Here is a 144179-nt window from a genome sequence, read left to right as displayed (position 1 = left end):
AGAGTATGGGCCCCTTTACAGGTGTAGGGCTTGGTGCAATTCTACCATACACACCCTTATACATCTAGCTATGTACCGTTGCTAGATTTGAAGGTGTAAACATCAATTTTGATTGGCTACCGACCTTTTTGGGACATTTGGATAGCATATCAATTTGTATGTGTAAATTAAAATGGATGCAGTGGTGGTCATTGTATGGTTAATGCAAGCTGATCTGGTTCTCTTCTTTATAAATTTGCAATGAAAGACCCAAATCAAACAACCACCAAAAGTAAACATAAACTTAGAATATATTTGGCTCTTCAACAGCCTGCTATGAAAGACGGGAAGCTGCATGTCCCAATTTTACAGATGCCAGGCCTCTGTTTGAAGTGATGCCCAGTCCATGTCCAGTTTAAAGTTAAAGAATGCTTATAAGCGAGCGCAGGGGGCCTGAAACAGCCCATCAACAGTCAGCACTTGGAGAGTAGATTGAGCAGACACACACATCCACATTATCTGTTCATAATGAAATGTACATCTTCTTGTGAGATGTACTGTGTTTCTTTACCTGCCCCAAATCTGAGATCACACACAACTAAAAACAAGCATAACCTAGTAACAATAACCCTTACAAGCCACACACATATACAGACACCTTGACATGCCTTCTCCTTTCTTTATCTCTTCTCCATGTTTGTTATTTTGAGTAAGGAGAAGGAATCTAAATAAGGCTAGGGAGGTCTCCTGTAGGCTTCCAGAGCTCCATCCATGAGTTGAGCAGAAGAGTTCTGTGGGTGTTTTCCCATGTGTAGTCTGAGTCCTACCCATTCTGTTTTTGTTAATGGGTTCTTTAAGCAAAAAGGCAGTAAACCATGCTTTTGCACAAGTAGCTTTTTGATTTCTAAAATGGTTTGATATTCCTTTTCCAAAAAAAGAGAATATTACAAATTAATTACGTATAATGTTGTGTCAAAACCTATTTTCTGTACTTTAATGTAATGGTGTGTTTTTTATGGATCAGAGATAAAATGGGGTTTAGCACTATATAATTAGTACCTAGAGAATAAGAGGCAGTTGTTACCATTTCCTCTTTGTCAATCAGTTTCTACCCACAGTAATGGAATTGCTGACACTTTGAATACCGGAAGTATCAATCCAGGCCCCAAGAGAAATCCCAGTGAAGAATGGAATGCAATAGTAAAGACTTTTTATGATCCCTCTTTTCCCACAGAACACGTAAGTCAATTAAAAATATTGCAGAGCAGACCTTGGTGAGCTAATTCCAGAGATATGTGTAGAACTGTATGCATCTGGATGCTTTAAGACCTTCTTGATCTCCAAAATAATATCAAGAGGGCAAATGTGGCAACATTTTTCACAATTAAAGTTGATGGAAAACAGCAGGAAAAAGTCACAGCATATAAATCAACTGGATCTTAGCCAGTCTGCTTGAATTGAAGACTATGTCTTAACAATAACTTACCAAGCAAAAAGTCAAGCATATTATATTACTTTTGTTTACTTTTCAGCCATTGTTTCAGATACCAAGAATCTGCAAGACTGAAGGCAGTACAATGTACTTCGTAACATTTGCTTTAAAAACTTTGTTTGGAACACATGCATTCAATATTTTATTTTTGTAGTTTGTAGTTTCCTGTCACCCAATCTAAATCTGTTCTTAGACATGAAAGTATACCTAACATTTTATTTAGTTCCTCAATCTCAGGGGTCACAAACTTTTTTGGTCCTCTGTCCCACAGACCTTGTGGGGGGCTGGACTATATTTTGGAAAAAACAAAAACAAAACAACAACTAATTCCTATGCCCCACAAATAACCCAGAGATGCATTTTAAATAAAAGGGCATATTCTACTGATGTAAAAACACGCTGATTCCCGGACCATTTGCGAGCCAGATTTAGAAGGCGACTGGGCCAGATCCGCCCCCCGGGCCTTAGTTTGCCTACCCATGCTCAATCTCTTATGTACTAACAATACTAAACACAACGTGTTCAAATTAGTACTTGACATTTAACAAAGTGGATCTTCACTTTTAGAAACTACAATGTATTTACTATTTTAAACCCCAGACTACACTGAAAGAAAACAAAAACAAATGTACATATAGGTTGATCCTGAAAGTTAAAGTAAGTCATATTAGAGCACTGTACCTCATGCATACCGTATTTTTGCCAAATTGCCTTTTTTTGCCTTCTAGATTTGCGCCACGGTATGCATGAGGAGTGCTCCACCCTATTAAAAGAGGCTTTTTGTAGTGCTGTCTGGGGCTTATTGAGAAGATCTCTCTTTTCCTGTCCTCCTGAGATCAATCTTTGGTTAGGGTCTCAAGCAATCAATTTGACTCATTCTTCCTTTTTTCATAAGACACCTGGAACATTCAGTACTTCAACAATAGGCTTAACTACTAGACTATTCCCAGTTCCTTTAGACCCATCCCTGGGGCAAGTTGTAAGCCCTCCTCAAACTGAGTTTGTGGCTCTGAAATTCTTCTACTTGGAAAAAAATCTGAGTGGGAGAAGAACATCTGATTCCTCCCCCCACCCCGCTTGTTCCTATTCCCTAAAGCCATCCTAGCTACCTTACTTGTCTTACATTGTTAGTAATCACGACTGATAGTGGTGGCAGGGGCAGAACATGGGAGGCCATGACCCCAGGTACAGAATCTTGGGAAGTGTGAACCAGGCACCCCCCCCCCCGCATGCGAGCGCCTGTCAACAGTGGGGACTGGATGAGCATGGAGGGCTCCCTCTATGAATTCACCCAGCCCCTGCAGGACACGCAAGTACCCTCTGTGCTCTGTCTTCACCTGGGCACCAGCAAGGGTGGGGCAGGGTGTGAAAGGTGCTCTTCACCCTCCATGCACCGCCCCCCCCCCAGTAATATTTATTTGAAAAATTTTAAATTAGAAATTGGCTGGAAGTTTATAGAAACTTATTTTACAAAACAATCTTCGTGTACATGTGGGAAAGGATAGGAATTGTGCTTCCTTTTAAAGTGCAATCAATGCCCATTTGTAAATCATATCTGCAATCTGATAGAGAGGGAAGTTTCCCAGCACTTACTTGTTGTTTTGGCACCAAAAAATGTTCTGTAGTTCCAGGCTTTTAAGATACATTTTTAATCTTCTTTGCCTGCTTTTGTAATATGATGGCATTTTATTTTGTGTTTACATTTCAAAAAAAAATTGATTCTTTAAAAATGCACTGGGAATATGATTGAAGGGCAGTACAAAAATACCCACAGATGCCAATTCATTATATCTCCAATACGTAAACAGCAGAAATCAGTGCATAAACACCCAATGTATATGTCATATAATGTCTAGAAGAGTGTCTAGTGGAGTGTTGATCAGCCATGAGAAAACGAAATCTTTAATGTCTTATGTGTGGATTTTAGGTCACAACAGAGTGCCCATTAGGACAACAGAAGACTTCTCAACCACTCTCAGAAGTCAGTGCACCTATTTTAAAGCAGAGCTCACAGAACACTGAAGAAAAAGACTGGAAATCACAAAATGTCTTCATAAAAACACGAATTGACAATATTGAAAGGTTTCTGCATTTAAAAAGTTTTGGCCACCCAAGAAAGAGAAAGCATGAGGAAGATACAGAAAAAACATTAACAGCAGATAAAGCAGAAGCATAATGTAATTGTTTTGATAAAGTCTTTGACTGGACATATATGAGCAAATGTCATGTATTAAGAAAACTGCTTTCATTTCTGCAGGTTTGTCTACCTTAGTTTTTTAAAAAGAATACTTTAGAATAGCTATTTCATTTGAAAGTTACCAATTAAAGGTCAGAAAATACCACATTTATAAAAATGATATGACTATCCTACTTCTTTATGCCAGAATATAAGATCTTATGATTATAAAACAGAACAGAGGAACAGGATTCATTCTGGTTTAAAGTTTATTGCTTTATCAGCCTGTAGTTCAAGTTATTTTATGTATTTCAGCCAATTAGATATTTTCAATAAAAAGTTCACAAAATTAAGTTGAATGGTTTAATATAGCTGAGTTTCCATCCAATACAAACTAAATATTACATCAAATAATCAGGTATCCGACAAGCTAAGGAGACTGTTTTTCACTTGATTCAAATTTAGTTTCCAGAAGTTAAGTGTATCATACAGCTGTTGCCACTGCTGTTTTCCAAAGGTTCGATGTGTGCTGTGACTAAAACAAATGTAAAAGGAATTGCATCAAAGTTCTGCTTTCAAAAAAAGCACCATATTTTCGGTACATATGTATTCAGAAAAAAGTAAAACATGAGATAAGATGTGAAAACAAAACTGTTTTACCCTCTATAACAAGGCTTTATAGACCAGCTAGTCTGGTATTCTGCGGCCTTCATCAGTACTTAAAAACCTCAGACAAATCTCATTAGTATTCTTACCACTGTTTGGCCATTAAATGAAATGTGCTGGAAAATAGGACTCTTTCATTAAATAAGCTAATCACATTCAGTCTGTGCTTTAATAAAATTATGATAAATAGCAACTATTTAACTACAGGCAACTGACAGGAATATCTTGCGTCTAGTAAAAATATTAAACAGATGTTTAAATGCTATAATTAGCACTGCACTAAGTTGCTTCACAAAAAGATTTAAGACTCACCTGACCACTACTTTTCTCTGTGTTTGATCAATTTTGCAATGCACCATCTTTGTCTTTACAGCTGCAAAGAATAAATAAATTATGATGAATTTCTTTTAACATGTGTTGAAACCCTGACTGATAAGAGCTTCAGTAATCCCCTGGAACTGAAGTGAATGCAGGGATGTCCTTTCAACGGGTGTTCAATTTGTGTCATTATACCATGGCATGCAGAAAAAAGGGCTACGGGGAAGTATTTCAGAAAGCCTTGCATAGTGCTTTATATGTAAGAGAGTACAATGTGCACTTTCTACAAGAAGGTTCTCACTGGAAATCACATGCAATTTAACAAAGAGCAACAATTAAAAGGTGGATTTCTAATATATCACCAAACAGTACAAGAAACACTGCACAGCCAACTATTGCATTCAAATTGTGGTTACAACAATAAAGCAATCCTGTTTGCTATCCGTGCCAGGGTGGAATACGCTCCCCTTCCCCTTGTCAACTCCATGCTGGCATACCTGAAGAACCCAAAAATTGGGTCTGGATAATCTACAAGGGACCCTACCCCAAAATGACCCAATTCAGGACTTTACACTGGCTACTGGATTATAGCATGGGCACCGTTTGGGTCTTCACTGCAGTGAAGCAATTTCCACACCAGTGATGATGCACTTTACCAAAAGAAGCAAAAAGGTGACTTTGACTTCCTAACTGCCTGCTTCAAATCATTAACTGTTGTACAGGTTTTCAGTACCAGTAAAGTTCTTATCAGCCTGCACATAGTATGATCATATAACCTCTCTTACCATCAATAACAAATGCTTCAACATCATCAGCTCCAACCTGAAGTTCCTGCTGCATAGTGTCAAATGATATTTCCTTGTTTTCCACAGCCATTCCCATAAAGGTGAGCAGTCGCATTTTTGCCATGTTCTGTTCATGCAATAAACCTGCATTAGAGATCACACTACAGTGTAAGTTTTTGCTAGGAAATTGTTGATCCATGTCAGGCAGTTAGTTACTTTTTGGGAGAACTGCATTGCAAAATTCACAGTATAAAAACTGAAGGATTACAGTATTATGTTTGGATCTTTAATTTATTCCAAGAGGTGTGGATAAGGTCAGTTTGCATTAAGAACGGAATGCAGGAGGTGAAGATAGAGAATGTGTTTGTTTCTTCTTGCAGAATAGTAGGCCTATTTGTTCAGGATTGAGGGTCATCCTCCTTTGTCACCTGGTGCTGGCTTCTGTTCTGTGCTCAGCAGTGGCAGAGTGCTAGATATGAAGTAATATTTGGAAAACCAAAATGCTTCCAAGAAATCTTAACCATTGTATGAAAAACAGTTGGTGCTTCTGTGACTGGCTGCTTTTAAGCAACTACATTTTTTCTTTGCACACTCATCTAACAGATGTTGCACCAATGTCAGGACAGAGTTAGTAGGTGTGATCCTACCGCCCCTTTCATCTATGCAGCATGGAAGAGATACTAAGTACCTAACATACTACTTGCACCCCCCCTACACACCTCAGTTAACAATCCCCTTCTATAGTACAAGTGAGACATACTGAGGCAGACCTGCCATCTCCACCGCAAGAGGTTCACTTTCCAAGTGTCAACTCTTACGGTCCTTAATTCTTAGGGTAGTTACAGAGCTGATTTCAAAATACGTTGTAAGTTTATGGAAGATATATTCAGTTTCTTGTTGATATTACTCATTCCATATTATGACCAATTTGTATTTTATGCATTTACATGGGAGGAACAGGATGTCATCTTGTTGAATTCTACAAATGCTATTGATTGTGAAGTTCTTGGGATACAAAAGTGTGATGTTACAGCAGTTCTCCCCATCTCCTGAGGTGGATGGGAATTCTAGTCCTAAAACATCTGGAGGGCACCAGGTTGGGGAAGGATATAATACAATATGCAGCAATACATGAAATGGCAAACAAAAAATAAGTTGGTGTAAATTTACTTTGTTATTTGTTTTTTACAAAATAGTTGAATAACATTTCTGTAAAATAGTCTCTTTAAAGTTTCAGACATTGGAAAAGAAGTATGGATGAGATAACCTGAACACTCAACAAATATTTATGTTTGGAATTAATAACACTGTTAGACTAATAGAAGCGCAGGGAAGCACATTACTACCAGACATAATGTTGTGTTAATTAGCAGTAATTATGATGAAGGCTATTTATCTGGCACCAATTCAACAAAAATGTGATCATCATAACTCAAGCGAATAGGGAGCTTCAGAAACTATAGCTAACTGGTTTTAATGGAAATCTACAAGCACAAAAAATCAATTAGTGCTCATAAACTCTAATTAACAAATGCAAATGAGATGTTAATTACCCTGCTAAAGTAAAAAGGTTGCCCATACTACCAGATTTAAATGTGAACATGTTAGGGCGATTCACAGTTGACACATGATAATACAACTGTTGGCCTAACTTGTCAGCATTAATAAAACAACACATTGTAACAAACTGATGCCACCTGTGAGAGCTTTTGCTGAATAGATGATTTAGATCGGCAAGCCTTGTTATTAATTTTGAAGAAAAATAAAATCAGCAGGGGGATAAAATAAGGGAAAACATTAATTTGTAAAAAATAGAAAATATTTTTAAAAGCATACTAGCATTTAGAGTATTACTTCCAATACCATAAAAGTTTTTTTAAAAACCCCACCAATTTGGGCTGGCTTAATCGGTTGGCCCAAAAAGAATTAGATGTGTTCAGTGCTATTCTCCATATCTGAATGCATTTCAAATACATAAAAAATACATTATTTTCACACACAGACAATGGATGACCAAGTCATACTCAAGAGTAGATCCACTGAAATCAAAGAACCTAAGTTACTTAAATCCATTTATTTCAATGGGTTTACTAGAAGTATAACTAATAGTAGATTAGTTGGTTCAATCCATTGCACAAGAATTTGTTATGTTTATACTACACCCAAATGAAACAAGTTGCCTATGAATGCACTTGATTGGCACAATCTAATCTATGGTAACATCCTAGGAGAGGCTCCATTACTCATATTTTTTTTAAAAAAATACCTGATATTTAATGAGCACTATAGTCACATGCATGCTTTTATAATATTCAAGCAGTGACTATATCAGCTACCAAAAGTTGAAAAGCTTTCTTTGTTTTCACTAAGAAAAATAATATATTTCTCTTTCTAAAATTTCTATCTTAAATTGAGGAATGTTCACCTTTGTTTTCAGGATTCTACCTAGTCCTAAAAAGATTTGTATGCTTTAAAGCCTATTACCCTTTTCTTTTCAAATAAAATTAACCTCCATTCTGGTCACTATTTTTTTAAACCCCAATTTTATGGAAACATTTATTCATTACCAGTATATCTAAACCTTAATGTCATAATATAAAAGCTTGCATCATTGAACAATTTTTGCATTGTCACTGACCCTTGTCCTAAAATGCTGCAATACAGAAAAAGTAATTTTCATGCATGCAATAGCTTATGAACCAGTGCTCCTTTGAAACAGTCAATTACACATCAATGGGGGAGTGTCAAAGTGTTAATTACTACTCCTTTCTTTCCACAGTGTGTAAATAAAGAGGCTGCTGACATTAACATTCCATCACAAAGCTTCATCCTATGAAACATATTAACCGGGACAGAATGTGGTTTGCAAGGTTTAATGCATCTGCAAAAAGATTAAGCTTGCATAAGAACACTTGCAAGTACTCAATCTGATTGTACTTCAGCCTTGTTAGAGGGAGATGTGGTTGAATCACATAATGATCCTACAACAAGGGGGTTTGGTTGCTCCTCAAACAGCACCTCGCCCATGCAGTAGCCTGCATGTTTCTCTGCTGCACATCCGTTGCCAGCTTTGTGTAAATGGGGCTGCACCCACAAGGCTTGGTAGGTCATTTATGCAGCACTCTGGCACTATGTTGGGTTTCCCCCTCAACACTCATGCAGCACTGTTGATAACTGCTGCTTGCTCAGTGCACAGGGGGAGTATGTGACCAACTGAAGAAAAGCAAGAAGACAAGATGGAGGCTATCTTCACTCCAACAACAGGGCTCTTAATCATTTAGACAATAAACACTGGGAAATCTACTCTCTCTACCTCTCATCTATGAATAACGTAGTGGATATAACTTGGGAGTGATGCCAGAATTCTCAAACTGGCTATTTTCAGTTTAGAAATGCAGATTCAATAATAATACAGTGGGACCTCTGGTTGCGAACGGGATCCATTCCGGAGCCCCGTATGTAACATGAGCAGAACGCAACCCGCATCTGCGTGGGTTGTGATTTGCCGCTTCTGCGCATGACGTCATTTTGCGAGCGGCGAAACCCGGAAGTAACCCTTTCTGGTACTTTCGGGTCACTACGGGATGCAACCTGAAAACGCGCGACCTGAAGCAAACGTAACATGAGGTATGAGTGTACCTGCTCCCACAGGATTTACTGTTCCTGTGTCTTTCCAAGAGGATGCTTGAAAACCACAGTTCAAACACAAAAGACAGCAAAAGAAAAGCATTCAATTCAGAATGAACAGTCGCCAAACTAAACTGTATTCTGATACATTTTTTGATATTATGTAACTAAAATCACACACAAATGGAAAGAAAGCACTATTGTGGTAGAACATAAGCACCCTGGGAACAACTCTCCTGCAGATCAGTAAAGCGCCTGAGTGCCTTGGAGTGTGGGATCCATTCCAAATGGTGAAGGCAGGAGTGGACAAAATCTCAAACAGGACTGGAGATCCCAAGAAGAAACTTTAAATGCTGAGGCCAGGGGTGGCAAACCACAAGTTCAGGAGCCTGATCTGATCCCTGCTCCATGCAGGCAATTTTCCTGGCTCCTTTAGACCCCATACATTTTGGAGCTAGCAGGCACTGGGGGAACAGGACTGGAGTGGGTGAAGCCCAGTGCTCTGATGGGGATGCAAATTGCCCCCTCCCTGGTCATGAGACCAACCATTTGGTAAGCGGATAGCACATAGCTGTCAACCTTCCCCCTTTTTGCAGGAAATTCCCTTATTCCAGCACTGTTTCCCGCTGCTATCCTGGATTGTTAGATATCCCGTAGAGTGTCCCTGGGACAGGTGAGGCTGCTGATCCCTTATTTTCAAATCTGAAAGTTGACAGCTATGGGATAGCAGCCATTACTCCCCCCTCCTCAGCTAATCTGTATGCAGCCACCATATGGCTGGTAAGGGGTAACTGTGCCCACAAGGCAAAAAAGGGTACTCATCCTGGAACTAGACACAGTCAGCAGAGCAAGTGGCCAGTCACAGCACTTCCTTCTGAGTAGCTGAGCTACATTTATATCACAGCCATATGTGTTGGGTACACCAAATGTGCATTAAAAAAGAAAGAAAAAAACTTACCAAGAGAATCAATGAAGTCCTTGTTGTTCTGATAGAACCGGACATAGGATGCTAACTTGGCACTAACAAAAATTGTCAAAAGCTACAAAGAAAGAAATTGTCTATTGTGAGAACACGACAAGATATGAACAGGTCTAATTTAACAGATGTCTCCCGAACATTTCATTTAGAGAACAGAACAGAAAATACCGGTTGAATTCAAGCTGCCATGGTGTACAGAAGGGGTAGGACACTTGTGACCCTCCAGATGTTGTTGGACTCCAATTCTCATCAACTCCATTGGAATGCCCAATACTCAAGGATGACAGAAGATAAAGTCCAACTGCATCTGAAGGGCCACAGATTGCCCGTCACGAGGTTAGGGATGATTGTAAAGGAGCCGTGGCAAACTGAACTCACTTCCCACTCCCCATCTTTCTCCTCCTCTGCAAAGATCAGAATGAGCGTGAATGCTTCTACTTTCCCTTTTGACTAAACCAGTTTCCTGCTACGTACAAATTATTGTAAACCAATATTTTTTTTTAAGGGGGGGGGATACTTTCCAAAAGCAGACCATAATTAACAGCCCAGTTTATTTTAAGTCTAGTTAGCTAAAACCAATTAGGATCAAATCTTGGTTTGATTTCTTTTAACTAACTAGAGTTAAATGGGAAACTTAAGATGGTCATGAGCCACTTGTCCTCAACATCTTATTCAAAAATATGTTTCTATTGCATGAGACTGTTGGATGCTGGGGTAACTGGTGAAGTAAAAGTTAAATTGGTGTCAAACTGAAAGCATTTAATGCAATGGAGACTGGGCAGGGTGTTTACCCGCCCCCCTGTACCAAGAGGAAATTATAGCAAAATACTCCACCAGTCCGTGGTGAAGCTAATCAGCCCCCTTCCAAGCTCCTCCCAGGCAAAACCTTTCACTTTCTTTTTCACGCTCCACTGACGCATGAAGACTGGTTGCACTTTTAAACATTCAAAAACAGAATTAAAAATATGCATATGAAGACAGAACCAGGTTAGAGAAAGAACTCAATATTTGATGTCAACTATGTCACACCCACCCCACCCTCCCCCCAAGATACACTGGTCTCACTTTTCTATTTACTAATACAAATTCATATTTCCTGTGCTTATGCTTCTGTAGGGACTAATGCTGAAGAAAGAAGTACCAGCAAACTTGTGGTATCCCTTAGATACCGCATTTTTCGCTCCATAAGACGCACCGACCATAAGACGCACCTAGTTCTAGAGGAGAAGAACAAGGAAAAAAATGTTCTCTCCCTCTCTGCGGAGCGCCTCTCCAGCAAAGCGGGAGGAGAAATGGAAGGGGCTCCGTTTCTCCTGCCGCTTTGCTGAAGGGGTGCTGAGCAGAGAGGGAAAGCTGTGCAGTGGCTCTCCAGCAAAGCCAAGCCAAGCCAGCAAGAGGGATCCTGGCTTCTTGCTCTCCTGGCTTCAGGGATAGCATCCCAAAGCCTCCTGAACACAGCAGGAACACTCCTGCTGCGCTAAGGAGGCTTCGGAAGGCAGCCTGCATTCGCTCCATAAGACACCAACACATTTCCCCTTACTTTTTAGTAGGGGAAAAGTGTGTCGTACAGAGCGAAAAATACGGTATGTAAAAATACAACAAAAATCTGTACGGGGCGGTATTGACAAAGGTGAAAATCCCCAAACACATTAAGACACTGAACCGGGGGAGGGGGCCCTATCAATTGGGTGGGAAGAAGGAAATGCCTAAGTGCCTACTGGTGAAATTAAAGAATTTAATACAATTGGGATTGAGTTAATGTTAACTACAATTTGTTAATCTGAGCATGGCAAGCTGTGATCAAACACAAGAAAAATCAAAATATTCTAAGCTACTCCTTCCAGAAGCTAGGGGTGAGGGGAGGATAACTAGTTAGCTCAAGGCTTATTTCCTAATGGTTCACATCACGCTAAACCAAGGGTTAGCATGACATGCAAACCTAGACACTATAAACAATGCAAAATAACTTATGTGTGATTAAATCCCACTAAAATGGTCAAGCAATTTTATCTCACATGCAGCATGCCAAGTGTTAATATTTAAGTTTAGAAATTAATACTTACATCATGAATAAGTTCTCCTTCCAAAAATTTGACTGGTTTTAAGGTGAGAAGGTGATCAAAGAGAAAGGTATTAGGATCCTTTAATGCACGGACAATACACCTATTTAGGAAAGTAAAGTGTAAGGAAGAAAAAATGCATTTCTAGTTAATTTAATAGCTTTTTAAAAACCATTCTGCAAAAACAACCTCCAAATCAAAGTGTATTCCAAAAACACTTGAACAGTATTTACAAATACAACATAAATACATATAAACACATTGGGTTAAGAGATAACAAACAAAAGCAGCATAAAAACTAATCAAAGTTGAGTGTTCTCTTTAAGAAGCCGGGGGGGGGGGGGAGAGGGATTTGCCTAACACTGAAAATGTTATGGGATGTAAGGGGAAAGAAGTGGTGTGCATCTGTAACACCTATATATAAAAGCAAGCCTGCCCAATTGTCTTCTCCTTCCATGACACAATTAAATATGCATCTATATTTAGGGATGCCTACCAAACTTTTAGGTCTAAGTTTGCAGGAACATTTACTGAAAACAAAAGGCTATTCAGAACAAAATCTTTTCTCTGTGCTATCATTGTCCCCAAAAGGTGGGGAGCTAGCTGTGTGGCTGGCAATGAACCAGCCCCAGACAACAGTTACGTATATTTTATTGTAGTTGGCTTTCTGCTTCACAGATCAAGTAGACTTACAGTAAAGTATTAACTGCTTTTCATGCAAAATGGAGGGAACTGGAAACCAACAAAAAAATTGCAGATTGATCTCCTTTCTATACCAAATATTAGTTCCTCCTGTACCTGCTCAGAGACACTTTCCTCCTGCCTGTTACACTTGCATCAACTGCAATTTAACCCTTCCCCCCACTACTTTCCACCATAATAACATATGACACACTGCTGCTACTACCTGGAAGAACTACCAAAGCTGGTATTTCTCCCTACTGCCCTTAATAAACCTTTCCAAACTGCTCCATTCATAACAAACCCAAACCAACGGCAGCTACAAGAGGAGTCCAAAGTAGAGTATGTTTTCTTTAATATTATGGAACATCTCCCTGTTTGAAGAAATCTATTCAGTGTATAACTTAAACAAACAAACAAACAAACATAACCCTAACAGTAGAATAGTTTTTTTTTGGGGGGGGGGGAAGCACCCTTAAAAACACATCTACATGGTTTGCACTTTTCTCTGAGGTCCCAATAAGCAGCAGAGCCAAGTGCCCTAACTATGCATCACTGCAAGGGCAGATGAACTACAGAATGATATTGGAAAGGCATTTTACACAGTCTCAGATAACGTTTAAAAATGTTGATGATGCATTCAACTGGTATTTTCTACAAACACTAAGATCCAGGCAGAAGTCAAAGAATTGCCGTTTCATACACACAGATTCTGTGTCTGGGCAGAAATTGTAAAGGAATTGGACAGGAAATGCACAACTGTCTTAGACTTAGACTTCAACTGAACTTTTCTTCTACTCTAGACATGGTGGTTATTCTTATACCAACAGGTCTTGGCCATCGCTAAAATACAAACAACAACAACAAAACCACTTCGTAAAAGTAAGAGGGTGACATTTAGGCATTCTGATGTGGGAGATATTTTGTACAGTCGTATCTTGGATCTCGAATGCCTTGCAACTTGAATGTTTTGGCTCCTGAATGCTGCAAACCCGGAAGAGAGTGTTCCAGTTTGCGAACGTTTTTTGGAAGCCAAACACCCAATGCAGTTTCCGCTTGAGCTGCACCCTGGTTGTCAAATGTTTTTGGATGTTGAACAGACTTCCAGAACGGATTCCATTTGACAACCAAGGTACGACTGTATTCAGTTAAGAATCCCTGCACATCCCACACATTACCGGTTGTGCTCTCACCATCATCAAAACGTTTTAGCAAAACCCCTTGCCATTCATCTACAAATCTGAAGTGGCAAGCAAAGTATTTGGAGAGTGGGGAGAGGAATAAGAATTTAGCATGTTTGGGCTGCATTTCTTGTTACTGAAACTTTCACTGACCATTAACACATGAAACAATCCTAAATGTAGTTTGTAATGTTTATATTACCTGTGAGCATCAACTCTGGCTTGAGAAGCATTGTCCTCTGTGTAACTTCCCAGCAGCTCTACCATTACCTTTGCTGCATTATCACTGTGGGCAAGAAACAGTACTTCCTTTTAAAATCATTTCAAAATGTACAAACTTAGCATAAGGGGAGAACTGATGGATCAGAACAAAGACCTAACTAAACCAGCATCCTGTGCTCACAACCAGATGAACATGGGAAGGAACCGAGTGTGATAGCTCTCTGCCACTCACACTTCAACAACAGGCATTCAAAGGTATATATAATCTCCGGTTCTCAAGTAGTTCGTAGCTTATGAACTTGCCTCAATCCCTGTCCAAGTCATGATTATAACAGGCGACAACTGTTTTGCGTGGGGGTTTGCTTTCCTGAACCCCACACATGTCAGTAGAGCACGTGCAAGCCCACTCCACCCCCAACCCACCCCCTTTTACAGCCACTTCTGGGGTCGGTGTGATGGTTGCACATCAGTTGGATGCGTCTAAGATGGTTGTTGCTTGTACTACATGCAGTAGTTAAAGGTAAAGGGACTCCTGACCATTAGGTCCAGTTGTGACCAACTCTGGGGTTGCGGCGCTCATCTCGCTTTATTGGCCGAGGGAGCTGGTGTACAGCTTCCGGGTCATGTGGCCAGCATGACTAAGCCGCTTCTGGCGAACCAGAGCAGCGCATGGAAATGCTGTTTACCTTCCCGCTGGAGTGGTACCTATTTATCTACTTGCACTCTGATGTGCTTTCAAACTGCTAGGTTAGCAGGAGCAGGGACCGAGCAACGGGAGCTCACCCCGTTGCAGGGATTTGAACCGTCAACCTTCTGATTGGCAAGTCCTAGGCTCTGCGGTTTAACCCACAGCGCCACCCGCGTCCCGTACATGCAGTAGTTATGTTAGAGCAATTTCCATTGCTTAATTATACACTGTGTGAGTAAGTGCTTCTTATTGTTTCTCCTGAATGTTCCAACATTCAGATTCATTGGATGACCCCAAAATTCTAGCTGTATGAGAAAGGGAGTATCAAAGGAGATGGTCAGATAGTTAAAGGCACTGTGAAGCTATGATTCAAATGAAAAGTGCACTTGAAAGGATGTAGGAGTTTTGACTGTCAATGGTACCAAAGTGGTAAAACAGCTCCATAGTCATTCAGTCTCAGGGGTCTCTCTCTCTCTTTTTTTTAAATAGAACTTTACAGTATATTTTATACTTTTAAACTGATAAATTACCTGCCAGTTACATAATTTTCTCTCTTAGGTGGAAACATCTTTACACGACTTACTAGAACACATCTGGATACAATCATTAAAAAGCAAAGTAATGCTGAAAATTGTATGAAAATCAAGGAGCAGATATTATCAGGAGTGGGGAGGGCTTCACTCTTCTGTTACTGAAATCTCTATTCTCAATTACTACACTTATAAAGTACAATTTCTTACTTCCACTATCTTGCTCCTGAGAATGAATGTAATTGAAACGACACAATATTGATGAAGGGCAGGCTATAAATCTCTTGGATAAAAGGATAATAAAAGTCAAAGAAAAAAATGTTACTTTCAAAATTAGAGCATCTCATAATATGGGAACAGTGCATTCATAAAATGGTGGGCTTGTTTTGCTTTTAATTGGCTTTTGAAAAAGGACAATAACATTAGGTTATAAAAGCACAGCTTTCATACAAAAATCAGCTTTATTCCAACTATATTGTGCTATTACCACTACTTCAACATTGAGGGTTTTCTTAAGACTAATCCCAATGTCAAGCGCCATATTTCTGCATTTAGCACCAGTGATTCTCAAGACCCAAATAGAACAGCTTAGAAAAACAACATAATTTCATATTATCATAATAAAAGACACATCTATTCTTTAATCAAAACAAAGGCATATCTCCATTTTTCTTAAAGCCCCGAAGTCTATTTTCTTTACTAGCACAGTTTTTTAACAGGCCTAGTGAGACCTTTGCTATTTTAAGATTTTGTACTGACAGCTAATCACTATCACCATCAAGTTTGACCTGGAAAAAAGTCTTATCAAGCAGTTCTGTAAAACTTCACTATAAAAAGAACAGAAGTAGGCTGGGGTGAGTTCTTGTGTTTTCTTTTCTTTTTTTAGTTTGCACTCAGAAGGGAAAAACCATCCACATTACGTTTCCAGTAAAGACTCCAGAAACATCAGACTCTGATAACTGATTAATTGTGTGTGTCAATAAGATAGTATATACCTGTCTCACTTTTTGAACTCGGTCTATATGGAGAAACTAGAGATCAGTTTCTTCTGTCTAAGATAATCCATCATTTTGGGAGTGTTGCACTTGAGCAATCATTAATACTCACCTGTCCTCCACCACTTTAGCAATCATTTCAAGCAAACCCAACAGAGGAGAGAGACCTCTACCCCAAGAACACTTACCTATCTTCCCCAATGTTCAGGTAGAGAGAAAAATCAATCTCCTTTTCACCCCACTTCCACCCCATGAAACAAACATGGACGTGGAGGAGGAGTGTTTTAAAAATTACTCCTTTCTCCTCTATGATGGCTCAACAGTTTACAGTCTAGCATTTAATACCAAAATAAAAATATTATTAAACATAAATTGTCATATGCAATCTAAGAATTAATATTTGTACCAATCAAATGAGAACAAGCAGCCCTTTATATTAAACACACAATTGAACTTGTCATACAAATTTAAAAATAATAATTGAAATGGTAAATATTTCAGTGATCTTCCCCTGCCTCAATGAATTGTGCCAAAACTGTTTGGCACAGTACGTAGTCTCAGTTACCTCTTTTTGCAATCCACGAGAACATCATAGAGCAGCCGAAGAAGAGTGTGCTTTTTCTCCGTGGTAAGATTCCAATCTGAAATCCATTTTCGAACCTATAAAAGATTTGACACAGAAGGCAATGACTTTTACTACTGAGAGAAGTTATTTCAAGTTCAATTTTTGAAAATGCAAATATTTTAAAACTCAGAAGAATGTGAAATTATGAAACTCTATTCTGTGCCTTGCTCAGGAGCAGCAATCATTAATGGAAATTTCCCATCCATGCTTTACTTTTCCCTTAAGAGAATGGATACCCTCTGTCTTGGGACGCTGGAGTACAAGGCAGCACTCCAGACAGGCTTGCATAAAGCAAAACAACAACGTTTGTTATTTTTACAATCACAATTTGGGATTCCCTTAATCAAGAAGGGGATCTTGATTATGCATCTTATTATGTAATTCTTATGATGTATTTTGGTTTGTTGCAAATCTTATTAATTTTTTAAGGGATTCTTTGTTAATATGCAAATACTATTCAACTGCTTACCTGCTCCAGTTCAGTTGGAATGTACCGTATAGCTCCACAGCTGGAGGCTACTTTAAGGAGGCTGCAGTAGACTGTATACCTTGAAGGGGTATTCTTCTCCATGCCATGAAAGAGATTACTCAGTCTAAGGAATAATGACAAGTCAATTAATTTCCAACATTTGTAACGTATTAATGGACACACACTGCACATCTAACGTACACAGAAATAAATACAAGCATTAAAAATGTTTAAAGTCATCACTTCTGCCACTATTAAGTTCAACCAAGTTTCACTCAGGCTTTTAACAGTCTCATTGTTATATTGTGTGAGCCAAAAAGGACTTCTGTATATGCCAGTGTTTCTCAAACTTGGTTCCCCAGCTGTTGTTGGACTGCAAATCCCATCATTCCTAGCTAGCAGGACCAGAGGTTAGGGATGATGGGAGTTTTAGTTCAACAATAGATGGGGAACCAAGTTTGAGAAACACTGGTATATGCAATGGAGCCCTGCTGAATTCCTCCTGATTTTGCTGTCCTGTGGCAGCCCTATTCCCACCCCTACCCGTATGCTACAACACAAATTATACACCACTGCTCAGAAGCCGACGGGGCAGTAGAGGGAAAAGTCAGGAAAGCCCCACTGAGCAACTGGAACCCTGCTTGATTTTCTATGTAATTCATTGAGATATTTTATTATTCACGTTTAACTAATACATGCAGAAATATGAAAGTTGCATTATCAGATTCTAAATCATTGCCAATACTTGCCTTCAACAAGGACATTTGCCTGATCACCAGCAAACAACAGCGGTTTTTAACAGGCAAGTTAGAATTCCCTTGGGCTGGATAATGACAATAGGTCAGGCATGCCTAATTATCCATAGGATTTCTGAAGCTGTGTGCATTTTTGCAAAGGATCACAAGGGATAAATTGTGGCTTATGTTTGCCTAAGCAGCAGAAGAAAAAGGTTTTGCCTTAAGTAGGCAAAGGGGTTGTGTTCACCGCTGCATTGAGCAATGATAGCAGGAAGAGCTGTAGAGCAGTTAGTAGGAATAAGAATCTCAAAGAGTAATTTTGTTTTACTCAAACAGGGCTGGGACGACAATATGGCATGGAGAGGTCAGCATGGATGGAAGAGTTCTCAAGCTTGAGAGTATGTTGCTAACATCTAGGAAACATGAGGAGTTGGGCTGAAAGGGAAGCTGTTCTGCTTAACCGAAGCATTGGAAGGAGAGGGATTTAAAACTAGACATATCCATTGTAGCATATATCCACATTTGCCTAACATTCCCTTTTAAAATGTGTCATACCTGTATTTGGCAGCGCGTGGTGCAAAAAAACTGGTGGCTTTCAGAGCTCCTATTTAAGTGTTGCTTTTAATAAATTTGCTTAATCTGCTATGTAAATAAAATACTGAATAAAATCTATGTGTCTAACAAGTGTTTAATTGCTTAGGTCCCACCTCTCTCCTCTTTTTCAGCAGTACAAAATTATTCCTACGCATGCTTACTCAGAGGTGAGCTGCACAAATTCAGTAAGACTTTATTCCATTCCAAGTTAATGCACATGGGACTGCAGCCAAAATCTCTTTAACAGTATGTATGTTTTGTACCAGTGTACAATCTGCAGTGCATCTGCAACCAGATAAACTTGTACTTTTTCTTGTTTAAGAATGCAAAGCGTGATGGCAAGTGGCTGCCCTGAATGATAGAGGCACCCTATTTCTTTGAATCCCACTGTTCCCAGACCACTGCTTCTAGTGCATCTAACTCAAAGCATTATTGTGGTGAGATCAGATTTAACTGTCCAGGGGTCCTTTACCTTTACCTTACAACTGATTGGAAGACACTAATGATTGGCTATCAAGCCCAGACATAATTTATTGACCCACTCAAAGATACTCTTAATACATTCTGCCAAAAATCCTGCTTCTCATGGAATAAAAAATAATTGTGGTACAAGATGTATTTATTCCATTCAATCACCTAAGTCACTTACAGCTGCAGTCTGAGAGATGGTCGTTCACCTTCCCGAAATTTGACCAATTTCTCACACAGGCTTTCAATCAAAGCTTCTTGTTTGTCAGGTTCCAGAATAAGAAGCAGAGATACTACACTGTTCATCACACTTTCAACATCTATATTGAAAAACAAAAACATATTTATGTAATGAAAAATGTGACACTGAATTGTTCTTTGGTAAGACTGTCTCAGCTTTACATGGTTAATACAGCATACAGAAAACCCTTTCTAGACTAATGGACCAATTATTATTTTTTTGCAAACACCAACAGTAACTGTGGCATGTTTACTTGACTTCCAATTTATTTATTTATTGAATTTCTATATCACCCTTCATGCAAGCATCACAGGGCAGCTTAAAGTATAAAGACACAAAAATACATAACAAAAACTGAAACACACACTCCCAGTTTAAAAGGCCATAGATACATCCATACAACTCTTTTGTTTTTGTCTGAAGGAGGTTGAAATGAAGTATAAAAAATTACAATGACTACTTTGATAACTGGCATTAGACAAAAATCTGTTACACCCCTGTCCTCTGCACAGCTGTGGAAATCAGGACCCCATTGTTAATTATACAATGTATGAATAATTAATTAATTATACATTGTGTGAAGAAGCACTTGATTTTTTTCTGTTTGAAATTGACTGCTAAACAAATTCATTGGGAAATGTCAGGTTCTACCCAATTACTCCACACTATTCATAACAGTATGTTTATCATGTTCCACTTCAGTGTTCTTATTTTTCTAAATAAAAGCCTCACTCTAGCCTTTAACTTAGATTTATCATCAGGTAACTGACAGGTAGGCAGCTGCGCCCACTTGTAAAACTTGGCCCCTTGTATACAATTATGCCCTTTAGGAGAACATCTCACTTTTCTAGAAGGCAGATAATTTAAAAGAAACTAGATCACAACCCAAGGTCAGATGCTTATCAATAGCTTCCTAAATTATGCAAACACCAACCTTTATCATCATCCCTCAGGCACACATCACATGCTTCAATGATCTGAGCCAAGTCAATATGAAGTCCACCTTCAGAATTTTCTTCTGATATCTCAGCTCCCTTAGATTTCAGGTAAGCCCTTAGTTCTGCAGCCTTTTGAAAGGAAAAAAGCATCTATAAAAATAACATCTTTTAATCATATTCCTCCTAGTAACGTCATAAACATACAATTATGATCATCCTGTTTACTCTTTGTGACTCTACGCCGATGCTGTGTTAAATAGCTTAACTCCAAAGCTCCCACTACTTGATCTCATTCCTCCTAGTCATGTAATAAATATACATTAAAGAATATGTCTCTATTCTTCCTGAAAAAGAACCACTGACACATACAAGGCAGGGGAAGTAGTAGTAAAGGAATATGATCAGATCAGCCTCCAAACAAAGCCCTTCATGGGGCTCTCTATATTATACAGCAGGGGTCAGCAAGCTTTATCTTGTCTGGGCCAGATAGGTCCCATGGAGATCCCACTGCGGGCCGGATCGTGCATGTGATTTTTGGCATCTGTGCGTGCACAGACGCAATTTCCGGTGCCGTGGAAGCGAGTCCCTGAGCCGTGTGCGAGCGGGCAACTCAGTTCAGGGGTGGCTCGTGGGCCGGTCAAACAACCTCCGTGGGTTGCTTCCGGACCATGGGCCTTAGGTTGCTGACCCGTTATATACAGCTGTCAACTTTTCCCTTTTCTTGCGAGGAATCCTATTCGGAATAAGGGAATTTCCCTTTAAAAAAGGAGAAAGTTGACAGCTATGGTTATTCAGCCTGTAACTTCTCATTCGATACATGTTGACAGGCAGAAATATTCATTTCCCATCGTGCTCTTAAGCACAATCCCTGGGCGGTTAAGCGCCACTAGAGACAGCGGGGCTGATCCAGCGAGAAAGGCGCCCGGGCAACCAACCTCGCAGGAAGGGCGTTTGCTAGCGAGGCCACAGCGGCGGCGGGGGGGGGGAGGGGCGAGCAGGTGCAGAAAGGATCCGAGTCTAAAGGCCGGACGAGGCCCCAGCTGGGCCTACGAAGCTGCTAGGAAGCAAAACTCCGCCAGCCTCGGCTTCCTTCACGGCAGAGGCTGGGAGCACTTCGCTTCTAAGCGGCGCTTCGTAGGGCGCGCGTGCAACCCGTGTATACGTGTGAATGAGGTTCCACGAGTGATTCCCCCCGTCCTCCGCCCTCCCTAGCGGTGGCCTCCGGCACCTGAGGAGACAACAGCTGCCCTTCTGCATTCCGGGAGGGGCAGCGACGGAGCCACTCCCCATTCTTACCTGGTCTTCCTCGGTTATATCGATAAAAGCCGGGACGCTCATGGCTACAGACGGCCTCTCTCGCTGCCCCGAGCACGCTCCCCGGCCGGAAAGGAAAGCGACCACGCCCAGTCACGCCGCTTCCGCTTCCGGGGCACAGATGACCCCGTCCTGCTCCCGGAACGGCAGTTGCCGAGCGCGCACGCGCACTCCCTTCAGTTGAGGCTGCAGCTAAACTCGCCTTAACTGGAAGCGTGCCCGCCCCCAGGTGCGCATGCGCCATTCGTGTCCCTCTCCTCGGATTGCAAGAAGGCAGCAGTTGTCCCGATTGCGATTCTTTGTGAATCGAAGGCTGGATGACGCGTCTTTCGCACCTGCTAAAGAGCGCCGTAATCTCGAGTTGTGTGCGTGCAGTCCGTGCAAGATGAGAGCTTTTCGGAACTCAGGGTAGCAGCAGCTATTCAGAACCCTAAAGTTTTCTCTGTGCGTGGTGCAAATGTATTTGGGTTTTTTAAAGAACAGTCACTGCCCTCCCGTGTACATGATAGACCCGATTCTTAAAGCGAAACAGGGAAAAGGCAAATCGAGACGTTCACGGCTCACTCTTAAATGTTAGCATCGGTGAGGATAAGGTAAAACCCCTTTGCCAGTTCGCTAGGCAGCCCTGGAGTGGAAGAATGCAGGAACCTCCAACACGTCATCAGAGACCACAAGGATGAATGGATCAGGAAGGTTTTTGTGGTGGAATGTGGCTGCTGGAAAAGTTCCTCCCCCAGTTCTTGAGGACTATAAACTGGAGAAGAAACTGAGCACATCAAGGGCTCAAACGGAATCTATCCCCCAACTATCACATTGGAGATTATGATAACATTTTCATGAGGGCTACGTGTTCATCCGCTGTCTGGCAGGGGCTTCACTCACTCCTCTTTATGATGTGAACTGCCTGCATGTACAGATTTAGAACTGATATAATATTGTCATTTCTGTGCGCTCTGTTTTCCATGGGTGTTCCAGAATCTCTTCAGTGGATTAGCTGATTAAAGGCTTTTATGAGAAAATGCTTAAAGCCTGTATTCACTTTGCCTTGCCTCCTGTGCCTCCTGTTTTATTATTTACTTCATATACACTTAGCCGCTTAATTTAACACTTTACAAGATCACTTACAAAAATCTGAAACATTAAAACTTAATGTTAAAAAAAGGAATAAAACCAGAATATGGACTATCTCAATGGGTCCTCCACCCTAGCAGCATGAAGTAGATGAAGCCCTCAACTTACACGGGGATACATTCTGTGGACTGCACTTAAAGCTAAAATCGTGTATAGACAAAACACATTCGGTGCAATGGCGGGTGGGATTGCTGAAGTCTTTTTCCCTGCATACACGCGCACTTTCCACTCCCTTTTTAATTTTTGCAATTTTTTTTGCCAAGCATGTAAAGCTGAATGCGCACGTGTTAAATGTGCATAAATTGCAGGCTTACTGTAGCCAAAACCTCACCAGAGAATAAGCTACCAATGATAATGGATCAGAGCTGGCCCAGCCATGAGGCAGGTGAGACTGCTGCTTCAGGTGGGTGCCCCACCGCTTCTGCCATCAGTGGAAAAGTACTGCTGCCATTAGCACTGATTTTGGGTAAGATTTCACCCCAAAATAGTGAGAGATCTTGCAGAGTACAAAAGATCTCACAATTTGGTATCTGGCAGGGGAAGAAACCAATAATGAAATAGAAGTTACTAACAGACTCTAAAGAAAGAGGTGACTTCTCCTTGCCAGACTTGAAGTTATATTATGAGGCGTCCTGCACCTGCTGGTTGCAGGATTGGATTTTATTAAAAAATACACATTTACTAGATTTGGAAGGTCATGATAATAGGTTTGGGTGGCACGCATGTGTATGGTATGATAAAACAAAGCATACCACTTGGTAAGAAAATCAATATACAAGGTATGGGACAGATATAAAAACTTACTAGAGAGGAGAAACACCTTGGTGGCTCTCTCCATTAGAAGCAATATCAGTTAAAAAATTAAATATATGAGGGGATTGGGCCACCTATAAAGACCTGTTAATAGAGGCAGAAGACCAATTAAAACTGAGAAAATTTGAAGATATAAGAGAAATGCTAACAGATTGGTTACAGTATCATCAATTAAATGATGTTTTTAAAGTAGATTAAAAAAAGGGTTTTGATACTGTGAGATCGAGGTTTGAAATAGATCTGGTGGAAAACAATGTGAAAGTGTTATAAAAAATGTACAAATTACTTTTGGAGTGGTATACCAAAGATGAAGAAGTTAAAGCAGTGATGATTCACTGGGCTAGAGATTTTGGATATAATATTCACCTCTCATCTTGGGAAAACGTTATGGGAAGAGGAATTAAAATTACTGCATGTTGTTTGTTGAAAGAAAATTATATGAAAATGATGTGTTGTTGGTATCTAAAATTGAAAAAATGTATAAAACTAGCTCAAATCTGTGTTGGAAATGTAAAGGGAAGGAGGGTACTTTTTACCACATGTGGTAGACATGTACATTGGTAAAAGCTTTCTGGGAAATGATATACAGTGGAACCTTGGGTTGTGAACGTGATCTGTGCGGGAGGCACGTTCGCAACCCGCAGTGCACGTGTGGGTTGCGATTCGGTGCTTCTGTGCATGCGTGAGCGCCGAAACCTGGAAGTAACCTGTTCCGGTACTTCCGGGTTCGGCCTGGTGTGCAACCCGAAAACACGCAACCTGAAGCGTTTGTAACCTGAGGTACCACTGTATAATGAATGAAAGAAAATGTTTTAAAATACATTTACTAAAAAAAACGGAAGCTTTTTTGTTAGGTATAATAGGTGAAGAGATACCAAAATAAGACAAAAGACTTTTTATGTATGCAACGATGGCAGCGAGAATGCTAGTAGCCCAGAGATGGAAGGAAGGAAGGAAGGAAGGAAGGAGAAGTATCAACAAAAGAAGAATGGCAGACAAAGCTGTAGGACTATGCTGAGATGGCAAAACTGACGGGGAAAATCAGAAACCAGGATGATCAAGTATTCTTAAAAGACTGGAGTAAATTCCTAATTTACTTAAAAGACCACTGTAAACAGTTAAAATCACTGGCAGGGATGTAATGTGGAACTAACTATGGTAACTACAGTATGGATATATAACAGATGGATAACGGTAAAAAGATGCACAAAGCTTTATCTTAAATACAGAACCCGTGGAGCGAGGAGAGGAGGTCCGAAGGTTCAAAATACAGTGGTACCTCGGGTTACATATACTTCAGGTTACATATGCTTCAGGTTACACACTCCTCTAACGCAGAAATAGTGCTTCAGGTTAAGAACTTTGCTTCAGGATAAGAACAGAAATCGTGTTCCGGCGGCGCGGCGGCAGCGGGAGGCCCCATTAGCTAAAGTGGTGCTTCAGGTTAAGAACAGTTTCAGGTTAAGTACAGACCTCTGGAATGAATTAAGTACTTAACCCGAGGTACCACTGTAACCTTTTATTTTAATGTTTTAAGTGATTAAAGTTAAAATGCATAAAATTATGTAAAACCAATAAAAAAGTTACAACTGCAAAAGAGCTCACACTCACACCAAATTGGCACGTTCTTGCCCAAAATTGGCAACAATGGCAGTGCAACTTTTCTGCTAGCGGTGGATGGGGCAGGGCGTGCAGGCGACAGAGCAGCCTGACTACATGGGTCAGACCAACTAACGTACTGAGAAAGTCCTATGGATGTCATGGAGGCCATGAATTCCTGACCTGGCCCATTGGAAGCAGGCTTGGTATGGATATTGAAGTCTCCCAACACTACCATGAAGGGGTTCTCCAGCACAACGTCCAAGACTACCTCGCAGGAAGGTTCTAGTGCAGCAGGGTGCATAGTATACTCTCTGTTCTGACTCTAGCTAAACATTGCAAAGAATACCTTGAACCCAGACACACTGTGGATCAGTCTCCTTGTGAGGGAGATAGAATTTTGAAGGATGATCGCAACTCCCTCTCTGACCTGGACCGGTGTTGCACCAAATATCAGGTGGATATGGCCACTCAGCTCATCTGCCCAGGTCTAAGTTATAAATACCAATAACAATGTAGAACATCAAATTCTGAAATAAAATGGGGGGGGGGGGAGACTCCCCTCCTCCTCCATCCTTGACATAATTCCCTTAACCAATCTCTGCTTCACAGTAACAGAAGGCAAACAAACAAAAAATAGATCCAAGAATCCCAGGCAGAAACAGCTCTACCTCTCACCTGCGATACTGCAAACACTTTGCCCTGTCTCTCTCCCAGGGAGATTTTGTCCAACTTCCCACTCCAGGTCTCATTTTGAGTGGGGGAAGGGAGGTAGATTTGTTTTGTACTCTACCCACTCTCTACAAATAACCGTTCTCTCACACCAATGCAAACCCATTCCCACAAATGGGACAACATATATTCAAACATTCCGGGGGGGGGGGGAGTAACAATTAATGATGACACCCTCACACCGACCCAAGAGGGATCACTCCCTTTTGTACAGTGGTACCTCGGGTTACATACGCTTCAGGTTACAGACGCTTCAGGTTACAGACTCCGCTAACCCAGAAATAGTACCTCGGGTTAAGAACTTTGCTTCAGGATGAGAACAGAAATCGCCCGGCGGCGGCAGCGGCAGGAGGCCCCATTAGCTAAAGTGGTACCTCAGGTTAAGAACAGTTTCAGGTTAAGAACGGACCTCCAGAACAAATTAAGCTCTTAACCCAAGGTACCACTGTATAGCCCTGTTGGGGCCAGCCCACCACTTGATAGCAGCACAGCCTTATTTAGCTTCCAGGAGCAATTATGAAAGCCAGGTGTTACAGACTTGCTTCCTGTGCTGCTGCTGAATTTTGGACTGGGTTTTGCTGCGATGGAAGGTCAGTTCTGCCGCCAGTGGGGGCTGCTGGAGATAACAGTCTTTCTCATCTGGAGACACCAAGAAATGAACTTGGGGTCTTTTTTCCAGGTGATGGGGCATGTCTGGAAAGCCTTCTGTTGCATTGTACAGTGGTACCTTGGGTTACATACGCTTCAGGTTACAGACTCCGCTAACCCAGAAATATTACCTCTGGTTAAGTACTTTGCTTCAGGATAAGAACAGAAATCGTGCTCCGGCGGCACGGCAGCAGCAGGTGGCCCCATTAGCTAAAGTGGTGCTTCAGGTTAAGAACAGTTTCAGGTTAAGTACGGACCTCCAGACGAATTAAGTACTTAACCTGAGGTACCACTGTAATCTTTTGCTTTTTGAGTCTCTCAGCTGAGTTTTTAAAATTCCTTAGTGTGTAGAGTTGTCTGTCGGCAGAGGGAGTGCTTGCTACTACTTACACATAGGAGCCAACTCTGGGGGCCAAGGTCCCTTCGCCCCCTCCCAATAAAATATTTGAGGTGACTGCCCCCCCCCCCAAGCTGATGGACATTACCATTCAAAAGGTGTATGTCTGTGCATGCATTCACACACCACGTCATGTGATCAGTTATGCAGGGCGGGGCTTCCCCCCATTGTTTTATTCAAGTTGGCATTCCTGTTACTCTGTCCTTGGAGTGTGGCCTCTGTATTCACCATGGTTTGAAATGTGCCACCTAACAGTCAGACTCCCTCCAATCCTGCTAAAATAAGTTTACTTGCAATCAAATTGTTTGATTTGTCATCACTGGATGATGCTATGTCTGCACAATTTCCCAGTCCAGTATTTGTCTGATGTTATAGGATTGGGGAATTTCTCTTTCTTTCTTTCATACTTTAGGCCAATCTGTCACTTGAACAAAAATGGTGAGCAAACACACACACACACACACACACACACACACACACACACCCCTTCCCAGGCCACATAAAATTAATAGGTAACTTCTGCTATTAAATGTTAGTTGTAATACAAATATCATGATGATTTGACATCCCCAGAGCTTTGTGTCCTCAGACTTTTTCAAATAAATTTTATTTGGACTATGAATAAACTTGTTTTGTGGCTTTATGTAGCAGGTGTTTTCCTTAACTTTTTTTTGTGTGTGTGTGGAAGTTAGAGGAAATGAACCCTCTTTTATTTAAATTTCCTGAGATTAGAAGAAGAACACTTGCCAAACAATGCCTCTTCACTTCAAAACCTCTCCTCATAAATTATGTTCAGAGATCTTATTAAAAGTCCGTAAAAATTTCCTATTAAAAATAGTTGATTGCAGCCCAGATCATCGCAGCTTTTGTGCTTGCGCTGAAATACCACAGCTGTCCTGAAGAAATATATTGTGAGACAAAAGGTTTTGTTTCCTTAGTAATAAATTATTTCTGTGGTATCCAAAGTAAGATAAAACTTTCACTTATGTTTGAGTGAAAGAAGATTCTAGTGATAACTTCAAATAATCTATAAAAAGAATATGAGAATGTAGATGTAGATAGCAAATTAAAATCAGACTTCCTTTATGTTTAGGAAAGCAATTACTTTTGAAGCCAGCCAAGATTATAACCATGGATAATGGAATGGCTTACAAAAAAATAAACCATACAACTCTATAACTTAAAAGTTAATATTTTCAACTCTGATCTCCCAAAAGTAAGAAAAAAGAAACAAGAAATTGGCATTTGCTTCACACAAGCTACATGCCCTCCACAGTTATGACTTCCATGTAATATGTAATGAATACACTTCATGATGTTGGTAGTCCTGTCAGTGGCAGAGAGCAGGCGGGGGCGGGGCTGGCATGCATCCTGGGGGCATGGCACGCTGCCCACAGGGGCATGGTCATGTCCTGGGGGCATGGTGTGCAGCATGGGTGGGTGGGGGAGCAGCCGCAATGGCACCCCACTGGGGTCGTGCTGCCGGGGGCAGTGCGCTCCCGCCCCCCACTCCTCTTCCTCCGCCAGTGCGTCATGTTGGTGCAAGAATGCAGGGCAGAAATGTATTGAACACACATGTGACCCTTTCATTGCATAGATGCAACACTGGAAACCCTGATTAGCAATAGTTCCCCATAGAGTGTATATATGTGGTGTAATTTACATATATGATTTTGACACGACAGTTTTAAAGCAGAATGAATAGTTTCTTATGTGTAGGGGTGATGGGAATTTGTCATTTGCAAAGCAGTTCAATGTTAAATTGATTAATAGACCTGGGATTTCATGATTATTGTAATAGAATATGTGAAGTATATAAATATGTGAAATGAACATTCTACTAGTCACCATTCTGAATCAAGATGGTGGACTGAAATGTGACTTGAGCATGTCTGTGCCCATTTTTTATCAAATATACCAAGAAAAAAGCACACCAAGAACTCAGGCCAATGTAAGTTTCAATAGTGGGAGTGGTCCCTAGGGAAACTTACATTGGCCTGAGTTCTTGGTGTGCTTTTTTCTTGTGACTGTTTTTTGGCATAGGTCTGGCTACCTCTTCAAATATTAACACAAAACACCTGATTTTGGCATGACGGGTCCAAACTCACAAATTACATTATCCAAAATCACTGTACCATTTAAAATCACAAACTATTTTTTGTTTCTGAAAATTCCAGGGCAGTACTGAACACTCTCTACTGGTATTAATTAAAGAGAACACTTTTTAAAAATTATGAGTTAAGTTTAATAAAATCCCTTAAAGCCAGTAAGAAATAAAATAGGTATGCCACAATATTTCTACAAAATATACTAATAGTTTGCATTTCCTTTCTTCTGTGGTATTATGCACTGTGCATGCATATGTCTGTGTGTACACAATAGGAATTTGAAATGGTTATCTTTAAATGGATTGTGCCCTTTTTTGATGTGTGATTCTGTATAGTGAAGTAGGAGAGCTGACAAAAACTTCACATCTGGCAACCAATGCCTCCTAGAGCAAAATATACATCAGGAGGCTTTGTTTAATCAGAATCGAGTATACACTTCCAGAATTAACACTAAATACATTACTTCTGGTAAATGAGCCACCATAGCTGATAGAAGGCCGTGAAAATTTGTGTCCTGGAATTTTTAAACTCATCTACCCATGCACTATCTGAAACCAAAGGGGTGCATTGATATGAAATATATTGGCATTACGTTCAGCACTCCTACCTCACTAGTAAGAGGGCTAAGATGTAGCAAATATATGATTTGGGAATGCGCTCTCTCTCTCTCTCTTGTGCTTTTTTCCTAAAAAAATGTTTAGGGGTACTCTCATTTTCCTACTCATATTGAAATACTGCCCCTCAATGAGGCTAAATTTAGATTCACAAAATGTTTAGGGGATTGCGTACCCCTGCATACCCCCAGAAAAAAGCACTGCACACACACACACACACACCTTGGTTCTCAAACTTAATCCGTTCTGGAAGCGTGTTCAACTCCCAAAACTGTTCAAAAACCAAGGCACGGCTTCCGATTGGCTGCAGGAGCTTCCTGCACTCAAGCAGAAGCCGCGTCGGATGTTTGGCTTCCAAAAAACGTTCGCAAACCAGAACATTTACTTCTGGGTTTGCGGCATTTGGGAGCTGATTTATTTGGCAACTAAGCCATTCAGGAACCAAGGTACCACTGTATATATTCCCAAATCAAATATTGGCTGCAAAGTAAGGATTCTCCATCTCTTTAGAGCATTTCTAACATCAGCCACCCTTGTTTAAATATTTTAGAATTAAACATCTACTACACTGCATATTCAACCTCCTGCAAACTTCAGTTCTTAAAGGTAAATAAATCACTTAAACAGGGTCACAAGAAATAAAGGCCAAGCTGGGTTCAGAGTTTACAGGTCTCTGCATTTATCAGGTAGAAATATGCTCCATTTCACTATTTCATAAGCTATCCTTTTATGAATAAAACATTAATCTTTGTTTGTCATTCTAAAACTCTTGATTTTTTCAAGTGAAAGAACGAATGATGACACAGAATCAAGAAATTGTCTGAGCCCCCACCCCTTTTCAGGACCACCAAGACTTTCACATACGTTTTCAATTTCTGTAAGGATGTGATTATCTTGTGGGCATGTTTTACTCCTACCGCCTATACTAAGTATCAGTCAGCACAGTGTGCCTTTTTCTTTGAGAGATCAAGATAAGTTCAGGTTTACACTAAATCTGCTGTGTTAACTACTATTTGGTTCATGGCGGTCCACTTACTGTTTGAGTTTCAGGATTATTAGAACTTCTGTTGTCCAAAAAATTGGAGCCTAGGTTACCCAAATTAAAAATTAAGTTGTTCCAGTGAGAGAATATGCACATGGCATTAACTTTCCCGACATTCTCATTCTCTAATTTTTTTGCATGTCTCCGACATTTTCTTTGGTAGATGAATATTCTACAAATACATGTGTAGTACCTAGCCAGATGGGTGGGCTATAAATAATAAAATTATTATTAATTATTACATTATCTGCTTCTCAATCCAACTCCAACACCTGGAGAGTTTCACATGTTGTAGCAAATAAATATATTATATGTATAGAGACATGGCTGTACATTGCATGAGGCTATAGCACCAGCGCTCTGAGGAATTCCAATAGGACTCAATAGATACCTGTGTTTCTGGAATGGGTGAGGATGAGGAAAACACATAAATACCTCATTCCAGTCTGACCTCCCACTCCTCGACACAGTACTTGAAACGCTTGATTGTTCTTGAAGGCTTTATTCCAAAAATTCCTGCACGGCTGAAACACAGGTCAAGTCACATGGTTCAGGAAGTCAAAGGAGAGACCTCAAGATACACATCTAGGCACAGTCTAAAATGTCTCAACATCTCCGCCCCCATCGTTCTGCCCAGACACTGAAGTCCAGCGCCGAGGGCCTTCTGGCAGTTCCCTCACTACGAGAAGCTAAGCTACAGGGAACCTGGCAGAGGGCCTTCTTGGTAGTGGTGCCCACCCTGTGGAATGCCCTCCCACCAGATGCCAAAGAGATAAACAACTACCTGACATTTAGAAGACATCTGAAGGCAACCCTCTTCAGGGAAGTTTTTAATGTGTGACATTTTAATGTATTTTTAATCTTTGATGGAAGCTGCCCAGAGTGGCTGGGGAAACCCAGCCAGATGGGCGGGGTACAAATAATAAATTACTATTACTATTAATTACTATCTCAGCATGCCCCCTATGCCCTCCTTTTGAAGAGCACCGTCATGTGCACATTTTGGTTCCTGAACTAGCTGCTGAACAAGTAAGCAGGCACTCCTGTAAGTAGGCTGGGACTGCTCACAATGGTACATTCATTGGCACATACTTAGACACATGTTTACATGAATTATTTGAAAATTGGCAAATATTCTATATTAGTACCAACTACAATTTCAGTGGGTTGACTCTTAGTAGAACTTACTTGGTTACGATCCATTTTTTCCTTCAGCACACCAGGAAGTCTTCTCCTGTTCTGCTCACTTGAGATGTCAGTTCTAATGGTAGCATATTCTTCTCATGTTAATGATGTATATTCCCCATATTAATGATGCACTCTAGTTCCTTGGGATTGGGAACAGTTGGCAAAACTTATAGCCAAACCACATCTAATCTAAACGTTACGGAATTTTGCTTTGGCTCTGTGTTTTCTCTTGCAAGAGAAAAACTTTTTGAAATGAGAGAAGACCAACTGGGACATTTGTTGAGAGCCAAGCCAAGTACAATGCACTAGAATTTAATCTGAATGCAGCACAAGTCACCCTGCGTTAAACCAGTATATCGTGTCCTTGTAGTTTTATGTAGCTGCATAGACTTGGACAGTAATTTAAGCGGCTTGCTTGTCCATGAACATGCTGTGAAATATATCTTGTGACACCAGCAAAGCCTCTGGAAAACTTTACATACAGGAGACATAAACAGTTTTCAAATGGGCACCATACATTACAAACTAAACATCTTTCAAAAACAAAAATCTTCTTGTCCATGTGGAATGGAAGGCAAATAAAACTGAACGTTTTGCTGGCAATGACCTTGCATTCAATGTTACCAACGTGAAAGGATCTAAGAAGTTCTGCATTTTAGTTTTCCTAGCAGCCTGAAGTATTTCAAATCTTGGTAAATTTTAGATGTTTGCTACTCTAGGTTTTGAGTGTTCCATAAAAACCTAATGTGATTCTGAAGAAATCATAAAAATTCCCACAAATTGCAAGATGCAGCCATAAACAATACTTTTTTTTTTAACCATTTGGTTTTTGTAACAATAGGGTCTATGGTTGGCTGGCTGAATAGACCATATAATAGATAATTATTAGGGTGGCCAGACCTCTGGAATCTCCAGATTTGCCTGCCCCTCTCTAGGTGCCTTAAAGAGTGCCTTTAATTGTTCTATTTGTTTATTAAGAAGACTGTGTATGCAGCTTGCAAGCTTTAGTCATCAGGAGCGAACTGCAAATTATTGCATAGACTATCTAAGGATCATAACCATCCCCTTTAACAAAGGTTTCTATCTTAACTTCCAACCATCGACATATTTGCTTTGTTTTTAAAAATTTGATTGGCATCCTCTCAGCAACTGTGGTTCATGCTTAATGTGTCAAACTTAATGACTTCACCGAGTACCCCCTTCCCCAATGTCATCATTTGGGCCCTGAAATCTCAGAGTTTGGGATGCTCCTGCAGTGGCAACCCTAATCATCATAGCAATAAAAAATAATAAAATATTTGTTAAGACTTGTTTGGTTTGTTAATAGAAGGCTAGTCTGTATACTGTTTGCTATCTGCTATAATTTTTTTTTATTATTATTTTTTAAGGCCCTTCATATCCCATCGGCGTTGAAAGTCTTCAAGGCCAAGGTGATTCCGACAATTGCTTATGCCATCTCAATTTGGGGGACTTTTGTCAACCTATCTCACCTAGAGGTTATTCAAAATCAGTTTTTAAGAGGGATATTGAAACTGCCCAACTGTGTAAGTAATACAGCGTTATGCATGGAACTTAACATTGTATCCCTGGAAAACGCTCTGTGGAAGCACATACTTTGTCACTGGTTATCTCTACGGCACAATCTCCCAAACTTGTACTTGATACAATGTATGTGGAGAGATGATTCCCAGAGCCCATGGGTAAAAAATTTACAGCTGAAAATTACGGCAATGGGAATCTCCCCATCCAAATTACTAGAGCAGGACATAGTTCCAGCTAAAAGAACAGTAACCTGTAAACTAGAGGAGATGGACTTGCAGCAGAAAATGGTCTTGGGCAATGGTACCTGCTCACCTCTAAACCTTGGTTTATTACCCCTCTTAAGGCTCCCAAACTATTTGAATTCCTTAACTTCTTCGGCTCATAGATATGCCTTTGTAAAGGCAAGATTCAACACCTCGAACGTGCTGAGAAATAGATTCTCCAATGGACAGATATCGCTCTTATGTGATTGTAATTGTGGGGCACCGGAATTGTTGCATCACATAATTCTTGATCGTGCTTTTCACTTATCGGCCAGGAGCAAGTTTCTTGCTCAATATCTAAAGGGAATTGCCGATGATACGACTGAAGCCAAACTGAGATATCTATTAAATGATGATTACCCCCTAAGATCACTCATGGTTGCCAGATTCTTGATCAGCGTCCTATCCCTAAAGAAGAGAAACGGACTCCTGTGTGGCTCTGATAATCCCTTTAAACCATGATCTATGTTTTAGGATGTAATTAGGTGATATCACCATTGATGTCTTCTATTAATTTATGAGCAGAGGGCGATGTTTATGTTACAAATTTATTGTAATGTATGATGTTGGTCTTTTGTTTTTGTTTTGCTTTGGTTCTTGTCTGTTTTTTGTAAGTTTTTGGCGGTTTTAAATTTGGAGGTTCAAGTACATTATGGTGGTATGGGAAACTGTCGTGTGACGGGCCAATGGCCGTAATAAAGATCAATCCAATCCAATTTTTTTTTATAGATGGATAATCACTTGCCATAATCTTCAATCTGATTTTTTTTTTTAAAGAAAGTTGTCAAACCAAACTATGTCTCCTGTGTTGTGTTGAATGGCTAATACCAAATGAGTTAGAGTTAGATCCAAGGATAATTACTTATGGAATATATTGCCCATCTCAGCCTTTCTATTTGATGATCAGTTTAGTAGGTCATGTCACTTGGGGATTTGTGCTCCCTCAAAATAATGTACGTTTTTGAATAAATAAATTTGTGTTCTTAATCTTCATATAGCAGTTGTAATCCTTCATGCACTCTTCTAAAACCATGAGTTAACAGATTAAAATGATTTGGGTAAATGTGGTGTTCCTTTTTATCATTTTAAGGCTTTTAGGTTGTTGGTTTTCTTATATATATATATGAAAAAGATACACAGTTATTACAGTAAAGCACCTATAATTTCCCAGTGGTGGTAACCAATATATTATTATTATACATGCTTCTGTCAATCATCTCTCAAAAGTTCCAACTTCTTCAAGTCTTCTCGGATGGAAATATCTATTTTCCTCTAAATGCACAAGTATCTGTTTATGTGAAAATGGTTCTCAGGCTGATTCAGCATATATTACAGGCGGATGGTGGTTTAGCCTCCTGTGTGGTTCTCACTGTTCCATTATCATTGCTTGGGATACTTTTGGATGAAACCCGGTATATTAATATTCTAAATAAACGAACCATATATTTTATTGGTCAGTACTGTATTTAATTTATGTACCATCTCATTGAAAGAAAAAAAATGCAAGCCAACTTGTAACACTTAAAATATCAAATAATACAAAAAACCAAAACAAAATAAAACAACTAGCAGATTTCACTTTTCTTTTCACAACAGGCATCTATATATTTCACACACACATAGAAACAGCCCAAGAGATATCAGTAAAATATGCATGTTTGGGCCATATTAATATATTATTCATGCATCCCATTATTCAAGCACTGTCTCAAGAGGTCTTATCATTACTGTCTTGTTTGACCACCAGTACACCCCTGTGAAATTCCCCTTTTCTTTATTTGAATTCAGTAAACATGGTAGTCTTGTGCATTGTCCACTTTTTTGACTTGTAATCAGGTGGCATGCTGAAGCAATTTAACTTAAAAAGCAGTTGTGGATTGGAAAACAAAATGACCGGATTTACAACGCTAGGGAGGGAAGTTCACTAAATAAAATGCCCCAGACTTTAAAGAGAGTTTTAATGGAAGTAGCCATTTTTATTGTCTTCAGTCCACTGAGCTTCTAGCTAGATTTTTGTTGTGGTGATCCCAGTGGTATAGTTGAAGTTTTTATGTCTGCTGCTCCCACCTTCCCATATCACAGAGAAAGGACTCTAATTAAAGTGTAATTAAATAGCTATGCATGCTCAGTGAACTGGTAGCTCTTGAAGAAATGCTTTCGATTGCACAGAACTGTGCCTTAGTTTGGGAAGCATCAGGAAAAGCCTGACAGAGCTCATGTTTCTGGTCATTGCTGAATTCAGGCTCTGGTCTCCTGACACAATAAGCTTCTCAAGAGCAGTCTTTATCAAAAGGATTTCAAGAGCTCAGCTGTCTTGCTTTTACTACTAACAGCAGTAACGATGAGGATGGCCATTTGAGGGATAATATAAATCAATGGATGTGAAGGTTAATACTGTTGAATTTAAAATGGCTTCCCTTCTTAAAATGGTTTCTTGCCACCAATAAGAGCTGAAGACCCCTCAAAAGCACTGAACTCCATGACTGCTGTCTCTGCTTTTTCATAGGGGTCCATCTATTGAAATGAACATGGCTCCAGTAATACCATATGTAACCCAAACCAACAGTATAGGAATCTGGCCATTAATGTGGGGGCACCCAGTGATATATATATGTGTGTGTGTAATTAAAACTTTAAAAAATGGCAAAGCTCCTGGTGAGGATATGATCCCCCCTGAGGTTTTTAAATCAAATGCCCAATGGTGGGCCATCTTTTTGGCCAAACTTTTTACGGAAATAAACAACACATGTAAAATCCCAGCAAACTGGAAACTAAGTGTGGTAGCCCCTATCTACAAGAAGGGAGATATTCAAGATCCAGCAAACTACCGCCCTGTAAGCCTTCTGGACATCGCATACAAACTTTATACCCGGTACTTATTAAACAAGTTAGTAGATTGGGCGGACCATTCTAACCTGTTCAACCAGGAACAGGCAGGATTTAGAAAGGGCCACAATACGATAGGTCACTGTATGGTACTACAGACCCTGGTAGCTAAATATGCAAAAGCGTATAAGAGCAGACTCTTTGTGGCCTTCGTTGACTTGACATCTGCCTTTGACTCAATCTGTAGAGATAGACTATGGAAAAAATTATATGAAACGGACATTGATAGACGACTTTTAAAAATTCTCAGAGAGTTACACACAGATATTACAGTCAAATTAAGAACTGGGCCATCGGGAACTCTTACGGACCCGCTGCCATTGGGGAAAGGGGTCAAACAGGGATGCCTGCTAGCCCCATTTTTTTTTTAACTTTTATATAAACGACATTGTTCAGTACATGGCAAAGTACAAGTCATCGGCTCCAGCCCTTGAAGGTAAACGTCTGAATATATTGCTATATGCCGATGACATCGCTTTAATGGCACTCACCCGAAGAGGCTTACGCAGCATGCTGGAGGGGATCGCAGCCTACTGTTCCCATAACTCACTAAAGATAAACTATGACAAAACAAAAATTGTGGTGTTCACTAGAGCTCGCCACACCTTTAGATGGTCTTTAGACGAACATGTGACTGAACAGTGCCCTTTTTTAAAATATCTGGGTGTTACATTCCAGGCTACATCTAGTTGGCTAGCCCACTTTAAGGCTGTAACCATCCTAACACGAAGAACAATTGGTGTCCTGCTTAGTTTCTTCCATACCCGGGGAGGACAATTGGTGATCCCAGCATTAAGAGCTTTTGTTGGGAAAGCTATTCCCCAGATGTTATATGGGATAGAACTCTGGGGGTGGAACCAGAGGCTGTTGGAACGGCTTGAAATTTTGCAAAATTATTATCTCAAGAGGATTCTAGGCCTTCCTCAAGGAACCCCAGCAGCTTTCTTGAGGGTGGAGGTTGGATTACCCTCTGTGTCTGCCAGGGCCCACTTAAGATTCCTACGATTTTACATCAACCTTGCAAACACTTCAAACACCTTATTGGCCAAACAAGCCTTTGTATCTCTTCAAAAGAACACCACTTGGCGTCAAAACCTATCTGAGATCCTGGTTAGATACACCCTACTGGAGTTTAATATCCTCAAACTGTGGAGCCCGGACAATGTTCGGGAATGGATCCTGGAGAGAGACGCTCTGTTAGATATCACAAAAATACAGAACCCAGGGTCCTCCCACTGGTTTCCCCGACTGAAAACAGTCAAAACCTGCGCCAATTACTTGGCGAATATCACCAATCCCACCCTTCGGAGAGCCTTCACCATGGCCCATTTTCAAACCATTCCTACGGCCTATCTGTCAGGCAGATATGCAAAAATCCCAGTAGAGGAGCGTATATGTCCTTGTCATATGAGAACCAAAGAGGATCTCACACATTACATGTTGTATTGTCCCATCTATTCGGCCTTCAGGGATGCGATGTTACAAACTATTCCCAAATCAATAGTCAACTCTGAGGACCAAGTAAAGTTTTTACTGGTGGACGCTGATCCACGGATTTCTCACGTGGTAGCGGTCCTTGTGGTGAAGGCTATGAAAACTAGGGTATGGTTCCTGGATGAATGGTGAGGTCCCTCCCATTGCTCTCCTAACCTGTTGCTGTATCTTCTTTCCTGAATGGTGGGGTTTTTTTGGGTAGTTTCCTTGCTGGGACAGCATGGCATGAATTTTAGCTTATTTTTATAATTTGATTGTTTATCTTTTAATAATGTTTTATGGTATTTTGTGTAAAGGCATGGACCTCACAAATTTAATAAACTTGTTGTTGTAATGTGCTTTAAATGTAAAAAAAAATGTATATGTGTGTGTGTGTGTGTGTGTGTGTGTGTGTATAATGTTTAGGGGTACTCTCATTTTGACTCAAGAAAATCATCATTTTATAGTTCAAATCCGGAAAAATAAAAGCGGTAAATGGACAAAAATACAAAGAACATGCATTACACCAGGAAAGGAAAGGAAGCCGCCACCAGAGGTGGTAATAACGAAACTGACCAATCACCGTGCTAGATTCCAACTCCTACTTCACATATTAAACACTCGCTTCCGTCCGAGACTCAGGAAACACTGTGACAGGAAATGAGGCCGCCAACGGAAATGACGATTCACCGTGTTAGAGAAAAAACCAAAATTTTTAATTTTTTTAGTTTCTTCTCCCGTTAGATTCACAAAATGTTTAAGGGTATGCATACTCCAGTGTCCCCCCAGAAAAAAAGTACTGGTGGCACCTATCCTTTGGAACTCTCTATCATTACACAGCAGACAGGCAGCGCCCTGCTTGTCTTTTCAGTACTTACTGAACACCTTCATTTTTTTAGCAAGGCTTTTGAGTGGAGATACCTATTCCATTCTGTATCTGTGTTAGATATATATATATTTTAAATATGGAATTTGCACTGCGCCATCCTCAGTGTCAAGCACCTCCCCATCCCAGTATACTGTAGCAAATCAGCCAAATGGAGGTCAGGTGTTTGGTAGATTCCCCCCCCCCCGACTGCTGCTGCTAAGCTGGATACGAGCATATTTAAATTCAGATGCCTATCTGACTGCATAATCTGATGTCCTAGGGTCTACAAATCTAGATTTTGCCAATTGGATTTACATTTGTTCACCGAGCACTTTAATTATTCCTGGATTCTTGTTCCTGCTCTTTAGAAAACAAGACACATGGGGCTCCTTAAAAATGGTTGTTTGTCTGCTCTCCACCTTCATTAATCTTATTTAGTTTCTGCATGATCACCACCGATGGGTTATGTTTTCTTTTTCAGAGTTCACAATTCTCCTGTTCAAATCTTTAATTTCCACTGCTACAACTCAATGTTTTAATGTCTTCTTGGACTCCAGGAATGAGCATCATGAACCATGTTGAATAAATTCTGAAATTTTATTCATTTTTCTTGTCCCCTGAATGATCTAGAACAAAGCCTGAAAATGCTATAGCTGACATTCCTTTCTATTTACTTGCATGAAAAGAAAACTGAAATTTCATGCATGAATGTTGTGTTTGGCTAACAACGGATGGTTCCTATGAAGCCTATTTCCAGAGGTTATCGTGAAGGCCAACATATTGGGTACGTTAATTGTATATATAGGACTTCTGGCAGTTGTTAAGGAGATGGGTGAGATAAGATCAAAAGTGTGTACAGGACCTGGAATACTTGGTAGGATTGCCACCATCTTTTGAACCTGATCTACAGCAGTTTAGTATGTGATGCTTTTCCAGGATGCAGAACAGAGGAAGAAATTTTTTTGCCTGCAGAATTTTTGTCAGTCAGGCTTCTGTTTTCAAGTGCACAGGGAAGGGTAGAGAAGCAGAAGTGAGAGGGGAAATGGTCAAACTGAAGACCTAGACTGAAAATCCAGCAGAACACCATTGCCTGCTCATGCAGGTGTAGATGACTAGTAATTATTTCTATATTAAGAGCCAGATCTTGCTCAGGGTTAAGGGCTCGTAGTAATAACAGGAGAAGGAGGAAAAGGTTCAGCAATGATCTGGATCTGACCTTTTGGCACAGGGACTCAGTAGAGATAAGGGAGATATACTATTCAGTTCACATTTAAATGTGAATATCTAAATCCGCACTTTCCAAAGCAATATATAAACTGAAACCCGGCCATCCTCTGAAATTCACACTTCTCTGAATTTTGCAGGACAGTTCCCCCTCTGAGAAACATGTGCAGAATGCATAGACTACAATAAAACCATCCAACCATTTCTCCCTCCAAGGTGCATTCCTGCATTGTCTCCTGAGACAGACAGATGCCAGCTACAGCAGCATAAAAATGTACATATAAGAGCAAGTAGCATACAAAACCACATTCTATTTGGCGAAATCGCTCTGTGAAAGATATGGGAATGTTGCAGACAAAAAATGTGTATACTGGGGAGAATTCACACTAATTCTTTTAATGGGTTTTCATGAGGGCTTTAAAACAAACAAAAAATCGCAAACTGATGTGGAAATCTGGAGAACCAAACTTAAATTTGGAAATGTGAGAAACAGGAAAACTGACCCCTAGGAGACAGTAGGAGCTTTCAGGAGCCACTTGGCCAGCTGCAAACCTAGTGGTAGCAGTGTTGCACCAACTAGGAGCTGCAGCTAAGGGAGCATCTTCCTTTCCTCAGAGCCAAGTGGGCACAGGTGTCCTTGTTTGCACAGAATACTACTATCTTTGGGTGCTGTTGCACAAGCAGAAGTTTCCAGCTGCAGTTTTGGAGCTCCTGCACACTGTAATAATAAAAAACGATTGTGATAATAAAAACACACATGATTAGGGTAATCTTTAAACCAGAAGCCAGAAGTGGCATAGACTTGCTCTGCTCTTTAACAATATTAGATCTGTTCAACAAGTGGAACGCACCACTACAGAAAGTGGCCCAGTTCACTCGTAATGCTAAGCGAAACTGCGGCGAAGCATGAATGCACCGCAGTGAGGATAATCCCAGGTAACATGGTGCTGTTGGTTTGACTGGGGGAGCCAAATCATGCTGGCAGCAGTCTCCAACTGTGTTCCTATAGACCCATATGAGGCATCCCAAGTTGCTTCTGCTTCAGCACTGTCCAGACATGAAGACAGAAGGGTTCTGGCTGATCAGCATCTATGTTTTTCTAAGGGAAGAAGGGGAGAAAGCTTATTTCTAGACTAACTCTCCCAATTGTATACACAAAAAACAAGATTCATCCCTTATGCAGGGCATAGTCAAGCACCTTGCAGCATCTAATGACAGGGCTTTCTCTTCAACAACGTAACATGATGCAACTTCTTCACAGAATAGCTCTTGTGGCTGCCACATATTATGGTAAGACACATCAATTATCTCCAAGATGGGGATGTTTTCATTCTAAAGCGTTTTCTCACTCCAACTGCACACAATTAAATGCTTCTCTACTAAAGAAATAAACAAATCACTCTACAAAGCAAATAGATGCAAGAGCGAAACATTTCTCCCTGACATGCTAGCTTTCTGCATGTGGGATTATTTTTTTCATGGAGGGTCTTTTATCACACGTTCCCACTTGCAGACTAAAGCAGTACTGCCTGAAGATAGGTTTGGGTTGTTACCTGTTAATTGTGAGAGCTATGGCTAACTTTAGGGTTGCCTTATTTCAAAAAGTAAAAACCAGGACATCCCTAAATTGTTGAGCTTTATAAAAGGAAAACCCAAGCTTTTATTGGCAGCCTTCACTAACTTGCCCGATGTTCTTGGGCAATGCATTCTTGCCATATATGTCTCTCCAGGTACGATGGTTGTACTTAACCCTCCCATAGGAAACTAGGAAGCTGCTTTCTACTGACTCAGGCCATTGGTACATCTAGCTCAATACTGTCTACACGAACTGTCAGCAACTATCCAGAGATTCCGGGCAGGGAATAGTCCCAGCCTTACCTGGAGATGCTGGGAATTGAGCTGCGACCTTCTGTATCCAGAGCAGACACTCTGCCACTGAGCTACAGCTGTTCCCCATGTCCACAGGTTGTTTTTTGCTTTTATTTTTGAAAATGTTGCTGCTCCGGATGTCCCCTCCATAGCCAGCCTTCTGACCCAAGTGGAGGGGAAATGGCACACGTAAGAAGGCTTAAGCACCACTTTCTGATGCCAAATAATTCAGTGCCAATTCTTCCCTGCAAATGCCCTCACTGCTTTAGTGTTACAGGTCAGACATATGTCTAGGAAAACCCTACGTTCCGTTACCCATACGGAAACATAGTGAAAATTGGGGACTTGTCTAAAATATGGAACTAAGACAGAAATTATTAAACACAAAACCTCCTGCCTTTTAATCTCATGCTTAAACCAGAGCCAGACTTCCTTTTCTTTAATATATATGGCCTAAAATACAATCACATACTCTCCTATTTTTAAGCATGAATAATTTGAGCCCTGGTATGGGCGAATTTCTCAGTTTCCTGTTGTTGTCCAGCTAGGATATATCACCGATGCCATTTTAATATAGCTTTAAAATTAATTTTGTACTTATTGCAGTTGGTACTAAATAATTATTTAGAATGAATACAACAGATGTCACAAATATTTTGACTGCCGGTTAATACTCTGACATGCAACTATTTTTCTTTTCCATTTTAAAAAGTAACTATAAAGAACTGAAGAACAGTACTGACAATTGAGCTTTGGGGCAAACGTAATTTTTCAAAACAAAAAACCTTCAGTGTTGCTTTTCCAACTGTCTTGCTCAAGGCAACAATAAGGCAATAATAAAATATGTGAAACAATATCAAACCAATAACATGCCATATGCAAAATATGTAGGTAAATTAACCAAGCAACAAACAAAAAGGCCCAGAAATCTGTGTTTAGGAGCCAGTGTTATAAGCTTTCCCACAGGGTAGACTATGGCTTAGATCTAGATTGAGACTGCAGTCATAAATCTCCAATCAATGGTGCTAGAGGAGCATTTGTGCTTCTTGCTGGTATCTGCTGGTCTTCTCTGGCAGGCAGCCACCACCACTACAGAGGGCCCCACTATGACCATGGAAGGGAAGACATAAGGAATGCTACTGCCACTGGTGTTCCTGCAGCTGATAGTCAACACAGCACACTGAAACCAGGCAAGAACAGAACAGAGTCAGCCACGGATCCTGAGCCATTCCATTCCAATCTGGGCATTTTAGCTGCGTCAGCTTGGAACCAGCACATCAAAAAACACAGAACAAACTGCACCTTCCACCTTCGGCTTGTCCACAGGGCTTGGGATGTGGTGGTCAACCATCAACCCACTACTCTGTACTGCTGCTTCCCAGCCAGGGTTAAAATTCATCTCTTAGTCCCGCTTAGAAGAGGCCCTCTGAAATAAGGGGACTTGCAGCTAGTCCTTCTGACTAACTTAGATACAGAGAAACAACAGCAGAGGAGGAGATGGAGAAATTGCTGCCTCTTGATGCTTTGTTATTTATTGTTTTATTTCATTATATTACCATTCATTTTTATTGAATGGTACTTTGGTTATTGCTTTAATATAACATCAGGATACAAATGAGAAATGAAATAATTAAATTTAGACTAGGCCTGAATGGGGGGGGGGGGAGAGATGATGAACAATTTGTGAAGCCAATGAAAGATACATTTTGAGTCAAATCACCAACTCATTTCACTGAAAGTAGATTATACACAACATCTGTGTAAAATGAAAGATTATATAACAAATTTTAAAAATATATTACAAGGGAACAATATACAGGGCTGGAAGTTACCATGTAATGTTATGAATTTTAGAAAAACTAGGAAGGGACTCACAGAAATGAAAGTCCTCTCAATGGGTTTGATAACATTGTGAGTGTGGCCTATACATCTAAGTAAATAAACAAAGGAATGCATAAATATGTTTCGCATTGACCAAGAACCTATGGAGAATGTTTTGTGTCAACCTGATTTTGGATGGGCAGTGCTTTCGTTTTCTTTGCATAGCTTACATAGTCTTCTTGTTTCCCTTGGCTCTTAGGGAATGCTTTCCAGGGGTGGGCAGTAATAAATAAACTTCCTAGTAACTATTGCATTGGCCTCCTTCCAGATGTGAAGATTCTTGCTGTCCTTGTGGGTGCTAGGCAGTATCCAAAGGTTTATGGTCACTGTCACAGCCATCCGGCTATGATGCATTGCTTCCCTGTGCTATTATCCTGTCCTGTTAAGCCGATTCTCTTTATTGATGTCTTTATGTCGGGGCTGATCAAGCATTGATAGCAAGTCGTGCAGGGCATCAATAAGTCTTTATACTCACATTTGTATCTGACACATGGACAGGTTCCTCCTAACCTTAGGCCTTTACGTCAACAAACATAATTATGAGTGCTGCTAAAGTGAAAGAAGAGGAGCTGATGAAAGGAGCTTCAAGAAAAGTTGGAATGTGCACATGCTGGCATAAATTTTCAGAGAAGTACAGGGTTTGACCTGCAAATGCCCACTGCCCTTATCTGAAGGGTGAACGCTGCCCTTCTATACTGCCAATGGAAGGGCACCATTCAACCCAACCAAACTGGGAGGCAGCAACTTGCCATAAGTTTCCTCAGTGAACAGGATTAAGAGTAAATGCAAACCAGGCTACGGAATGGATACTGCCAGTCACTGTTACTTGCTGGACGCAGGTGGCGCTGTGGTCTAAACCACTGAGCCTCTTGGGCTTGCCAATCAGAAGGCCGGCGATTTGAATGCCTGTGACAGGGTGAGCTCCCAGCTCCTGCCAGCCTAGCAGTTCAAAAGCATGCCAGGGCAAGTAGTAAATAAGTACCGCTGCGGAGGGAAGGTAAATGGCGTTTCCGTGCGCTCTGGTTTCTGTCACCGTGTTACGTTGTACCAGAAGCGGTTTAGTCATGCTGGCCACATGACCTAGGCTCCCTCACCCTGAAAGCAAGATGAGTGCTGCAACCCCATAGTCGCCTTTGACTGGACTTAAACGTCCAGGGGTCTTTTACCTTACCTTACTTGCTGGATCACACCAGTTGGTGTCTTTAAAGGCTAAATTACAAACTCCCGTAACTTATATATCCCAGACCCACCAACTCTAGACAGAGTTGAGTGCTTCAGGCTGTGTTTCCCCAAAATGCTTTTAGAAAAGCTGATGTGTACCTTCATCAAACTAAGTCACCATGTTGAATGGATCCTCATCTCTATGCCCCTTGTAACAGAGAGGCCCTTTCCTCTTTGAGAATAGATGAGCAGTGACACCATCCAGCAGGAAGGAGTCAAGAAGGACACATTGCACCAGAAGTCCAAGATGTAGCCCGCGAAGAACACAAGAAAAACCCAAATAAATTAGATATAACTAGGAAAATATGGGAGCTGTTGAATGTGATTGAATTGTCTATCAACTAGGCTGCAGAATAGGGATCTGTAGGTTGACACACTGAACAAATGCTTCACCAGGGCTAATGCTTTATTGCCTCCTGAAGGGGCACTCTTGTGTTATAGTGCAATCAAAGCAGGACAAAACACACACACACACCCCAACAACCCCAGGACATTGGTGGTATGAAAAGTTACAGGATTTCACCTTTGAACTGACTGGAAAATGAATGAGCACACAAACAGTACTGAAAGTGGGATTGTGTATAATCGCACCAATACCATTGTGAAATAGATGCACACAAAAAAAAAGACATTTGGAAGGGTCTAGGTCCTAGGTTAAAAATGCCTTGGACATAATGGGTGGTTTGGCCCTGGGAGACAGCAGTTTGGAAGCTGACATGGGCAGAGGAAGAGAAAGCTGAAGGACAAACTAGGCATTACTTTAGTACAGTGGCGTAGCGTGGGTTGTCAGCACCCGGGGCAAGGCAAGTAATTTGCGCCCCCTATCCCATGGATTTGCACCCCCTAACCCGTGGATTTGTGCCCCCTAACCCTAACCTCCAGATGTTGCGCCCGGTGCGGCCGGGCCCCCCCTGCACCCCCACGCTACGCCACTGCTTTAGGAGCATGCTTAGCAACCATGTATGAGTTTTAAAAATAAAATAAATGCTGTGTATTATTGTATATGGGAACGAAATGCTCCCCAGCTGCAATTAGCTTTTTGGAGGGAGAAGCTCCCATTTTCTAAGTCAAACTTTCATGTAGGGTAGTGCTTTTATCAGGAACACAGCTAAGAAGGGGAGTCTTAAATCCCCCCTACCCATGTGTAGTGGTCCCAGTGGAAAAAAACAAAAACCTCCCAGGACTGGTATTTAATCATTAAAAAAACTCCAGACATGATTGCTAATCACACCACTAAAGTAATGTCTGATTCAGCCTTGAGACTTCCTAGCTGGAGTTAGTGGGAGCACAGACTTGGAAGCGACTGCAAAAGTATCTCTCTGTGAATCCATCTCAAGATGTGCTGCCTGCCTATAGGATTGTGCTTGCCTTCTCCATGCTCTCACTGGTTAATAAAACAGATATTGTGAATATGTCATAAATCTCCATTCCTCTTTCACCCAAAGTAAACCCTGCAGTGTTGCCATTGGAAAGTCTCATGTTACATCAGTATCTTTGGGGGTGTATGTGTGAATTGTCCTTCCAATTTGAATTCAAGGCAAAGAAAAATAAAGAGGCCAAAGTGTCAAAAGTTTGGGAAATATCACTTTGGGGATATTGCCATTTTAATGCATGAAAATAATGTGGTGCTGGATGTTTGTGAAACCTATCTGAAAGCTTTAGATTCTCTCCAAATGAAAAATCCAAAGCAAAGAAGTGAATTTTCTGACAGCTTGGGCAGGATAGCAGAACAGGTCTAGTCCAGTAAATATATTTTGCATCTCACTGTTTGTATAGTAGCCTTGGAGAATACCTAATAATTTTGACTTCAGTTTATATACAAAGCTCTGAAATAAATAACAGCTGGGAGCAGATCAGTTTGGTTGATTATAGCACTTTTTAGTACATCTTTACTTCCTTGCAATCTGCTTAGAAATTTGTTACCTGGGATTTGAAAAGTGACAGAAAATTGCTTCATAGGAGCAACAGGAATTTAAATAACCAAAAGAAGTCCCGATCTGTCTTGTAGCCCCTTCCAGGCAAAAAGTTCCATTAACTACACGAGGAGTTTTGCCTGCTGGAAGACTCTAGTCCTGGGCTTTTAACTGGCAGTAGGTTTTGTGAAGTTAAGCAGTAGGAGGATCTGCTCTTTGTCAGCTCTGACATCCAGTAGATGTCATTGCAACCGACAGGGATTATCCGTCAAAGAATTTGGGGGATATTTGTCAAAATGGGGGGCGGGGAGAGGAAGCCCAAGTTGAAATGCATTATTTTAAAGAAAGAAATCTGTGTGTACTGTTGTCATGGCTATAAAGGATGACTTTGCTAACACTGCAACTTATCCAAAAGTGATGGTCTCTCATCATTTGACCCATCCTGCTGAAGATGTGTGCAAATTCACTTTAGGGAGGACAAGAAGAACAGTAAGATGAGCACATTTTAAAATCCCACCGTGCAGCAGAGAAAGTGCAAACAGGAAGCACTGATCTATAAAAAGACTGGTGAAAATATGGATTCAGATTGTTGATCTGTAGCGCATTGGATATGATTGGCCTGTTCTGAAAGCACAGAGTATAAAAGTACCTGGCTGCTCAGTTGGTGCTGACCTTTGATAGAGTTTTCTCAGTGGTGGTTGCCCATTTGTGGAATGCCTTCTCTGGTGAGCTGCACCTGTCTCCCTCCTTGACTTTTAGGAGGAATTTTTAAACATTCCTGTTTACTCAGACATTTAATAGCGGGCACTGTTCTTGGCAACCATGAAATCATTGGCTAAGAGAATGTTATTGTTTTAACTGCCTTTAGAACATAAATACACATATAAAATTTATGTGTTTGCTGCCCTGGGCTCTTTTGGGAGGAAGAGTAGAATATAAACTGAAATCATCATAATCATTTGGAAGTTTAACTGCTTTCCAGTTAAGAAGACTCTCGTATGGATATGTTTACATATCTCCAACATCTTGGATACAGGTCCCAAACTACTTCCAGGTTGGAAGAGGAAGCGATGAGGGAACAGCATCCTATGATTTCTTAAAGACCCTTGCCATTTTCCATTCATGCTCTGGAGCTGGGAAATGTCTACCCTGGTATTTTACTAGGAAAGGAAAGAAATGTGGATATGGGCTATGTGGGGAATAGTGTTGATAAATCCTGGCCCACAGACAGCAAGTGTTGTGTTGACTATTCTAGGGCAACAAGACATTATTTAGGAATGGTGACTAACTCCTACACTGATGCTGCCATGGTCCATTCTTCAGCTTCCATGACCTGTATACTGTAGTACAGACATGTCCAAAGTCCCAAAGTCTGTTTTGGGGGCCTAACCCGCTGGTCAATTTAATCCGGTCCCCGCGGCAATATATGTCCTGGGGTAAAATCTTAAAAAAGGCTCAACAACTTCAATCCTAAAAAAAGTTCAACAACTTCGGTCGGCCCTCATGCATGTTCACTTCATTAAATCTGGCACTCTTTGAAAAAAGTTTGGGCACCCCTGCTGTAGTAAGTAGGTCTCCAGTTTTGTCTTACAACACATGTCAGAGGAGTAATATGGAATAATTAGTTAACAATAATGATGCATTCAATAAAAATCTGGAATAATTTGTTCTGAAGCTAATTTAGGAACAACACTCTGCACCTAGCTGTACATTGAGAGAGTGACAAAATTCCATCCTTTTACAGCTCTTTAACATCCTGAACATGAAGAACAAGGACAGCTGAACAGATTAATGGGCATTTCATACTTGCTTGAAAGGATACATTCTACTGGCTCCACATTAAAACCATATTAACTTTGTGTATGCATTCCCTAAACTAAAACAGTTCATGTCAGATTCCTTACTTTCTAACCAAGCTAAGCAAGGCTTTGTCTTATGAAATATAGGGTGGATGGCATTTATCCCACTGAAACCATGTATGTTCTATAGATTGCATAGGTCTTTCCCCCATTCCTATCTAACTGATAATGAGAATTTGTATTCTAGAAAAGCTTTTAACTAACTAAAATAGCAGTCAGTTTAATTTATAAAGGGTGGACTGGAAATCTTTCATGTGCTGCTTGTCCAAGCCAGTGTTCTGCCTATAATGATCAATAGTCTAACTCCTAAAACTTAAGGCACTGGCCTGATAACTCTAATCCTGACTTTTAACTAAGATAACTGCCCTAAGCACAAGAGATAAGCACACTGGAGGATCTCCCTTCTACGTTGCAAAGATTATTTGTAAGATTAAGTTGACCTCATGACCCTGTCTTACACCCTTGGCTTAAAGAATTAAGTTTCTTCCTATAGAAGATGAGAGGAATTGGTAGCAGATCTGCCCTAGCACATGATTGTCAAATGACAGATGATAGCAGATAGAGACAATATGAAATAATCTAAGTAACCAGTAAATTTGCCTTTGCAATAAGATGCATTAAAAAGGTTAAATGACAATAACACTGTAAAATCTATGTTGCTAATTGAGTGTGTTATAAATATGTTTTTCATATTATAATTTAGCCCCAAGCATACAAAAAGAAAATTAAATTACCAGCTATTAGCTGGTCGTTAGCTGATTTTCTGTTTGCTACTGAACCTATCGAATACTTTCTTTCTTCACATGTGCTTTTATAATTGTCAACGCATACATACAGTTGCACAAGTTCCCATGAGCATGTTTGTTTTGTTTTGTAAGTTTGTGTGTTTGTTTGTATAAATAAACCATAAATAAACCACCCCCACCCCCCATATATAAATAAACCATATATTATAAAGACACCACAGTCTCCACTGTCCCTTATTCTGAGGAGACAGGATCCTAGACAAGCACCTGGAACCCCTGGAATCTTGCAGCAGTCAGAGATTGGGGTAGCTTGCAATACTACATTAGAAGCAAATATGTGCAGTAGCCGCTTGACAGCAATTTTTAAAGTGAAGAGGGGTGTATGTGCATTCAGGAGAGGGATGTTTAGCCCTTTCTTTTTCTGCCACTTCCTTACTTGAAATTGTTCCCCAAGCAACTTTCTCCCCATGGGGTTCTAAACCCTCTGAAGCATGCATCTGAAATTCCACAATGGAAAAGCCAGGAGGGTATATGCGATTTTGAAACCAGGAACCAAAAGACAGAAAAGTGTTGAGTGTTTTTCCACTCCAAATTTTCCCATCTGGAAATGGCTTTTCCAGTTTAAAAAGCAACATCAGGCTAACATAACATGCATTTACATGCAGCATGTAGCTTTGCCCTTCATATGCTTTTGAAGTACATTGCTATAAGAATTCTAACATCTGATGGCCTGGAATGTGCTTACACAGTCTTTGTTCCTGAGATTGTGATCCATAGACCAAACACTTTTGTTGTACAATCAATATAGAGCAGGTGTTGGTTAAAAGAAAACACCAACCCAAACATACAGAGTAGACTATCAAAGGAGAAGCTATTTTTCCCAGTAAGTATTTAGTCTGACCTTGATTGTGTTAACGCTAGCATCAGAAGCAAAATATTTCATTCTTGGAATCCTATGTGCTTTGCCTCTGATATTTAATGTTCCTGTGCAGTCATTGGTTCATATAAGTTTCCATTACTGCCCCCCCCCCATCCCTCTGTTGCTAATTTGAATGGTGACAGACTAATCTGGCAAGAGAGAGGCTAATGCAACTTGTTTAAATTTAAAAGAGAATTTCTAGCTGTGGTGGCAGAATGCTGCCAATGCTATCCCAGGACACCTGGTTCAGAATGTCTCTGAGGAAAGGCCCCCTTTCTAAGAGCAAGGTCAGATACAATGGGAAGGCGGAAGGAGAGAGCCTGCTTATGTGGTGGCAAAATACTTTAAAAGGTGGGGGATAAGAATGAGGGAGAGGAGGGGGATGAGGTCAGGGGAGAAGGAGGAAAGAGGAGCAGAGATGGCCGAGCCAACCCATTTGGGCACCACAATGTCTCACGCCAGCCTTGTATCTGAAGCAAAGCCAAAATGGCCTCCCTTTTGCTAGGACAAACACTTTGACAAGGCTTGATACACCATTCAGACACTAATTCCTGAATTCTCCCGCTGCCCACTGGTCAGGATGCTGCCTGAAATACGTAGGTTGCTTTATTCTGTCACATGACAGGGCCAGTCCTGTAGGGTGGAGCTATGCAAATGAAGATGTAGGTCTGTATCTGTGGTGGGAAACCTTTGACCCTCCAGGTGCTTTTGGACTCCAACTTCTACCAGCCCCAGCCAGCATGGACCAGTGACCAAGGATGAGTCCATCAACCTCTGAAGGGCCCCACGTGACCCACTGTTGGTCTACACAGAGATGTTAAGGCTAGTCAGCCTGCAAAACCTGCATTCAAACGCTGCATTCAAACCTTGCACCCTCCCTCTCATAATGTCGATGAACAGATGGTGAATGAGGTTTGCTGAGGAGTGATAAAGTCCACTCCAGATTATTTCGTTTCAGTTTTTCCCCCACATTCATCACTGAGCTTAAAGTTCCAGTATAACGTTACGGGAGTGCAGAAAACATGTAATCGACTTTCATCACTCCTCAACTCCCACCAAGGTCACTGAGGAGTTTCACAATTAGATTCAGTGGGAGCAGTGTAGAGACAACACTGATTTCCCCTCCTTGAAGGATGATTTTATAAATCCTTGCCATAACACCAGCGGACACATTCTGGTGGAAATAGCAAAGCTTAGAAGAAAGAAATTCATTGGATTTGAAGGAGTTTGCAAAAATCCAGTTACATTTTGAGATGGAGTCCTATTCAGATGGCCAACACTTTGTCATTTAGTACCTGCTATCCAATAAGAAAAGCAAGTTAGAAGAAAATGAAACAGATGGCAACAGGTAGTTAATGTTAGTATCAAGATTTGGTTTAAAATATGCAACATACAGCAAAAACAAAAGAAGTTGGAGCAAAGCTTCAGAATTTATTTTTTTTGTCAACAGTAAAGAAAATGCAAAAATAAATTCTTGGCTGAAAGCTTAAAAGGATAGGTTTGGAATGTTATCTGAAAGTACATTACAATCTTTGAGTTTGTAGGCAATGCTCAGATAAAGCACTTTGTTTATATATTACCCACAGCCATGTAAAATGGCTTGCCTAATTGATGTGCTAGCAGTATTTATCTTGGGTTCTGAGGACTGATATATCAGTTTAATTAGTCAGTTGCTTTCTCGTCATCTAGTCTGCTAACTTGCAGAATTTACACACAAGCTTAATTGTCTGGGTGTTAAGAATTCACAACTGGATTTCCCAACTATTTTGCTGAGACACAGGGAGAAGTAGTACTGAGGCTACCGCAAAATATTTCCTCCAGATGTACTCTTTATTGAGCATTTGCCCTGATTTGCTTGCACAGAGCTTAGGCAGAGGTTAAGTAAGGTCTGGCCCTTACTGAACATTCATCCTGATCCATTTGCGGAGAAGTTATATGACAAGAAGCATTCCTCCTGATTTGCGGCTGTATACAGTGGTTATAGATGGGACACGGGTGGCGCTGTGGGTTAAACCACAGAGCTTAGGGCTTGCCGATCAGAAGCTTGCTGATCAGAAGGTTGTCGGTTTGAATCCCCACAACGGGGTGAACTCACGTTGCTCGGTCCCTGCCCCTGCCAACCTAGCAGTTTGAAAGCATGAAGTGCAGATAGATAAATAGGTACTGCTCCGGCGGGAAGGTAAACGGCATTTCCATGCGCTGCTCTGTTTCGCCAGAGGCGGCTTAGTCATGCTGGCCACATGATCCGGAAACTGTACGCCGGCTCCCTTGGCCAATAAAGCGAGATGAGCGCCACAACCCCAGAGTCGTCCGTGACTGGACCTAATGGTCAGGGTTCCCTTTACCTTTACTTACAGTGGTTATACGTCTTCCCACTAATTGTTTATCCTACACTTTTTTAGTGCATTTTCCATTCAGCTTATTAACCACAAATAATCCTTTAAAGGGGAGAATTTGTTGTACCAGAGGTCTTCCAGCTAATTTAATTATGTAAACCTAAATTCCCAGCATGTGAATGAATCCCTCCTGCAAACTACTGACAGCCTGTGAGTGACCCTGCTTTAGTCTGAGGTTGCCGCACTCATAGGATAGCCAAGTAGCAGTGTTGCTTCCACTTTTTGAGGCGCAAGGTATCATAAGTGGACAGCCTGAGATATCCTGCTGCCTGAGGCAAAAAACAAGATAGTACCCCCATTTCAGACAAATAAGATGTTTAGATTAGCAGCTGAATTTTATTTGGACTCTGTGGATCATAGAATCATAGAGCTGGGGATGGGGCAGTGTCCTCCTGAGAGCAATAAGCTAGTTTAGGGGACACAGGCAGGCTGTCTCCCAACACCTTACCACTATTCCCTGTTTTCCAGCATCTGCTACCCTCTGCACTTTGCCTAATGGTAGGGCTGGCCCTGTCAAAGGGCCAACTCCTTGCTGCTCTCAGCACTGCCCATTCACTTTCCCTCTTCCTTTGGCCGCATGCACACTGCTGCCTAGATGCACAGATAGCAGCTCCTCTTCCTCCTTGCTGTTATCACTGCTTGATCACTCAATGAACACAGGCAGAGAGGCAGCAACAAAAAGTAGGAGAGGGGATGTGATCAGATTGCTCCAGAGGTTGGCAGCAGGAGCAGACTGCAGTAATCTTTTGTAATATGGCGTCTTGTGCAAGACCAAAATTTGGTGCCCCCAAATGGATCTTTTCAATTTTGCCCCCCACCTCATTCCAACGGGGTCATTGGAGTGACCCAAGCTTCCTTCATGGATTTAAGTGCTAAGTTCAAGTACTAACTAGAGATAAGAACGCCTCATTTAAAAATGAAGACCAGGCACCGATTCTGAAGGGTAAAGAGAATTTAGGAAGCAGTTGATGCTCTCACCTCCCCTTACACCCAGTTGCTACACTAGTTTTTCCTAAAGGTAAAGGTAAAGGGACCCCTGACCTTCAGATCCAGTCGTGACCGACTCTGGAGTTGCGGCGCTCATCTCGCTTTATTGGCCGAGGGAGCAGGCGTACAGCTTCCGGGTCATGTGGCCAGCCTGACTAAGCCGGTTCTGGCGAAGCAGAGCAGCGCACAGAAATGCTGTTTATCTTCCCTCCGGAGTGGTACCTATTTATCTACTTGCACTTTGATGTGCTTTCGAACTGCTAGGTTGGCAGGAGCAGGGATCGAGCAACGGGAGTTCACCCCATTGCGGGCATTCGAACTGCTGACCTTCTGATCGGGAAGTCCTAGGCTTTGTGGTTTAACCCACAGCGCCACCCACGTCCCTAGTTTTTCCTAGTTTTTCCTATTGGCTTGCCTGCACATTGCTGAACCAGTATGCACTAGTATGCCTCAGAAGGAGTGGTCTAATTTTTATGAACTTTTCAGTGGGGCTCTGTCTCACTCTGTACACTTTATTTCTGGCAATAAAAAAGGCTTGTGCTGGCAGAGGAAGGGATTGCTGTTTGCAGGCATACACTGACCATTTTGAAGAAGTTCAGCCTTGTTTTCTCACTCTGTTCCTAAAAATAAGCAGATTCTTGGAGATCAGAGAAGAGATGCAAAGTAACATTCCAAAATTGTGCAGTACAAAAAAAAAGTTTTATATGCTTTTCTGGTGCTAAAATGTGTGGAATACAGATGTGCCGCTAAAGGTAAAAAGATTAGGGCAATAACCGGAAGCAATAAATTTTCATTTTATATCCTAATCTCTTACATTGTACTTGTTATTCCCAACTGGAGATGCGGAGCTCCACCAGTCAGTTATGGGATCATTGTGGGTGGGCAAGTACCCAACTTCCACAACACTGTTGGGGAACAATGACGTGCTAGAAGGGGCTAAATTCTGCTTGGCAGATTGAAGGTGTGGAACACTGTTGCAGTAGCCCTTTATGGAACATTTTTGGGAGTGTTATTCATTAATTAAATATACATATTGTCTTTTCCCAAAGACTTCAGGTCAGAGTACATCTTCCAAGGTCTTTGTCCTTCTGTGTCCCACTCCACCCTCATTTTATCCTGAGAATACTCCTTTTCAGGCATTATGGAGGTAAAAGGGAACATTCATACAGTGGGGCCATGGGGCCATTGCTGCACAAATTCTCTGTGCCTTTTCCATGATGAAGTATAGCTGTCAACCTTCCCTTTTTTTTGCGGGAAATTCCCTTATTCCAGCGCCGTTTCCCGCTGCTATCCCAGATTGTTAGATATCCCGTAGACTGTCCCTGGGACAGGTGAGGCTGCTGATCCCTTATTTTCAAATCTGAAAGTTGACAGCTATGTGATGAAGGTTCCCTGCACTATTGAGAATCATTAAAACCCTACTACACTGTGGGCCAGAATAATTGGAAATGGTGTTGATGTTGGAAGCGTGTGTCCTAAAAGAGGGCATAGCTAGCTGGCGCTCTCAAAACAGAAGCACTTCTGCTAGGAGGTCAGGAATAGCTGCAACGTTTTGTTGCCAGTCCCATTTTGTTCCATAAACAAATTGTGGTCAGCATACATAGTTTTATCTCAAATAATACTAAACAGGTTACCAATAGGCTAATTTTTGTGTGACACATAGGAGCCAACTCCTAGCGGCTGAGGGGACTTCAGCCCCCCCCCCCAATAAAATATTTGAGGGGGCCGGGGTCCCTAAATTTGATGGGCACTGCTATGGTGTGCATGCACCCTGTCATGTGATTGATTATGTGGGGCAGGGCTTACCTGGGGCCCCTCAATATTTTATTCAAGTTGGCACCCCTTGTGTGACATACTGAGATTTTGGGTTCCACTGGGTGGAATTCAACACCATCCTAATTTGATCATTCTGTCCTCCCCACACGACCCCTGTGCCCTATCTTGGAGGTTTTCCTGATCCCCCAGAACTGACTAGGGAGAGGAGAGTAGAGGCAAAGCCCCATTGCACTTGTACTGTTGGCTCCTCTAGTGTAACTGTTTAGTTGTATCCAGCTCATGGCCTCTTATCTGGTTCATTCATGTTTTGTTTTGTTCTGTTTTGTTTTTGCTTAGCTAAAATAAAGAGAGGGGGGCAAATCTAAAGAGTTCACATGGAACCCTTGAATTCAACAGCAACTGAATTAAAGGAATTTGGCGTTGTGAAGGCATTACTAGTGAGCTCACCGTTTTAATAGAAATCCTGGGCTAACACAGATTTCCTGTGTCCTTCCAGGTGACCACATTTTCCTTTCCCAAGAGATAATGATAACGCTCATTATGTCTGCTTTCAGAGAGGCCCCCTGCTTGTGAGGGAAATATGTAATGTAAAAGTATACAGTGCATTGCACTGCCTGCCACAGTCCCATAGCCTCTGGTTATCCTGTTTAAGTTGCACTGGAACATACATTTATCTGAAGCTGAGTAATTTTATAGATCCATAAAACCTACATTTCCCCTTGTGTTCTCCACCCCCCTCCCTTTTAAGTTGGACACTCAAAGCAAAGCTGAAACCCTAAAATAAATCTTCAAATGCTGCAGAAGGCTGAGCACAGCTTTATTACATATCTCTGCAATTAGAACTAATTTACTGCCTCGAGAGCAGTAAAATGTGCAAGCTACTTCTTGGATAAATATACCTGTGTAGGACAAGCAGAGCTTCTCTGTAAATGTTATCTCCTTGCATTCAACAAGTACCAAGGTCATTCTTACTGCTACATACCGGAGAACATTTAATTAATGGCCCTGCAGCTGGCGGTACCACCTTGGCTCCTTCATCTAGGCTGTTTTTCTATGTTTTTCTGGTTCATATGAACGGACTTGGATAACGTCCCATCACTTATTTCCCCCACAAATGTCTCTCTCCGCCCCTTCCTGCTGCCCGAAAGTACAAAACATACTTTAGCAGCCTCTTTGCTGGAAGAATGTCAGCAGTTCACAGAAATAGGAGGAAAAAGTTGTGTCTGTTTCTATTAATATCCGTTTATAAAAAGCAACACGTTGTGTATACGGAAGTGCAAGTATACCCATTAGCTCAGCTTGGTCTTCAAGCTTGTAGTTGTATATACGCACAGCAAGGATGGGAAAACATTTTCCGCCTGGGGGCTGCATTCCCTTCTTTGTAACCTTCCAGAGGCAGCATCCTACGGGTAGGTAGGGTCAGAGGTAAAAGTTGGTGGAGCAACAAAATGGGTGGGAAGCCAGTGTGGAATAATGGTTAAGATGTTGGGCAATGACCCAAGAGACCAGGGTTTGAATCCCCACTCAGCCATGAAGTGCACTGGGTGACCCTGGGCCATTCACCATCTCATACCCTGCCTCACAGGGTTGTTGTAAAGATGTGGAGGAGAACCATGTGCACTGCCTTGAGCTCGTTGGAAGGTAAAGGTGGTATATAAATGAAATAAATAAATAAATATGAATGTCATCGCACAGTTGGGCAGTTTCTACACCCACTCACTCCCCTCAGCAGCATCCTTCCAGTCAACCAAGAGGCGTTCCCAGAGTTCAAGGACACATTCCAGCCAGGCAGAAACATTCATGGAGGGTGCAAAGCCAGGCTGATAAGGATGTGGTCTGGGGAGAATAACAGATAAAGAGGCCTGAATTCCAGGAGAGATTAATTTGACCCTAGGGCTTGGTGTTCCCTATCCCAGAAGTATAGGGTCCAAGTTAGTGAATTGTATTGTTCCTGAGAGAAGAACCCAGGAATGGAGAGCAAGTAGACCACTGAATGACCACCGTGGTGCAAAGGACTGGAGCAAGTGAGTCTGGGCACAGCCAGGTGTGATCATGAATCCCCCCCCCACCGGCATAAGTGCTTCCCTCTTCAGACTTGGGGGGGACACCCAAGAAGTCTAAAGTTGGGGGCTCCTTGCCTGAATAGCCTCCTTTCTTCCTCACTGTGGTCACCACTGCCAATTATCTTACCCTCTCCATCTGGGTAGCTGTGCAGACTGGGCTCAGATGGCATGGTGACCAGAGGCAGACTCTCCTTATCCTTACTCCACCTGTCTTCTGCTGAACTGTCTTAGAAGGTGAGAAGCAAAAGGGCAGTGACTGCACAGAGAAAAAGAAAGCAGGGCCACGAGGTGTCGGGGGCCCATGGCTATGATGGGAGCCTTGGCAGCTGCCCAACAGTGCTAAGCCCAAGCTATAAGTGCACATACTTGGCAGTAGGTTTCAGTCTCTTTGGTTGACCTTACTTCTGCTAGGATAAGAGGTAATCATTTTGCATTTTGATATTTGGGTGGCAAGTGATTTCAGTTCAGCTATGGAGTCCATTGACACTCTGTTTTGAGGCTAAAGGCACCTTGGACAAAGAGTGATTTATATCAGGTCTGTAGCACTGAGGTAAGGGATGAGGTCCTAAACTGGACCCCTTCTGAGCTGCTTTTTCTGACAAAAAAATACATGGGGATTTCTGTTCATTCATGTTATTCAATACCTTTTGAAATCAACTGCATCCTGCCATTCTGAAAGGTTCAAGGCAGCTAACAAATAAAATAAAGAGCCTATCTGTTGATAAAAAAATATGATGAAAATACAATCAAGGTGCTTCATCCTGATTTGCTTGCACAAATCTCTCCCGCAAAATACTGACAGCCTAGAGGCCTAAAACACAGAAAGCACTATTATTTAAAAGAAGTATAAGAGCAGCCAGTGCTTTTTTTCTTAAAAAATGTTTAGGGGTACTCTCAGTTTGACTCAAGAAAATCACCATTTTATACTTCAAATCGGGAAAAAGAAATACAGTAAATGGACAAAAGTACAAAGATTCACAAAATGTTTAGGGGTATGCGTACTCCTGCGTCCCCCCAGAAGAAAAGCACTGAGAGCAGCAAAAAACAAAAAATGGCAGAGGAAGACTTTCAGGGAAGGAATTTTCCATGTCACATGGAATTTGACCTGGGAACATGGGATAGAGGTAGAGACTTGCTCCACTAAATGGTGTCTCTGCTTAAAATCATACCCTGACCCATTTCAATTTTAGTGAGATGGATGTGCACATAATTAAATTCAGTGATTAAAATAAAAACTCGTTAAGGCTATCTCCCAGTGGTTCAAGTTCCAGAAGCCAGGGAACTGGATGCCTAGGCTGATGTCTAAACAGGTGTGTCCTGTGATCTGCAGTGATCTTGTGCAATGTCACAATTTGCACTTGGTTAGAATTAACCTTCCATGCACTTCTGATATGACTCCACCATTTAATGGAGTGCATAGTTTTTGGCTATGTATGTCATTTCCCACACAGTTCTTGACATGGCATGAAGAGCTCCCTGATACTCAAACTAGAGTCTAAAGAAATCTTTGTCATTGGCCCCTGTCATATAAAAGCTACAATTTGAGTCACATAATCACTACCCCCCCCCACAGTCCAACAGTGTCCCTCTATCAACTTTTTTGTATTGCCTTTAGATAACAGTATGTTAGATCTCATTCATATATTTCCCTGGGGAGGGATGACTATTAAATTCAAAAGTATATTTTGTGCATTTCATGTTACTGTGAAAGATTTGAGCAGCTAAACTCTATTCTATCTGCTAGTGTCTGTGTTTTAAGGTAGGGAGTTGTATTGAAATCCACATCCATTGTTCTTGTTGCTTAATAATCCTAAAGTTACTTGGAAGTACTTTTGTTTGAGAGACCTTTCAAGCAAAGCCAAGGCAGCAGATTAGAGATTTCCCCCCCTGTTTGTAGACAAAAATACATTAAAACAACCAAGGGAGCTATTACTCTTCCACGTAATTATTTTTAATGTCTCCTTAGACATGTAGAAAATGCCTTTTCGCTCCTTGGGGAGAAGAGCTAAAAGGGGGGGGGGGGAGTCCTTTTTTTGTTTTTACATTTTGCAGTGTGGCTTTTGTTAAATGTTGGTATGTATTCCCATTGTGCAACACTCACCCTAAAAGACTTTAAAAACATTTTAGGGTTCTAATGTCTAATAAAATAAATGGCAGAAATCCACAGCCACTGTTAGGTTATGATTTATTTATATACTACTTTTTGGCCCAAAGATTCCCAAAGCAGTGAGTAACACATTAATGCTAACGAGAGAGAGAATGAAAGTACAATAAACACAATAAATCAACCAAAACAGGGTAAAACAGCACCATCGCCAAATACCCACCAATCACATTTGTGAGATGCATTCATGCTGTCATCACAGATGCAGCTTTTTCCATGAGAGAGTGCCCTGAAGGAGTGACACAAAGGGGAGAAGGCCCCTTGGTGTCACCCTCTTGCCCACTGAGGCCAGCCCAGTGCGTAGCGTGGGGAGTGCAGGGGGGCCGGCCGCACCGGGCACAACATCTGGGGGTTAGGGGGCGCAAATCCACGGGTTAGGGGGCACAAATTACTTGCCTTGCCCTGGGTGCTGACAACCCACGCTACTCCACTGGGCCAGCCTACCAGCAGCAACCCACCACCAACAGCCTCCAGATAAATAGACTTTGCCCCTGGGAACCACTTGAAGCTGTGCCAGAGTTCTTACTCTTCATGGGTGGGGCTAGCTGGCCAAACCCTCTGACCCCCTGCCAACAGGCTAAAGTTCTGCAAGGGCGTGAAGCCTTTAAGACCTATGCAATGGTTTTGGGTCCTAAGTGGCTTACCAAAAAAAAAAAAGGAAAAAATATTCATTAATACTAGTATTATATATGTACAGATGTTAAAAACAGTAGCCATCCTAAAATTATCAAAATGCAGATCAAATCAACAGGTTTTTTTAAAACAACAACAAAAACAACCAGAACGGTTTTGTTCAAGTATTAAGACCTGCCTGATTTTATTGATCTATCTCTGCTACGATGTATTTTTACTGTTTATGTTTTAAGAATGTATGTGTAAGCTGCCCAGAGATCTTCAGGTACTGGGGCAGTACAGGGATCACCATTAATAAACAGCTAGGATTGGATTGGAAGGGAGCCCAAGAAAATATATCCTTTGAAATCAAGGATGAGCAAATGAACAGAGCTATCAAGGAAGTTCAGAAAGAAGGAAGCAGTCCTTCAAGTTCTTTCTTCAATCTAGAATGTTAATGTTCAGGGGAGATACAGTGTGTGCAAAGGTGAATCTGCCCAGGTATGCACATTTTGATGGCAGAATGAGAACCTTTGCCCATAACCCAACACAGGGTTAGGTGAATTTTAGCTAATTGATCTCCATGTGCAGTATGTTAGTTTGTTTCTTGTTGCAGAACAGCTTCCCACATTCTCTTCAGACCAGTGCTGAAAAGTGATGACACAAATCAGACATAATTTCCAACGGTGTAGCTGTGTTTGTTTGTACCTCACATTTCCCCCTAAAAGGACTCAAGGCGGCTTATGCTAAAAATAAGAACTGCTAAAAACATAGAAAAAAACAAAACAATTAAAGATTGATAGAATTAAAACTATGTACATATATAAAATCTATTAAAACCATACAAATACAATAAAAGCAGCATGGCATCAGCCTTTTCATTAAAAACAATCCCCAAAGCCTGTAGAAACAGAAAAGTCTTCAGCTGCCGGAGGAAGGACAAGAAGGAGGGAGGGAACAAGTCTAACTCCTCTAGACAGGGAGTTTCAAAGTCCAGGAGCAGCCACTGAGAAGGCACTTGGTGTTAGCCAATTGCAGCAAAAATGTCCTTAAAGATGAACCAACTTATTATAGCAGAAATGTTCCTGGACAAGAGTCCACTTCATGAAGGACCTTTGCATCCTAAATCTTCTCTTGGGGAAAGGCCTTGGTTCTGGCATCTCTAGTGCTCATCTCCTTATCTTCCCGCAACTTATTTCTCATGGCCCAGCTGTCCTTCCCTTAACCCCTTTCTTGACCTCTTGCGACTCCTACTTCTCATGGTGAAAGTTGACCAGGAGGTGATAAGAGAGGGTGTTTCCCAGCATTTGTTTAAGAAGTGCAATTTGTTTGACACCTATCTTTCCTTCCATCCATGTAAAATGGATGCAACAGGACAGGGACAGGAACTTCTGAGATCAGTAATAATGGAGGCACTTAGGTGCTTATAATTCATGAGTTCTTCCTCTAGTCTTGTCTGTTTTCCCCAGGCCAGGAAGGCTAAAATTTGGTAAAGAGCTGTTAGTTCAGTAAGGAAGCTGCTCTAGACAGGGAGCTGATACGGAAGCTAGAGAATCCACCTCTTCCTGGCTCTCAGCCCAACTTCTCTATCCTCCAAAGATAGCCTCAGATGCAGCTTTTGTAGCAGTTCTGAAACCCTGCCAGGCTCACCATGTCCCCTGCTCCTGTGGCCATGGGGGAGATCGGGATGTGGGTTGCCTGAGAGTATGAGGAAGAAATACAATTGTATGAACTGGGATCATGCTTTGGGTACTCCACTACCTTGGTCTTGCTGATCAGAGTTAAATGCCTTAAGTGCCAAGGCCAATCCTGCATTATGGAGACTTAAAAAACAACAACCCACAACGTAGAGTTATTGCATGAAGGGATAATGAATAATGGAGGCAATTAAGGAACGGAAGGAACTTGAGTAAGGAGAAGATCTGTTAGATTATGAATTCATTTCTTCAGGAACATGATGGAAGTCCCACAGTGTGGGAAACATAACATTCAATTTGACAAAGAGTTGAAATGTGTGCCATAGGGAACAATCCTGCATTGCCATGTGGGGCTTGACCTGCATGGCCTGGTCGCTCTTTTCCACTTTTTAATGATTGTGGATCCAGGATCATAGGGAATTAGCCCACTTGGTGTAGGAGACTGGTGTTAAGACCCCTTGACTGCATTTCCATGACTGATGCATTCTGGATGACAGATACAAATATGCTCTTCAAGGTCTGTATTTCCCTGTATATTAGAGCACTTTAAACTCAGATTTATTTAAGAATGGGCTGTTTAACCACTAAGTTAATTTGCACAGACAGAATATTACATTTCTTGCATATGCAAAGTGGGTAACAGAGTAGTAGTGGTAGCAGCAACAGCAGCATCAGTAGTGGGCGGCTCTTCAACGAAGTTTTTGCAGTGCATTATTCTCCCTTCAAAAAGGCATGGTCCTGTTCAGGCTTCTAGACAGCCATTCGCTCCGAGCAGGGTGAATTCTCCCAGATTCATCTCTGCTGATATTGAACACAATGACTACCAACTTCCTGTGTGCTAATGAAGAACAATAATACTGATAGAGAGAAAGAGAGAGAGAGAAATAAATAAATAAATAAATGATAGAATAAAATAGAAATAGGGTTTGCTTGTTTTTATTCTACTGCTACATAAAGATAAATTAGAAACATGTTATGTTTCATATTCTTTGCCTGTCTGTAAAATTATAAGAAATTAGTTATATTGTCCACATATTCAAATAACAGCAGTAAGAAGCAATTTGATTGCTGGGGCAAGGGATGGAATAAGGTCTGTCAGTGTGGACTGGGAAAGGTTGACTATAGTAAAAGGCAGCTTAGAGAGCTCAAGTTTTGATAGGTGGGTAGGTATATGAGATATCATGTGTATAGAAGGGAAAGTGGTTTTACAGTTTGAAAACACACACACACACACACACACACACACACACACACACACACATTTTTGCCCAAATGGAATTTCAGTACAAGATGCCAAATAAGGTATGATCGGAGTTGGATTTTATCCAAGGTCTGTATTTCTTAATTATCATTATGAAAGAGCTATGCTCACAGGAATTAACTTGTAAAATATTAGATGTGTAAAATCATCTCCCTAGGACAGTCCTGTGAACAAAGAAACTCACTGTTTTACAAAGTCTTGGCTGCCATTTAAGATGGAACTTGTAATCTGCTACTTCAGTGGTTGCCTAATGGAAGGACTTTTCTTGCCATAAATTGGGGGGGAGAGAGGATCTTCAAGAACTGTGGTGCATGATGGAGGGTGCTAATCTGCTAATCTGTTTAGGAGATTAATGTGGGATTTAGTACATACAAAAGAGAGCACTATTTCCTCATATAGAGCATCTTGTAAATTCTTAGCAAATATGAGTTATGGAATCAGCCTAAGGGCTATTGTCATGCTTTCCTGGTGCTTAGGACCAAGTTGCAAACACCCCCCCCCCCATTCATGCTAACTTGCGTTCAGTGGGGCAAACTTCCAGGTAAGTGGGTATAGAATTGTAGCATTAATTGTTAAAAACAACTCCCATTCAGAGCAAGGAAGCTGTGAGCTAGTCACAGATTTGGCTGCTTCTGAGAAGGAATAACATGGGATCTGAAATAGGTATTTTAATTATTTGTCATGCTTTGACAGTGAATTACAGTCTTTTACAACTTGGGCAATAAAATATGTACTGCTATCCTGACATTTGAAATATGATCCTAGTTTATGTTGAAATGCGTTTTGGGACAAGCGGCCACAAAAGGAGCAAGCCAATGGGTGTTGTGCTATTGAAGGGAATATAGCTGTAGATCACTGGCTCCTGGGATACTCAAGGGTCGAGTGACCAAAAGAATCTCCTTGTATCGCTGACAACCATTATTTCTTCTGGCGATTAAAAAAGTAGAAACATGAAGTCATAGTCTGTCCTCAGCATTGGTACTTAATTGGGGTGGGTGCCAGAAATGTAGAACATTTCATCCTTCTTGACTGTTTGCACTATAGATTTGCTACAATAAACATGGCCTTGACTTCTCTTCCGCCTCAGAGATGTTACAAATGACTTACATTGACTCATCAAATTGTCTCTCTGTGTCTTACCAATGACTGGCACTGACTCATCAAAACATCTTGCATACTGTACTTCATTCTAAACACTCTTATTGATTCACTAGAGACGCGTGCTCCCCCCCCCCTTTCCAATGGGAACCCTTTCTTGTTCGTTTTGGAACTTTAAATAGCATTTCTGAACACACAGGCTTGAATCCTGGTGATATAACCTAACATACCGTATAATTAAACACTTCATAATATTTTTCAGTATGTATCTGAGCCTGGATAGCTCACTTGGTTAGAGCACGATGCTGATAATGCCAAGGTTCAATCCCCATATAGGACAGCTGCATGTTCCTGCATTGCAGAGGGTTGGACTAGATGATCCTCAGGGTCCCTTCAAACTCTACAGTTCTATGATTGTATGCTGAAAGCAAATTGAATACAGTGGTACCTCTGGTTACGAACTGGTCCGTTTTTAACCTGAAACCTGAGGTACCACTTCAGCTAATGGGGTCTCCCTCTGCCGCTAGTGCACGATTTCTATTTTCATCCTGAGGTAAAGTTCTTAACTTGAGGTACTACTTCCGGGTTAGCGGAGTCTGCAACCTGAAGTGTTTGTAACCCAAGGTGTTTGTAATCCGAGGTACCACTGTAAACTGGCATAATCCAATTAACTGACCTGGGAGTAAATCCCATTGAACTAAACAAGGCTTATTTCTGCATAGACATAGACATAGATAATTGTTCCTAAGCCCTGCTGGTGTAGCAAAGTCATTGAGTTAGTCCACTGTGGCAAAAAACAGCAATCTCTGGCAACAAAGGCAAGGACTTCTTTCAGCAGAATAAACTCTCAGCACAATAAATAAGGCCTTTTCTCAGCCTTCATAGCAATTGACATTCACTGTGTTTGTTTCCTTGGAAGGTAAATTTGTTGATTTCAGTGCAGTATGTTCCATATCTAAATGCCAATAAGGGAGTAATGCAGAGGGCCAATGAATGTGCATCTTGATGAATATGGGATCAGCATAACAACCTTTTCTGTTTCCATCTCTGAAAATGGCTTAGAACTACTTTTTAAAAAGCCAACAGCTGATTGGCCTAATGATCCTTCCTCCTTGTAATCAACAGGACTTTTATTTTTAAAATAATGCATTTAGGATTCAAAATTAGGGTTACCTCAATTAAAAAAGTGAAAATCCGGACAGAAGTGTTTTTGAGCTTTTCTTGGCAAGAAGCATTTTTGGCAAAATCACAAACAAAATTGACTTTTTGAGCTATTTTCCAGGAAAACTGGCAAAAACGACACTGCCAACATGCGTTGCCATATGTCCAGATTTTCCTGAACATTTCGCCGATTTCTGCCCCGACACTGCTTCGGACTGCAGTATTACGGGTATGTCCAGGAAATTCTGGGCATAGTGGAACCCCATTCAAGACCCCTGCAGTAGCAAATGTGGAGAGTCGTGAGGTCTGCCCCCTTTTCCATCAATCTACAGAGAAAAGAGTTAATATAAATTATGAAATTGAACAGGAAAGGTTTTTAACTCACTTTTATTTTTCTTGTATATTTGAGAAGACTTAACCATGGCTACACTTTCTGAGCAGCCCCAGCTAATCTTTCCATAGATCCTATTGTGTGTCTGAGATGTTTAAAACGTCACATAGATCTGAAAGATGTTACCGATACCTACTCCTATATGAACTCTTATTCACCAGAATCTTGGCTGGAACTAGCTGTAGAGGGATATTTTATGGCCTTATGCAGCCTGGTGATTTATGTTCAGTTTTGCCCTAGCAATATGCTAATAAATTTAACAAGACCCCTGTAGTACCCTCGTACTTCATTTAAAATGAAACTTGTTGCAAGGTGAGACATCGCTTGTGGGGGGCAGGGAGGCAGAGAAAGGGGGGGAGATGCTCTAGAAAACTGGAAGAAAGAGTGCAATTCACAAATGTAGTGGACCTAACGTGTGGACCTAAACCGTTAACAGACCAATCTGTGAAAACAGCTTGAGCAATTTCAGACAGCTGCGATCCTGTCTATCTAGAAATAGAGCTGGAAATCGTTATGGGACTTAAAGAACATTGTGATTTTAAGCATAATTCCAAGTTAGTTGAGTCTAATCTCCATTCTGAAGCCAAGTGCAGCCCCATCCTATGCATATTTACTTGGAACCAAGGTTGCAATCAAAACATAGTCTGCATCGAAAGACAGGTTACCTCCCAAGCAAACATGGATATAGGATTGTGTTGCACCATACCCACCCCCAGTTCAATGGGTTTTACTTTTCTATTAGGTAGGATTAGTGCTTTTTTTCTTTAAAAAATGTTTAGGGGTACTCTCATTTTGACTCAAGAAAATCACCATTTTATAGTTCAAATTGGGGAAAATAAATGGACAAAAGTACAAAGATTCACAAAATGTTTAGAGGTATGCGTCCCCCTGCATCCCCCCAGAGAAACAGGTTGAGATCAGGGCTTTCATTTGGTACAGAGCTTGCTTCCAGATAGGGGAGTGAGAGGAATCCACTCCAGTTCAAGGAAACCCCCGTAGTGAGTCATAAACCCAGGTACAGGATTAATTGGCTTATGAAACTGGTATAGCCCCAGATGCAGCAGGCCGCTCAAATGGAAGTGGACCAGCTTAAGAGGTTTGTGGATCCCAGTCACCTGACCTAATGAAGACTGCCCCCACACCCATACCCATATGCTGCTGCTATAGGATCAGTGCAAGGTTCCTAATCCAGAACACCCTGAGGCAATCTGTTGACGTCAAGGGCTCAGAATTTGCAGCCAAAATCTTTCTTCTGGTTGGGAAAGTTATGACAATATAAATACCCTCCGCCCGGCAGACAAGTTGTTCATAGGATCATTTCAAAATAGTTTGGAGAGGAATAATGTTCTGGGAGAAGAGATTAGAAGCACTGTGTTTCCTACAGGTGCAGAAAAAGCAACTTGGTTCCCCCCCTCCCCTGTTTATCTCTCTCGAGACCCCTCTCCCCTTGTCTTTCTTTCTTTCTCTCCCCTCCTCTTGTTCTTCCCCAAAGTTGAATCTGGGGTCAGAACTTCTAATTGTAACTTCAGACTGGAATTCCAGATGGTGTGTTCAGGACTCGGAGCAAGTCTCAGTTCATCAATTTCATGTGCTCGAGTGTCTGCTCTGGCTGTGGCCCCGACTCCATTCCCAACGTGGCATTAATGCAGAACAAATTGAGACATATCCTCTCGATAATTAGTTCCAGGATTGCCCAAGATTTACGGTAAAATAATAGAGCAAACTCCACAAAAGCTGGGGATTTTTTTTTGTCTCCTACCACCGAACAAGGAGGAGGAGAGTGATTTGGCTGAGATGCTGCTGCTGCTGCTGCTGTGCAAAGTTGGCACCGGAGAGAGTGAAGAGGGAGCCAGGACTCCGGATGAGTTGCTGGTATGGGAGTGAAACCATTAGCAGTGCATGAAGCTAGGAAGGAACTCAGAATGAGAGAGTGCCATATATTTATAAGTTGGGCGAGGAAGAAGAGGGCGGGATACATAGCACAGCACAACCTATGCAAGCCTACTTGGGAAGCAGCCCCATTTAAGTCACTGGGGCTGACTTCCAAGTAAACGTGCATAATAATCTTGGGTCTTGGAACTAAATAAGTCCCACTGGTTTTATGGAATTTGCTCTCTGTGTGGGCGGTTTTAAAAGTAAAGGATCCACGGTCTGTCTACTAGAGGGAGGTCCACACACTCCCAACAGCCTGAATCAGCCCCCTACTTTTTTCACCCCCACCCCCGCAAAAGAGCACAATCATCTTGCGGCATTTATAACTGGCAGGAGGTGCAGTGCTAGCAGGGAGGCTTAAGACAGCTTGAAAAAGTTCTCTAGCAGAAGCCTCCATATGCTTACTCAGAAGCAAGTTGTACTGCGTGGGGTTTGCTCTCAGCCAAGAGGGAATAGGACTGAAGCCCGAGAGTCTCATCTATCCACCAGGCCTCAAAAGGCCCCCGCTAGTTTGAGCTGTGGTGCGCCTGGGATCAAGCTACAGAAAACGGCAACCCCTCCATTGTCTGGCCCCATTTCTAGCAGGAACGGCACCATGACCCCGGATGGAAATGGGAGGGCCTTTGGTCTGATCCAGCAAAGGAACTCAGACAGACCAAGCATCTGCACGTGCAGCCCCCACTGCACTCAATAGGGCTTAGTTCCAAGGAAGGATACATAAAGTTTTTTTTTATTTTTAAAATTAATAATCCAGCACTATAAATTTACAACACAGGCTATGAGTTGGACACCCAAAAGCAATAGCGGTCATATCCTGTGACCACACAGCAACAGAGCAAAAGTCTTTGCTGTTGCCTGGCATGTGTCAGATGCAGGAAGGAAAATATGTTTTCTTTTCATATTGGGCAGATTCCCATAAGCATCCCCAAAACAAAGGGTATTACGCCCTCACTCTGTTTGCAAGACTAGGCCCAGGTGAACTTCCCAGCCAAGATGGGGGCGGGGGGCAGGCGGGCTGGAGGTGGAGATCCAGTGGGTCCGACTATTTGCCTTCTTCCTTAGGCACACGCTCATTCTCATAATCAGGTATTTTTTTCTCTCCGAAAGAACCGCTAGAGCGCATTTACTCGAGAGTAGGAAGTCTGACGACAGGAAACTTAAGACTGCTCTTAAAATTTCAGAAAGAAGTTTCTGATTTAAAATACATATTGTTAACAAACGCTTAACTTATCTATGTTAGTTTCTGATTCACAGTCTGGTTAAGTGGAAGTTTTTGTGTGAGTGTATGTGTGTATATATATAATATGTATATATGTGTGTGTATCTATCTATATCTATATCTATATATCATCTATATCATCTATATCATCTATATCTCTATATCTATATCTATAATGTATAGCCCGACTTTCCATGAAAGTCCCTTTGGTGGTTAAGAACATTAATACATATTTTACATATTTTACAAAAGGGGGGCATTTATTCTCATTTGTCTTAGTTGGACGGGCTCCCCCATTTTTTAAACACATTTCCTTTGTAAGAAGAGCCATTTTTTCAATTGATTCACGCAACTGTCCGCTTAAAATCAGCTGGAATATGATGCTGTGCATTTCTCTTTCAATGAATTCGGCCCGTTCCTCTCTCCCCTATGTTCTACATTTGTTTCAGACATTTGCTCCTGAAATAATGATCGTTATCTTACTGCCCTAATCATCTTTATCCAATGGCACTTACTCCCAAATAAGTATACTGTACTAGAATTGCCGCCGTACACAGCACTGTTCTATTCGCGTCTACACAAAAGCAAACTCAAATTTGCTCGGTGGAGTCTTACTTCCAGGTAAGTGGGTACAGGATTACTTCCTGTTGGCTGCACTCCAGACAATGGAGTGAGATCCATTGATTTCCATGGGTCTTTCTTTCAAAGATGTGCGTGGGTTTAGGGCTGCAGCCGAAGGCCCCTTCCTCTTCAGTCCTTCAGGGTTAGAGAGGGCCTTCCCACAGAGCAGCTCTGGCTGTGAATGCGAGCTTGCCCCCTTTCGCCCTCGCTGCCCCCGCCGCGCTGAACTCCCGGAGCAAGACGCGCATTAATTAAAGTCTCTCCCGGCTCCCTTTCATTTTTCATTGGTCCACATCTTGGGATTGCCAAGGCGCGGCAGCCCAATGGCAGGCCTGCCCTGGGATCTCATAATGCATACTTCGGCACTGGCTGAGGCCAAAGGGAGGTCAGCGGCGCTATTTATTACTTGCCTAAGTTCCTTCGCTCGAAGGAGTCCATGAATCTTGACAGATAGCTCGTCTCTTGTCTGTTTTTACAGTTGCGCGTTGCTGGTGAGGTTACAGAGGAAGCGGGAAGAGACGGGCTCGAAGCGCCGAGAATTCCCTGGCGAGGATGAGCTAACAGAGACCCGGCTCGTTTCTCTCTCGCCCTCCCTCTCTGCTCACAGCCCCCCTTCAAAGATGGGGAGGACAACACGCCGAAGTTGAAAGGAAGGAGTCTGAGGGCAGAGGGAATCCCTCTCCCTTTTGCAGCGCGCCTCTTTTGATCTCCGAATAATATATGTCTACACGCCGATCAGCGCCAGTGGTGACTCGTATTATTATGGTTTTTTACGCAGTTTGGTTTCCTGTGCCGGCGAAATCGCTCCTTGTCACCCCCACCCCACTTCTGGAGCTGAACTTTTCAATGGCTGCGCATCGCTCCCATAGCGCTCGTTTATGTTGCTCACGATGGATCCCCCCCCACAAAAAAAATCCCCGATGAGTCCGGAAATCAGAGTGCAAAACAGAGACAAATGTGCCCATTTCCCTTCTCCAGTAGAGCGCGATGGGCGTTTCGGTGTGTGTTTGTGTGCATGTGCCTTTTTCTGGAATGCTAGTTCCACCAAAGCAACTTCTTCTGCGCCAGCCCCCGCGCGCCACTCCACACTTTTCACAAGCTGGGTGGAAACATCTCCTTTTAAACATGTATTTTTTTCAGAGGTGCTAGGAATTCCCCACCTGGAAAGAGCTGAAGCTGACAGATTTAGGCCGGTTTGGTATGGGGGAAAGGGGGTGGGGGTGGAGAACGCAGCCTATAGCTCTAGCGGAGGCGTGATGGATTTCATGGCCGGGGCTCCGCCGACGTTCACAGCAATTGGGGGGTTTTTCGCTTAAGGCGCTTGTTTGTGCGGGAGGTGTGACCTAGCAAGGGAGAGATGGAGGAAGAGAGAAAGCGAGAGAGAAAGATCTAACGCCTGGACTTCCTGGGAAGAGGTTTGTGTACATCTTCACACCCGTTGCAGGCGACCAAGACTTATTGTCGCGTCTCTCGTGCCGCGCCCCCCCCCGCCGCCTGCAGCTGAAGAACTCAAAATAGTCGCAATCATCTCCAGTTACACAAATTACGTTAAGTTTCCCAGCTTCTTGTGTTTGTAGGGTTGCCGCCCTCTAGGCTGCCGCGCGCGACGAAGGCTTCTGTGAAACCGAAAAGCCTGCACACTTTGCACACTTTCTTGGCCCAAAGGTCCAATGGACGATCCCAGCAGGTCTCTTTCAGATTTTTTTCCGGGGTGGGGAGAAGGACTGGCGTGGAAGGGGCCAGAAGCCAGAACAGCCCCTCTCTTCTCCATTCGGCTGTTGAAGCTTCCTTCTCGAATCCTCGACCGGGAAAGGGACACTTTTGAGCTCCGGATATTGGGCATAGCGGAGCTTCAGCCGATTCACAAGGCAAAATGGACACGCACCCGGCCCCAGTTCAGAAGAACTCTGTGCTGCTCTCCCAGAAGCCTCTGCCTGCCCCAGTGACTGCCCTCTCAGCCTAACCTACCCCGCAAGGCTGTTGTGAAGATAAAAAAGGGGAGAGGGGGGAAAACAGTGTATACCGCCTTGAGCTGCTTGCAGGAAAGGTGGTCTATCCATGTAAGAGTAGCTGCGCCCAGTTTGAAAGAACAAGAAGGCTGCTCTGTACGGCGCTGCCGCCCGGGACTGCGCTTTCTGAGCTGCAGCTCCTGCGTCCTGGCGCGCTGGGTGACAGGTTCGCTCCTGGGAATGGGGGACTGGCGGCCGGTGATTGATTCTCTGTCTCCTCGCAGCTCTCGCTGCTCCCTTCACCCTCCGCGGCTCCTGCCTGGAGATGGTTCACAGCTTTGTTTTCCCCGGGGTTGGCACTTTAAATAATCAAACCCTTGAGTGAGAAGAAAGATATTTCCCCTCTGCTTCTCTGCTGAGACTCACCAGCGAAGAAAAGGCACAGAAATGCGCTTGGATCTCGATCTCTCTCTCACACCCCCCCCCGCTCCACTTCTTTGAAGGCTGCGGTCCCTGAGCGCATTTATTTTGAAGATTCAGACCGCATTCCTTCGAATCTCCTTTACCAGGGAGTAAGCCCCGCTTGGTTTCAGTGGGCTTTGCTCCCGAATAGACCTGACGAAGGAAGATTGCAGTCTGAATCCTGCATCATACACCCTCCGCCCATCCTAAACGAGATCAAATCGTTTCCGAAGCTGAGTGGGGGAGACGGTTGTGTGTGCAAGCGGGAAAGTGAGAGTGCCGGAACGACACTTTCGTTCCCACTTTCCTTGGGCGCTTTCTACGGACGTGGGTTTGGAATGCTGCTCCTGCGACATCCCGCGTATCTGTCCGGTCTTCCCCAAAGTGGTGGGGTTAAACCACTGGTTAAGCGAGTCGTGTGACTGAATGCCAGAGCAATAGCGAAGTAAAGATTCCCAACATCTAGAAATCTTTTCCCCCCACCGGAGGCGTTGGTAGACCCTGCTTCTACGGCTGTCCCTCCCAAATATTTTTGGAATTTGCTGGTTTCCATAAAATGAGAGGGGGCGCCTCATTGGCCACTTATTGTTGCTATTGTTGTTTAAAGAACCGAGCATTTGTCTTATCTTTCTCTTGGCCTTCAAGCTCAAAGGAGAAATCCAATCAACCCGGTGTACAGTGGCACCTCGGGTTAAGTACTTAATTCATTTCGGAGGTCCGTTCTTAACCTGAAACTGTTCTTAACATGAAGACCACTTTAGCTAATGGGGCCTCCTGCTGCTGCCGCGCCGCCAGAGCACGATTTCTGTTCTCATCCTGAAGCAAGGTTCTTAACCTGAAGCACTATTTCTGGGTTAGTGGAGTCTGTAACCTGAAGCGTATGTAACCTGAAGCGTATGTAACCCGAGGTACCACTGTATCTGCTATTGGCGTTATTTTTAAATGCTGCGAATGAGGATCTAGAAGCAAAACATGAGATGGGACTTTCTTACACGGGATCCATTGGGGAAACTGACCGGCCAATGGGCTTTCATCCAGCCCTGTTATGGTCTCAATTCCTGAAATTCTGAGCCTCTCCTCGACTTAGGCAACAAGTGCCATTGGAAGCCAGTTCCATCCATTTCAAAGGGGTAGTGGAAAATTTAAGGAGAACTTAGCCGAGAGGGGGCGGAAATTTGATCCTGCCACTTCATGTTTTTGGGGGGATTTATCAGTCAGCGTGACCCATGTTGAGCTCCAGCCAAACCACACTGATCTGAATGTATTTCGTTCAGTTAGACGGAAATCAGATTAAAAACCAGTGGCTGTGTGGTTCATTCTTCCCCACTCCTTCCAGAGGTCTGAGGGCGGGTTATTCTCCTTTGAAAGCCAAAAGCTCAATAACAACTCTGAACTGTACTATGTAAATAGACAAAAGCTAACCTAGAAAAGGTCGACCAATTTATAATCTGGACACACACACAAAAAAAAAAGCTAACACAGGGTTAAGACAACAATGGCCCTCGCAAAGAGCTCTGGTCCATCTAGGGCCTCAGGGGTCGTTCATTAGTGCCGATGGCGAACCTGGGATACGGGTCGTTGACAAATGATATTATCTCGGTTCGTTCTACGGTACTTAAAAAGAGCCTTTGCCAGTTTAGAGGGAAGAGCAAATGGGAATTGCTAAAGATTTCGCAATAGTTTAGGGTAGGGAGATTTAAAAAACAACAACCATTAAGTGGTTTAAAAACAGCGATGCCTCTCCGCCTGTACTCAAAAAAGATACCGGTAAGCTCTGACTCAGTATCTTTCATTCCGTGCTGAGAAAAATGCTACCTGGATTTCTTTGAGACGGTGCGGTTTGGCAAGGAAAAGATGACGGTGTCCGGGTTTAAAATGAACTTTCCAGTTATCAGAACGGATCGGACTTCTCAAGCATTGCAATTTAAACCACTGCAGTTTTACGTGCTATATTACGGCAGATCGGAATGAATTGGCAGAAACAAGGGGAAACCCAGAAAGCGATGGCTAGTGGTTAAATAGACACCTACCTGTTACTGCTTGTGTAGGAGCAGAAGGAGGCTTGGGCGCTTTTGAACTCTGTACCATTTACCACTCTCCGAAGGCAAAGGTGATTTGTCACTCTGCAACTGAGTTCAGTCTAAGAAGGAAAAGGTATAAACTTACCAAAGTCATTCAAAGTTGAATTCTGGAATTATGTGTCCAAAACACTCTCTCTCTCTGTCTCTCTCTTTGTGTGTAAAGGAGAAATAAAGGTCCTTTACAAACCATATCCCATACTGAAGCTAAACACACGCACACAGAGACACGATCAGGAAACCAAATAATTTTGCTGACTTGGTTTAATTCGGCACTTGCTTTTAACTGAGAAATATATGGGTGCTATTTTTAAAATGAAGATATTTGGCAATACTGCACTTTCCGGGCACTATATAGTCCAATGAATAAAGAAATCAGCAAACAAAACAAACTTGGGCATTATGTGTGTGTGTGTGTATGTGCAAGTAACTATGCATATCCAAACTTTACAAGATCCTTTAAAAAGGTATAGATTGCTGCACTAGTTTCGAATGTTAAGAAAGTCACATAAGCTGAGTCTGAAATTCTAGATGTTGCCCTTTTCATGTACCAAGTAACCCTGTCCCCTAGAGAGGGTTGTGTTAACTAGGTTGTTTAATACCTGCTGAAAAACTGCACGTGACACCAGAAGAGTGATTTGCAACGTTTTACTTCCTCTCCTGTAATATACACCGGTAAGTTTATTGCATTAAATTTCATCTGTTAGGAGCTGTCATCAGAGCCAGATGTCAAAAACGGCTCAGGCTGCCATCTTGAGGCTGAGATTCTCTCGGCGAAAGCGCAACTGGTCTCAGTGCGGTTTACTTCCGAGTCGATGTTATTAGCGCCAGCGTCTGCTCCTATTTTCACTCGTAATAACGTCCCACTAAAACAAGTAAGTGGCTGCTAAGTAACACCCCCCCCCCCGCCGCCTTTAAGGATCGGGAGTTCAGTGGCGGGACCAGGGGGAAAATATCAGGATGGGCAAAGAAGGGACAAAGTGTGTTTCTAAGTGGGCGACAAAGAAAAATAGCAGCATATATGAATGACAGGAGTTCAGAAATGGGAAGGCAGGTGGGAGGTGAGATTTTTTTGGGGGTGTTGCTTGCCTCCCCCCGTCTCTGCGGGAATTAGTTGCTTGGAGAGAAAGTCATCACCTCTATATGTTATATAGGTTAGTTGGAGTGTAGACAAATGCACAAGCTTGGGCTTGGGTGCTAAATAAAATCTGAATATTAACTACGTGGAGATTTGGAGATGAGTTTTATCATACTCCATGAACACAGCACTTTCATTGTTTTGAAATCAAATGCGGTCCTTCTCTTAAGCTGTTTGCTGGTTGGCGGGCATTTAAATAGATAAAGTACATGACACACAGAACTCCACTTTCCACTAAACTGTATTGTTTATTACATTTCCTTGTAGTAAATCACTCGCCGTTTCTCTTACAACAAACCCTGTGCAATAGGTTGGGTTGAGCGACCGCTACTGGACCAAACACCCTCTAATCACAGTTTCTTTTATTGCAGCTGCTCTTCAGAGTCGCTCCGGATCAAACCCCCTAATGAGCGACAAAAGGTTCTTAGGACGAAGTGTCTGCCATCTTACAGCCTTCCTTCAATCTCTTGCAGTGAAGGGACAGTGAAGGAGAACCAAAGGGGCTGTTCATTTAGTCGGAAAGAGTCCACTAAAGGGATGCCTTTAGAAGTCCACTCTATCTGGAGGGTTGGTTTTGGACCGACCTTAAAATCTCCACGAAAATCCTTTTCGCTGCATTGAGGAATTAGGTGCATGTCAAGCACTCTGTACACTGAGAAGTGTCGTAGAAGCAATAACATACAGTTGCTACATGATCTAACGTAGCTGACTCTAATCAACAACAGCTTATGCCACAATGAAGAAAAGGGTCAAGTCTTTGTGGTGCCCCTAAGACTCTTCTGTGGTTTCTACTGCCGGAGTAACACAACTACTCTCCGTAAATAATATATACTATGTCCTCAACATCCTCCTTTTCCTCATTCGAATTCGATCGAGGGAATGAGTCCTGTATTTCAGAAAGGAGCCTGCTGCACGGTGTAGTGGACTGAGGAAGGCATGGTCTGAGAAGGCCTGGATTCAAATGAGGGTTTCCCTAGTGAACCGGGTCCCTATCATTAGGCAGAGGGAGGCAGTGCTTCAGGCAGCAGATGCTAGAATGCCTGGAGCATCAATGAGAGGGTAGAGGCAGCCTGCCCTGCTTCCCCATAAGCGAACCTGCTGCGTCGTCGTATTGTTAGTGTGGCGGTGAGATCCACCTGCTGGTTCAGGCACATATGACTTATGTGGAAAGCGGGAGGGTCACCACCCCTTCGGCTCAAGTAGCAAAAGTGTGTCGAGTCGATTCTGGAAGCAAGAGAGCGGGGAGATCCTTGATAGGTCAATACAGACGACCAGGGACAACACCAGATATAAAAATAAAATCAGGAGGGGCAAAATGAACTGAGGGTTCATTTTACTTGTGAAAAATGACTTTTCTTCAAGTAACCTCAGGGATCCAGCCACAGAGGGCAGATCCGCCTCAGCTGATGCTGTGAATTTCAAGCTCTTCTTCAGTTCACGGGATTAGAAGAAGAAACCTTCCTCAAATGAGCTCTCTTAGGCAGCCTCATTATTTGTACTCAGAAGTCAGTCCCACTGGTTTCAAAGGACTTGCTTCCGAGTAAGGCGTGCTTGGGATGGCAGCCTTATTCGTGCATACCCTTAGAGGCGGAAGAAGAGGCGGATTTAGTAGGGAAGATAGTCTGTAGGGCATTTCAATAATAAGGTCTGGGAAGAAATGGTGGCAGAGGCGTGGAAATGGTGCCCCCATTCCCTTTTGTTCAGCTCAGCTGTTTGGTGGAGCAATTTCACTATGATCTGGGCCTTAGGTCTGCAGCATCCAGGATCTTCCAGCAACTCTTGCAGCCGAACTGGTGCCAAGCTTTGCTCTGCTTTCCTTTGGACCACATCAGCGAGGCCAAGAAGTCTTGTATTCTGGGCAGCCCAGGACCTCCGTGCACACTGCCCAGACTTGCACCCCAGGAAGGTCACTTCAGTGCTCCTAACGAGAGAAAAGCAACACGGGAGGCAGCAATTATGAGTTACTGGTCTCTGCAGCCACAGCAGGCGCTGTGATTCTCCAGCGGTTTGACTTCATCCCTGGAGGCGCACTCCTTTGTCTCCCGGGACAGACCACCGATGCCAACAACTGCTTCAAACCCTGTTGAAGTGAGAATCCGCCCTCATTGTTTTACTGTTTGGATGCATATTAACACAACCACGAAGTGCGAGGGAAGCGGTGATTTACTTTAAAAGTCGCTCTCCCTTTCGTTCTACTTTTCCTGTTAGAACATCGCCAGAGTCCCCCTTTCCCTCTTTTCAGCCGATGTCACCTTCTTGACATCTGTGCATCTACTAGCATTTATATAGTGTTCAGTGCCCTTGATCGTTCTTAGAAACGGGTTGTGATTCGTCTAACTGGCTCGGAAGGTGATGGGCACCCACGTATGCTGAGGGAGGGAGACCTCCTGGCTGAGGTGAGATTCGAATCGGAGGCTTCCTGTTTCGCAGCTCAGAGGTGGAGCTGCAAGATGAGCTTCACCAGCGCCTTAAGGCCATCGTGAGCTAGACCGGCTTCCATAAAAGCACATGGCAGGGGAGCTCTAAAGCAGGATTCGACCTCCAGTGAAATTCAGGAAGAAGCACTCTCGGATGGCAGCCGGCCAACCTAATGAATATGAGATGAAGAAGAAGAGGACGGAGTATATTTGTGCCAAGTAACACTGGGCGCATTAGGGGAATCTGCGACCCAATCAGATGTCTTTAATTTAAGAACTTCTTAAATCCTTGTGTGCTTCTAGATGATGGACGGTCATACTCCGAAGGCATAGGCTGCTGCACAGCATGCATTTAAAGGACCTCCAAAGAATCCTGGGAACTGTAGAGCTACAATTCACGCAGAGCTACAATTCCCAGGACCTTCTGTTTAGAATTATTGCGGGCGGGGCGTGCTTTAAAACTCCTGGTCCGTCTTATTTATTTAACAAATTTTGTGCACCGCTTGACTGTAAAAGCCGGTATCAAAACATTCAAAAAGTAAAATCAGCAATAAGCTAAACACACATAACTTCTCCATGTCCGGACACGCTGGCCTAAATGTTTTAAGCAGCTCTCCGAAAGTTCCTGACGGATGTCAAGGGGCAGGGAGTTCCAAAGTCTAAGGACTGCCATACTACAAGATCGGTTATTTATTTATTTTTTTACCACTGCGGGACGAGTATTGAGAACAGGTGTTATGTGGGCACGTGGGGATTGCCTGGCTCAGCGTGGTCCGCCCTGTCTCCCAGGGTTTCATCCAGGGAGGGGCATTTCCTTGGAAAGGCCGGGCGCTGGATTGGGCATCTTCTGCTTCCAAGCGCCTTTTCTCTCCCTGAGCCTTGTCAAAGTTCCCTTCGCAAACTAAGCCGCTTATGGAGCCAAGCCAGCCTCCGAGCATTTCGCCTCAGCAGCCTCCAGCTGGCCCGGGAAAGAAACCCGGGTGTGTTTAGGTCGGGTGGCTGAATTCAGGGCTCCGCAGGATGCGGGAGGGCTCGGTGTTCCGCCCCTCCGCCCGCGAAATGGCGGGAGAGCCGCAGCGAGAGGCGTCTGCCCTGTCCGCTCCTGCCCCCGGGGCTGCGGGTGCTTCTGAGGCGCGCGAAGGCGGCTGAGGCGCCGAGCGAAGTGTGAAGGGAGCGCCCGCGCTGCTGCTGCTGCTGCCGCTGCTGCCACTGACTCCTCCTCCTCCTCCTCTGCTGCCGCTGCCGCCTCGCGCGGCTCCCCCCTCTCAATTAGCTGAGCTTTGGGGACTTCAGGGCAAAGCCGCCGCTGAAGTAAGAAGTTCAAGGCGGCTCCTCAGTCAGTCAGTTCGCGCCTCCCTCCTCCCGCGCAGCCAGTTCAGCAGGCCAGGTCTTCCCCTCAGCCGCTTCCCGCCAGTCCCGCACTCGGCTTTTTTTTTTTTTTTTTTTGCCTCGCTCGCCTTTCTATTCCCTCACACCCGCTCTCTCTCTCGCTCTCTGTCTGTCTGTGTCTCCTCAACTTCGCTGTCCGCCGGACCCGAAGGCGACCCTGGAGACCAACCTCGCGCTGTCGCTTTTGCCCGCTCCCGCAGGGCTGGAGCCGGGGAGTTGCGTGCCCAACCCGGACCCCGCGTCGCCGAAAGGGCTCGGCTCGGCCGCCTGGTGCCTTCAGCCGGACCCGGGCAGGGGCCAGAGCGCTTGGAGCAAGTGCAGCGCCGGCGCCGGAGGAGGAGGCGGCGGCGGCGGCGGCATTAGCGGCGGCAGCGAGTGGTTCCCGGCGCCCCGGCGGAAAGTTTGCGGCGACGCCATGGGCTCCGACGTGCGCGACCTGAACGCGCTGCTGCCTCCGGCCGTGCCCTCCCTGCCGGGCAACGGCAGCTGCCCCATGCCGGTGAGCGGCGCGGCGCAGTGGGCGCCTGTGCTGGACTTCCCGCCCGGAGCGTCGTACGGCTCGCTGGCGCCGCACTCGGCCTTCATCAAGCAGGAGCCCAGCTGGAGCGCCACGGAGGCTCACGAGGAGCAGTGCCTGAGCGCCTTCACGGTGCACTTCTCCGGCCAGTTCACCGGCACCGCCGGAGCCTGCCGCTACGGCCCCTTCGCGCCGCCGCCGCCGCCGCCGCCGCCCAGCCAAGCGCCCGCCAGCCAGGCCAGGATGTTTCCCAGCGGCCCTTACCTGCCCAACTGCCTGGAGAGCCAGCAAGCCATCCGCAACCAAGGTAAGGCCGCCGCGTATGCGCGCCAGCCTGACTGGCTGCCTCGGGGGTTCTCGCTTGCCTCCCTTGCCGTGATTGACAGCAAAGGCTGGAAGATGCTCCCGTCGGACGGTGCCATCGCTGGACCGCAAGCCGGCGGCGGCAAACGTGGGAACCCGAATCAGAACTAGGCTTGCAGGCGGGCAGAACTAGGCTCGCAGGCGGGCAGGCGGGCAGCCACGGGCTGTTACAACCCAGTTGTTACATAAAGAGTTGGTATATACGGCGGCCTGTGTATAAATATCTAGATATTTCAGGGGGAAAGTTCACACTGGTGTTCCGTTCACACGTGTGTTCCGACGCACACGTGCTGCAATGCGAGTCCACGCGAAGGCAAGTACCGCCGAGTTCAAGGGGCAAGTCACGCTGCAGCCTTCCTCCCGAGGGAGTGCGCATAGGATTGCAGCCGTACTTCGCTGAGAGTACGCCAGCAATCTTAACCATTGTAGGGATGTGCATTGTTGGTTTGACTGCATTGTAAATATACCCCTTCTCAGTCCAAACGACAGCCGTGTCTATGTGGAATCGAACAGGATTTGCTTTTGAAGGAAGATAAAAATCGGGTTGCTAGAAATGTGAGGTTCGGCTGCTCTGGAATTTCCCATTTCAGACTACGGGGAAAGCAATAGGTACCAGATTAAGCAGGCGGCAGGTGAATACTTCCGAGCTGGGTGTTGGGGTGTATTAGAAGCCAGTGGCCCTCACCCCATGTAATTTAAAACGATAATTCTAACTTTTTTTAAAAAAAAATCATCTGATAGGCGACAATGGGGCATGTCTTTAATTGTGTCCTATCCAGGTTTCGTTGTGAATTATAGTCGTCGTCCCCCCCCCCCCCCCACACACATGCAGAGAAATTACTACGAGATTAAGCGGTTTGAGGGTTTGCGGCTTCAAAACTGCAATTCAAAGCGTCGGAGCTTCTAATCAATTGTGGTCCTGAAGTATTCGCCATGTGTAACAATTATGACATTTAACGCCCCACATGAAGCTGGAAGGAAGGGGGTGGAAGTTATCCGGCGCTTCTTCTTTGGGTGCTGAGATACAGATTCACTACTGCACAGTCAGTGGAACACTTAGCACTGATTTTGTGGTAGCTGCCATTTGTAGTGTTAGCCTTTCCGGCTGTTCAAGTACCGGATGAGCATAAACTCCGCAGACTTCTTTTTTTCCTAGCGGCCTTCAAAGAGGTAGATTCAGTGGGGTTTCAGGAAAACAAACTTCTCCACCCTAGTAGCGATGCTGAGTTCAACAGGACTTACTATCTTCTAATAACTGTACTTAAGGAATGCAGGTGTACATAGGATTGCAGCCTAAATGAGTTTATGAGAAGACTCGCTGTTATTGCCTTACCCCATGTGCAACAAATTCCCCGTGTATGTGTGTGTAAACTATCTTTAACAGTTCTTTGGGATATCAGTCTTCCTGTCAGTTAGCGTTCGTTTACTTATTCTCACTCCAGTGGTGCCTGGTGTTAGTAAAACTCTAAAATCCGTGCTCTGAACACACGCCCACTTCGTTCCTTTTTTAGCTAACAGGTTGTAGTGCTACTTGGAGATATCCTGGCAAAGTACATAATGGCGCTCTTGATTACCCTGCGAAATGTTTGGTCAATGTTACAGAAACCAAACCGCGGGAATGACGCTTGCCAAGAGGAATTTTAAGATTGGCTTGACTGGAACTAAATTCCATAAACTACTTTGTGCAGCTTGCATGCAGGATTCTTTTGCTAGTCTATAAAAACTGGAGATGGTGCGAATTATCATATAATGGTTTCCCCCCTGCAGCGTTGTTGTTTGTTTAAGAGCTGGGGGTAGGAGAAAGGTAACATTAGGCAATTGGCTGACCTGCTCATATTGAGAAGCTAAACCTGCAAAGGAGTTGCCTTGTGCTGAAACGCGTGGGTTCCCCCCCCCCCCCGCGCTGAGCTTGGCTGAATAACAATTTTTACACAATATTGTAGAGGAATATATTAAAGCTATAGTCTAAAAGGTGTAAGTTCTCAGGGGAACGGTGTACTAAACAGTAACCCCTCCCATCCTCATCAATAAGTGTGTGGTAGTAAGTTCTATTGAAATCCATAGGACTCAAACTGCGATCCTAAACGCACTTTCCTGGGAGTAAGTAGCAAGATACTCAGTGGGGTTTACTTCTGAGAAGACGTGTGTAGAACTGCACTATTATCTCTTTAGACTCGGGAGTTTATAAGCACAGTTTAGCTCGGAACCTCTGCTGCACCCTAAACAAATAAATTGACCTAGACATATAAATTCTATTGATTTCGGTAGAAGACACGTCCAAATAAGAATATGTAGAATCCCACTGACTCAAGGAAATTTGTCTCGAATCGAGTCATATTCTTATTCTGGCTGCTCTTCTATTTAGGAACAGGAAAACAGGTGACTGTAAAACTGGAAGCAGCTTGAAGCAAATGCTAAATTGTTCTTGTTTTCATCTAGATTCCTATATGTAAAAGAGAAAGGCGTGTCCTCTACTGCGAAATTAGTGGGACCTAACCTTAGACCCTGCAGCTCCAATTCAATTCGGGTGAACATCCAGGTGGATTGTTTGTCACCTGAACAGTTTATTGCGCCCTGAGTTGAGTTGAGTTGAGTTGAGTTGACTTGACTAGTTGACTAGTTTTCCTAGGCAATAGCCTACTTTAGCAGATGCATGAAGTGGAAGTACTATATAATTATTGGTGAATTCCAGAGAATTATTTGTTGTGAATTCCATAATTACTCGTGTTTGCTTCTGCAACTTGATCTGTTGCAAAACAACACCGACTGAGGCTCTCAACAGCGTCTTGGAGAAAAGCGAAGGACCTCCTTTCGCTTACTTTGCAATTTTCCGTTGAAAACGCGGTTCTGGAACAATGCAGAGCAGCCCAAAGTATGATTACTTTCCAGTAAGAATTCATTTAATCGAATTAACAGTTCACAGTAGTTCACGCAGTTCATACAGTTCGCCAAGTTTTACTTTTGCACGAAACCACTCAGTTTATCATTATTTTAAGGAAGTTACCAAATCAGCATGGCTAAAATTTGTAACACTTCCATGGATAAAGTGAGAAGAGAGAAAACTTTTTAAAATCCTTTTTAGGAAGTGTTACCTTGTTGGCGGGTTTTAAGACCTAGAGCTTTGTTCTGCAAAATGTTAGGTTAGGGAGGCAATCTCTTTCATTATTTTGGGAAGCCACTCCTTTTCTAAATAGCAGTTAACCTCTCCCTCCCCCCAATCAAGTTCTTGCATCTGGGTCAATAGTAATTTTTTATGGACCCTGCTCTACTGGAATGCTGATGTTTGGTTATTGGGTCTGACAATTTCTGACTCCTTAGCGAATTCCACATGATGATGATTCCTATATAATGTGTGGGTTTCTGTGTATCATGGGGGAGGGTAGTTAAATTAATCAGAACTGTCAGAATGGAACAGAAGTGCAATTCAATTTCTTTTGATGTGAACTGCCAACCTGTTCACCACCAGTTGATTTTCATTTATTTTCATTTAGATATTATTTTTATTCCACTCCTCATTCAAAAAAGGCTCCCAGACAAAGACTTGCAATTTGAAAATACACAACACAAAAGGAAAATTGATTGGGAAGGAGAAGGAAATAAGCAAACTCAGATATAAGTGATTAGAACCTCAGAGTACTTCTCTCTTTTTTTAATTATTATTTTTTAAATTACTCAGAGTACTTCTCTTGCTATGTTGATCCAATTGCATGTTCTTCGTGTATCTTTCTCCCTGTATGTATGCATGCACATACCTGTGAACATATATGCATATATAATACATACAGTAGTTTTTTTTGAAGAACATTGCATTGGAATTCTCTCATTGCAGTTAGAATTGTTTTGCATTATATCACTTTATCATGTGTCGATTAAAATTCACATCCCTTCTTACACCTTTTTTTGTGTGAGACCAGAAATATGTTTGTTGTCAGTTATTGTTAGTTGTTGCAAAATAATCTTTCTAGATTAGCTGAAGTGTTTAGATATAGGAAAAGAGTTCGAATGACAGCAGGATAAATGTAATTGTTAACATTAAAAGAATGCAGGGGAAATTAGCACAATTTATCCTAAATCCATGCTTTCCCGTGGACACATTAATCAACGGCATCTTTTATATTCTGTTTTTAACAAATCAGATTAGTGTTGTTGAAAAGTGCAAAATAGAAGTTCCACAATTGAATTAGTTCTCCTCGCCTTGTTTAGTGATGAGAAATCGCTTTTGGAGGCGTGCATTTTGTCCATACGTCCTACGACCGAGACACGGTAATTCTGTCAGAAGCCAGAGGCTATATATTATATTAAATCAGAATAGCGAAAGAAAATAATTTACTTTGGTAGGGCAGTTATGCTTGTAAAATAAGAATTCGAGTTCTTATAACTGCTGTTTTGATATGATGAAAATAAATATCCATACTTTTGATTTTCAAAAGGGCGCATTGATAAATATGGGTTTCTTGGCAACGTGAGTCTTGGTCCTGATGAGTGACAGGTTCGTCCAGATACCTTAGATTCAAACTTAGATCCCCGATCTTTATATACTCGAAAGTGAGAAAGCTGGTGATAACAATATGCTGGTTTGCTTTAATTACTGCATCACAAGACCAACGGCGAGGAAGAGTATGATTTTTAAAAAAATTGTAGAGAAGAAAGTTAACGAGAATCCAGAATAAAAACAAACCACCAGCGTCTTTCTAGCTGAAACAGGCGAACGCAAGAGAGGGCAGGGGAGAGCACTATGGCAGGACACCAAGGTTTCATTGGGTGGCTGGGAAGAATTTGGAGAAGTTGGCAAACAATGTTTTGGGCACGAATGTAATGTTCTTGCTTTGAATCAGTCAAGGTTGAAGTTTAGGTTTCAGACGAGTTTTCCGCCGTGGGAAAGATATTACCTTGACGGTTTTGCCAAGGCTTGGGGGGGGGGGACCTTCCTGCTTTGAATCTCTTGCCCCGTCCGCGTCCCCCTCCCCGTCGCTTCTATTCTTCCATGCAGCTGGGCTCCTCCAACAATTGTATCCCTTCAAAAGATTTGCCTTCTCCGCCAGATGTCCAGATCTCAATTATTTTCAACACATTTTAATCAGCCCGGCCTCCGATAAAGTCCTAATTAAAGAGCCCTCGCTATCAGAGGGCTGGTTCAGAACTCAGCCCCCTTATCGCATTCCTGAAGCTGTGGGTCAGGCAACACCGGGAAATGTGGCCAAAACATCATTCTGCTCCGAGTCGAATTGTGAAGGTCACCCAATAAAGTTGCACGCTGGGCCAAGAGTAACGAACAGATCTGAAGTGTCAATGCTTCGGGGAAAGTTGAAAAGGAAAGAGGAGGGAGAAAGGGAGGAGGCAAACCTTTGCTTTGTGGGTTATGAGCGAAGATAAAGAAGCCCGGGACAGCTGCAGCAGGGAAGTGCAAGGGTTGGGCACCGGCTGTCAACGCCGTCCGTGCGCGGGGGGAAAAAAGGAAGGCTGCGCGCAACAGAACGCGCCAGGCGCACGCAGCAGCCTTGGAGAGGCGCTTCCCGCCCCCTGCTCCACCGCTGGCCAAGTGGCAAGGGGAAAACAGTGCGGGGTACCTTCCTTCGCTTCTTGTGGAGGGAACTCTCTGCCTCGCCCTTCAGGCCCAAACATTTTTGCACCCCTGTGGCAGGGATAGGGGTGGGGAAGGGCAGTTACCAAAAGCGCTTCAGGAAAGCGCGTTTTCCAGAGAGGACAAGAAAAGAATGCAGCCCATTCCATATCACTGTAAACACTGTGATTTAAGCCCGTTTACATTCAGATCTAGGATATACTGGAGCTGCAGCCCTATGCGCACTTGCTCGAGATTAAGCCCCATTGAGCACAGTGGCTCCTGCTTTCGAGAAAACGGTTGCGGAGGAAATAGCGTGCTACAAAGAAACTTGCTTCCAACTAGGCGGCCAAAAGGACTCACTTCAGTAGAAATAAGTTCAGGATCGGGACCGGCTTTTAGTCCTGCTGACTTCAGTGGAAACCAGTCGATTCAAATCTAGCTATTTCACTGTAAAATCTACCTCACTGTAAAAGTTTGCAAGAATAGGAGCCACTGCAAACATTTTATACCTGAAGCAGGTACTCCAATCTACTTTATGCTGAGACCCTAAAGCAAAAAAGGTGCAATCCGCGTAGATAATTTTCTTTTGGATCAGCGCCATTGGCATCAATGTGGCACTCCAGGAGGCCAGCACAACTGTACTTTAGGACAATAACTTAATTCTACGATCTAATCATTGTTTTCTAGAGCCAAGTTCCGTTAAAAGCCGTGAGATTTACTTCTTAAGCAAATGCCTTCACGTTCCGGGTCTTATTTACACTAAAGCAAAAGGGCCCCGTACTCCGATTTCCTAAATTTGTAAATATTAACATAAGTTCCGTTCCAATCGGTACGTAGAACTGTTCACAGGCAGAATAAACCAAGGCGGGTGGCTTCCAGATTTCATCCAATGAATTTCAATGGGTTTTCACTGTCAAGGATGGTTGAAGCGTGGGCATGTTTACCAGGGATCACGTCTAGGAAATCAATAGTACTTCTGAGTAAACATGCTAAGTATGTTTGTTCTCAGTACACAGATATGTGTTTAGCAATAGAGGTCTAAATTGTCTTCTACCAGAACCTTCTTTGTTTTATGTGTTTCTGCTTTTATTTGGGTTGTCACTGAGGGATCTGGAAGAATTTCCCTTTCGCCCTTCTCTCCCGAGTTCTGTCACATTCTGTCTAACATCCATCATTATCACCCCCGATCTACTGCTTATTGAAAGAACGGTGACTCCATCAGGAGTCCGCCAGATGCATCTAGCGAAGTAGGCTGTTGTCCTAGGAAAGCTCATGTCACAGAAAAGTGTGCAGCGGCGCTTGCTCTCTCTGCGTGCGTTGCACAATCTTGCCTGCCCCCCCTGCCGCCAGTTTGGTGTTCTCGAAATAAATGGTGGTCTTGAAAGAGGGCGGGGTGGGGTGGGGTTGAAAAGACGCTAGTCTTTAAGAACTTTAAGAACTTTGCAAGCATAGAGTTTAAAATATATTTCTAAGTAAACATAATGTGTGGTTGGGAAACCAAGGGTAGATCTCATAAGGGCTACACTAAACATTCTTTGGTCTTGGGGTAAATGCTGATGAGCCGAGAAGCCTCAAAGATAATATTACTTTGTAATTACTTTTTAGCTGAAGTTGTTTAACTGGCTCCAAGTAATTAATGAAAGTTGGTGTCCAAACGCCTGATTTACGATTCGGTGTCACCCTGAGGTCACTAGAGGCGATCCGTTTCCATCTGAATTCACTCCGGTTTTTTTAAAATAGGCTGTTTATTATTATTTGAGCGAGCAATTTTCGCTTAAAGTAGGAGGCTATTTTTCATTTAACGGCCTGCCATTTTTATTGCAGGCTCTTCAGAAAGCTAATCTTATAAAATAAGTGAGAAGTTAAGAGAGAACGAGATTAAAGGGTACCTTTTACATGTGAAACGGCAGACTAGTTTGCTCAACAGACGGGGGACTTTCTCTTAAATATGAGGAAGAATTAATGAAAGCATCGCTCACTGCGAGAAGCGACCGGCCTGCCCTTTCCAGGCGTAGCCAAAACGCCTGACTCCTAATTTCCCACCGAAGCATCGATCCCAGGCTTGACTAGTCTTGACAACAACCTTTGAGCCTCGCCATCCCAACAGCCTACTTGGCACCTAGATTCCCAAACACAAGTCATTTCCAAGTAAACAAACTTATGATCTCGTTATGACTTGGCAGCAAGTCACATTGAGATCCACATTAAAAAAAAAAAGTGCTTGGAACTGTACGATTTTCCCCCCTGCCTACAGCTCCCGCAGCACGTGCCTGAGAGCCTCCTACTCAGTCCTCCTTGCTCCCAGAGAGACAGAAGCGGCACTGCCGTCATTTTACAAAAAGAGAATTGAGGCACATCGTGGGGAAAGTAATTAGACGTGCGCCTCGGATGCTAATGGATCTCTTAACACCCAATGATTCCCCTCAGCAGTTCTTGGCCACCAGCAGCCTGTGTGCTGATGTTTATGGAAAGAAAGAGTTACCTTCCACTAGGCCGAGCTCGGATGCTAATTCAGGAATTAAGGAATGACGGAGAAAGTGACGCAAACAGCCCCAAAGACCAGATTTAGAATGGACTCTCACCACAGTCATAAACACAGAGAGAACTATTTTGGTCACGCCGTGGGTTTATCTGGGTTCATTGAGCAGGCTCTCTCTTCCCGAAGGAAGGAGCCACCAGCGGGGGCTTCAGGTTTTCGACGCCTGCCTGCCCCGGGTGGGGACATTCTTGCAGGAAGCCGCTTCATGAGAAAGTTCAAGGGCAGGCGATTCAACTCCTGGTTCTTGACAATGTTGTTCTCTTGGCAGGTTACGGCACGGTGGCGTTTGATGGAACTCCAAGTTATGGCCACACCCCCTCTCACCACGCAGCGCAGTTTACAAACCACTCCTTCAAGCACGAGGATCCCATCGTCCAGCAGACGTCTCTAGGTAACTACTTAGGCTTCTAGGAACCAAACGGAAGTAGTTTTGAGACAAATAAGTAGCGAACAGGTTAGTGGTACTGATAATCATGATCAGGATGGCAGTGGTCTACCCTTATACGTACCCATAAAAACTCGGCTGCTGTTCAGAATACCTTCTCAGAGATTATACCATTGATAACGGAACACAAATGTGGTCCTGTGCACATAAAAGTACAATAATCATAGCCTAGACAAGTGTAGATTTCCTGAAGCTCATATGACTAGGCCTGACTGCTCCTAAGTGTCTCAATGAGTTCAGTGGGATTTATTCCAGTTTGAGTCGAATAACCTGCATTGAATACAGTAAGGATTACTTCTGAATAAACATGCTTGTGCACTTACTTATAGGTTTCATTGAAAGTGCAACTTTTACACACACACACATGCTTATGGACAAAAATCCAAGCCCTCTCCTGCCTAAGTGGACACTTCGAATTTGTGTGACTAGATTATATTACTGGCTGGTCATTATTGTGATATTATTGACTAAATATTCAGGGCATAAAGCAGTCAAAATCAAGCAGATCCCATTGAAACTATATTGGGATTTCAAGCTTGATAGTGCCCTTTGTTTGGATGGTGTTCTTAGCATTTACAAAAGGTGTTTCAAATGTTGGAAGTCTTAATGCTACAATCCTGTACACAATTACCTGGGAGCAATTCCTAATAAAGTCATCTTCAGGACAGCAATATAAAGTTGGTCAGTATTAGTCTGTATTAGTATGGTCTGCATGCACCAGAGCATGGGTAGGTAAACTAAGGCCCAGGGGCCGGATCTGGCCCAATCGCCTTCTAAATCCAGCCCATGGACGGTCCAGGAATCAGTGTGTTTTTACGTGAGTAGAATATGTCCTTTTATTTAAAATGCATCTCTGGGTTTTTTGTGGGGCATAGGAATTCGTTCATTCCCCCCCCCCCAATATAGTCTGCCCCCCACAAGGTCTGAGGGACAGTGGACCGGCCCCCTGCTGAAAAAGTTTGCTGACCCCTGCACCAGAGTAATCGTGCTGCATACAAAAAGTCCCAAATTTAATCTCTAGCTTGCTTCTATAGCTAGAGGTGGGAAATGCTCCTTCTCTGAAATCCTGGAGAACACTGCCAGTCAATGTAGTGTTATAGGCAATACTGAACTAGATGGATAAATTATCTGAACTGGTATAGGGCAGCTTCCTATGGTCTTACTTTCATGTGACAAATGGGAGGCTGAGAAAAAAGCACTTTGCAGGTTTATGGTTGAAGGGAGATTTGAAGGTTTTATCATCCGATAGCTCACACAGAACTGGGGATCAGACGGAACACTTGCAAAAACAAAGTGTTTGCTTGTTTTCCATAAGATTTTTGTCAACGGCTACACAGCTTAGAATAACTATAACTATAAGCCTTAGCTCTGTTCTATTCAACGATGAAATATCTACTGAAAATGGAAATAATTATCAGTTCCAAATTATTGAAGACTCAGGTGCCCCCTGCCCCCATCGACTCCTGAGCATGAGAAAAAGCCCTTCCTCTAGCTTACAGGATGTGACATTAACCCTTCTGAGCATGGAAATCAGCCCTGCTGTGGGGTAGTAACTTCTCTATGGTTTGTCTGCAGGTGACCAGCAATATTCGGTGCCTCCTCCTGTTTATGGCTGCCACACCCCGACGGACAGTTGCACGGGCAGCCAGGCTTTGCTCCTGAGGACCCCATACAACAGGTGTGAAGCCTTTAGTTCTGGTCTCTTCATCTTCCAGTTCTTTTGTGTACAGTTCACCTCCCATATATTGGCAAAACAGCTTTATTGTTGGTGCAAACGCCTCTGAAGTTGAATTGCTGTCCTATACCTCCTCCTTTCTTCTTCACCACACCAGACTTTATTTATACAAAACTGTCATATTTAGGCCTCCGATAACATGAGGAACGTCTAACTTTAGCATGTCTCTAATTCTCCTTTCAGAGAATTAAAGTTGACAAAATATAGCCCTAAATATTAAAATGCAAGGACAGAAAACTGTGTTGCTCTTAGATGCTCATATTTGTTTGTTATTAAAAATATATGTGATGTGGCAATGTTATTGGAAGGTACATTGGATAGCACCTAGCCCAAGCCCCTGGATTAATGCAGGATCTGCAATGCCTTTCCTTACCAAAATCCCTGACAGACTTCCTTCTAGCATTTGCTTTAAGCACCTCCAGGGAAGAAGAGCCGGAGGCAGTCTCATCCACTATGGAACAGCCTTTTGCAGTTAGAAAGTGTCTCCTAATGTTTGGCCAAAATCTATTCTCTTGCGGTTTCTACCTTTGATTCTAGTCCTGCCGTCTCGTAAACAAGTATTTTATTCTACAAACTGCCCTGAGATCTTGTGATGAAGGGTGGTAGATAAATGAAACAAACACTGTATCTATTTTTGTTATTTTAAATTACTGCACTCTTGTTGCAATTTTTTAAAAATTAAATTCATAGATTTCTATCCCACCTTTCCTTCCAATGAGCCCATTCAATTCTCATTGAAAGGATTTTGTGGCTCTAGGCCCATATTTGTTAACAGTGGCTACCATTTAAAGTGGATTTAGTCTTGATAATATAATGCAGCAAAAGCAAAAAAAAAGTATCTTGTTGCACCTTAAAGATGAATAAATTTATGGTAGCCCAAGCTTCCATGTCCCAATTAACCAGCCAACCTCTTCAGTTTAAAAAAAAAATGGTTTCTGACAGAAAATGGGTGTATTTTGTGTAGAGCATTAATTACTTGTATTTGGTGTTAAGCCTGGAACAACTGGGTTTATTCTGTGTTTCATCCAAGGCCTTGTGTCTTGTCCTCTGATAAAGCTGCATTCAGATCTAGAAAGGAACTTGAACCTTTTCTCACAGTCCAGTTTACTAGGACCTTGGAAGCAAGTTCAGTTTAGGGTCCACTGAAGTTAATGGGACCAATCTGGCTGGACACAGAAGTATTACTCAGTTTAACTGTGCTGGGTGTCTGGTCTGTCAGTGAAATGGAAAATTAAGGAGCTTGTTCATTTGTTAATTAGTAAGCCGAAGGAAAGGATGCGCTCCTTAATTTTTTCTCCATTCTGGTCTGTGGCAAAAGTCCATCTGTCTGACAGAAAGGAGGAAGGGAGTTACCCGGGTGTGTTTCTTTCCACCACCGCAGAATGGCAGGACCAAATAGGAGCCACTTCAAAATGTCAAGGCGTCCCTGAGATAGGCAGCATCCCGGAATTCTGGAGATGTAAAGTTTAATCAGCGCAAACGGCCTCTTACCAGAGATGGATACCAACTGTGAGAAAAAGGACCAAACTGCGGGGTTTCACAGCAAAATAATATTCTCATTTTTTCAAAGTCGGATGTGGGATGCAGTACCTGAAATAACATCACCACAGGAGATGTTGGTAGTTAAAAAGCTTTTTCTTTCCCTGCCGGTGGGGGAACCGAGGTTGAAAACGTAACTCGCTCAAGGCCATCCACACTGTGCTGATTTTAAACAAAACCGCCCCTTTCCATTCTATCCGGGCTTAGCTTTGTGGCCCGTCCAGCAGGCGCTTAAAAATCAAAACAACCCCCATCTGCTACCCTTTGCCTTGGGACCGGTAGCTGTTGCCCTTTGCTTTGAAGCGATGGTGGAGCGGGTCCGGGGCCGAGGGGAGAAGAGCCAAGCACCTTTTAAGTTTGTTTTGAGCTTGTTTAGGAGGCCGAACAAAACCCTCCACTCCGCTCTCTCCCACCTATGCTTCAACTTTTGGTGAACTTGGAACCAGTCCCATGTCTAGGGAGCTGCTAAGAAACGTGCGGCGCAAAAACAATGTACTCCTGCAAAGGAGAGCGACGCGGACTTTGGTTCTAACTCTACTGACTGATATTGTGCCGCTCGGTTCTAGAAGCCCCTTTGCTAGTGAGCCTGACTTGAAGTCATTGAAGGAGGAGACGCGGGGAAAATGGGGTGCATGGATCGGATGGATGGAGAGAGAGATGTTGCACAGGAATAACCGTGGGGAGCAAATCTCCTGTGCGCAATGCGCACCTCTGTGGGACACCACGATTTCTTTCTTTGCTGGGTGTGTTTAGCAGTCAGTTCCACTGTTTCTAAAGGACCCTGGTCCCAAGTCTGCCTGCGTCGGGTAACCTCCTGAACATGGTTCCGGTAAATCCGGGCTGCGGAGACCCCTGTACCTCTTACATTATTTCACATCAGGGCAGATCAAAGGTCTCCGCCCCGCGAAACCCCACAAGGGTCCTGTAAGGAGGGCCAAGGTGGGGAGGGGAGGGGAGCGCGGACCTGAGCGCCTCTCCACCTTCGGAGGTGTTGCTGTGCAGGAGTCGTGGAGCCGAGCGTTGCGCTTGCTTCATTAAGCTTAATGAGTGAGATCCGAGCGGAGCAGGGCTGGGGTGTCAGCCGTTAGCGGAACCGAACAAAGTATCCTCTAGGCTCTGTTTGTCGCTCACCGGTCGGTGCCAGAAGCAATGCGGCAGCAAACGAAGCGGAAAGAGATGCATTGTGTGGCCAAGACTTCGGCTCTAATAGGCTCCCTATATTCTATGTCCCATTTATTATTGTCAGCTTAAGGGTAGCTCTTTTCTGCCCAAGTAATGCATCTCTCACCTGATTCGCCTCGCACATAGTCCGCGCGGTTTTCTGCTTTAGGTTGCCCAAGAGTTTCTTGCAGAACCATGATTTGCTGACTCCCAAGGCCTCGCTGTGGCATCAGCCTTCTGCAAACTACTTTCTTCATAAACTGGCCTTCCGGTTGGATTGGTTGAGGGCCCTCCCACCTCTCTCCCCTTGCTTACACCCCGGTACTACAAGTCAAGATGTTGCTCCATAGGAACCACTTCAATGGGACTTACTATTTCAAACCAAATATGCATGTTATCAAAATGCCTCTACCACCTTAACCTACTTCTTCATCCATTTGAGAATTTGTTTAGTTTTGCCTTCCCATTGTGGTAGATATGAAGATACTCAGTATGAAAACTGAGGAGCAAACTCTGAGAAACTGAAATGACTACATTTCTCAAGGATACTATCTTTGGAAGCACAATTAATAATATTTAATGACTGGCTGGTAAGACATTCACTCACTGAGCACAATTCCTGTCAGTGACCACAGTAACTTGTTTATGAAAAAATAATAATACTTCATTCTGCTGACTTAATAACAGCTAGAATTTCAATAAGATAACTTTCATTATTTTAGAGATAGTAGTCATGTTGATCTAGTAAGCCTTCTGAGCTGCACAGGAGCCCTCTTTGGACCAGAACCACCCTCCTATGGAAAACTCCTCAATGCCAAGACACTGCAGAATGCCCAATAGCAAAGGAGTGGGGTACAGGCTCCAGAAGATTTGGTTCCTAAGCAAGAAAGTGGTGTGCCTCCACTCACTTACATCATGTCCTTACTCTGATGTTTCCATTATTTCCATTTTGAAGGCCATGGCATAACAAGTTGCAGTACATTTTGAAGTGCCGGAGCTTCTCATGACAGTTCCCACAGCCACGCTCCTTGAGGAAAATGCAAAAATGCAGCAGCTTGTTGATACACCTCCACCTCACCAAAGAGCAACAGTACATAGTATAAAACCCATTTTATTAAGATCAGCTATGGCAGTCATAGAATAGTGATCTGGCAACGGGTGTGTGTGTACTGGTTTGCGTGTTGGATGTGGGCTGGAGAGAATTAGGTTCACATCTCCATTTAGACATCAAACTCACTGAGTGAACTTGAGCTAGTTACTGGGTGAGCCTTTCCATTCTGTCCTCCACTCCCCCTCCAAAAAAAAAAAAACCCTTACAACTCTGGCAAATGAAGTCCTGGCATATTACACCACTGCTCTTTCTATGCAGAGAAGTATCAGAGCTTTGCTCCCCTGTGTTCCCGCTCCACTATACCAATGGGCATGACAGCTCTGTGCATACGTTGCTAAGAAGCAGGAAATGGGGATACCATAGCTTGGCGTGTGCATCTGCACACATGGAGTCCTAGTACTGTGGACAGGGACCTGTTTAAAAATCTGATCTTTAGAGCCCCAGTTTATACCATTTTGTTTTTGAGGTTTAAAATATCATTTACAGTGGGTTTTCATAACTTTATTTGCAACTGTGGACTAAACTTTATTTAACGCTGATGTTCTCATAATTCTGACAAAGCAACCAGATTATGTACTAAGCAGATACGTTTTGCAGTTTATAACATGAGCAGAGCTGTTCAAATCTGTATCTCTCAGTGTTCCTCCATTTAACAGCTTGATCCAACCATGGCCAAAGAAACAACTTCTAAAAACAGTTCTGTCAAAGTACCCAAAAGCATAGGGTGAAAGTACTTTTGTACTTTTCAATAACTATTAAAAAGCCATAGCACGTACTGACTTGGTTAGAACTTTAATAAAACTGCTGGAAGGTGTTGAGTTGTGCTGCTGCAGATGCACCATGCCGTTTTTTTCTCTCTCTATCTCCTCCCTTTTCAAGGAAGCTTCATTTTCAACCTGTGCATGTCCCTAGCTTCCTACTGGAATCACAGTACAAATATTATGGTGGACTTTTTTTGTGTCCTGCTTTTGTTTTAGTAAATGTTTCTTCCTTGTAGCAAGAACAGTTGCCAGGATAGCTCCTTTATCTATGAGTGTGTGTAAACACTGTGTGATAACGTGCAACCAGTGCTGGATGCAGGTGCCTTTTTGGAGTGCTGTATGCATGACATCATCCCAATGCCATCCCCATCCTGCAGTATTTGCCAATCCAAAGCACATTTTGCTGAAACCGTTGTAATCTGCTTTGTGCCTAGCATGCACTTCTCAAGTGCTTGCTGCAGACGTGTGTACAGAGAGAGTGCTTTGTCAGGTCACCTCCTACTGGGGCAGACCTACTGACATTGCAGGGCTGTGCCACTCTCCCTCACCATGTTTAACTTGTCAATGAACGAAATAAGTAAAACAGGAAACAGTACAGTGACTTACTCACCTCTGTATACTTCTGAATACCAGTGTATCAGCACACCAGTTTCCACCTCTCTCTTTCGAAAGGGCAAAAAGTACCTGAACTCAGCGGACATACTAATTGAGGAGAGGGGTCTAGAGAACACCAGCGTGCACTAGTTGGAAAACATGCCCACCGGTGTGCATAGCCACACAGATATTAGCTGCTGCCTTAGAGGAAGTCATTGTGTACAATTGCAAGCTGTTACGTACAAAAGCACACTGTGAAGAAACAAGCCCTGTATGTGTGAAAGGCTACGTGTATACACAGTTTATGAATTGAACTGAGCGAGTCTGAAAAACGTGTATGGGATTATGCTGCATGAGTGAAATATTTGAAAAGGGGAATTTGCCCAAATACAGCTTCTCCTGTCATAGCAGAACTGTTAAGTAGGAAAGCTGTATCTGGAAAAAAATATTTGTTCGTTCTATATACATAACCCTTAACAGACCGGAATCTCCTCATTGTTGACTTGGCAACCCTAGCTGCAACATAATATCTGTTTTTCAAGAACGTTGTGTTGGTGTTTGATGGTCAGGCGCAGAAGGCAAAGAAACACCGACTCCAAACATGCATTAGATATCCAACAGTTGCGGATCTATTAAAATGACATTGTGAACTTTTCTGTATCAGTTTGATGCAGTTTGATGTAGTAAACATGTTTAATGCTGAAAATTTACTATGAGTCACACTTACAAAGACTTTAAGAGTGGAGGAGTTGCAGCGCAGATTATAGCTCTTTCTGCACCAAGGTCAAGAACTCGTAGGCAGCAGTAGAGGCCAAAACAAACTCTATATGATCTACTACTGGTTTCCTTTTAAGTCCCCCCCCCTTTTTGCTTAAAGTTAACTTCCTTTTATTTCACTCCAACTGACATTAATCCCTGTTGTATGAATGTCTTCCCCTCCCCCTACTTCATTTTCAAAACATCTCTGGAAGGGAAGACTGACTTTTGTAGTCCTTTCTTTGCAGTGGCTTAGGAGGTTCAGTTCATAATAATTGAAATAATCCAATTATTTCCAATTAGTTCTAGTACTTCAGACTCATTTAAAGCAGATATTTGAATAGATCCATTGGTTCAAAAAATGTATTCTATTGCATGTTGATATGTAAGCCAATTTTAATGATATTTGAATATTGTTGTGTGCCATCCCAATCTATGAGTGGCGCAAGATTCCAGAGGTTGCAGGCACTGACTCAGGGTTCAGTTTCCTCGTAATGAGGGACAGCGGAGACTGTGGTGTCTTTATGATATATGGTTTATTTACACATATATTCAACCTGAGCCTACAATGGAGGGGCTCACAGCATTAATGCCCCGAGAAGGTCTTGTGTCTCTCATAGTCACAGCCTTGGATTCAAGCAGATATCAAGTATGTCTCTCAGGCTTCTGCCTGCCTCCTGCTTCTAGCCCAGCTCTCTTTCACAAACTCTGGCTTTTGTCCTTGTAACTACCAGCCAGTTGAGGGAGGGGAGGCCTACCCACATGCTTGGTGAGGCATTACCAAGAAGCTGGCCTGGCTATTCCCGCTGCATCCAGGAATTAGAAGGAACTCAGGCATACAGCCTAAGCCCTCAACCACTCACAACACTATGTTATATGACAGAGGTTATTCTAGCCATCATAGAGGGCTCATGGAATTATTTTCTGCTCCCTCATAAATCAGAAACAGTATTTATTTATTTCCTTAGTCACTCATTCTCTGGATCTTCCAGGCTTCTATTCTGGTTCATTGTCATGAATGACTGGAGTAGAAACAGAAACTAGCAACAGCATATTTGTTTTTTAAAAATAAGATATTTATTAAAGTTTTCAATATTAATACAAAAATAAAAATAAAAAATAAAAAATAACAAAAATACAAAAATAAGAATAATTAAAAAACACACAAAATTTCCACAATTTATTTTCCATTAACCTGTTTCCCAGACCTCCTCATACCTCCCTTTTTTGTATTCCAATTCAAATTGTTAGTTCAGCAAATCCTTATCAATAAGTTTTAACCTGCTTCTGAACCTTTTTTTCCCTATTCTCTTAAAACATTACAGCTAGAAACCACTTAATTTCTATCCAACATCATTCTAAAATTCATTAATTTTACAGTGTTTCTGTAGATAGTCTTTAAATTTCTTCCAATCTTCTTCCGCTGACTCTTCTCCCTGGTCTCAGATTCTGCCGGTCATTTCTGCTAGTCCCATACAGTCTATCATCTTCATCTGCCATTCTTCCAGAGTGGGTAGATCCTGTGTCTTCCAGTACTTTGTGATGAGTATTCTTGCTGCTGTTGTTGCATACATAAAGAAAGTTCTGTCCCTCTTTGACACCAATTGGCTGACCATGCCCATGCTCTGGTTTCACCTCAGATCGTATAAATCTTTCGCCTTTTAGCAACAGCATATTTGGGCTGCATTCCTATACACACTTAAAGGTAAAGGTAAAGGTACCCCTGCCCGTACGGGCCAGTCTTGACAGACTCTGGGGTTGTGCGCCCATCTCACTTAAGAGGCCTGGGGCCAGCGCTGTCCGGAGACACTTCCGGGTCACGTGGCCAGCGTGACATCGCTGCTCTGGCGAGCCAGAGCTGCACACGGAAACGCCGTTTACCTTCCCGCTGGTAAGCGGTCCCTATTTATCTACTTGCACCCGGAGGTGCTTTCGAACTGCTAGGTTGGCAGGCGCTGGGACCGAGCAGCGGGAGCGCACCCCGCCGCAGGGATTCGAACCGCCGACCTTTCGATCGGCAAGTCCTAGGCGCTGAGGCTTTAACCCACAGCGCCACCTGCGTCCCTTATACACACTTAGGTAAAGGTAAAGGTACCCCTGCCCGTACGGGCCAGTCTTGACAGACTCTGGGGTTGTGCGCCCATCTCACTCAAGAGGCCAGGGGCCAGCGCTGTCCAGAGACACTTCCGGGTCACGTGGCCAGCGTGACATCGCTGCTCTGGCGAGCCAGAGCTGCACACGGAAACGCCGTTTACCTTCCCGCTGGTAAGCGGTCCCTATTTATCTACTTGCACCCGGAGGTGCTTTCGAACTGCTAGGTTGGCAGGCGCTGGGACCGAGCAGCGGGAGCGCACCCCGTCGCAGGGATTCGAACCGCCGACCTTTCGATCGGCAAGTCCTAGGCGCTGAGGCTTTAACCCACAGCGCCACCTGCGTCCCTATACACACTTACCTGGGAGTAATTCCCAATTTATTTAATGGGCCTAACTTCTAAGTAGATGGATTGCACGGTCAGGGGAATAATCTGATCATTCTGGTCAGAAGAGGTATCTTCTAAGGTAAAGGTCCTCCTGCAGAAGTGACCTGAGGTTGCATTGACACTATCTCATTTGTTATTTTTCCATACATGTATCCGCGGGTGCTCTGTTGCAATCAATTACTGTGCATTAGCCATTCAGAAAATCTTCTCTTCAAATTGCAGTCTTAGGGTTATATTACGTATGTTAATGAGTCTGCACAATTGCAGCATTTACACCCCTGTGCATTGCCTTCCACTTCACAGCCTGCTCACTTCAACAGCAGCTGTTTTTTCTTCTGGGAGGCAGGCTTCAATCAATTACACAGCCATGTGCCACAATACTTGTCCTCAGTTCAAGGGTGACCAATGTGGCACCAGCAGGTGAACATGCATCCACAGAGACATTCCATGTACCCACATGGTCCTTCCCATCATGGAAAGAAAGCAGTCTGCTACACTGTTTGTTTGAGGTGTGTGTGTGGTTAGGGGTGTGTACCTAAGACCCAATACTGGCCTAGTATCTATGCATTAAAAAAAACCCTGATCTTTTTTTCATTCACTCTGTGCCATAGGAGCCAACTCCTAACGACAAGGTCCCTTCGGCTCCCCCCAATAAAATATTTGAGGGGGCCAACCCCCCCCCCAGTTGAATGGAATTGCCATTCAAATGTTGTGCGTGCTCCACGTCTTACAATCAATTATGTGGGGCAGGGGTTACCTGGGTCCCCCAATAGTTTATTCAAGTTGGTACCCCTGCTCTGTGCTCTATCAAGTTTTGATCTCTGCTTTGAGTTCTGAGCCATTCTGCGTAAAACAAAGCTTTGTGGTCCCCATTCATCATAATCAGGAATTTCCTTTCCCCCCTTTTGTCCAAAGAGGATGAAATTTACTGGCACAAATTTAAGTCTGCCAAAATTCAAACATCCTGGCCAAGGGGCTTTTGTCAGGAGCTTTCCTCTATAAAAACTGTATTAGGGCAATATCTTTATTAGGCCATTTGGACTCCACTATTCATATTAACATCATGTTTTCAACAGAGGGAGAGAGGTTTGTTTTTTGCTCTTTTTAATAGGTGGCCAATATTGTATATTCTTCCTAGTACATTTAAAAATAAATAAATCTAGGACTTGCTTGTGTCCTCAGGCCTCCAACAGATCTTAAGCATGAAGCTCTGTTTTTATGTGTGTGTTAAAGCAGAGCAACACAGGATTTTAAAAAAGTCAATGATGCTTTAAACTTTTTTTTTAATCCTCCACTGCTGTGCTTTAACAAACAATCCAGAGTTCTTCAATGCTCTGCAGGGACCAGTTTGCACAGCCTCACTTCTTGCAAAGTCCACAGACCTAGAGAAACAAGGAGATATAGAAAAATATAAAGCTAAGAGTTCATAAAAGTATAGAATAAAAGAAAAACCAGAGTGACAGGACACATGAGGCTTTGGGGAGCCCTGATCCTACCCAGTGGTGTTCATTGACATTGTGCTTCAACCCTGGAGGGAGCTGGGTGGATCCTCAAATCACCACAATTTGTCTCATTATTCTGCCTATGCAGCCAATGCACACTGCTAATGTGTGGTGGCCATGACAGTTTCTCTTGTTTACAAATGGGTTCATGGGCCCAAAAAAGGTTGGTGACCCCTGCCTCACTTAAATGATTGATTAAAACAGAAACTTTGAATTCTCAAAACTTAAGCAATGCACACTGGATTTTCATTAAACTAGCAAAAGGCACAATACCGTTCAATTTCCGACACAATCTAAACTGCCAACAGGGTAAATTTAATGAATGTTTTGGATAGGCACAAAAAAGTTACAAACAGTGTGAAGGCTGTAGTGCAAAAACTGGTATATAACTTATCCATTCTTCATGAGAATTTTCAAGATTTTCAACCCAGCAATTTTTGGAAGATCAGTTTTATATCTGATGCAATTGTTTTTCACTGTTTTCTTAGAATTTGCATGGTCTGTTTTCTTGTTTTTAGAGTTCATTGAATTGATTTTATTTTTCTTAGAGCATCCATATCTGTGTTTTGCTCAGTTTTTACCATGTTCAATGCATAGCTGGCTTTAAACTGTGAAGCAGCCCATAAATTTGTGTAATAAAGAAACAAACATTTGGTCAGATTATACCCCTCACTAGTTGCTTCTCCATACAAAGTAGATACAAGTTGTCCTGACTGCATGACAATCATAATTTTCAGGTTTTATTATGACAGAATACTGAATGCTTAGCTAGAGTCAATAGCATGGATCTATAATATTGTAGAACTAGGAAAAGTGCAAAGGAAGGGCAACTAAAATGACCAAGGAATTAGGAGCAGCTTCCAAATGAGGAAAGGTTTAAACATTTTAGGTTTTTTAGTTTAGAAAAATGTGAGCAAGGGAGGTCCTGATATAAAACAATGAATAGAGTTCTCAAAGTGAATAGGGAGCAGTTTTCTCCCTACTGTAACACCAGAATTTGAAGTTACTCAATGAAACTATTTTACAGCAGATCTTGGAGAAACTAGGTACTCCACAAAAGCATAATTAATGTATAGAACTCACTGCTATTTAATTTGGTGACAACCATTAGGTTAGATGGCTTTGAAAGGCAGTTAGACTGATTTTGCTCCATGTGTCTTTCTATCAATGGTTATTAGTTATGATGGCTACCTGGAAGCTGCTTGTTCATAAGCAACAGTTTGAGATGTATTACCTTCCTTCATGACCTATTTGTGGTTTCCCAGTAGGTATCTGGTTAGCCTCTGTGGGAAGCTGTATGCTGGACTAAATGGATCCCTGCTTTGATCTAGCAGGCTTCTGCTTAGGTTCTTAAGATACTGCAACCTGTGCCTGAGTTCAAAAATTGTCCTGATTTCTAAATCGTTTTGGCAATTGCCTTCTCCTGTATCTACATATTAAAAAATGGGTTTTCCATTCAAGCAAAAACTGCATATGGTCTAGCTACTCCTCTCACTACAGCACTACAAGATGAAAATGCTGCCCCATAAAAATATACATACAAGTCATTTCAGGGCCTGGACCTGGCAACCTGAGTGGCTTTCTGCTGGTGACAAGATGAGTAAGTGTATTACTTGATGAAAAAGCAAATGAAGGAAAAAATGAGATCTTGTGGAGGAGGCCCTTATAAATGAACTGTCAAATGAAATAAAGTTAAAGGAAAATCTCCTGCTGTAAATGCAGAGGTCTGGCGCTTCTAATAAAAATCAGGGCCCTGGAGGAATTAATTACATCAGCATTACAGGAAGAATTCATGGAATTGCAAAATGTAGTGGCACAGACCAGCACGAGCTGCTGTTGCAAATGGGGAAACTGCAGGAGAGTCTTAACAATTTCTGAGCTGATATGCAGGACATTGTAGTCACATAATAGCAGTTTAGACACTCTCATGAATAATAGTATTCAGCGGTAATGACAAATGATATTACACATACTTTGCAGCTGAAGTCATTTAACTTTATTTCTTTGCTTCTAAGGGTGTATATTAAAAGTGGTCCAGTGAAATCTGAAGAGAAAATGGTATAAAAATATATATTTGAGTAAAATTAGTTTTGATTAAATTTAGAAAGGTTTGGTGATTTATAGTGGTGTGTGTGTTTGTGTGTATCTACCTCTACCTCTATCTATCTGTATCTCAAAATTCACAGTGAACGGCAAGCACACCAAGACTTTCCCCAGAATAATGTTTTCTGATAACAAAGAACAGGGGCAAATGGATGCCTGATAGCAGAGCAGGGCTATATGCAGGCTGCAAGAAAGCTTTGGGGTGCCTGTTATGGCCCTGGGGCTTTATGTTGTCTTACCCCTGATGCAAGTATGAATGAGAATCAAGGAAGGTAACTTCTTTTCCTTCATCAGGAAGGTTCCTTTAGCAACTTGTAATAAAGTTGATCTTAGCTGTTTGTTGTTGTTGTTGTTTAGTCGTTTCTGACTCTTTGTGACCCCATGGAAGCAGAGGACTTCTGCTTGCATTATAGGGCTTTCCGTCCTCTCCTCCTCCATACCCCCACACCCCTAAAAGTTGATGAGGAGGGATCCTGGAGAACCCCCAGAACATCACATGGGGAAGGAGAGGGGGGTTCAGATCAAAAGAGCGTGATGCTGAATTCCACCCCATCTCCCCCAAAGCAATAATTTGCTGTTATGGGTCTATAAATACTGTAATTTAATTGCATGTAATGTTTTTCTTCTTTGCAGAACTAATTTCGTTATATCATATTTTATGGACATTTTAAAAACACTATAAGGGAAGTATTCAACTAAGCGTTACTCTGAGTAGACCCACTTAGTCTTGTTCATTAATTTCAGTGAGTCTATTCTAAATAAAACTTAGTTGAATGCTACCCTGAAAGTAGTATGATATATTCTCCTCTGATATTCTCCTTTTTTTCCATTCTTTTCTTTCTTTTTAATTCAGCCTTACAGATAAGCACCATGTTGGCAAAGCAATGAATTACTTTAAACTGGTTTACCTTTATTTTTGAAATGTTTTTTTTAAAAGAAGAAAATAAGAATATTGCTTCTCAGTTAAAACAAATTATTTGAACTGGATCACATAACTTTAGTTCTAACTTTAAATATTTTTGTAACAGTGACAATTTATACCAAATGACCTCACAGCTTGAATGCATGACATGGAATCAAATGAACTTGGGATCTCAACTTAAGGGGTAAGGTTTATGTTTTGTTTTGTTTTTAAATCAATCTTATATTGCAGAATTATGAAATAATTTATTTTTTTGATAAAACGACTTATCAAAATACTAAACTTCTTAGCATGTGGATATTTGTCACTGACATCCTGGCTGTTTATGTTTGTGTGTGTTAGATTTGGAGAAATGCTCAATAAAACCATTTTTTTTCTTGAGCATGTTAAGCAGTTAAAGGGCACAAGAGAGCAATATTATCTAATTTGTTATGAGCTAGAATCTTTTATATAACACATTATAGGTGTGGATTGCATTCATTTTATAACATCTGGAAAAAATATGGTGCAGTCATAAGCACTTCTGATAATCATGCTTTCACTTACACTGGTGTAATCTTGTAGATTTCCAGTATCCATTGATGTACAGTGAAATCTTATTTATGTCTACTCAAAAGTAAGTCCCATTGAGTTCAGTTGAACTTACTCTCAGGTAAGAAAATACCGTATTTTTGCTCTATAAGACGCACCAGACCATAAGACGCACCTAGTTTTTGGAAGAAGAAAACAAGAAAAAAAATATTCTGAATACCAGAAGCCAGGACATCAAGCGGGATCGCTTCGCAGTGATCCTGCTGGCTCTCCTGGCTTCTTGCTTGGCCGCGCGCAGCCTCTCCCAGGCAAGGGGAAGCTTCGTCCCCTGCCCGGAAGAGGCTGTGTGCAGCTAAGGCTTCCCCAAGAGCCGCACTCCCTTTAAACAGCGTGCGGAGTGTGTGCGCGGCTCTTGGGGACTTTTCCCCGAGGAGGGAGAAGGGCAGCCCTCCACGCGGCTCTTTAAAGGGAGCGCTGAGCAGAGCCTCCCGCCTACATTCACTCCATAAGATGCACACACATTTCCCTTTATTTTTTAGGAGGGGGAAAAGTGCATCTTATAAAGCGCAAAATACGGTAAATGACTGCAGCCTGATAGTCCCATAGATGCCTTGGCTGCGACAGCATTCATTCATTGATGTGGATGGTATTCTGGCCTAACCAGCCTTTTTATTTTTGGGGTGACTTTCAGAACAGCGACACTATTTTTCACCAATATTTCTTAACAAAACCATACACCTTGAATAAACTTGCAGCTCTTTAGAATAACTCCATAAATGGACCTGATCAAAATCTGTGCCTACTGCATCCACCCTCCCAAAACTGCAGGGCTGTGTCGCAGGGAGCTGGCGAGATGGAGAGTACCTAGGACCAGGGCCAGCAGACAGAAAAATAAGGTTTGGGCATAGTAACCACACAGAAAAGGCCAAGCTGACTATGGCCTAGTATAAACCCAAGCCTGACCAGGGATGCCAGATGTTGGGGTCTGGGTGATGCCTGGGGTTGGGGAATTGAGTTCTCTGGGTTTGGAATAGACCCAAGTGCTAAAGTTCATCAGTTTGGAAAGGATGTGGAGGCAGGGTCCAATACAACAGGATTTTATTTACTTATGATACATAATGGAGGGTGGATAGGTGGGGAAAAACTCGTTTGGCCCTTTAATTTTCTGTCAACTGGCCCCAAAGAGGGGAAACCCTAAGGCTGATCTGGAAGCTTTTACAGCTTTGCCAGGTCAGAAGAGACCAGTGGTCTGCTTGGATGGGCTGTGTCACTTTGGAGCCTGAGGCAGGACTATGGGCCTGGAGATGGTTTTAGTCTGTGGCCTTGCTTGCTCACACAAAGAGCAACAGAGCTCAGGTCAAAGCCAAAGTGGCTCCCGGTTCCAGCCACAGTGGCTCCTGATAGTAACAATGCCACAGCCCACGCTTTCCTTTTTGCCATCCCTTTTCAAATGTCTTATTTTAATCTTCCTCCCCATTTCTTTATACTTTTTCCGTCTCTTGCGTCCTTTCATTACCTTGGATTCTCATAGATCTTACATCCTTTGCCTTTGCTTTTCCGCTGTCCCTCCCATTTTCCTTAGCTTCCTCCCTATGGACCGGACTGTTGTTCTCTCCCACCTGTAGGGAGTGGGCTCCAGTCTGGCCACTGCTTGCCCAGAAATTGTTTCCTGTTACCCTGGAAGCAGGAAGTCCTTCTTGAAGGAGCCGCATGCTACTAAAGATATTTGATGAGGCTGCAGGCAGGATATGGGGGCGGTTATGGACAGTGCACTCCTTTCTTTCCTGAAGTTTGAACAGAGTGGGGAGATGAAGGTCATTATAAGTATAGCAACCAGAGGACAACTCACAGAATTTAATGTTGGCTAGCATGTTTTGGTGGAGTAGAACCTTACGACTGTGTGAGTTATAAATGATATTTGTATCTGGTATGTAGATTTGAAACCAACATTTGAGAGAAAATAAGAAAATGCATTTTCACAAATGTATGAAAAAATGATTCACTATATTTTAAGTAATTATAATTGCTTTATTTTCATTTATATGTAATTGCTTTTTTTTGGCAAGGTGTTTACTTACATCTTCTGAGAGTAAAGCTGCAGCATTTTATTTTATTTTTTAAAAGATAGTTCAGTATTAATTAACTACAGTGGTACTTCTCATTACGAACTTATTTGTTCTGGAAGTCCGTTCTTAACCTGAAACCGTTCTTAACCTGAGGTACCACTTTAACTAATGGGGCCTCCCGCTGCCACTGCGCCGCCACCGCATGATTTCTGTTCTCATCCTGAGGTAAAGCTCTTAACCCGAGGTACTACTTCTGGGTTAGCGGAGTCTGTAACCCAAAGTGTTTGTAACCCGAGGCGTTTATAACCTAAGGTACCACTGTAACAGCTAATAGTTGGATCCTTCTGGTGTTAGCATGTTGAAAATAATTTTGGTTTGAAGAAAAGCAAAATTCCTTATCCTATCTTTTAATAATATTTATTTGTGGACTGAAATCCCACAGTTCAAACAGCCTAGCTGCAACTGGAAGAGTTAGTCTCACTTAGTCTCACTGAGACCAATGTGCGTTAAGTGCACATTTCTCTGTGTTGGAATTCTTCCACACCCTCTCATTTGAGGTTCTGAATTAGTTTTTCCTGACTATGCTTTGTGTATTTGTTGAAACCAAGCCCTAACAGAAGCATGAAAAATTAGATCTGAGCATTCCCCATCCACACATAATCAATTCTTGTCAAGAGATTCTTTCTAAAAAATAAAAATAGTGGGGAGACATAAAGATGAAGAAGTAGTTGCTCATCCAGGTCTCCCCCTACTAAAAAAAATCCAGCATGTGCAGACATAGTATGTACTTATTATACAGAAGCCCTGGAATGAGCTGAAAACTAAATAAAGATAGAGTGTAAGTAATGTGAGTTTGACATGACACTAAACAGAAATGGATTAACCTATAGTGCAAGAGATATCCTAACATGTCACTGGAAATCTTAACCAAAATGTATACTATCTAACTATGGGGAGGTAGCATTATTAGATAGCACTCTTATTCAGTGCTACTTGTTTCAAATGATTCAGCACTGCATATGCTAGCAATTGAAAAACAACACTTTTTCTATTTCAGCTCATTTTCTGTGTGTGGGACATCAGGAGACCCCCCCCCTATTTAAAAAAGAAAGGAAATAAAATTGGGCCAGTAAGCAAATTTACAGTGAGAACAGTATGATGGAGCGCATTGTTTATGTTGCTATGGCAGCACTGAGAAAACGTGTCATTTATTATATGGAAACTGCTACATATAAAGTCATGCTAAGATGACTGAAAATCGAAACCTATAGTTATCTCAGTGGTGTGGTTGCAATCCGTTGCGAATAAACGTAAGTTAATGATGCTACTTATTCATCTTGGTAAGCTTATAAAAACAAATAAGCCCTACTCATAGGATGTAGCAAACTGTTATATCCTCTGTTGCAGGGCTTGGGAACCCATGACCCTCCAGATGTTATTGAACCACAAATGCCATAATCCCTGACCACTGGCTGGGGCTGATGGAAGTGCAAACCCAACAACATCTGGAAGATCACAGTTTTCCCATCTCTGCTGGATAGTTTGAGCACAGATGGGAATAATATTAACAGCACATACCTCCAACTGATTAAAGGATTCTTAAGCTACTTCCTTGGTGAACATTATTGTATGACCCATGTAATGTGTTTGCAGACTTGCATGAGCCCCTGTCAGGCAAAAATGCAGGATACAAAAAAATAATAATACCAACAACAATAACAATAATGTACTCTTGCATCTCATTCAGATATGGCACTTGTTACATTGCAAAAAAATTGTGCAGGATAAAATTCACATTACATAGTAATGTAAAATGTAACGGCAACATGGTAATGAACTGAGGCCAATGTTTCCAGCGGTACCTTTGACATCTGGCATGTAACTCATAGGAGAGAAAAAATGGAAAGAATACCCAGTTTATCAACAATCCATCACATTACATGGTTTTGATTTTTTTTTTTAAAAAAAAATCTCAATACAATACCCACTTCTGCCTTTTTTTTTTTTTTGGGAGGCCATTTCAGACTTTTCTCCTCCATTGTCTGCAATTTCCTCTTTAGATATGATGTTTTGTCTCTTCTAGAGAAAATATCCTGCAAAATGAAGAAGCATATAAACCTTGTCTGAGATCCAAGTAATTAAAGCAAGGAAGAGGTTACTCTTTAGGGATCTGAGTGGTGGTGGAGTCAGAAACCCCCTGGCTTAAACAGAAATATTGAAAGTAGAATGAAGACAATAAATGGCATTCTATGCATCCATAAGTGCAGACTTTTAGCAGTGATGCGTCCTGGGTTGTTTAGGAGGAAAAAGCAAAGAGAAGATGGAATCATGATGAACGATCTATGGTAAAGTCAATTTAAATGTTTTGGTATAGGCCGAGATTGTAGAATCTGTGGAAAATCAGAGCTAGACATAGCCTCATCGTTGGTAATATGAGCCAAAATAGTTATCTGTCTTCTTTGGCTGAGAGAGTTACAAAACACAGCGCCTTCAGTTTCAGTTGCCATGAACATAAGCTACTCTTCCTAAGATTTACATCTTTAAAATACATGGACTGTTCATAAGGGATTCCCAGGAGTGTAGTGTTTCAGATGTTTCCCTCCTTCTTGAAGAACTTAATGAATATTGGCATCCTTCTTTGCATTGAAATATGTGGCTTCTATATATCTCTTCACAGATTATAGCCTTTATATACTTGCTGTCGTTTTTCTATGTGATTCAGTTAAGATTTCCTTCCCATACTATACTGCAACAAATGCTTGAAAAGGCTTTCCAAATCTGAGAATTTTTTTTTTAATGTACCATAGCAGATTCTGTTTGGGGGCATATGTGATTGGACATTGGCATAGCCCTAATAGTACACAATGATGGGTGGTGTACACAGAAATCATCTCCATACCTAGCTCTGGAACAGCCTTCCAGAAGAGGTAGATGTTGCTGGATTTAGGCCCCAACTTGTCAAACACTTGGTCTTAGTACGTCTGATGATTTTCTGAAAGGGCTATATCCATCATTGCTGTATGCACACTCATAGTTGGAATCACTGTCCTTTGAACAGCTCTCTTCAAGGGTCACCAAGCTTTGGGCCCCACTTGGAATTTTGAGGAAGTGCCATGGGCACCAGTCATAAAACAGCTGCCATTGGGGTGTGACGCAACACAAAATGGTTCCATGGTTGTGGCACAACACACAGTAGATACTTTGAAGGCGCAACCACATCTAAAAGAGCAGAAAAGGAGATGGGAACATAACATGGTGTGGGCATATCACTCACCTGTTGGCAACCCCATTAATTAGTGGGAAAGGTACCCAAATCAGCCACTGCCACACTCAAGAGAGAGGAGCTGTTTGCAACTCTCCTCTCTTCAGAACAAATGGGAAGGTAGAATCCAGTGAAGTTTAATGGGGTGTGTTCAGTGTAGAAGAGTCTGAGCCTGTGCAAACAGGAAATGGGCAGGAAGAGCTAACATGTTATCATGTATTTTTGAACCATAAACAACTTACCTAAGCCACACACCCCACTACTATATCCCTGTCCGGCAACTGCGCTCCCCAGATTTGGTGCTGCTGCCTTGGAAGTCCACTTAGAAACTGGGCTTTTAGTGTTGCAGCTCCAGACCTCTGGAATTAATTATGAGACAGGCGTCCAGTGTTTAGGCACCTACAGAAGTTGTTTCCCTGAAGTGTGATCCAGTCATTTGTGAAAAATTAATTGTACATCTGTAGAGTTTGCAGAAATGGTTTAAATTGTTTTTAGAATTTGGATTTGTCTTACTTTTTATTGTGTTGTACACTGCTTTGATGTCCTCAACCTGCGAAGAGGTTTATAAATTTGGTAAAACACTGTATAAATAAATAGATATATTCTGAGACCTTTCACCATAGGAAGTACTAGCAGGCATGCTGGTGTCTGTGGGCACTGCATCGTTGACACTGAAATAATAGCAAGGTCATGTACTCTGTTGTGAGTAAACCTTAAACACAAATCAAGTGATGTACATGACATTTGGTAAAATCACATATGCACAAATGAGACTGTATTTCATAGAACCAGAGTTATAACGGAACCAAAGGATCATGTAGTCCAACTCCCTGCAATGCAGTAATCACAGCTATATTTAACTGTTTTTAATACTGATTCTTAAATTGTCCAAACCTACCCTCAGACCTGCTGGTGAAAGGTGAGTGATAAATTCTTTTTCATATTAAAATAGTACACTCCAAATGTAATCAATTCACATGACCCTAAAATTAAACTGCAATTAAACCAAACCATTTGTTTTGTGGTTGACAAAAATGCATTTAAAATTATGATGATGACTTATTATTTATTAAGTGCATGATATTCTGGATACAATTAAAAACAAAAGCCAAGTCCTTGCCAGTGGTGTAACAGTCAATGAACTACAGTGGGAGTAATAACAAAGAACTGCAGAAGGAAATGATATGTTATTCTAAGGGAGGTTCATCTGCTGCTTCTTTTTCACCATTTATCTGCTAATCTACCACTTTAAGCAACCCTCTTCTATGCTACAAGCACACGAAAAGTAGAAGCTAGGATTCCCTGTTCTGTGAATAAGTTGTTATATTTCTACTGCTGAGATTTCTAGTTTTTATAAATGCCATGTGGGCAGAGCAATTCTAAGAAGTGACTAGGGAGATGTGGAGAGGCAAATTTACTGCTGCCTGTCCGGTTGCCTCCTGCTAGCCAGGCAGAAAGGTGGTGCAGGCAGTAGGTTTTTTTTTCTGTTTTTTGTTTTGGTGTGTCAGATCCAGGATGGCATATCGGGAGGAGACTTTAATCTAGCAGATCCAAACTCTCTGGTGGCCTCAGTCCCTGACCCCACTCATGCCCTGTTTGGGGGTTTTCTGCTGGATTCCGCACACCAGGATGAAACTCAGAGCTTCTACTGCCCCAGAACCTGCCTCCCCACCCAGCACCACTTCTCTCTGCTGGTGGAGAGGTGATTGTGCCAGCCTACCCCTTCCCAAGTGGGGTTATGGGTTTTCTCTTTTTTAAAAACATCCAAAGCGATTTACAATAAACTATATTTAAATAACTGCAGAGGTTCAAAGCCATGTATTAATCATAAACCAGAACACACGAGGGCTTATCAGCAATGTTTCACACTCTTTCCAAATAGGTCATGCTGAGGTCACACATGTTCACAGATGCATACCACCTTTTCTTTATCCTGATTTTACTGGCATGGAAGTGCATGCAGTGTTCTTTGTTCACAACAGGGCTTTCTCACCTCCTTCCTATCCCATCATAGCCTGGCATGGCTTCTGAAAAAAAGCCGGTCCTTAAAAAAGATTTTATTGAATCTAAGCCAAAAAAGAAAAGGTTGTCAGTGTTTGTAAAAAAGAAAAAGAAAAAAGGAAAGGGTTCTGACCTCCCTTTGTCTCCTCAGCCTGGTCCTCAGACCCTTGTCGGCATAAAAGAGTCCATGAGAAAAGTATCCTTGCAGAGTTTTATTCTTAAAAGTCTTTGTGCAAAAGCAACTGACCAATTGTACACACCAACACTACCAGCTTTCACTAACCAACCAACCAACCCAACTCAGCAACAAACTAACATTTCTCACTCTATATATACAACCTGGTGCAGGCCGCTGACGCATGCTGACCCAGCTTTATTCACATTAAAGAAACAGCGGCCATTTTAGCCGTAACAAAGGTGTATTAAATCTATACAACACTGCCAATCTTTGACAATTACTTTCTCCCATGGTATGTAGTTTAAACACTAATGACCCAACTACATTTCCGTCATCCACTACTTTTTTTCATGGTTATGGTGGTTCCACTTGCAAAAAAAAGTAGTAGTTTTGGTTCTTTTCTTCTTCAAATTGGTGACTTCCCATATGATCAGCACGTTAAAAGGATTTCCAGAACACTGACTCCCAGCAAATGTCAAGTACCTGCCATCATAAAATTTTCTGGGAGCTGCCTGGTGCTGTTTCCAAGCCTGAATATAATTCAAATTAGAACTCAGAAGGCAAAGACTGCAATAAGCAATAGGTGCGGATCAGGATGTGCATGGGCAGAACCCCATTTCCAACTTCCCCTCCCCAGTAGAAGTGTTCTTTGGGCATTTTGCAACAAGATTGGATGGGGTATTGGGGGATGAAGCAGGAAGGGGTAAATGGAGGAGCTAATTTAATAGGTACAATTAAAGGTAAAGGTAAAGGTACCCCTGCCCGTACAGGCCAGTCTTGACAGACTTTAGGGTTGTGCGCTCATCTCACTCTAGAGGCCGGGAGCCAGCGTTGTCCGCAGACACCTCTGGGTCACGTGGCCAGCGTGATGAAGCTGCTCCGGCGAACCGGCACCAGAGCAGCACACGGAAACACCGTTTAACCTTCCCGCTACAAAGCGGTACCTATTTATCTACTTGCACTTAAGAGTGCTTTCAAACTGCTAGGTGGGCAGGAGCTGGGACCAAAAGACGGGAGCTCACCCCGCCGTGGGGATTCGAACCGCCGACCATGCGATCGGCAAGTCCTAGGTGCTGAGGTTTTACACACAGCGCCACCCGCGTCCCCCAATAGGTACAATTAGCGGAGCTCAATGAAAGCAATGGGCTTAAGAGTACCTAACTATTCTAGACTGTGGCACTGGCCTTGCTTGGGCAATGAGAATGCCTCCACAGAGTTTTACTTTTTCTTTAAAAAAATGTAAATAATCTTTATAATACATCTGCTTGGTAGTAGCATTATTACCAAAGAAAGCAGCAGTGTATATTTTTCAGTGCTATGATGACAATTGTTTTAAATAGTCATATTGAACATCATTTCATTATTTTCCTAAATGAAAGTGGCATATTTCCTGTGCCTCATATTTTTGGCTGCTTCTCCATGCTAAAATCCTGATCTCTTTCTTGAACTGCTATTAAGTTATGGCTTAATGTGGTATCTGTTCTGTGTAATCTCCCCCCACTTCCCCCCAACTGTTTAAAAAACATCCAGGGTTGATGGTGATGAATCACTCAGTTTTCATATTTTATGCTGATGTTTGCTAACTTGCCTCTGGATTCCCTAGAAAAAGCTTAGTACATCTTTATTAACCTGGGGCTCTAGTATATCCATCTTACGAACAATGCCAGTGCAACAAAATAAAGGTTGTCGAAGGAAGTAATTCAAGGATTCATACTTTTCAGATATCTTTTTATGATTTTTTTTTAAAACAAAGTTGTCATGATTCTTCAGAGCTGCTCTGTTTTTCATCACACATTTTATTATATAAGGTATACATTTAAATAGACTTGGATGTACTATATACTATTATGCTCAATCATTTTACATTTCTTCTGTCCCAAGGATCAACTATGTTTTGGTCTTCTAAACAGAGAAATATATAATGCTTGCTTAACATTTTGGGGGTATTTTTCTGTTTCTCGGTTGTGAATGCATCTTTTTTTAGCACTTGAAATAAGGTGTTCAAACTGTTTGAATTGGCAGTTGTGTTTTATACTGCTCTAGGCTACTGTGGGCTATTGCAGTATAATCCAGGCTGTAGGTTGGTTCCAAATAAGACATACTCTGAGTAGACCAATTGAAACCAATGGACTTAAATTTATTACATCAATATCAACGGGTCTAACTTCGAGTAGGATTTAGTTGGCTACAGACTATTTATGCTGTTGCTGTTGCAAATATAGTTTTCGTCTTTTATTGATTTTAATTATTAATTCAGTATTTTTTAAATAATGTCTTGCTTGTAAGCCACCCAGGAAATTTTTAAGCCACCCAGGCAACTTTATAAGTAAAAGACACATGGATGTTCTTTTCTTTAGGAACAGCAGTGGAAATTCTATCGACTAGTTACATACATCTTGGGGCCCTCCTGTGGTGCTGTGGTTTAGTGCATGTGGCTGTTAACCAAAAGGTTGGTGGTTTGAACCCACCGAGGGAAAGCTGTGGGCAGGATTCCTGCACTGCAGGGAGCTGCATTAGATGACCCTCAGGGTCCCTTCCAATTTTACAGTTCTGTGATTCTATAACATTCGTTTTTTTTTCTAAAAGACTGACTGATGAGGATAAAATCCACAGTTTCTTATTGCTCTGCAGGTTAGAGAATCCATTTTTTATTCGTGCCTCTTTCCTTTTCCATGTTGTTTGTGCTGGGTCATTATAAGAGGATGTGATATTTGGAGAGGGTTCCTTGGATTATACCAGGGGTGGAGCACCTTAGGCCTGGGGGATGAATGGGACCTTCTAGCCCTCAGGACCCTATACAGGACACTCACCCACTGGCCATGACCCTCAACAGCCATGCTCTGCATCTGCATCTGCCACTACATATGGCTGGAATGTCCCTTGAACTGTGATAATAATTCTTGCTTACCTGGATGGAGGATAGATAGTGGTGTGTGTGTGTGTGTGTGTGTGTGTGTGTGTGTGTGTGTGTGTCTAACTACATTCACTTTGACTGCTCCAACAACTGACATGCATTCCCTAGAAGTTTGCCCATGGGCAAGTAACCTAACTTCAAGGTAAAGAAGAGTTCTGAGCACAAATGGTCCCCCGGCAAAAGGTCTCCATCTATGCCAGTAATTTCCATTCTGTGTGCTGTGCCATAAGAAACAAACTACCTGAGGCTACAGTCCTTAAAACATACCAGTACTTACTAGGGAGAAAGCCACAATGATATGTACTTCTAAACAAGCATGCATAGGATGCATAGGATATTTAATGCTGTATTGTTTTTAACACTCGACTGGGAGCCGCCCAGAGTGGCTGGGGAAACTCAGCCAGATGGGCAGGGTATAAATAATAAATTATAATTGTTATAATTATTATTGCCCTGCATATTTGCAGCCTTGCACAGTTATCCGGGAGTAAGTTCCATTGAATTTCCAATTAGGAAGCACACTGAGAGCAATGACTGATACAGAAGTCAAGATATGGGTGTCGTGTAATTTCTTAACTCTTACACGACTTAAAGGTAAACTTTTTTCTTCAAGTGTAAGACTGAAATGGTTCTCCAGTTTCATTTTAGAATAAAAGTGTGTGTCTCAGCTATCAGAAGTCCGGTAAATACAGGTTTATATTTATAGAAAGTTAAATGTTGCAGGATGAAGTTCACTTATTTTTAGCCTTAAACTGAAAGTCCTAAATACTTCAAGGGAAATGTTTGGGTTGCATCCTTGCTGCACAGAGGGGGATCATTGATTTCCACAAGGTAACGATTTCCTTGTTTGTTGATTTTACTAAAGGTTAAGCTACAGTACATCTTCCAAGCTGATATGTGGGTTAAATAGTTAGGACTCTGATTTGTAATTCTATCCTGTGGCTGCACCACTGCTGTTCTTGTAAATGTCATCACTTTCTCAGTCCTATCTGGTTATATCTGAGTCATGAGGTGCTGACAAAAACCCACTGCACTTAATGTGAAACCTGAGGCATTTTGCTCATTCCAAAGATATTAGCAATAGCCAACTTGGCATTTAACTGATAAATAACTTGCACGTATCTCCTGCATTAACTTTTGCTTCTCCGTGTTCCTGCACCCCTATCTGTACTATTTTTTTCAGTAATCAAAATTTAAAGCACTACTAGGCAAATCTTATGTTCTCTCTTTGAAACCTATGTTTGAAACAGAATCACTAAGTTTCTATTACGTTTCCTTGGTCTATTTAGTTGTTTTCAGATTGAATGAAGGCCTGTCGCTAATACTTCATCAACAGAGTATTGTTAATTTCCAACCTTTGGCCTTTCTTTATTTTCAGCCATGCAACAGGATATGAAAGTGATAATCATGCAGGCCCTATGTTATACAGCTGTGGGGCCCAGTATAGAATACACACCCATGGAGTCTTTAGAGGAATACAGGTAAGTATATTGCAGAAAATGTACAATTATAAATGGATTCCCAGCTGTCATTGGAAACTGCTGCTTTTAAGTTAAGAACTGGATCAGGCCATGGTCCCAGATGCCCATAGGGAGCTCGCCAGCAGGACCTGAGCATGACAGGATTCTCTCCCTTGTTGTGGTTCCCAGCAACTGGCATTCAGAATAATTACTGCATCTGACCATGGAGGCAGCCATCATGGCTAGTAGCCACTAATATACATTATCCTCCATGAATTTGCTGCATCTCCTTTTAAAGCCATCTAAATTGGTGGCCACCACTGCCTCCTGTGAGAGTGGCTTCCATACTTTTAACTCTGTGCTGTGTGAAGAGCTTTCTTTTGCCTGCCTAGAATTCTCCAACATTCAGCTTCATTGGAGGTCCATGAGTTCTAGCGCTTTGAGAGGGAGAAAACCTTTATCTACTTTCTCTATGCCATGCATTATTATTTTTTACACCTCTCTACAGGGTTAGGGTTAGGGTTAGGGTTAGGGTTAGGGTTCTCTACTGTTCCACTGCATCAGTAATAAATTCAGTGAGAAACTACTGGCTGACTTAAAGAAAAAGAAACAACAGAAATAATTTTCATTAGAACAAGCTACAATATTCCTCTAAATGGGAAACTTCAAAGTGGCATTGCACTTTCCTAAATATTAGATCTGGCCTGTCAGATGACATGTGATTATTAACTGAAGGCCTGAAATTTTCATTTTTGCTAAGCAGTAATATGTTAAAGCTTGTTTTACAGGAAGGGGAAAAAAGATTAATAAACAAATTAAATAAATATTAATTACAATTGATATGTTTTGAGTTTAAGGTAGTATAATTGGAGCAGTTATTGCATGCACTGCTTCCAGTTCTGAAAACTGGTCATATAATAACCCAAATTCTTAATGCCATTATAGGATGTGAGACGAGTACCTGGAGTAGCTCCTATGATTGTTAGATCAGCAGGTGACACAAATGAGAAAAGACCTTTCATGTGTGAATACCCTGGCTGCAATAAACGATATTTCAAACTGTCTCATCTGCAGATGCATGGAAGAAAGCACACAGGTAAGTATTTTAATGGATTGCAAAATTGTCCCTAGTTAGAAGTCTGATTCTGTGCTTTGGTGTTTACTGTACTGGGAATTGAACCCATTCATATAAAATGGCTATTTACATACCAACAGCGAAAGCAAGTGCTGATTTGCATAAAATTCGCATAGGTTTGTAGGTATGCAAATTTATATACAAATTCATATGACTTAAATAGAAATACAGTATATATAATGGGAAACACTATGACTAGGTGACCTTTGGGCCTTCTTACTGCTGATGTGGAACTTCAAGGAACTACTATGGTTTTTAATTAAGACTTGGAGTGGACCCTTCAAGTAGAAGACTCCTTCAGACAGTGGAATACATGACCATGCTGTGTTCATAATCCCTCCAACATGGGGCATTTTAGGGTCCTTGGGCTAAAAAGAGCAAGATAGTCCTTCATAGGTCACCTCTAATAGGGATGCAGTGTGTGTGTGTGTGTGTGTGGTTGCTTTGCACATACAGCACAACTGAATGACTACCTTATTTGTCAGGCATGGCCTCACAGGTCTTGAAGGGTTTTTTTAAGGAACAAAATGCTTCTGTATATCATTCCAAATTAATGATTTGTATGTGATGTTTTTTCAGTGAATTGTGCTTGATAACACACACACACACACACACACAGAGAGACAGACAGACAGACAGACAGACACATATGGGGGTGGAGCTGGATGTGCTCCATAAGATTCCTCTTTCTCATCACCTAGATATTTATACATGACTGGCTCATTACATTTCCTGCAGACTGCTCACTCAGATAGTGTTACCCACAGTTGGATTAGAAAACATGCAGAGCTCGGGTAGAAAAATTTGGAATTCATATCAGCATTTCTTAATGTTTCAACACAGCTTTTGCTGACTTCTCATGTGCCCTTTAACTGCTTATTGAGTGCTTTGCTGGTTATTAACAATACCATTAACTGAAACATATAATAATAAAAGGCATCTGGTTGATTTGGAGCATTAGGAAGCTGAGAAATACAACGGGGGGAAAGCAACATAAACAATACACTGGATTAAGTGGTAAGATTTCATGGAGCTTTCAATCACCATTAAGATGACTAAGCAACTATGATTTGTGTTTTTGAAGGTTTTCTGGAAATTGGTGTATGGTTTGGGAGTCTGGAAGGAATGCAATTTTGCGCTTTCTAGCCAAAATGACTCCCCACCTCCTTCCCCTGTGCACTGTTCCAGGGATTCGCCTGATCCCACCCCCCAGATGAAGGGGGGAAGCCCTATTGCACAAACCGAAGTCCTTATGCACTGACGTGACTCATTAGTAGAATGCCACTCTTAGTTTAGTTTTTTAATCAGTGAAGTGCACTACTTTGTACCCATCGGAGTTTTCTTCTCAGCAAAACTGTAAAAATGTTTTGCACAGAACAAACAACTGTATCACAGGCACAGTTCTTGCAACAGTTTTTTCTAGTTTTGAAAAGCAAAATGTCATTACTTTAACAAATTTATATTAAAGATTTTGTTTGGAAAGTCACGGCTCCTTCTCCAGGGAAGGATACAGAGTGTGTAAATTAAACAACCGTCTCTTCTTCAGAACATTGGCATAAGTCACTGTCACAAACCTGATGACCTGGAGCAGCTCACCCCAGTTCATACTGGATCTTGTGGTTCTTATTACACATTCTTTCCTGACCAGGCCATTTTGTTCCCACCATCACTGTAGACTGGTCTCTTCCAATTCAAGGATTGCCTTTAGAGTTAGCATATGAAGTTGTTCTCTGTGAGCATGCACTCTCTGGGTGTGCAGTCTTTCCAATCTCATCCAGTACCCCATTCCTCTTCAGAACAATAATGTTTTTCAAGGCCCGTGGATATATTCATGAACTTGGAGAACTATACCAGTTATGAGGTATTATACTATGAGAGAAAAAGTATCAGCACATATAAACCCTTCTGTAAACTTCATGCCAACTTTTCAGCTCTGGCTATACATTAGGATGGCTACATGGTAGCTTGAATGACAGCCTACACCTGCTGAAATCCATTTTATACACAGGTATTAAATGGGATGCGGGTGGTGCTGTGGGTTAAACCACAGAGCCTAGGACTTGCCGATCAGAAGGTCGTGGTTTGAATTGCTGTGACAGGGTGAGCTCCCGTTGCTTGGTCTGTGCTCCTGCCAACCTAGCAGTTCGAAAGCATGTCAAAGTGCAAGTAGATAAATAGGTACCGCTCCAGCGGGAAGGTAAATGATGTTTCCGTGCGCTGCTCTGGTTCGCCAGAAGTGGCTTAGTCATGCTGGCCACATGACCCAGAAGCTGTACGCCGGCTCCCTCGGCCAATAAAGCGAGATGAGCGCCGCAACCCCAGAGTCAGTCACGACTGGAGCTAATGGTCAGGGGTCCCTTTACCTATTAATTGTGCAGGAGACACATCTTCCTTTTCTGGTCACCCTATGCTGCACTGATGCAAGTTGCTGAGCTTGTTGCAAGCACGCATGCACATACCAAGCTAAGCTAAAGATCAGCATTCCCATAATTACACACTGATTACACATAACAGACAGCATCTCCTTGGTATGACTGGTTTCTCGCTCTCCTCCTATAAGAAAAACATTCTTGAAGATGCAATTGTGCTTCATAACTCTTTTCCAATCAGGCAAATGGGTGGAATTCAACACTGAGCTAATACAATTGTTCCATCAATGCAAGCATTTCTGCTTGCTAGACTGAATGACCCCTGCTCTTCTCTCCCTGTGAGCTGTTCTGGAGGTTCTCCTGACTCTCCAGACCTGATGGGAGTGGAGAGGAGGGGAAATCTACTTTGAAACTCATTGCCCTGCTTCCCACTAGCACAATTCTTTAGCAGAATCTGGCCCCAAGTCTTTTGCACCTTAGATTTGGGACCAGACAGTGGGAAGATAGCTGTGAAGATGAACCTTCCGTGTATTTTCCTAATTACCAAAGGCAAAAGGGGCAGGAAAGGAGTTTACTGGTGATCAGTATGGGGATGTCCCTTAAACTTCACTTTTCTGGGCTCTTATCAGTCTGCTGCCTCAACAGAATAGAATGAAGTGGTTTAGCCTTGAGGAGAAACGAGTGGGAGACAGCTCTCTGGGGAATATCTGCTATTTCCTGGAATGTATGCACCGAGTGTAATCTTGAGGCCAGTTTAAATTTATAGATAGCTAGTGTATAAAAAAAGTATCATGAATGGGGTTTTCTACATAACCACAAAGCTCTTTGGAAAATAAATACACATGGTCTTTCTTCCTGTAAATGTTTCATAGCTGGTTTATCAGGTATTCCCCATTGAGTGACTTTCCACAAGTTTCTGTTGCTTACATTTTCAGTGGTAATGATATCTGTCTTCACCTTTTTGGAAAGAGATGAGAATAGGTTTTCTGATGTTCAGCACATTAAATTTACCATGCTATGAGAATAATTTGTGCACCCAAGCATGAATGCACAGTAGCAGCAGTCTGCATTATGGATAGATATGTGGTGGTCACCCATAATCTATGGCTTTCAGTAGGTCAGATGTTGCTGCTGTGCTGCTGAACAGGTGCTTTCTATGAGCCCAGTCTGTGTTGGAAAGTGTCCGGAATTTAGCATTGTGCTTCTGGCATCTCATATCTCAGCATGTGTCTGAATCAATCCTGATGTTTACTAGAAATTCATAGGTAGCTAATTATAGGGAGGAGGGCAGTAGCCCAGTGGCAGAGCACATACTCTGCAAGCAAAAGGCCCCCGTCATTTCTGCATAATGACACTTCACTCAAAATGTCCTAATGACAGCCCCCAGGGGCTTCATATAGGTGTTACAAAGCATGGGGCACAATATGTAACCTTGCAGGACACCACAGGGCAACTCCCATGACACTGTCCTAAGTTCTTAACCCTTATTTCAGGACACAAATGGCATCGGAAGCATAACAAGATGCCCCATGTTATCATTCAACAAAGTGCTTGGGACCTAGCATACTTCTTACACTGAATAAATAGCAGATAATAGTAGTGATAGCTCAAGAAGAACACACAGAAGCTATAAGATTTGTAACAATGCCAAAAGCCATTCACACGTTGTAAATGGTTTGCTATTCAGCATATAATTCCTGACAAGGGAACTGTATGACAATCATGTTTGTATTTATGGGTGTAAACTTGAAACATCTTAGGCGTATAGGGTTGCATCTGACTAAGTCATATTTAAGAACAGTGCTTTTCCCCCTATAAAAATATTTAGGGATACTCTCATTTTTTCTCAAGAAAAACACCATTTTATAGTTCAAAAATAAATACAGTAAATGGGCAAAAGTACAAAGATTCACAAAATGTTTAGGGGTATGTGTACCCCTGCATACCCCCAGAAAAAGCATTGCTCAAGAGTAGATCCACTGAAACTAGTGGAGGTCAGTTGATTTTAATGGATTGAACATAATGGATCTACATTAAGTATGGCCTAGCTGGATACAACTCATGAAGTGTGATGAGGTCCCTGGGTTATTGAAACTTTCTTGGTTATATAAGTGGCTTCATGCATGTTTTACATCAAAATCTAATGTGATTTCCCACAATGACAAAAGTTTCTATTCGGAAATGCAGAGACATGTGAAGATAAGTAAGATTCTGAAAAAGGTAAATGACATATTCTGTTTGAAAACATTCCCACACATAGATGAATGACAGCAGAGGTCTGTAGCAGATGGTTGCTGTAGCTTAACTTGAGAAAGATATAACAGTTCCAGTAAGCCTGATAATAACAGAAGACCTTTGTTTGCAACGTGGAAGCAGTGTGAAATGTATCACTTCATGCTGCTCAAATGCTCATGCTTTAGAACTGCATTTGCACTGAACTTTGGAGACTACAATCTGCTCAGTGCATTGTGTTCCACCAGCATTCTCTGCCTTAAACCTGCCAAGGCTTCAGCCTTCCTCACAGTTTTAAGGCACAGCAATTCCTACGGGAGACCTTGTGGCCAGATTTAAAAGGAACCGTTTTAAACAGATGTGACAAATATAACTTTCTGAATAAATAAATTAATCTGAATGGACATGGAAACAACCCATTTTGGGTTTTAAAAGCCAGTAAACTCCTTTGGGTGACTTCCACAGGAAGCTATAAAGATTCCCTAACAGATATCCAACAGAAACGTTTAGATATTGAACTCCTTGCTTTCAGTGTAAATGTGAAAGAGCAGTTAATATGGGTGATGTCGCTTGTCATTTGGAAAAGACATAACGATGTTACAAAGCAGTTGCTTTATGGCATGCTAGCAAAAATAACTCTTTTTAATAGGAATAAACCTAGTTTACAAAAGAATCATATAACATCTTGAATAAACTAGAAATGATTCAGTGTTTATTGGTCCTGAAGAAATATAGAAATGCATGGCACTATGCAGGATTCTTAGCTGTGTTGCCAGAGCATATGCTTTGCATGAACAAGGTTCCAAGCCAAATCACTAGCATCTCTAGAAGATGAAAGGGATGCAGGGGAACCCAGCCTGAAACTCACTGTCACTCAGAGGAAGTCTGCTTTGCATTTGTAACAAGCTAGTCCTTTAGGGTGGCAGCACCTGAACGTTGGAACTCCCTGCCTATTGATATTAGGCAGTCACCATCACTACCCTTTTAGATGCCTGCTGAAAATGTCAGCTTTGGCAGGCCAATCCAGACACAAGATTGTGTTACATCTGCTCTTAAATCTCATTCATATGTTTTATTTGCTTTTTTTTTAGATCTTTTATTCCTTTTAAAAATGAGTATAATATGTTTTCATTTTATTTTTAATCTTCTTTTTTAAAAAATAATAATAATCACAGATGTGTTTGCTCCCTTGGGCTCCTTTGGGATGATGGATGGGATATAAAAGCAACAAAATGAATAAACTGTGCTAGATGCACCCATGTTCTGACTCAGTATAAGACAGGTTCATATGCATTCCTCTGTTTCTGAACATCTGAATTGACCATTGACTATAAATATCTTACCAATACACAGTTACAGATAGGTAGCCGTGTTGGTCTGCCATAATCAAAACAAAAAAATTTCCTTCCAGTAGCACCTTAAAGACCAACTAAGTCAGTTCTTGGTATGAGCTTTCGTGTGCATGCACACTTCTTCAGATACACTGAAACAGAAGTTTCCAGACCCTTCTATATAGTGAGAAGGTGGGGATATAGTGAGAAGGTGGGGTCCCGAGATGGTATGTGTGATGTTGTTGGGGCCAGTAATGGTGTTGTCCGGGTGTATGTGGCAGCAAAGTTGGCATCTGGGTTGGCATCACTGGCACCAGAGCCTGCAATAAACCCAGACTATTTAATTGCTCATCGTCTAACATTGTGTATGCCATCAAATGCCAACAGTGTCCTTCAGCTCTCTATATTGGACAAACAGGCCAGACCTTACGCCAAAGAATAAACGGACATAAATCAGACATCAGGAATCACAAGACAGAGAAACCAGTAGGAGAACACTTCAATCTCCCAGGACATTCTATACAAGATCTCAAAGTAGCTGTTTTACTACAAAGGAATTTCAGAAATAGACTGGAAAGAGAAGCTGCTGAATTACAATTTATCACCAAACTTAAAACCATGGAGAAACCTGGCCTGAACAAAGACCTTGGATTCTTATCTCATTATACATGACAAAGCCATTTTTCACCTTTTCACCCCTTGCTTCTTCCTGTAAGACCTATTGCAGTCATTAAGAGTCGTCAACAGGCTCATCACAGCTATCTGCCAATCACCCATTCCCACCACCCTTCTGAGTAATACCCCTCCCCACCTTCTCACTATATAGAAGGGTCTGGAAACTTCTGTTTCAGTGTATCTGAAGAAGTGTGCATGCACACGAAAGCTCATACCAAGAACTGACTTAGTTGGTCTTTAAGGTGCTACTGGAAGGAATTTTTTTTGTTTTTACCAATACACATTTGCCTGTTTTGTTTTAAATGCAATATTTTTTTGTATGCTGTTTTCCTTGTTTGCCATCAAAATATTGAAAAGTTGGGACATTACAAGTATAAGCACGTGGCATTTCTGTCTCAAGATTGAAAACTGGTATGAAATGACTTATTGTGACAGAATGAGGCATGTATAGAGTTATTTCCTAAGCCTCTTGCCTGCAAAGGGTCAGAACAAAGACTGCCACCACTCTGGATGTTTATCTGGCCTCTGTAGAAAGCCCTACTAAAATCTCATATGAATTGAACCCCAGTATTTTTTAAATAAAATTGCTAAATCATTTGGAAGGTTCTATTAGAAATGGTTTGTTACTTGCCAGTCGCAGCTACAATTCTTTATGCTGAGAAATGGAGATTGAGCAATGAAGCACCCATAGAAGAATTTGGGAGGATGCCCTTACGGCAAAGTTGACATATTTTACTAGATCTAGAAAACAAAATCAAAATCACAGATAGGACAATTTTGGGGCAAGATGAAGGCATGGCCTTTCTTCCAACAAATGTTATGGTCTCACAATCTATTAATGTTGGAAGAAAATAAGCATATTATTTATGTAACTTTATCCTTAGTTATTTTTGGTAAATTGCCACTTGTGATCTTGAATTATTAATCACTTCCAGTACATGTTGACCTTCTTCAAAAATAAAAAATAAAATAAACCAAAATCAAAACAAAGCATGGGCCCAGCTGTGACTTTGGTAGACAGTGACTGAATATTCTCAAAACATAAGATGCAATTAAGAAGTAACAAGAGTCCTGGTCATGGAATGGGCTATGAATCCACAGAAGCTCCTGTTCAATGTGATTCCCCCTTACACTGCTGTCTCCAGTAACACCTCTCACTCTCATTTGGAAGGTTCCCTCTTCCTCCGAGCAGATTTAAGGGGGCTCAAAGGGCTACTTGAGGCAGAAAGGTGAATTGGAAGAAGTCACCTTCTCCCCACCATTCAATGGACCTTCATTCATGCTTCACTTGGATCCAGCCCACTGAAAGTTCCATTATGCAATTGAAAGTCCTTGTGCAAGTCTTCTGCTGCCAGGGTTGGTTTGGAAAATCCCACCCTTGGTACTTAAAATCTACAAGGTTGTCCAAACAGCTTTTAAACTGAAAACCGACAGAATCCGACAAACATTTGTTTCAGGATTATCGTTCCTAAAGAAATTTTAACTTACTTTGCATTAAGTACACAGATGGGGTAACTGCAGTATACATAAGTTGTCGTATCCATATACTGGTAGCAAAATAAACTGCTTTGCCACAATTCAGATGTGACTGCATACCCAATTCTTCCCATGCAGAGATTTTCCTTGAAAATGACTTATATAAAGCACCCCTGCTACAACACAGATATATTCACCTGTTTTAAATGTGTATGTGATTGAAAATTGTTCTAGTGTGTTCGTATGGGCTTTTATTTTCCAATTTAATTCACCTTTTTCAAATGAAACTTGTTCTTCCTAAGGTGAAAAACCGTATCAGTGTGACTTTAAGGACTGTGAACGAAGATTTTCTCGTTCAGATCAACTCAAACGACACCAAAGACGACATACAGGTTTGTTGCATGCCTTGGCTTTTGAAATTTGTAACAGTTTGCAGTTTCCATAACCTAGAGTATGAAAAATTGAATTCTAATTCCTTTCGCTCCTCCTTGCCCCTGTAATTCAGGATTATAGGCTCATGTTTCATCAATTGTTTGGATACATTCAAAATTAAACTGCAAAAAAGCAGTTTATTTAACATATGCAGTGGATATTTTCATGTATCATTAAAATTGTAGCATGGCTAGCAACACTATCACTTCTGTTTTGGGGAGAAGCAAAAAGATTTGTGCTTTTGGTACATATTGTTAGATGCAGGAGAATCCAATTGTTTTTAAGAGGAATCAATGCAAATAACAAATATGTTGTCCATTGATACAGGTGATCCTGATGAATAATCCTGTGAAAGGGCTTATGCAAACTTCACCAAGTAGAAACATTGTTATTTGGAGAGCCATTACATTACATTACATTACATTTTATTTACATGCATAATTTACAATATGTTATTAATGCAAACTTAATGCCTGAGGATTTTGATGTCTTTATTCTGGAATTGTTAAATCAGTTGCAAAAAGCCTCTTGTCTGTGTCTCAGTATATCAAACAAAGCAGCAGATAATATTGCTATTTTGCTTTCTTGGTTTTCTTGACAACAGGGATGGGGAAACTTCATCAGATCAAGGATCATGCTTCCTGACAGGCAATCTTCTGGGGGAACACATGCCAGTGGTGGGGATGGCCAGGCACAAAAGTGGGTGGCTCAATGGGTGTGACTCGTGCCTTTGTGCAGTAGGTCACATGCAAGCTATGCAAAAGTCAGAGAGACCTTTCATCAGAGATGGCTGCTTCTTCAGCTCTGACTGTTCCTGTACAGAGATAGCCTAGCCACAGTGATCTGTGCTCTGGTAACCTCCAAGCTGGACTACTGTGCTGCATTAAACATTTCATTTAGTGCAAAACATGACTACTAGGTTTTTAATGGGTACAGCCAGAGCAATTTATATTACACCTCTTTTGGATGACCAGTATTGGTTGCCTATTTCCACCTGAGCCCAATTTAAAATGCTGGGGAGTATTTTTGAAGAAAGTAGGAACCTCTGAGCTGCCAGTCTAATTTGATCCAACAGGCTAGTTTGGTTCATGAGGTGGCATTTGTCAGCCCAAACATCCAGCTGCCAATCACCTGACACTGGGTGCACTTACTGTGGCCATCAGGAGTGAATTTTGTGCAAGATGCACTTTTCATGGCACTGTACATTGTTAACTTTCAGCTGCCCTGAAGCCCTCAATTTCAAAGGCTGGTTCTAGGAGCAATTTCCATTTGGCACCATTTTCAGCTGCTCAGAGCAGTACACTGTCAGGAACAACCTTCAGCACAAAACAGAACATCTGGTGCAGTACTCTTAACATAGCTGGTGCAGTGCTCTTAACATAGCTACACTGAAGCTGCCTTCTCACTCTTTCTCATCTCATCAGTTAGAATAAGTAAGGACCCCCCTTCTGTTCTCTCCATTTCCCAGTGCGTAAACAGGCACACACACTCTTTTAAGAGTTAGTAGTGGTGAAGTTATGGTTCAAATTTGTTTGGCCAGAATGATGTGAAAGTAGCAGCACTTTGATTGGATTGAAAATCAAATCATACTTGGGATAGACCTATGGAAATCAATGGTCCTGTGAATGGGCAATAATCCTGAGCATTTTATATGTTTGTTTTAAGAAATAATGAGAACATTTGCTAATGCAGAACATTCTGTACCAAATTTTGGAATCTCTGGAGTTAACATATATAGGGTTGTACCCAGTAGTGCCTTTGGCTTAGTGCAGGCATCACTAGCCATAGATTTGGGGGCTTGATGCAGTCACCAAGCAAATTTTGGGGGACCCCAAAGACCCCACATAATTTGTGTTGTGCCAAAAAGAAAAATTAAGAAAGTAGAAACAGTGATGTGATGGATGGTGAAGTTTAACTCTCTCTGTCCAGCCCAACATTCTTGATGGTGATACAATCCAGCCCCTCCTCAGTCATCAGTCAATCATATGACGAGTAGGAAGGGGGCAATAATCCCCCCCAGCTAATCTACAGGGAGATGTAGGGGGATGTGCCCTGTGCATTTGCAAGTGACAGTGTGGGGCAGCCACACCAACTTTCAATTACACCCACAAGCAGGGGCGTACCTGGGGGTTACTCAGGTTGGCCCCTCCCAAGGGCACAGGCCCAGGGAGGTGCAAAAAGTGGCTCGGAGTGACTAGAAGCCCACCTGCCCATCTGCATGCTCCCTGGGCAGGACTTCCACTACTCTGGGCGGCCAGGTGAGGCACGCAGGCTCCTCTGAGCACCTTGGCAGAAGAATTTGGTCACTGGTGTGGACCGTTACAACATCTCTGCAGGGGCCCCAACCCAATTGTCTGGGGGCACTATTAGAAGTGTGAGTGGTGCACCCAGCAAGGCTTGGAGGGAAGAAAGCTAAAGAGAGTGGGCGAGAGTTGCAGTAGGAGGAAAAAGGAAGGGAGGGAGGAGGAGGAAGGACGCAGAAGGGAAAGCAGTGTGTGGAGGGAAGGAGGGAGGTGAACCGGTGAAGGAGGAGGATGGGGGGAGGTGGAGCAGACCCAATGGAGATGGCCATGGAGGAAATCACTGGAGGAGTGCAGAAGGCAACAAAAAGTAAACTTTTTGAGTTTCTGGTCCATGGTCTCTCCTGGCTTTGGAGGAACCAATGTATCTCCTACCAAGGGTGCAAGGGATGGGTGGATGGGTGCTTATACAGATCCTTGCAAAGGGCGCAGGAGAGCCTAAGTATGTTGCTGCCCACATGTGCCATGTGCCCCTCTCCCCAGGTTGGTCAAGGATGAATGTATCCCTCAGACAAAAAAGGTTAAGTACCGTTGCTTCAATGGGTAATGTGCCATCCAGTTTCTCCAATTTACTTCAGCACTCCATGCCACATTCCATACTATCCCAGAAGTCTCCAAACCCTCAGGAGCAGCTTTTTGGAAGGGATGGGGGAACTTAACCAGGTGGGGAGTGAATAAAAGAAAAGAAAATGCCTTGGTTTGTGGAAGTGCTTTCTGCTGGGGGAAATACACCATTAAACATTTTTTTTGTGGGCATCAAACATTTTGTTAACAAATATTAAAACTTTAGGCTTGGTGATGAAGGACATGGAATATTGTGCTTAGCTTTATGGTTGGTTAGCTCTTTTGTTGGTTAGCATATCCTTTGCTGGATATAGAAAGTAAATTTCCTAGGTTAAAGCACATAATTGATGGACCTTTTTTTTAAACGTATTAGGAAAATATGTAGAATATTGAACAAAAGTAAATTTCAAATTTAAATGAAATAATGCCCCAGCGCCAGAGGGTGTTCCTCATTTGCTACTTTTCAAGTTACAAATCTGGTAGTGAGTTAATCCCTACTTGCTTTGCCAGGAACAAAGGCACTGTGAAAGCACTAACTGGTGAAAGAGGGTTGAAGAAAGGTTATGAAGTTGAGAAGCCTGATTAATGACCTTTGGGATGTGTAGGCATGTGCAAAGAGAAAGATTAATTTCGGTAACTATTAAACAACAAACGCAAAGCAAAAATCCATAGTTTGGAGGTCATAAGCAACTGGTGTCCCTCACTCCTCTGAAAAGGTATTGGAACATGGGACTAGACTTCTTTTATCTATTTAGGTGTGAAACCCTTCCAGTGTAAAACCTGTCAGAGAAAGTTCTCCAGATCTGACCACCTGAAGACTCACACCAGGACTCATACAGGTAAAACAAGTGCGTATACTTTTTTCCCATTTATATTTTTAAATTTATTTTACCTGAATTGATTTTGCTATGTTTTAAATGCATATGGTAGTTCCAGGAAATTAGTGAATGTCATAAGAGGCATGGGTTAGAGTTATCACAATCACATGGTAGAAAAGTAAAACTTAAATAAGGGTGCAAAATATAAATAAATTCTGAAAGTTTTAGAGCTTTTCTAGGTGATATCGGCACTTTTCTTTTGGTGTGATATGGAGATGTACTAAACAAGTGATCCTGCTTACTCCATTCTATGAAGCTTCGTGTGCCTTCACCTGAACATCAAGTATTTGAAAAATAGTGAGAACTACACTGAAGCTGGAGACTGTAGGATCATATTTGGAAAGAAATGTAAAAATTATCTGCTGCTTTCATTAATGGGTCATCTACAAAAAAATTCTTAGAAGTTTAGAGTGGTGTTGCCACTACAAATAATCAATCCCCCTCTTTGTATATCTCTGTCAGGACCACAGCTTGGCAAAAGAGGAGATTTAGCTTTCCCCCTGCCCCGTTTTCTTGTAAAAAATCATATCCCGCAATACATAGCTTCTGTTTGTCCCCAAAGCTGCCATTTTCTGCAGCTCTGGAGGCAAGTTGCAGCTTCAGGTAGGGGCAATTTTCAGCAGCACAGGATTGCCACTAGACGAAGAGTTAAACCCTACTTCCTTGTGCTAAAGTGCTGATCTGAATTGTGGCCTTGATGCTGCATGAGATTAGTGTCGGATTCAGGGTGCTCCAGGCGGTTTTCCTGCACAGGGAACTGAGGCGAGGGGGCACTAAATAATAATAGTAATTTGAAAGAACCAATATTTATAAATGTACCCTTTAAGATCCATAAAAAGCCACTGAACCAAAAGGAATTATTGTGAAATATCAGAAATAGAGGGTGGTGGTGGTAGTTTTTGTCCTTGCTTAGGGAGCCATATTACCAAAGTTTGCCTCTGATGGGGTTCAAATACACCATTGACATAGAATGTAGTTCGCTTCTGAAAACTGCGGTGCAGAGGGTACTAGTTATGCCACTTTTGTGCTGATCTATTCTTCTGAGGTCGGTTGCCTCTTCAGTACTGTTGTGTTATCATACTATTGTGTTCATTGCCGAAAGTTGGTGGGGTTGGGATGGCCAATAATAGGCTGCCTTCTAATGTGAAAAGGAAGCTGAAACTGGCTTAGCCGAGAGTAGAAGTTGCCCATTCCTTTGTTTAAAAGTGAGTGGCACTTCTTAAAGATTATTGTTGATTTGGTTATTTTTATTGTTTAATGGTAATTATCTGTAAGCTGCCTTGTGAGCATTTCCCCATAAGGGCATATAAATCTGTAAATGAACCATAAACAAATAACTGCTTTAAACTACATGATAACAGGAGAATATCATTCCATAAGTCTCAGTTCTGTATAGATTTTGAATGTTCATTTCCCATTGAAAATAATAATAGAAGCTATTGCCCAGAGTATGATATATAGGGGGATGAAGCAGTTCTCCTGCTGAAGCAAACTAGATCTACTCCTGAGCATTGCCTGGCTGGAAGATCTGTTGGAGGCATAAATAAGGCACTCTGAGCTTTTTTTGGAGGCAGAGAATGGTGGAAACATAATTAATATTTTTAAATGAAAAGCACCATCCATCTCCCTTTGAAATTACTAGGCTAGACTCCAAAGACCTGGATGGAGCACCATATGTTTAAAAGTTAGGGACACGCTTCTATTGACATTTTCTATATGCTAAGAAGGGATGGGCCTAGATGATAAAAATCATCCTGTGACAGTTTAATAACTCTGTGTTTTGTTGACAGGTGAAAAGCCTTTCAGTTGTCGGTGGCCCAGCTGTCAAAAAAAATTTGCTCGGTCTGATGAATTGGTCCGTCATCATAATATGCACAACAGGAACATGACTAAACTTCAACTTACGCTTTAGATGTTTCACACTGTGTGTACAAACCAGATGGACCCTATGAACTACTGCAAACATTTCAACCATTGTCTGTCGAATCTTTAGGAAATCTCAGATGCCTTCATAATGCGGTTGAGACAAGTTAACTAAACTGTAGGATAATGTTCAGTATAGGCCTCTGCTTGGAATTTTGAACCTTCCTATTCCGAAACCTCGATTTGTAACATTATTATATAATTACAAGTTGACTATGTTATACTTTAAATATTACGATAGACTTTAGCTATGTATATTTGTTCTTTCCTTAAAAGGTTTTGTACTTTTTATTTCTTACTTGAAATTTGCAAGTGCAAGCTAGTGCTTTGTCATGCTCATATATAAATGATTGGTATGTTTGAAAGTCTGTTCCATGTATATTGTGTGCTTACTGCAAACACTGAAGTTTCAAAATACTGATGCAGTCCTGTACAAATATTGAGTCAATTTTAGTAATCTTTGTACTGCCCAAATGGGACAATTTTATATCGTTCTGTGAATCTTCAGTGTCAACCATTCCAATATCTTGCTTGCATTCTTCAGAGTTATGGGTGCTCTAGTAGTTTCTTATATGCACATGCAATTCATCTGGGGGTTGGACGCACACTTTGATGTACACCAGAGTCCCACAATTCACATAGGCTTGTGCAGTTCCCACAATAGTTTACACCGAAGAGAGGGAAAACAAAGGGACCAGTGTGGCTGGTTTCAGAAAGTCAATAAATAGATGTATATGGGGGAGGCCAGGACTGCACAATGCCCTTCCACAACCTGTGCATGCTCAGTTTAAAGTCTGCACAGAACCGATGAGCATAAAAGTATATATGAATAGGATTCTCTATGTCCGATTGGGAGCCTTCGTTTTTCAAGATTCCTGTTCAAGTGGAGAGAACCCTATACAGTGGTATAGTCATCTGTGTTATGCAGACTGGTACAGTGGTACCTCGGATTAAGTACTTAATTCGTTCCGGAGGTCCGTTCTTAACCTGAAACTGTTCTTAACCTAAAGCACCACTTTAGCTAATGGGGCATCCTGCTGCTGCCGTGCCACCGGAGCACAATTTCTGTTCTCATCCTGAAGCAAAGTTCTTAACCCGAGGTAATATTTCTGGGTTAGCGGAGTCTGTAACCTGAAGCGTATGTAACCTGAAGCGTATGTAATCCGAGGTACCACTGTAATTGAATGTGCCTTAGGCAGGAGCAACATTTAAATGAGAGATGCTTCTTGTCCTCCTAAGCAGCCAAGATGTGAGTCATCTGACTCCCATATTTAGGTGCCAGCCACCACTGAGCACAATATTTTTTGCACCCCAATGACTTGGTTTTTAACCAACCCCATCGTCTTGCTGTTGGAGACTCTCTTTCTCCTCCCCTATTGCCTTGATGAAGGGCAATAGAAAGAAGTGCTGATATACTTGCAGTCTTCTAAGGAAGCTCAAACAATATGTTGCATTGGACTTTCCCTTCCCATAGGAGACTATGAGAGAGAGACTATGAGAGTGTGTACGATCTGCAAGATCACTAGCTTTGCTTCTAAAACTGGTAAAGTTAGAGGAACTGATATTTTTCTATACTGAAAATGAAAATCTTGCATTGAAGTTAACTTGTTTTAACACAAACAGCATTAATGTAGAGAAAATGTATGTTTGTTTTTTTGTATTTTGAAGCTGGTTTAAATTTCAGCTTTTTAATGTTAAATATTCCACTTTGAGATACAGATCCTCACACAAAGTAAAGTCAGTATCATTGTAAATGTTTAGGATTTGTTTAACATGCAGCCATGCTGGTTATATGGCTAGCAAAATGTGTAAAATAAAGGTAAAGTTGAACTCAAGAAGAGGCTGGTCCAGAATTTCCATTAACATATGGCTCTTAAGCTATACAAATAGCTCTTAAGTGACTTGAACGTCTTCTCATTTACAATTATATGTGCAAAAATAAATGCCCAATGTGAGGAAATATATTATTTCAGGGTTTAGGGGTTATTATTTACGATTAATTGTTTGAAGTGGTGTATATATGTCTATAAATATATATCTAATAATGTATTGCTCTTAAACAATTAAAATTAGAAAGTGAACAAACATAATTTAGATGCATCACGGTTCAGATGTTGCTATAAGCTATTGATACCACAAAGACTGTAACCTGCATTTTTCACTGAGCTTTCAATTAAAGCCCATTTAAAAAGAAACAAATAAGAGTCCAACAGATGTCTTGTTTCATGGCTGGTATTAGGTTTCAAATTTCTTCTCCAATCGTGTTGACCTCTTTTTGTATATAAAAGGTACCACCAGAAGGGATGACCACTAGTTAACCTGTCCAGGTCCTGACCACAATTTATCCTTCTCACTGGGGAATTGTACTGACAACAGTATCAAATTTCATATTATGTTGTAGAGAGTTGGTTCACTCTTCTTCCCAGATACTTTCAGCAGTTTTCCTTTAAGAGAATGACCCACAAGCCACACTTGAATTGGTCTCATTGATTTCTGTGAATTATCTTTCCCTACTTTAGAGTAGACAAACATAATGTAGCTACACCCAGATAAGGATTACAGTCTCACTAACTTTAATCATATCACCACACAATCCCAGCCTAACCATGGCCGAGTGCATTCTTATTTTTAACCACATCTGCATCCCACATTTCTTCCTATCAGCTCAGGGTGGTGTACATAGATCTAGGCTATCTCAGTTTATCCTCACAACAATCCTGTAAGGTAGATTAGATTTGGAGAGAGTAAATGTCTGAAGGACACATGGTGACCTTTGAGGCTGCGTGGGGATCTGATCTCCACAGACACTCTAATCACTATGCTATATTGCTTTTCCATTTCCTTGCAAATATGCTGAACTTAAATTTTCTAACTAGTAAGTTTGGCATGGTAATTATTATCCGGCTCCTGTTCAAATCTCAGGAAATGCTCAACATGAAATGACTACTATATTAGGAAGTTATTTCTTCATACTGGCCTGCTCCAAAGTGGTGCCTTCCAAATGTTTTGGACACCAACTCCCATCAGTCTCAGCCAGCATGATCAATGGCTAGGCATAATAGGAGCTGTAGATTAAAATACTCACATTGGGAATGATTGTCTTATACAGTTATATTTAATTAACAGCGGTGGTGTACATTTCATCTATGTATTTCACACATTACCAAGATGCATGATTTGCCATCAAGCATACACTGGACGCTGGTGGTGCTGTGGGTAAAACCTCAGTGCCTAGGACTTGCTGATCGTAAGGTCGGCGGTTTGAATCCCCGCAGCGGGTTGAGCTCCCGTCATTCAGTCCCAGCTCCTGCCCACCTAGCAATTCAAAAGCACCCCTAAGTGCAAGTAGATAAATAGGTACCACTTTATAGCAGGAAGGTAAACGGCGTTTCCGTGTGTGGCGCTGGTGCTGGCTCGCCAGCTGCAGCTTCGTCACGCTGGCCACGTGACCCGGAAGTGTCTTCGGACGGCGACGGCTCCCGGCCTCTTGAGCGAGATGAGCGTGAAAACCCTAGAGTCGGACACGACTGGCCCGTACGGGCAGGGGTACCTTTACCTTTACCTTTATACACTCAACAGGGAATGGTTGCCAGTCATCGTTCCTTGATTAGAGTACCTGCATCACGATACATATGTTTGCAAATGGACATTTGTTGTTGTGCACTTCAAAAACATTAGGTATACACCCCCAAAAATATAATGTCTGAAGTGTCCCTTATTTCCAGCACTTGAATCATTGTGCATAATAAAGTATGGATATAGGCATCAAATATATTATTATTATTAGCATTAACAACTTCTTCTTCTTCTTCTTCTTCTTCTTCTTCTTCTTCTTCTTCTTCTTCTTCCTCTTCCTCTTGATACCCCACCCATAAGTCACTCTGGGTGGCTTACAGCACATATAAAACATAGTAAAACATCAAACATAAAAAGTTATGCAGTTCATTATCTCCTTGACATCTGAAGGGAGAGTGTTGCACAGGGCGGGAGCCACTACCGAGAAGGTCCTCTGCCTGGTTACCTGTAACTTCGTTTCTTGTAGTGAGGGAACCACCAGAAGACCCTTAGAGGAGGATCTCAGTGTCCGGGCTGAACGATGGGGGTGGAGACCAGGTATACAGCCAATTGGATTTTTCCACAGTAATGGATAATATATTATATGGCATACATGGTTTATACATGCCCTTCATTATTTTTTTAAATCTTGCAATTTATCTGGATGTGTATGTTGTTGGCATCCATCTGTCTCGAGACACAGTGAATGAAGTCAAACTGCTGTGTTAGCAGCACCGAAGTGGCCTCCCCAGGGTGCAAGCCTGGACTGCGAGTATGGAGGTCCTGGGCTGCCTAGACAACAAGGCCCCCATCTTGGTCTGACTGATGTGGTCCAAAGAAAAGCATAGCTATACCTTTGGCAGCAGCTTGGCTGCAGGAGTTGCTATAAGGAGGCATACAAGGCATCATCCCACCATCTTAGGGACTCTGCTCCAGATTTGTGTTGGGTTTACTCTTTAGCCTTTTCTTCTCTTGAAGATATCCCGCAAGGCAGCGGTGGTTTAGGATCAAAGTTTTCTTTCTCCTAGGTGGGCTACCTTCCCAGGTTGACAAGCCCTATCTGTCCCTCACTTGCCTCTACTGCACGCTTAGAAACTGCTCTCCTGACCTTTGGACCTGCTATTGGTCTCACCCATTCAATCCACTGGAGCCTGCTTCACATGCAGGGGATGTCCTTAACTCACTGAGGGCTTGAGACTCATCAGCTACCCTCACCTGGTTTAGCTGGCCAGCTGAAACTGTTCTCAGGGTGTGGCCACTGAAACATGCTGACAGCCTTTAGGAACCACAGGTGACAGCTGAGTTCAGGGTGAGAACCAAAGGTGGACAAACTTCCCCAGAAGTAACACGACACACATCAGAAGTTGGTGTGTGTGTGTGTGTGTGTGTGTGTGTATCATTTCCCCCATGGTAATATATAGAAAAAAGAGAGCAAACATGATGAGGCTTATGCTTTCTGTTACTGTTTACTGATGCATCTTTTAGGATAAGCCAACAGTTAATTATTCAAGTCCTTTCTTACATAGGAATTGAATCATCTTATTTCAAGGGAACAGTGACTCATTTGTATTAGCCAGCTTTATCTTTTGCTGTCAGAAGACAGTAGGCCTCTGGAGAAACTCATAACAAGAGTGGCATTTTAAAAGTCATATGTTTAGCTGCTTATGCATATTCACATGCACCCCACCCCCATATTTATTTATAGATATGGATTAGAAATAGATACACACACAGCATATGATTTCCAGATTATATATCCTGATGATTCAGGTAAAAATGCCCTCTTAAAAATTTTAGACTTAATAAGAATGCACGCATTTAATATATTGAGGCTGGTTTGGTTTTAACTTGCATCCCAAGCACCTGCTAAAATGGATTTATGCTACAACTCAAAATGTACAATAGTTAAATAATTTTAAGAACTTGTTTATGATGAATAAAACTGACACTTTGGGAACCAAATCATAAAAATGTTTTGATTTGGATTGCCACCAATTGAAGAATTCTTAGTCAAAGAATATTATGAGATTATAAATACATTGTGTTGAGTTCAGTGACATTTACTGGTAAGTATGAACATATGCACACTTATCTGAGAGTAAGCTCCATTCAATACTATAAGGCTTGCTTCTGAGTAGCTAGGTATATGTTTGCACTGTAAATCTGCTTAAATCTGCATATAAACTACAAGAATTATGAAAAGAAAAATCTTATTTTAGGTAATGCATGGGTATGTCATAAGGGCTCTGTTTTGAAACAACATTCCCTCCTTTCTGAAAGAGGAGGACAACAGCCTCTTCCAAGATGTCTGTCAATGCAATTATATGCCTGTCTACTTAGAGGTAAGTCCCATTCTCTTCCACAAACCACACACATACCCTCTTTCCTGTAGCCGCAGTCATCCTCCCCAAAACAGATCTGTTAATGGACATGAATAGGATTGCGCTAAGTTAGGTATCTAAGAGAGGTGTGCCCTGTCTTAGGTATTCTTCAAAGAATGGTGTCCACCAACATGAGTTCTTGAAGTATGCATTGTGATATAATTTTTCCAAGGTACCTATGTGCCTTTTTTGAGGTGTCATTAAATGGCATTTGACGTTCCATGATAACCAGATTGACTCTTCAGTCTGATTTAGTGGTATAAATAATGAAAAGGCTATTTGCAGCTAGTGTGTGTGTGGTTTTCTTAGATCCACCCTTCTTTTAATCATTCCTAATAGTTCCAATTACCTCCTATGTGTGGGGTCTTGATGGTAAGGATCATAAGAAAGAGGAATATTTGTCATCAATGTTTCAGAGCAGTGTGTCACTAGGGACTGTGCCAGTCCTGACCCCAACAAAGTTTTAGAAACAACTACACTAGCATAGATCCCAGCCATGCTTCACATAGATTGCGTATAGCTGCTATTTTCTTAGAACACGGAGTGACTGCTAGAACGAAAATGGGCGCGTGAATGAGAGACTTCATATACCAGAGAAAAGTCTACCAATATGACTTCTATCACTTTTCATCATCTCAAATATAGATGTGTGAAGGAGTGTCAGTTCATACATCTGCTACCAGCCAGCAAGTGGCAAGTAATCAGGTGAGGAACATGCATGTGTGAATAACATCCAAGGCTCTCCTTTTGCCTACTGTAGAATTCTCAGCTAATAAGTGAGCTAGAGATATTTGATTTGGCTTTGTTCACTGCGAAGTTCCCATTATTAGTTTGTTTATTTTTAAAAAGGCATTTGAATGTCCTGAGATTCTGACTCCTCAGTTTTTCTCACCAATATTATATAGCTGCATCAAGCCAAATCCATCCCACTTCCGCTTCTCCCCTAGTCCACTAAACCTGCACAAGAAAAGCCCAAACACAAAAAGACACACTTACCCCAACAGTATGAAGGCCGCATGTGTGTTTGAAAAACAGTCTTCAGAATACGAACAAGAAGCCTTGATCTTCATGCGAGTGCTGCCAAAGCAGACATTATGGATCATCCAAGGAGCATGTAGACTAAGGTACCCAACCCCACCCTGCAAGGTATAGAAGCAGCTGCTTTGTTAAACGCACACACATCTGGGTCTGGTGTAACAAGGAAGTCTGATAATTCTAGGTTTTTAGCTATACACAGTGCTTTTTTTCTTTTAAAAAAATGTTTAGGGGTACTCCTATTTTCCTACTCATATTGAAATACTGCCCCTCAATGAGGCCAAACTTAGATTCACAAAATGGTTAGGGGTATGCGTACCCCCAGAAAAAAGCACTGCCTATACATATGCTCATTTTGTTGCACATAATCGTAAAGTCTTCCCTATTGCAATTTAAGGCCCAAATTATACTTGATGCTCAGTTGTTTATTCTCCTCTCCCCCAAGTATTTTTTAAAAAATAGCTGTAGAAGCTTCATGGGGAAGGATCTGTGCAACTGTTCCACCCCTAGCTATTTTCCTGTTCAAAGCCTGACCCTGCCTTAATTTCACCCTACTGCAGAAAAGATATGACTTTCAGTATCTCTTTGTCCATTAACAGCTGAAGTGCTTTCTGATTCTTCCCAGTAGCTATTGGCTCGCAGCTTCTGGGAAGGGTAATTTCTGAGGCTAGATCCAAAACTCCCTCCTTTTCCAGTGTAATAGCTATTGTTGATCTATGTTCCAAGCACCAATCCAAATTACTTTTTATGATTAAGAGCCTCCAGTTCAGGGCTTACTTAATTTGTGGGGAAAACAATAATGTTTTTGTTTCTTTCCCTCTCACTTGGGGCAAAATGGCTCACCAGAGGGACAGAAAACCCCCCATTGTAGCTATGAGAGTTTGAGGACTGGAAAAGTATCAAATACAGGAAAGTAAGGAGCAATGATCACAGCAGCAAGAATGAGTAAAATACTCTCACAATCTGATTTTACCATCTGAAAATGACATTATGTGACAATAAAGCAGCAAATAAAAAAGTCAACTTCAGCAAATAGGTCAACATAACTTTATGAAGACCTGGCAGAACCACACAAGAACTGCACTTTATCTAGTTCACCAAACATACCAATATAGAAGTGATAGGGATGAGAGCACTAACACAGTAGTAGCCTGAAGACATATCTGCATACAATTATTCTATGGATTGATTCCACAAATCATGTCCTCTGTTGCTCTTTTAACTAAGATCAGTGCAACTGCTCCAGTGTAAAGTGGACTGTAAACTGTGCTTCTCTTCTCTTCTCTTCTCTTCTCTTCTCTTCTCTTCTCTTCTCTTCTCTTCTCTTCTCTTCTCTTCTGCCCGAGAGATGTTAGCCAGATGGTCTGTGGACTGAGGGTCAACTATTGCTGGGGAATGTGGCTATTTAGCCAATATATTTGAAGCCCTTCATATGCATTTAATTTCTGAGAACCCAAGTAACACATTCTGAAAATCTGAAGCTCACATAGCAAAAAACCTGCTGAGATTTCCCCTTTATCCTTGTTCTCATGGCCATAATTGAGTGTAATTATGTTTTCATATATTTTATTTTGATTATCTAGAAATAAAGACAATGTAGCAAATTTAGGCTCTGGAACAATTAGTTCTTTGTTTATGTCTGAAATTAGGCTCAAACACTCGAGACCAAAAGATTTTCACTGAGAGATGGTCCTGACACATGTCGAATAAAACACTTGTTATTCTGTAGCCTTTCTAACACAAAGAAAAGATGCTCTTAGGGTCTCTCTACCTTCCCCTCATAGTTATAACACTGCTTTCAGAAAACTTCAAAACCACATTTCTGGGCTGCTCAAAAATTAATTTTGCAGTATCATAATCTTCAACCACTAGATGGCTCACTCCCAAATATTTTTTTATTTATTGACTATACAATTTTATAGCCTCTAAGCTACAGCTGGAAACAAAGATGGCTTTCTTTAATTATGTAAGAACATTTGAATGTTCTCACAGCTCAACCTCAAAATGTCTTTGTTGAGAAGATGCAAGTGTTGTGCATTACTTTTGGACCCATATGTCTCATGCTGAATTAGCGAGCAATTCTCAAATTAAGGCCTGTATCTTCTCCATGCATGAAAATAGTTGAAGAGCTCAGAGGAATTAATGAACAGTTCATTCATTATGGAAGAGAAAGGAAGGGCATTCTTCCACCAGGTCAGTAGGTACCATATTTTAATTTAACTGCTTTATAGCATGCACCTCTAACCTACATCTTCAGGTGGAAACCCTCCTCCATTGCTCCTCTTTGGCTAAGCATTGTGCAAAGAGAAATTATACCTCTGGCTGAAAATTTATAACAAACAAAAAAGAAAAATTACAGTGAGGAGTGTCCTATCAAAACAAAGCATTCAAGTGCCTTTCCCCCTGAATTTTTGTTTCAGGGAAAGGGGGGGGGGGAATCTTAGCCCACAAACAGGCTGCAGCTCAAAGCAGCCTTTTACACTGAGACTCTTTTTTTTTTTTTTTTTACCAAATCTCCAGTGCTGTGCAATAGGAAACCCTTGGCTCACCCTTCCTCAGAGCATTAAAAAGTCCAAAACAACAAAAAGCAGGAAATGCATGGGAAGCAACAGACGAAGGTGAGGCATCCCAGGGTCTCATCCTTGCCTCATGGATAGGCAGATGTTTGATTCAGTTCATGTTGAAATGCGAACCTACCAAGTTCAAACCAAAATGCAGCCATTGCTTAGGGGTGAAACTAAGCTTTATTTCTTTTCTTTTTTTAAAATAAAATTTTATTAAGTTTTACATAACAAATTTAAATTCAAACAAACCATCCACATTACCCTGAATCTTTTGACTCCCCTCCATTCTTCCTTGGTTACTATCATGAATCTTTTTTCCTCTGTGTATCTGAAGAAGTGTGCATGCACACGAAAGCTCATACCAAGAACTAACTTAGTTGGTCTTTAAGGTGCTACTGGAAGGAATTTTTTTTGTTTTGACTATGGCAGACCAACACGGCTACCTATCTGTAACTTTTTTTCTCTAACCGCTTCCCTTGTTTTCTCTATTTTTTTTAAAAGAAAAATAATCCATTTTTACCATAGTTTTTTGTACATTACAAGCATTACTCAAATCCTGCCAAACTTTTAGTTGTTTACAGTGTTCTCTTAAATACATTATAATTTTTTCCTATTCCTTCTTAAAATTCTTCTCTTCCTGGTTTCTGATTTTCCCAGTCAATTTTGCCTTTTCAGCATAGTCAATCACCTTCACCAGCCATTCTTCTCTGGTTGAAACTAGGCTTTCTTTCTTTCTTTCTTTCTTTCTTTCTTTCTTTCTTTCTTTCTTTCTTTCTTTCTCTTTCTTTCTTTCCTTCCTTCCTTCCTTCCTTCCTTCCTTCCTTCCTTCCCCCACCCCCACCCCAAATCTAGCCCTGGTTTCTTGGGAGAGGACTGGGACAGCCATGGATTGGGCTTCCCCTTTTCCAGCAGCCCGTGAGAGGAGGGAAAGGCATGCTCTACAGATATAATAGCTGTGGCAGGCAGAAGGGGCCTTCCTCCTCGGAAAGTGGGGCGGTTTTTATCCCCGGCCCTCCTACTCCCCTCTTCTCCTGGGGCCAGTTCCCGCCCTCCTAGTAATTTGCATTTTATTTTGGGAATATCTTTTTTTAAAAAAAATTCTGATGAATACAGTGGTACCTCAGGTTAAGTACTCAATTTGTTCCGGAGGTCTGTTCTTAACCTGAAACTGTTCTTAACCTGAAGCACCACTTTAGCTAATGAGGCCTCCTGCTGCTGCCACGCCTCTGGAGCACGATTTCTGTTCGTATCCCGAAGCAAAGTTCTTTACCTGAGGTAATATTTCTGGGTTAGCGGAGTCTGTAACCTGAAGTGTATGTAACCTGAAACGTATGTAACCTGAGGTACCACTGTACAGGAAAATAGAACATAATAAAGAGATGGGGGCAGGGAAGAAAAGAAAGAAACTAGGCTTTATTTCACTTGGATCAAAAACCCAGTTTGGCACACACACACACACCACACATTTGCACGCGCAAACACAGAGAGCCTCAATGTCACCCCCTCTGGAGGCTTCATCCAAGGCAAAACCCCCGGCTAGCCCCCCACCCCGTAGCTATGGCGCTGCATTGCTTAGTGTTACGTATCTGGAATGCATGAAACTGTCTTATACTGAGTCAGAGCATTAAACCTTATAGCTCATTAGTGTCTATACTGGCTGGTAGTGGCTCTCCGGAATTCAGACAGGGACTTTCTGCATCAAAAGCAGATGCCGTGACACTAAACTGCAGCCTTTTCTCATCTCATGCGGCTGCTGTGTTTCTTAACCCTCTTTCCCCCCTCCTGGCTGTTGCAGGGCTCTTCTGGCCTTGCATATGAGTCCTATGTTTAGAGATAATCTGGCAAGCATATTTACTTTCCAGCTAACTTGTATGGTTTTTACCAGACGTGGAGTAGCAATGAGGGAAAATGCTTGCTGCCCAATTTGGACACCAATAGCACACATGAAGTGAATGAAACAAAAGACTTCATTATTATGAACCCTGAGCTCCATTTTAGAATGACTCCCACATCATAGACTTTCTATATTCCTAGGAAGAGCATAACTGCCCATAGTAAGGAAGCAAGTTGATATCTTGTTCTGTTTTGACTGGGATGCAGGAGTTCATCTCAAGTCTGTTGCTGACTTCACCCCTTGGAAGACCGTCTGGAGACCACAAAACTGCTCTGTGACACAGCGGGTCAGCAGGCAGGACAAACAATGCAAGAACAGTCTAATATTTCTGAGCTCTATAAATTCCTGCTGTCTGTCCCAGGCGGGACTCGAAACGCTTGTTTAAATTCTGTACCATGCGCCAAACTGCCAGAAACCATTCATACATAAGCATATTTATCTGAGCCGCAGTGCAGTGCAAGAATTCGTCAGGACAATATGTGATCTGGTGCTGAAAAAGAAGGCTGGGGGGGGGGGGGATTTTCTGGCCAGAGATGAGGAAGTCTAGTCCCTGCTGAACTTTTACGACTGATAAAGACGACGTCTGCTGGCAGTATTCATTTTTTACTGGGCCATCTGCATCTAGTCAAGGATAACTTGACTTTTGGCAAAAGCCATTCATCAGAATCAGCCCTGCACAACTTTCTCTTGAGGAGTGAAACAACACAAAAGACACTGAGATGGTTAATATACTTCTCCCGGTGCAGAAGGTCAATGCTGGCATAAACAAACCAGTGTCATAGTAACACACAGAAGCATTGAAGTTCCCCCGACTGTTTATGTGGCTGATGCCCCGTTTCTTTTTATCAGTGGTTGTTATCATTTATTTAGCTCTGCTTTAGCTGCTCCATAAATCTTTATAACAGTGTTTTTTATTTTCCTAATTTTTGTCATCTCTCTTATCGGCTTTTATCACCTGTTTATGTACACACTACATTTGCTGCTACTCTGCTGCTGCTGCCACTGATTAAAGTTGTGTTCAGTCTTGGCTCCCATCTTGCCCTACCAAGGTTTGAAACCCTTGGCTCAAATGAATGAGCAGGGTTGCTTATATCTTGCACCGGATAACAGCTTCATCAAGTAATGTCAATGAATAGGATGCTGATGAAAGTGTATCTGCTCAAAGCCCTCTTTACAGCATAGTTTCTCAAATGCTGAACAGAGGATCACCGGCAGAGCTAAAACAAAAAAATTCCTTCCAGTAGCACCTTAAAGACCAACTAAGTTAGTTCTTGGTATGAGCTTACGTGTGCATGCACACTTCTTCAGATACGGCAGAGCTAAGTATACTTTCAGGTGGGCTTTGGGGCCAAAGGAAGCTGCCTCCTCACCCCTGCTCCCTGCCCCCTGGCAATGCCATATAGCATTTTGGTTGGATCAAT

The 144179-nt window shown here is 42.1% G+C and overlaps 3 protein-coding genes across 17 annotated transcripts in view; 2 read left to right on the top strand and 1 right to left on the bottom strand.

Moving 5' to 3' along the window:
• Window positions 1–4192, top strand: part of CCDC73 (coiled-coil domain containing 73) — a 60973-nt gene extending 56781 nt beyond the window's left edge. For all 7 annotated transcript variants that reach the window (XM_083724788.1, XM_083724787.1, XM_083724786.1 and 4 more), the window contains 2 exons: window positions 1085–1218; window positions 3399–4192. In XM_083724788.1, coding sequence (XP_083580914.1) covers window positions 1085–1218; window positions 3399–3647 — 383 coding nt within the window. In that variant the 3' untranslated portion in view covers window positions 3648–4192. The remainder of the gene's footprint in view (window positions 1–1084; window positions 1219–3398) is intronic.
• On the bottom strand, window positions 3899–22024 carry EIF3M (eukaryotic translation initiation factor 3 subunit M). 2 transcript variants are annotated; one of them, XM_083725508.1, is made up of 11 exons: window positions 21680–22024; window positions 20448–20580; window positions 19454–19592; window positions 17474–17597; window positions 16945–17039; window positions 14147–14230; window positions 12086–12185; window positions 10002–10083; window positions 5417–5560; window positions 4626–4686; window positions 3899–4182 (listed from the first exon to the last, which is right to left on the bottom strand). In XM_083725508.1, exons 1-11 carry the CDS (start codon window positions 22007–22009, stop codon window positions 4062–4064), a joined length of 1413 nt encoding a protein of 470 aa, XP_083581634.1. In that variant the 5' UTR covers window positions 22010–22024; the 3' UTR covers window positions 3899–4061. The 2 variants fall into 2 exon arrangements, with proteins under 2 accessions (XP_083581634.1, XP_083581635.1); XM_083725509.1 differs by having other exon boundaries at window positions 21748–21903.
• A 57126-nt stretch (window positions 22025–79150) lies between these two features.
• Window positions 79151–133528, top strand: WT1 (WT1 transcription factor). Of its 8 annotated transcripts, none has more exons than XM_083729430.1 (9): window positions 79151–80336; window positions 88763–88885; window positions 90515–90617; window positions 103709–103786; window positions 115933–116035; window positions 116960–117110; window positions 125535–125624; window positions 129284–129376; window positions 131197–133528. In XM_083729430.1, exons 1-9 carry the CDS (start codon window positions 79928–79930, stop codon window positions 131316–131318), a joined length of 1272 nt encoding a protein of 423 aa, XP_083585556.1. In that variant the 5' UTR covers window positions 79151–79927; the 3' UTR covers window positions 131319–133528. The 8 variants fall into 8 exon arrangements, 4 of the variants coding, with proteins under 4 accessions (XP_083585556.1, XP_083585557.1, XP_083585558.1 ...); XR_014561838.1 differs by having other exon boundaries at window positions 79178–80336; window positions 125535–126913; window positions 127555–129367; XR_014561839.1 differs by having other exon boundaries at window positions 79267–80336; window positions 125535–126913; window positions 127555–129376.
• Window positions 133529–144179: the final 10651 nt, after the last annotated feature.

This window comes from Podarcis gaigeae (genome assembly GCF_964106915.1).
Source record: "Podarcis gaigeae genome assembly, chromosome: 1".
In the NCBI taxonomy this organism is placed as follows: domain Eukaryota; kingdom Metazoa; phylum Chordata; class Lepidosauria; order Squamata; family Lacertidae; genus Podarcis; species Podarcis gaigeae.
Note: the sequence above shows the minus strand (reverse complement) of the source record. Positions and strands in the feature narration are given on the sequence as shown.

What these genes read in the sequence shown, in the direction of transcription:
- EIF3M (XM_083725508.1), bottom strand. Translation starts at nt 22,009, where the DNA reads ATGGCGCATGCGCACCTGGGGGCGGGCACGCTTCCAGTTAAGGCGAGT. An exon ending in AAGGAGAACTTATTCATGAT is followed by an intron (nt 10,084 to 12,085) that starts GTAAGTATTAAT and finishes CTTTCTTTGTAG; the next exon opens with CTTTTGACAATTTTTGTTAG. An exon ending in GGACTTCATTGATTCTCTTG is followed by an intron (nt 5,561 to 10,001) that starts GTAAGTTTTTTT and finishes TCTCTAATGCAG; the next exon opens with GTTTATTGCATGAACAGAAC.
- WT1 (XM_083729430.1), top strand. Translation starts at nt 79,928, where the DNA reads ATGGGCTCCGACGTGCGCGACCTGAACGCGCTGCTGCCTCCGGCCGTG. An exon ending in GCAAGCCATCCGCAACCAAG is followed by an intron (nt 80,337 to 88,762) that starts GTAAGGCCGCCG and finishes TTCTCTTGGCAG; the next exon opens with GTTACGGCACGGTGGCGTTT. An exon ending in GCATGGAAGAAAGCACACAG is followed by an intron (nt 117,111 to 125,534) that starts GTAAGTATTTTA and finishes GTTCTTCCTAAG; the next exon opens with GTGAAAAACCGTATCAGTGT.